At 34.5% G+C, this 144,179-nt stretch overlaps 9 protein-coding genes across 14 annotated transcripts; 6 read left to right on the forward strand and 3 right to left on the reverse strand.

Moving 5' to 3' along the window:
* The first annotated feature begins 27,777 nt into the window (after positions 1-27,777).
* On the forward strand, positions 27,778-31,187 carry LOC132299489 (NAC domain-containing protein 35). The gene is made up of 3 exons (XM_059796154.1): positions 27,778-28,262; positions 29,306-29,574; positions 30,207-31,187. Exons 1-3 carry the CDS (start codon positions 28,028-28,030, stop codon positions 30,879-30,881), a joined length of 1,179 nt encoding a protein of 392 aa, XP_059652137.1. The 5' UTR covers positions 27,778-28,027; the 3' UTR covers positions 30,882-31,187.
* Positions 31,188-39,679: 8,492 nt separating this feature from the next.
* Positions 39,680-47,258, reverse strand: LOC132299490 (uncharacterized). 2 transcript variants are annotated; one of them, XM_059796156.1, is made up of 9 exons: positions 46,826-47,258; positions 46,344-46,695; positions 45,982-46,206; positions 45,391-45,650; positions 44,822-44,955; positions 43,814-43,939; positions 42,484-42,669; positions 40,306-40,443; positions 39,680-40,211 (listed from the first exon to the last, which is right to left on the reverse strand). In XM_059796156.1, exons 1-9 carry the CDS (start codon positions 47,007-47,009, stop codon positions 39,876-39,878), a joined length of 1,941 nt encoding a protein of 646 aa, XP_059652139.1. In that variant the 5' UTR covers positions 47,010-47,258; the 3' UTR covers positions 39,680-39,875. The 2 variants fall into 2 exon arrangements, with proteins under 2 accessions (XP_059652139.1, XP_059652138.1); XM_059796155.1 differs by having other exon boundaries at positions 44,747-44,955.
* A 1,287-nt stretch (positions 47,259-48,545) lies between these two features.
* Positions 48,546-52,070, forward strand: LOC132299492 (large ribosomal subunit protein bL21m). The gene is made up of 5 exons (XM_059796159.1): positions 48,546-49,134; positions 49,215-49,295; positions 50,341-50,442; positions 51,483-51,557; positions 51,697-52,070. The coding sequence occupies exons 1-5, from the start codon at positions 48,643-48,645 to the stop codon at positions 51,817-51,819; spliced, it is 873 nt and encodes a 290-aa protein (XP_059652142.1). The 5' UTR covers positions 48,546-48,642; the 3' UTR covers positions 51,820-52,070.
* A 607-nt stretch (positions 52,071-52,677) lies between these two features.
* On the forward strand, positions 52,678-59,356 carry LOC132299491 (disease resistance protein RUN1-like). 2 transcript variants are annotated; one of them, XM_059796157.1, is made up of 8 exons: positions 52,678-53,040; positions 53,623-54,178; positions 54,526-55,627; positions 55,706-56,062; positions 56,149-57,078; positions 57,162-57,842; positions 58,499-58,572; positions 59,165-59,356. In XM_059796157.1, the coding sequence occupies exons 2-6, from the start codon at positions 53,667-53,669 to the stop codon at positions 57,654-57,656; spliced, it is 3,396 nt and encodes a 1,131-aa protein (XP_059652140.1). In that variant the 5' UTR covers positions 52,678-53,040; positions 53,623-53,666; the 3' UTR covers positions 57,657-57,842; positions 58,499-58,572; positions 59,165-59,356. The 2 variants fall into 2 exon arrangements, with proteins under 2 accessions (XP_059652140.1, XP_059652141.1); XM_059796158.1 differs by lacking the exon at positions 58,499-58,572.
* A 798-nt stretch (positions 59,357-60,154) lies between these two features.
* LOC132299493 (PHD finger protein Alfin1-like) lies at positions 60,155-65,509 on the forward strand. Of its 2 annotated transcripts, XM_059796160.1 has the most exons (5): positions 60,155-60,241; positions 61,775-61,864; positions 61,991-62,023; positions 63,714-63,942; positions 65,063-65,509. In XM_059796160.1, exons 1-5 carry the CDS (start codon positions 60,172-60,174, stop codon positions 65,289-65,291), a joined length of 651 nt encoding a protein of 216 aa, XP_059652143.1. In that variant the 5' UTR covers positions 60,155-60,171; the 3' UTR covers positions 65,292-65,509. The 2 variants fall into 2 exon arrangements, with proteins under 2 accessions (XP_059652143.1, XP_059652145.1); XM_059796162.1 differs by lacking the exon at positions 60,155-60,241 and having other exon boundaries at positions 61,576-61,864.
* Positions 65,510-70,776: 5,267 nt separating this feature from the next.
* Positions 70,777-76,809, forward strand: LOC132299494 (PHD finger protein Alfin1-like). Its single transcript, XM_059796163.1, has 5 exons — positions 70,777-71,175; positions 71,344-71,376; positions 73,812-74,040; positions 75,980-76,109; positions 76,255-76,809. Exons 1-5 carry the CDS (start codon positions 71,082-71,084, stop codon positions 76,528-76,530), a joined length of 762 nt encoding a protein of 253 aa, XP_059652146.1. The 5' UTR covers positions 70,777-71,081; the 3' UTR covers positions 76,531-76,809.
* Positions 76,810-78,008: 1,199 nt separating this feature from the next.
* Positions 78,009-88,929, reverse strand: LOC132299495 (leucine-rich repeat receptor protein kinase HPCA1-like). Its single transcript, XM_059796164.1, has 19 exons — positions 87,385-88,929; positions 86,748-86,868; positions 86,575-86,646; positions 85,638-85,709; positions 85,469-85,540; positions 84,780-84,941; positions 84,611-84,685; positions 84,056-84,127; positions 83,881-83,952; positions 83,691-83,759; positions 83,474-83,548; positions 81,813-81,884; positions 81,529-81,660; positions 80,905-81,386; positions 80,553-80,708; positions 80,315-80,451; positions 79,944-80,163; positions 78,881-79,116; positions 78,009-78,746 (listed from the first exon to the last, which is right to left on the reverse strand). The coding sequence occupies exons 1-19, from the start codon at positions 87,464-87,466 to the stop codon at positions 78,273-78,275; spliced, it is 2,853 nt and encodes a 950-aa protein (XP_059652147.1). The 5' UTR covers positions 87,467-88,929; the 3' UTR covers positions 78,009-78,272.
* Positions 88,930-89,615: 686 nt separating this feature from the next.
* On the reverse strand, positions 89,616-101,355 carry LOC132299496 (leucine-rich repeat receptor protein kinase HPCA1-like). Of its 3 annotated transcripts, XM_059796166.1 has the most exons (20): positions 101,157-101,355; positions 100,421-100,487; positions 99,277-99,397; positions 99,104-99,175; positions 98,133-98,207; positions 97,964-98,035; positions 96,942-97,103; positions 96,775-96,849; positions 96,242-96,313; positions 96,068-96,139; positions 95,870-95,938; positions 95,651-95,725; positions 94,313-94,384; positions 94,022-94,156; positions 93,376-93,854; positions 93,081-93,242; positions 92,844-92,980; positions 92,138-92,357; positions 91,412-91,647; positions 89,616-90,561 (listed from the first exon to the last, which is right to left on the reverse strand). In XM_059796166.1, exons 2-20 carry the CDS (start codon positions 100,479-100,481, stop codon positions 90,088-90,090), a joined length of 2,841 nt encoding a protein of 946 aa, XP_059652149.1. In that variant the 5' UTR covers positions 100,482-100,487; positions 101,157-101,355; the 3' UTR covers positions 89,616-90,087. The 3 variants fall into 3 exon arrangements, with proteins under 3 accessions (XP_059652149.1, XP_059652148.1, XP_059652150.1); XM_059796165.1 differs by lacking the exon at positions 101,157-101,355 and having other exon boundaries at positions 100,421-101,127; XM_059796167.1 differs by lacking the exon at positions 100,421-100,487 and having other exon boundaries at positions 89,617-90,561.
* Positions 101,356-113,993: 12,638 nt separating this feature from the next.
* On the forward strand, positions 113,994-117,040 carry LOC132299497 (uncharacterized). The gene is made up of 5 exons (XM_059796168.1): positions 113,994-114,507; positions 114,599-114,765; positions 115,685-116,459; positions 116,546-116,637; positions 116,723-117,040. Exons 1-5 carry the CDS (start codon positions 114,163-114,165, stop codon positions 116,889-116,891), a joined length of 1,548 nt encoding a protein of 515 aa, XP_059652151.1. The 5' UTR covers positions 113,994-114,162; the 3' UTR covers positions 116,892-117,040.
* Positions 117,041-144,179: the final 27,139 nt, after the last annotated feature.

The raw sequence follows: 144,179 nt of genomic DNA on the forward strand, positions 1-144,179 counted from the left end.
CCAATAATCTGGTTAGGCACTCCAAAGATATTTTTAGTTAACGAAAAGGACATAAATACCCTTCTCTATTTTTATGGGTTTCTTAAATTTACATTTTTAAATCACTGATTTTTTTCCAAAGGAAATTTTTCATGGGGTGATTTTCTCACAACAAAACATAGCTGTTTCATCTCTCAATGATGTTTCATAATAAATATGCACATGGTTGGAAACTGATCTAATGAACCCATATTTTTTTGTTTAGTTCTCTCCACCACCATCTCAAATGGCGTAACAAATCAATCCATTTGGGATTTTGTTCCAAAATAATGAGTGAACACTGACAAAATTTTATAACCCAAAGTCATGTATAGCGTTCACACTCCACACCATCACTATGCTGTAAAACTAATATTTATTCACTTGAATCTGTTGTTAAGATATAAACTATTAAGAATTCTTGTTGTTGAGATATAAACTACTAAGAACACCAAGAGAGGTTATTTAGAACAATAACTATCTCGACAAGAATTGGAGAAGAAAAGAATGAAAGATGAACTAGTTGATGATCGAAAGAGGAAAAGATCAATGGTTTACAGGGCGGAGCCAAGATTTCAATTCGATTTATGAAATTGAAGAAGAATATTAGGTAATAAAAGAAGAAGAATGACATAATTAACTTTGAAAAGAAAAAGAATTACAGCTTGAAGTAAGGAAAGTTTACTTTTTTAAGGAAATTAAAGAGAGAGAGAAAGGAAAGTAAGGAAAAACTAAAGAAAATTTTAGAAACTAAAATAGTTTTAGGGAGACATTTATGCAAATTTATATATGAGTAGTGATACTCACACCGAACACTTGAATTGTCTAACCTAATAATTTTTAATTTGCTTCACTCCTTAATTTATTATACAATTGACCACTTAAAAGAGTAAGTCTAACAATTCATTGTAACTATTCACTACAAGAATTACTTTCCTTTATTTATTTATATATATATATATATATATATACATAAATTTTAAAAAAAACCATACATAATATAGTGGCGCGGGCCAGGGGTATGTGCCCATCTGGGCATACAAGTGTAGGTGATTTAGATATGTTTGAATAAGATAAAACAGAAAAAGATGGGTATTTTTGTCTTTTTAATTAATTAAAAATGTAATTGAAGCCCGTGAGGAGATATTAGATAGCCAATATCAAGTCCCAAACTTGAATTTCTTTCTTCCTTGTGTTTTTATTTTAGGATGAGCCGTAAAAAACTCTCCTGAACTTTCAATGATTTATAAATACACCTTGGTGATGCAACTAAGTTCCCAACTATTTAAAAGTTGCAACTTATCCCAAATAAAAAGCAGACAATCACAACTCACTTTGACTAATTTTGATAATTCATTCACTGTCAAAACAATAAAAAATACTAAAAGTCATCTTCTTAAAACGATATACTCCAAAAAAGCGACACTTCTTTTTAGGAAGCGTGATACTATATATTCCGTCCATTCCTCAATGGTATGCCAACAACAGGGAGTGATTTGCAGTATTTTTTAATCCTCTAAGAGGTAATATAAAAAAAAAAAAAAAAAAAAAAAAAAACAAAAGTTGAGGAGGTAACTACAAAAACATGAAAGTTGAGGGTTTTTTCTTGCAATTTACCTTTTATTTCATTTTATTTTTGAGAGGTGGAAATGGAAAATTAATACTATAAATTAGAACTTTGAATAAGTACTCAATAAATGCATTGACCGAGTTGATGAACGCCTTGATTGATGGTTGATGTAGGAGGGGACTTGTGGAGGGAATTATTTACACCTACAGGACTATACATATTCCATAAATAATACCAGAACCTTTGTTTCATAAAAGATTTTGCTAGACAAACCAACAGCACCTTTGTTTCATAAAAGTTATAAGTGTTCCTACAATATACTAGCACATGTTATCACAAGGTGACAGTAGTAGTACCTTCAACTTTAATGAAACAAAGCATCTCTTTATGGGTAGAGAGAGAGAGAGAGACGTACGTACATAACAACTCCACCTCTATCACATTTAGTGTTTCTGCTCATGTGTCCATTCCAAACCAATAAATGAATTTTTTGGACCAGATTTCATGCTTTAGAGTTAGGATTTATATCAATTTCAAATCCAACAAATATGAAATCAAAAAATCCTTCTAAAGTAAATTATGTGGGATTTTTTGCGTCAGACCTTGGAGTTAAATTAGATTCATTTGATAGTTAAATTATATTCAAACCTAATTAATATTCAGAATTTTCTTTGTCTCATATTAAAATTTGAATTTAATATTAAACTCGTTTCAATTCATATTTTTATTTAGTTTCATAATTATAAAATGATTTTGAGTCTCACCATTTCAATAGAAATGTTAGTCGATGGCGTCTCATGAGAGATGCTGTCAAATGGGACTCACATCCGATGGCATCCCATTATTGGGATGTTGTCAGCCCAACATTTTGGCTGAAATATTGAATCTGTCTATTATAACTCTTTGGAATTTCATTTTCACTCTTTCCATCATCTCCGCTTCATGAAATAATTCAATGTAGGGAATGGTATCATATCTCATTTTCTTTTTTTCTTTTTCTTTTTTTCCTTCACATTTTTATGACAAACATGATGTTAACATATCTCATTTTCTTTCCTTTCCCTCACTCTGAATGTGAATGTTGTTTTGACTTTTTGAATCACTCGATAGAACATTCATTTTCTTCCCATCTCTTTTGTCATCTTTTTCAACCAAGATGATGAACAACAAATTACCACCATCCTTCTCTTTCTATGATCAACTAATATATCCTTTCTTTTTTTCATAAAAATAATATATATATATTTATATATATATATATATATGATGTATCCAAACAAAAGAAAATTGTGACAGGCAATAAGAGGTAATTGAACTAACTAGAACCACAAAAGAGATAGGAAAAAGTCCAATTTTGGCTCTATGCATTGAAAATGAGAAGTAAATATCGGTGAGAAAAGTAATATGATTAAGGTTGAAGGTCATCTGTGTGAAGACACGGAAGATTTTATTAATGAGACAAGTTGGGATTGAATTTGACACAAATAGACATTTTAGCTTCAACTTGAACAAAATGACAAAGTATGATATGATGGTCTTAGCACTAATTCATTGAATTTGAAACATTTGACAGATAAATTACCAACTAGGAAGATATTGATGTTTTTTCAGCAATGATGCGGAGACCGAAACTCTAAAATGGAATGCGGGAGTGGTTAGTGGGTCTCACACCCCACCAGCTTTCCCCGTTTAGTTTCAAGATTTCACCCTCCGCCAATTCTTCCAACGTGCAGTTTTGAAGCTTCGACTCTCAAATAATTTTTAATCTACTCTATGTAATTAAGTTGGTAACTAATTATATAATTAAACCTAACACATATTTTATATATATTGTGGTTTTGTAAAATTTGATTAGGTAATTATTTTTTAAAAAGATTTAATTATATGAAAACTTTAAGAGTATTGAATTTTAGAGAAATTTCAGTTTCTTGATTTGTCTTAACTTCCTTATTGGTTTAAGGAAAATTCAGTTTCTTGATCTGTTTTAACTTCTTTATTGGTTTTGGATTCTACAAAAGCATGTTCTTGTAGGATAAGTTTGGGACTCTATAAATATCAACTCTAATCAGATTTTAGAGGGTGTGAAAGTTAGAGATAAATTTGTGCCAATATAAGAGACAACAATTGAGAGAGATCGAGAGACAATTCTCCATTGTAATTCTTTATCTTTTTCATAATAAATTTGTTCGGTGTGCTCGATGGACGTAACCCTAAGATTTGGGTGAACTATGTATATCTTGTGTTCTTGTGTGTGATGTTATTTTTTGTGATTGCTTGTTTATTTCTCGAATAACGTTGTTATTTGCATTTCCGCCACAACAACTGGTATCAAATCTGGTTAATTGTGCAGAACAACTCTAACAACTGGTATGAGAGCCTTTGGTTGAGAACTTAGGGCACAGAAGGTATTTGACGAAATTCTGAAAGTCTTTCAATCAGATCTGTCCGTTCGAGTGGGAGTAATGGCATCAGAAGATAAGACATTCACATCTATGATCGAGAAGTTCGATGACACAAACTTCGATTTTTGGAAGATGCTAGAAGACCTGTTTTTTTCAGAAAAATTTGTATCAAACTTTGGAAGAGAAACTAGAGGATACAAAGGATGCAGAATGGAAATTACTTGATAGGAAGGCTCTTGGCACCATTAGATTGACGTTGTCAAAGTCAGTCGCCTTCAACATCAAGAACGAGAAGACGACGAAGTCTCTTATGGCAGCCCATTCTAGTATGTATGAACAGCCTTCTGCAGCGAACAAGGTGCACTTGATCAAGAAGTTATTCAACACGAAGATGGTCGAAGGTGGTAAGTTCAATGAACATTTAAATGTGTTCAACGAGATAGTTAGGCAATGTGATACCCCTCGATTCTAGAGCCACGGATGATTAAGTCCGAGTACAGATCCGAGGGATATCAAACAATTAATATTTAACCAAGCATGATTACAAGAAAATTTTAATGAATAAATAAATAAGCTAAAAGAATTCTAAAATAAAAATTCTTAAAAGTTATATAATCCAAAACTACCAAAACCTTCAATATTATTACAACTCGGGAATCCATCTAGTGGACCCCTAATAATATTCCAGCTGGAAACTAAATAACTGAACTAAAGGAAAGCCAAAACTAAAACATAAGTAAAAGTTCTACGTAGTCGAAAGAGTAAGTGACTGTCTCTGCTCAATACGAACAAGCTCTAAGCCTAAAACTGACAAACACCTGAAAAATAAGAGTGGGTCAGGCCCACGAGAAAGTTCTACTCTATTACAATCCAAACAGAGACTCGATACGCATGTTCATGCTAAACAACTCAACAATAACTATATAATCCATACATATATATATCCACACTAAGGGACTCTCACAGGACTACAGGCCAGTCTCAACTTGACTAGTAGGCAACATGCAAAACGCACCAGAAGTAGGCATGAGTACCTAGATCTAATAGGGTACACCTCCAACCATCATAGCCAGCTATGTATTCCAATGCATATACGCTCCATAACCGTCGATCCTGAGACTCAAGCTTATATCGAGGTACCATATTTATATATTTAAAATCCGTCTAAACCAAAATAATGTCATTCAACTATTTGTTGACTTGACATCAATATAAGTAGAACTTAACTTTTAAAGTTAATTCGTTCCCTTATTCCAGAGTAGGTAGGACTTAGCATTTTGAGCTAATCCATCCCTTGTATGCCACCGTCCAATTCCGGTCCATACAATCCACAAATCCAACAATAGATAATACAGTTAAAAAATGTAAACATCAATTAATCCATAATAAACATAATCAAAATATGTAAATCGACATGCTTATTTTATACCACTTCACAAAATTCAATAATTGATAATACTGATAATATATGTAGACATCAATTAATTCATAATAAGCATAATAGAATTTTGTAAATTAACATGCTTATTTTATATCTCAGATACACGATAAAACTATATCATACATAAACAAATTGCTAATATACAGGTAGCAAATTGAACCATCCACATCCAACACCAATATGCAATTTTAATCAAAATTTCATATTGTTCAGGACACTAATTCTATGTGGTTTATTATGCACTATAATGTCCTCTGGAGTTTTAGTATGACCTTAAACATAATTTAAATCCCCGTTACAGCTCTCAATTTAACCTGGAATGTCAAAAAACAAATCCAGTAGTCAAAACCTCACCAAAAACCAATAAAAGGGGGAAGAGCCGCCTCCCCCTTGAGTGGAGCCGGTTCCCCCCTTAGGGGAGCCGCCTCTTTGAATGGTAGAGCCGGCTCCCCCTTGTGGGGAGCCGCCTCTTTGAGAGGGGAGCCGCCTTCCTTCAAAAGGGAGCCGGCTCTCCTCCTGTTTTCATCAACTGTGTCTTCTCCGGCGACTTCCAGTTCTCCTGTCCTCCATTGCTAAGGTTCTTAGGTGTCTGAACTAGGTCCCAAAGTATTCCAAAAACATATTTAAATCCATTATGCATGGTTACCATCAATTAAAACAAATATTCGTGCAAGAAAATTCAAGATCAAGCAACATAATTTCATTAACAAACCTACTGTTTTAATCGAATTCAACACGCATAGTAGTTCAGTTTGATATTTATTTACTCCTAGAATTGTTTAAGCATGTAAAGAACACGAGTCAAAGGGAGAGAGTTAGATATAAAACTTGCCTTTGAGATTTCGAATTAAAATCTCGCCGCCGTCTTCCTAGATTTTCCCGGCAATCCTCGACTGTTTCCAACTCCTCTGTTGCCCTTGGTTCAACCCACGAATAACACCCCTTCTTCCTTTCCTTGGTTCAGCCTTGGTTCCTAGCCAAACCCTAACTCTCCATCTCTCAGTTTTCTCACAACTCTCTGTTTTTCCTCTCTACCTCCACTGTTTCGTGAATAGGGTTCTAAAACCTCGGTAGACAAAACAAGTATATTTATAGGGAAATAAGTTTTAACCTAATTTTAATCTTGTGAGGAGACGAAAAAGAAAAAGAACAGAAATAAAATATAAAATAAAGTCGGCAATTTCATACATATATATAATTAAATCAATTTCAAACCTATAATTCAATTAAACAAATAAAACAATTTACACAATTAATTCAATGCCATATAAGCATATAATTTCAATCAAAACAAACAAATCAATTAAACAATTAATCAATTAAACAAATAGCCAAATAAACAAAATAATGAATTTAAAAATGAAAAAAAAAAATTAAATACCGAGACTATTCTTTTAAAATTAGGGTATTACAGGCAATTAAAGTCTGTTGATATCGACTTCAAATACGAGATCTGAGCACTGCTAATTCTAGGGCAGTTACCCAAGAGTTGGAATGGCACAGTTACAACGATCAGTAGCTCTGCAGAGAAGACCAAGTTAAAGTTTGATGAAGTTGTGAACATGATTCTGACTGAAAAAATCAGAATGCAAACAGTAGGGATTTCCATCAATGGTTCGGCATTGAATGTTGAAAGCAGAGGCAAGGGTTTAAATAAGAAGAAGGGCAACAGTAATAGAAACAGAGGTATATCCAAGTCAAAGAATAGAAGGACACAGTCTCAAAATTTCAGGAATTCCATAAATCACAGTGGTTCGGCATTGAATGTTGAAAGCAGATGAAGTTGTGAGCAAAGAAATCAGAAGACAAACAGCAGGGATTTCCACCAGTGGTTCGGCATTGAATGTTGAAAGCAGAGGCAAGGGTTCAAATAAGAAGAAGGGAAACGGTAATAGAAACAGAGGCAGATCCAAGTCAAGGAATGGAAGGACATAGTCTTAAAATTTCAGGAATCCCACAAATCTCAGTGATGTTGAGTGTTGGAATTGTGGAAAGCATGGACATTATCGTGTTGATTGCAAACTTCCAAAGAAGGGAACCGAAAGAAAAACTGAAGCAAACGTTGTCACAGAAGAATCAGATGATGCATTGATATGCTTTTTGAAGAGCAAGGCGGAATCATGGGTTTTAGATTCTGGTGCATCGTTTTATGGCACCTTAAGCAAAGAGCTATTTAATAACTATGAACCAGGTAACCTTGGCAAGATGTATCTTGGTGATGATCAGCCTTGCAGCGTAGTTGGCAAGGGTAAAATGCAAATCAAGTTGAATGGATCAGCTTGGAAGTTAAAGGATGTGAGACACATCCCTGACTTGAGGAAAAATCTGATTTCGGTGGAACAATTGTTAGATGAAATTTTTGTTACAACCTTCAATGGAGACTCGTGGAAAGTTTTCAGATATGATATGACCATTGCACATGGTAAGAAATCTGACACTCTCTACACAACTACCAGTGTTTGTGGATCTATAGTAATTGCAGAAAACAGAGAATATCACAACCTTTGGCACCAAAGACTAGGTCACATGAGTGAAAGGGGGCTCAAGATTATGCACTCAAAGGGGAAACTACCAGCCATACGGGTAATTGATATTGACTTCTGTGAGAATTGCGTGTTGGGCAAGCAGAAGATGGTCAGTTTCAAGAAGAATGGCAGAGATCTCAGAAAAGAGAAACTTGAGCTAGTTCACACAGACGTTCGGGGGCAAGCCAGTGTCTTATCCATTGGCGAAAATTCCTACTTCGTGACTTTCATTGATGATCACACGAGGAAGGTATGGGTTTATTTTTTGAAGCACAAATTTGAGGTATTTGATGTATTCAAGAAGTGGAAGGCCATAGTGTAGAATGAGGCAAGTTTGAAGATTAAGAGGTTGAGGTCTGATAATGGTAGTGAGTATGAAGACACTGGGTTCAAGAAGTTCTGTTTTGATAATGGGATCAGATCAGAGAGGACTGTGCAAAGAATCTCATAACAAAATGGGGTGGTAGAAAGGATAAACCGAACATTGACAGAAAAAGCTAAAAGCATGCGCATACACTCAGGTCTACCCAAACAATTTTGGGCAGAAGCAGTCAATATAGCATCCTACCTAATTAATCGTGGACCATCGGTGCCTTTGGAGTATCGAATACCAAAAGAGGTATAGAATAGCAAAGATGTAAATCTTTCATGCTTGAAAATTTTTGGTTGTATTGCATATGCGCATATTAGTGACCATGATAGGGAAAAGCTTGACCCCAAGTCACTAAAATGCATCTTCGTTGGGTATGGTGGAGATAAGTTTGGTTATCGACTCTGGGATGATTAGAACAAAAAAATCATTAGAATTAGAGATGTGATTTTCAAAGAGAAGGTGATGTACAAAGATAGAAATGCAGTATAGTTAACTAATCATGTACAGAGTAAACCTGAGTTTATTGAGTTGGATGATGATCCAGAGAGTATTGACACGGAGCAGACAGATTAGGGTTCTTGGCCAGAACTCACAGAGCATAGTTCACCGCGGATTCTAACTCCTAAGCCTGTACCCAAAAGGTCCACACGACCTTATGTACCGAATCGAAAATATTTGGATTATATGTTGGTCACAGATAATGGAGCCTGAATGCTACGATGAAGCATGTCAGGTTGGAGATGCTAGCAAGTAGGAGCTTGCAATGAAAGAGAAGATGAAGTCCCTTATCTCCAACAAAACATGGGAACTAGCCAAGTTGCCCATGGGGAAGAAAGCTCTTCACAGCAAATGGGTGTACAGGGTGAAAGAGGAACATGATGATTCCAAAAGATACAAAGTGAGATTAGTGGTCAAAGGCTTTCAGCAAAAGCAAGGCATTGACTACATAGACATTTTTATCCCGATTGTAAAACTGAGTACCATTCATTTAGTTCTTAGCATAGTTGCAGCAGAGGGGTTGCACCTTGAACAGTTAGATGTCAAAACTGTTTTCCCTCCATAGTGACCTAGAGGAGGAGATTTACATGCAACAACTGGAGGGTTTCTCAGTCAAAGGGAAAGAGAAACTAGTATGCAAGTTGAAGAAAAACTTATATAGTTTGAAACAAGCCCCGAGACAGTGGTACAAGAAATTTGATGGTTTTATAAAGTGACATGGCTACAACAAGTGCAACGTTGACCATTACTACTACTTCAAGAGGTTTAAGTCAAGTTTCATTATCCTTCTGCTTTATGTTGATGACATGTTAGTGGCAAGTTCTGATGTGATGTTTCCATTTTTTGCCATTTTTTATTTTTTTCAGAATTTTTGTCGTTGTAAGGGCATTTCTGTCTTTTATTGTTTTGTGTACTGGACACCGTGGAGTGTGTCGGTTGTGTCTGAGAGCTAGTTGGGGCATTTCATTGAGTTCAGGATTCTTTGAAATGCAAGGTTGGTCATTTCTGCATTTTTCCCTTTTTCGGGCCAAGCGGTCCCGTGTGGGACCCGTTACCGGAATTGTTGCATACGGGAATTTTAGTTGGGTCCATTTGCATTTCATGCATTTTATTTGATGTATTTATATGGGTCTTATATAGTTTGTGTGTATATGTTTTTGTGTGATGTAAAAAAAAAAAAAAAAAAATGGTGGGACCCATATTTTTGTTAAAAATGGTCAAATAGGCATTTTTGGTCTCATTTCCTTCTTCTCTTTCTCTCTCCCCGCTGGTTTTTTTCTCTCCCTCTCAAAATTCTTTTTCTTTTCCCTTTTTACAACAAAACTACAAAGTTTGATTTTGTGATACCCCCAGATTTCCGGATGCGGGTTGGCCAGGCCCACGCCCGATTACCCGAGGATATCAAAACAATTAGCAATAATCGAACACAGAATAATTACATCAAAAGAGATAAATAAAATTTTCTGAAATGAAAACTAAAAGAGTAATCCAATATTTGAAAACCTCAGAAAAATAACTCCATTGATAAATAAGATATTTCAGATACAACTGATTCACTACGAACACATATCGTTCTCCAATACAACTCGGGAATCCATCTAGTGGACCCCTAAAATAACCCACTGAACTCAAAAGACGGGAAACAAAACCCAAGTCTAAACACAAAATATACTCCTATGTCATCGGTGGAGTGAACAACTGTATCTGCTCAGCACGATCAAGCTCTGCAGCCTAGAACTAACGAACACCTGTAAAGAATAATAGAAGAGTGGGTCAGGCCCACGAGCAAGTTCTAATCTAACTGCAATCCATACAGTGACCCGATACGCAGATACACCATAGATACCTCACCATATCTATCTAGTCCATACATATATATATCCACACTATGGGACATTCACTGAACTACAATAGGGGTCTCAACCTGAATAGAAGGTAACATGCGAAAACGCACCCAAAGGTGGGCATGAGTACCTAGACCTAACACGGTACACCTCAACCTACTATAGCTAGCTACGCATCCACTGCATATACGCGTCCTAACCAACGAGTCTGAGACTCAAGCTCATCTCGTGGTACCATAACCATATATTTAAAGTCCATTCAAATCCATCCATAGGAACTCAAATAAATCGTTCAGCTTATTCAGCTGCACAGACTTATATAAGAGATCCAGTAAGTCGTTCAGTTTATTCAACTGCACAGACTTAAATATAAGGAGAATTATGTTTTTATAATTCGTACCGTTCTTCCCAAAATAGGTAGGACTGAGTATTTTGAATCAGTCTGTTCCTAGTATGTCACCGTCCCATACCGGTACATACAATCCACAAAATCCATATAATTGATAGAACAGGCAAAGCTGTTCACCAATTTAAATCCATAAGGTAGGAATTAGCATTTTGAGCTAAACCATACCTAGTATGCCACCGTCCCATACCGGTGCATACAATCCTCCATATCCATGTAAATTACAACATTCAAATGATAAGCAAGTAATTTACAATCCAGAGCCAAACCTAGATAATTGACAGAATTTTAATGTGAGAATTCAGCAATTAAAATCCAATACATAATTCCAAATAATTGACCAAATTTAATATAAGAATTCAGCAATTAAAATCCAATACATAGTTCCAAATAATTGACCAAATTTAATATAAGAATTCAGCAATTAAAATCCAATACATAGTTCCAAATAATTGACCAAATTTAATATAAGAATTCAGAAATTATAATCCAATATATGATTCCAAGTAAATTACAAGGCATAAATAATAAGCACGTAATTTATAGTCCAAAACCAACCATCCACATCGTTGCAGAATAGTATTGAGTATTCCAATAACTTAAATCCAAAATCATGTAAATTAAGGCTATAAATAATAGTACAATAATTTAAAATCCAAAACCAATATCTAAATAATTACAGAAGATTTTTAAATGTTTCAGCAATTTAAATCCAAACAATTAACCATATAGTTGCAGGAGATGATTTAATAAATCAGCAACTAACATCCAGAGCCTGCATAGATCACATCTAACACATCAATGACCCTATAATATATTTAAAACCATTTTATAAATATATTACATCCCACTGGAATGCCTAAAAATAAGCTTAAGCATTTAAAACTTCATCCATCCACCGACCGTATACAATTGTACATAAGTGTTATACAGTTTGATCCGTTAATTTAGAATTAACCTTAAATCAATTTAGGGTCTTAATAACACCCAAAATTAACTATTTAATCCCCCCGTGAAGTCTCATTAAATTTCTAAAATTTAATCAAGCCATTTAGTTCCTTTCTCTATTAGTAGCATACACTGTTGTATATTTTTACACTGCTTCATCCTTTGTCTTAAAGACTTAAACCATGCAACAATAAGTTTAATAACACTTAAAATTAACTACTTAGATCCTCTGTTAAGTCCCTACAGTGCATTAGAATCACTCAAAAGCTCAAACAGTGCTCAAAACACCAAACAGAGCCCTAGAAAACACTTTCTGGACGTAAAACAAATTGGAGCCGGCTCTTGGAATGGAAGAGCCGGCTCTTCCCCTATTGGAGCCGGCTCCAATTCCCTAGGAGCCGGCTCTTGCTGAAGGGGAGCCGGCTCTTGACTTTCTAGAGCCGGCTCTCTCCCTCTTGAGAGCCTCCAGTTCAGTCTCTGTTCCGTTTTTACCTATCTGCTCGTTCTCTGGTCAGTCCCTACCCTTCTGTTTATTTCTTAAACTGATCTTAAGGGTTTATTATCACTCTATTAACATCTCCAAGGTTTGATTACAGTAATTTAAATCAATTACAAAGCTTAAGGTTGCTATTGAACTTACCAAGCTTTTAGTATCAAAACTGAAACTATATGCAGAAATAGAAACGGAATAGATTGCACATGTATTTAAAACAGAATAATAACATCCCTATGAGTTTTGTATAACCCCAGTAGAGTTCCTATATTTTGTCTACTAGAGTTGCAATCAAATACAGAGACTAAGGCTACGATAGAAACCACATGCTTAAAGTACAGAAAACTGAAACAACACTTACATACATTGTAACAGATATTGATTTCAACATATACAGACCAACAATATAACACATAATAAACATATCAATTCCAGTTCCTGCTTGATTAAACCCTAGAGATTATCTAGGTGCACAGAACACGGCCCAAAGGGAAAGAGGAAGATAGAACTTGCCTGAATAGGTTTGCAAACAAACCCTTGTTGCCGTTGGTCTCAGTTTTTCCGACATCCACTGAAACTTGTCTAACCTCCTAGAGCCTCTGCTCCTTCCTTTTCCTTGGTTAAACCTTGGAACCCCAGTCGAAATTCTCACAAATTGCTCTGTTCTCACCAAAACTCCCTCTGTAACTCTCTCTATTTGGCAGACTTTTTCGTGTAAAAGCTACGACAGTATGTAACCCTAGGTTTAACATATACTGAGGTATTTATAATTGCAAGATTAAAACCCTAATCCACAGAGCCCTAACTTCGTCGGCTCACAAAGTAACCCAGTTTAGTTACATATCAGATGCTTATGAGACGGCTCCAAAAAAACCCTAACTAAAACGTATCTAAAACCCCAGCTAATGGAAATTACATAATTACCCTGTTCAAAAATTTAAATACTTAATAAATAATTAATTTAATAAAACTCATTAATTAAATCAAATAAGCAAGCAACGAATCACTTAAAACACATAAAATAAATAAAACAATTAATTAAAATAAATAAACAAATAAAGAATTACACCCTTAATTAAAATAAATAAACAATTAAAAAAAATATCACAATGAATTAAAATAAACAAACAATTGGACACATAAGCATATAGATACAAAATCAATTTAAAATGCACAAAAATAAAATTTAAATTCCATTTTTATCCCTTTTGAAATTAGGGTTATTACAGATTTCTCTCTCAATTCTTGGTATTTTTGGGAGCCGTTTACGGCAAATTAAAGAACTCACCGAGATTTACGATTTGATTAGAGCAATTTTTTGTTTGAAGCACTTTAGGGAATTCGAAATCTAGGGCACAAATTTAGGGGTTTTTGCTTATTTTGAGATAGGGGTTTCTAATTCCCAATTTCTTGTTCTCTTGTGAATTTTCTTTCAAAGTTTGATGTCAAGCATACTTAATTTGTGTTGATTGCCTTTAAAATGATATAATTGTTGTATTTGAAGTCTATGTTTATGTGTGTTGATGGAATTACGTGAAAAGTATGCCTAAATGTTAATTTTCATGCCTATAGTGTTTATTAATTTCCTAGAGATTGCTATGAAGAAGTATGTTAAATTGTGTAATGTAAATCTCCTTTATTTACATATTATTAGAAAGGTGTGTGACATGCATTCATAGCATTGGGTATGAAAGAAAAGGACAAAGTGATTTGAGGTGAATGAAAACAAGGGGTTTTTGGAAAACATATTCGAGAAAAAGGATTTTGTGAAAACCTGGACGCCAAGGGGGTACCGAGGGTCCGTGGTGTTAATGTGACCTAAAGGGAACTAGGGAATACCTCTAGTGTGGTTTAGCTATCTGGACCTCAAATGACGCCGCAGGGTTACCAAAGGTCAGGGACAGTAGCCAATCCTTCTCTCGTGTCGCCAATGGGGTATCGAGGGACGGGTTACGTTAACGGTTTGAAAAGTGGAGAATGGAAGAGATTTTGAAAATAGGGAGTGACATATATGGCATCGCATTTTATGGCATGGCATTGTCATTTTGAAATTAGAATTAATGTTGTACTCCTTCCCGGTATAACATGACCCCCATCCTCTATTCCTATTTATTATTTGAATTCACGAGGTCACAAGAGGTGTGTCTTAGGCACCACTTACGAAGCTTTACGCTCACCCATCATTTATCATTTTTCAGGGCCGGGAAAGGAAGTAGTGGATGCCGACCCTTCACAAGCATGAAGAAGACTACTCTTTATTTTTTTGCCTTTTGTAAAGTCTCAAACTGTAGTAAAGTGTATTCATTTTGTAAACCATGGCCATGTATTGTAACTATAACTGTCAATGGTATTTTGATGCAACTTGAGACTATATACGATATTTCATGATGAATGGGAAGTGAAGTTATGTTTGATTGTATAATGTCATGATATATTGCCGTGAATTCGAAAATTGACTGTATAACAGGTCCGGTGTGGGTTTGGCTTGTAATGAGCATAGTCAGGAATTATTCCGGAGAGTTGGAGTATAAGAAGCCTTGTTTCAGCCGGCTGAACCTCACCATCAGCTAACCGAAGCCCCAAGTTCGGCCGACCGAACCCCTCCACCAGTCGACCGACAGGCTATTTTGGAAAGTCCCGAGAGCATGCAACTTTCATGATCGTTTCAGCCGGCCGACTATATAGGTCAGTTGACCATCCTGCCTTGCCAGCCGGCCAACCAAAAGCCATCAGCCGACCTTCCCTTTTGACCCATTCATTTGACCACTCTGTAAAACTGTGTTCTTGGAGTATTTTGGGACCCTAGACTGACCCACGTGTCACGTATTGACGTAGGAAGTGACAATGTTATCCTTAGTTGACCTCGGGTTCGGTTAAGGACCCGATTAACGATTCAAACCCACGAGTTTGGGTCTTTACATCTAAATTTGAAGAAATCAACAAATTGAAGAAGTAATTGTCTAGTGAATTCGAGATGAAGGATTCGGTGCAGCGAAGCAAATTATTGGGATGAGGATTAGCAGAGACAAGCAGAAAGGTACTTTGCAGTTGTCTCAGGTTAATTACGTTGAACGAGTTCTAAAGAGGTTCAACATGAATAATGCTAAGGCGGTGAGTACTCCCTTAACTAATCAATTTTGATTGTCTCAAGATCAATGTCCGAAGATAGAGGATGAGAAAAACTTCATGGCTAAAATTCCATATACCTCAGCCATTGGAAGTTTGATATATGCTATGGTGTACACAAAACCGGACATTGCATATGCAGTGGGAGCAATAAAGAAGGTTCATGAAGGATCCGGGCAAGCTACACTAGGAAGTAGTAAAGTGGATATTAAGATATCTACGGGTTACCACAGACAGATGTTTATGTTTCAGAAGGGGCGAGGTGAAACTACATGGTTATGTAGATTCAGACTTTGCAGGTGAGGTGGACCACATAAGAAGTATTGTTGGATATGTGTTCACAATAGGTACAACTGCAGTTAGTTGGGTTTCGCAAATACAGAGGATTGTAGCGTTATCTACTACAGAGACAGAGTATGTGGCGATGACAGAGGCCAGTAAGGAGATAATTTGGTTACAAGGTTTGTTGACAGAGTTGGGATTCGAATAGGTGAAGAATATTTTGCACAGTGATAGTCAGAGTGTGATACATCTGGCAAATAATTCAGCATTTCATTCAAGGACCAAATATATAGGAATTTGGTATCACTTTATCAGATCTTTGTTAGAAGATGGGGTGTTGACACTTGAGAAAATACTTTACACCAAGAATCCAGCTACAGTGACCATAGAAAACTGAAGTTGCAACTTCAGTCTGTCTTCCAGCTTGAAGACAGAGAGAAGCGCACCGACATGTATGGGACATGCATGAGAAGAAGATGGAAGGGGTTTACAATTACTCCAGCCTCCAAGTGGGAGATTGTTGTGGTTTTGTGGAGTCTGATTAAGTAATTATTTTTTAGGAAGATTTAATTATATGGAAACTTCAAAAGTACTGAATTTTAGAGAAAATTCAGTTTCTTGATCTGTTTTAACTTCCTTATATTGGTTTAGGGAAAATTCAATTTCCTTATCTGTTTTAACTTCTTTATTAGTTTTGGATTCTGCAAAAGGCAAATTCTTGTAGGACAAGTTTGGGACTCTATAAATATCAACTCTAATCAGATTTTAGATAGTGTGAAAGTTAGATATAAATTTGTGTTAATACACGAGAGAGCAATTGAGAGAGATCGAGAGACAATTCTCTATTATAATTCTTCATTTTTTCCATAGTGAATTTGTTCGATGTGCTCCATGAACGTAGCCCTAACATTTGGGTGAACTATGTATATCTTGTGTTCTTATGTGTGATTTTATTTTTTGTGATTGCTTGTTTATTCCTCGAACAATGGTATTATTTGTGTTTTCGCCACAACAACTGCTATCAAATCCGGTTGATTGTGCAGAGCAACTCTAACAGTATAAAGATAAGCTTTTTAGAAATTAATGATATTGCCAAATTTTAATGCTTAAATCCTCTAAGTGTTCTTGAAGTAGTTCATCCAATTTTTTTTTTTACCCCATTTTTTTTTTTTTTTAGAGAGATTGAAATCCTTGTTCTCTCAACATTATCATCCATAATAATAAAGCAAAATTCTAGGCAATGTTTACAACCATCATATAGATTTTTGCAGATGAAAATCTCTATGAATATAGGACAATTGCAAGGAATATTGAGGGAAAAAAAAATAATTACTACTTGAAAATTTTACAAACAAGCTGGATTAGTTTTTTAGTTCAATTTTTCTTCTTCCTTGTTTTTTTAGTTTTTTTCGAAAGTGGTTAATAGTATTAATTTTATTTATTTATTAAAGAATAAACTTGTGTATATATGAAAAATAATGTACATTGAGTCTCTAAGTGGGGAAGAGAAATGTTAGCCTTGATGTCATGCTTGGAAAGCAAATGGTGGTCATTTTGGATGCTGCTGCTAGGGTTTCACTCCTTTTGTTGCTAGGGTTTTACCTCTTTTGTTGATTATTTCTTGTTGAGACTATTAGCCTAAGGCATCCTACCAGAGTATTTCTAGAAGATGATATCCAAAAGTGGTAGCTTTAGAGATTATATATTCTACGTCTAAAACGTTTATACTAAACAGAACTGATCTAATCGGAACCATTAAAATTTATTTTACAACTAAATTGATCTGACTTCAAAACTAAACCAATTTATATGCGAATGAAATTACTATTTAAACCGAATCCCCGTGCACTCTTAATTGATCAAGACAACTTGCGAACGGTAATGATATTTATTGTATCTTCCGAAAAGAAGTGAAAAAGTTGACAAAAGGAGTATTTGATTTTTTCTTTTTCTTTTTTCTTTTTTTTTGGATGTAAATCGGACTAATAAACCGATCTGGCTTCAAAACCAGACTAATCTGCACAATTTAAATTACGATTTGAATCGGATTTGTGTGCACCCCAAATTGGTCAAGACAAGTTATGAATCTAATAATATTCTTGTATTTCCCAAATAGAAATGAAAAATATGTCAAAAATGAGTATTTGGTTTGCCAAAGAAAAGAAAAAAATAAATAAAATTGCAAAAAGTTAGATATATACACACACGCACACACACGAGAGAGAATGGGGGTGATGGTAGAACAGCGATGGATGGGTGTGTCCTTATGTTTAGAAGATCAGTCGGACGGTTGAAGGCTGGCCCTGACAAAGTCTACTGGTCCATATGGTCGGTGATAGGCTCCACCACAACTTGTCTGGGCCCATTCTCTTTTGGATATGCCCACCATTCATTTCAATTCTATTTTGGCTTTTTACAATCCATTTTTCTTAGCCATTTTCTAAACATAATAGTTACTACACACTTCTCTCTCTCTCTCTCTCTCTCTCTCTCTAAAAACTCTCTCTTTCTCTCTCATGATGTGCACAATTGATACAGGAGGGTTGACGACCGCCAAAATGGTCCAGGCCACGGGTTTCTTGTGCCCATGATACTACATCCCAACTAATTATTGGGCCCTTTTCTATGGGCCCCAACTCCCGCAGGCCTACAAGGACCCTCCACCCTTTTCTATTGGACAAAGCAGAATTTTTATTGCATATCAAAACTTTTTTATTTTTTTATTTTTAAACACTGCTGGATATTTTTAGCAGATGACGAGGTGTGATTCATATGTATGCAATATGTCAGCAATAATAGGTTATTAAAATTGATCCAGTTTTGTTATAGTGGCTTTGGGTCTTAAATTTCAAGTAGTCTGTAGAAAGAAAACAAATTGAATTAAAGAGAAAAAATAATGAATGATTTAGACATCTTTAGAGAAGAGATTGTGTTCTAGAATATAATAAGTTGACAATTCACTATGCTCGCTATGTTGGAAGGGAAGGGAGAGTTTCAAATTGTTTTTACTATTATACTTGTTATTGATATTATCTATAGTATTATAATTTATGAAGAATAATAGTATTGTAATTGAAAACTTTTATAATATATTGATAGGGAAAATTAAATCTAATCTACCTTGACATAACGATAGAGGCAATTAAGTGTTGACCAGCCACCAGACCTCTTCGACTTTCGAACGATGATATTTCCATTGGATAAAAATGATAGTATTTCATTATCAAGGATAATGAAAAACGATGTGGTTCAACAGGGTAAGGATAACCTTGGCACAATTTGAGGAAGTCAAAAAGGTTAAATCATATCCCTGACAAATCTAGCAACAAATGGATCTCATCTGATCCCGCACAAGCGGATCTCCTCTGATCCCGCAAATGAACTGAGGAAGAACGACTATAAGAATGAGATCCTACTAGTCAATAAAGGTATAACAAAAAACTATTATTAAATCCCTACTTTCTTTTAGACTTCCGGTGACTGACTTGATCATCGGAGAGCTCTTGGTAGGCACCACACCGGTGCTGTCGAGATTCATCGATCTTCTACTCTTTTTTTTGCAGGAAAACAGTGTCGTATTGGACCGCGTGGATTTCTCCTTCAACAGTTAATGCCGTCTGTGGGAAACGACGATTCCCTTAAATCAATTACTCGGTTGGGTATATGCACTTGTGGTCCGGTATGGTAATTGGAACATAAACATCGTTGCAGGGATCCAGTCAAAGAGAAGGGTTGGGTGAACACTCAGATGTCCCGAATGACCAGGAACGGCTTGCAGCGTTAGAACTACAGGTCTAAACTCTGAATCAAGGTATGGATCAGTTGATCCAATAAAATGCAGAGATCGTGCAACATCTTATCCCAGCGGGACCACCACCTCAACAAGAATTGTCCGACCCATATCCTCCCAATCTGAATGATGGGGGACAACACGAGGAGAATCGAGAAAACAATCCTTCTCACAAGTTCGAGGTAGAACAAAGCCAAGTCAGAAACCGACACAGAGAACCTCATTCCCTATCTCCGCGGAATCCCTAGTCTCAAACAGGCACAACCTTCTGTGTTAAGGAAAAGGACAAGAAGAGGTCAGCCCCTCTCACCAGGGATGAAAATGATACCAGTTATAAAAGATCATTCTTCAGTCAAAATGATAGGACATATCGTGAGGAGGACTCACATAAATATACCGACTAACAATTGTCTCACAGCTAGAATTAGCCTTATCAAGTCATTCAAAATAAAGGCTTAGGGCATCTCAGTTCATCATTTTAAATGGAGGGTAGCTCCTTTGCGTGTTATTTTGTTTTCCAATAAAGTCACCATCACTAATGAGATAGATGACCCTCAATTTTTACGCAATAAAATATTACGTTTTCAGTTACCTACCTATGTGGTAATATTAAGCTCATAGTAATCTACTTATCTTATAAAGGGACAAAAGGCCGACTACACCTTATTAAAGGTTTTCTCATTTAAGGGACCAAGGGCTAACAACACATTCTTCCCTCATTAAAGGGACAAAAAGCCGACTACTCCTTCTGCACAGAAGGGTGAGATAATTAAAGCTTCCTTCATTTACTAGAGAGACGAGACGACTACCTCTCGTATTAAAGGGGTCACCCTCCTTCAGACTACACCTCTTTCCCCCATAAAGGAACGAAGGGTCAACTTCATCTTTTTCCCTCGGTAAAGAGACGAAGGGTTAACTACTCCCTTATTAAATGGTGAGCTCATAACGCTTGAGTAAATCTACTTCCCTTATTAAAAGGGGGAAAAAAGTAATCATCAAGCATGCTTAACTCAGTAGGACTTGGCATTCCCGACGCTTGACAAAAATCTAATTCCTTTACTAAAGGGACGAGCTGAGTAAAACTCGTAAAACCTAATTCCTTTACTAAAGGGACGAACTGAGTGAAACTCGTAAAACCTAATTCCCTTACTAAAGGGATGAATTGAGTGAAGTTCGTAAAATTTAATTCTTTTATTAAATGGACGAGCTGAGTGAAGCTCATTCCCTTATGAAAAGAGTGATGAGCTGAGTGAAGCTCGTAAAATTTATTCCCTTGCCAAAGGGAAGGGTTGACTGAAACCCATGAAGTTTACAACTAGTATATTGGATTTTCAAAAGAAAAATCTAGTTTTACATCACTAAGAGTCATTGACCATGGGTTTGAATCCATGCCCTTCCAAAACAGAACCTTAATTTGGTATCTGTATTAATTCCACCATTGGGAAGAGTACCAAGGGAACATTACCCAAGGGAAAGGTACCCACGGGAACATTATCCAAAGGAAGAGTACCCAAGAGAAGGGTACCCACGAGAACATTACCCAAGGGAATAGTACGCAAGGGAAGATTACCTAATGGAAGAGTTCCCAAGGGTACCAAAAAAAAAAAAAAAAAAAGTTTACTGTTCAAGTGAACAGTACCCCACTGGGAACAGTGCCCAGTGCAAAAAAAAAAAAAAAAATTTACTGTTCAAGTGAACTATACCTCGCAGGCACTGTTCCTGAGGGAACAGTGCCCAGGGCAAAAAAAAGAGTTTACTGTTCAAGTGAACAGAACTCGCGGACAATATTCCCAAGGGAACAATGCCCAGGGCAAAAAAAAAATGCCCAGGGCAAAAAAAAGAGTTTACTATTCAAGTGAACAGAAACCGCGGGCACTATTCCCAAGGGAACAATGCCCAGGGCAAAAAAAAAAAAAAAAAAAATTCACATTCCCAAAGCTAGAAGAGCAAGCTTGGAATGGGGGGCAACTGATAGGAAAAATAAACCTAACTTACCTTGACCAAACGATAGAGGCAACTAAGTGTTGACTAACCGCAAGACTTCTTCGACTTTCGAATGATGATATTTCCATTGGATAAGAATGATAATATTTCATTATCAAGGATAATGAAAGATAACGTGGTTCAACAGGGTATGGATAACCTTGGCACAATTTGAGGAAGTCAAAAGGGTTAAATCATATCCCCGACAAATCCAGCAACAAACGGATCTCCTCTGATCTCGCACAAACGGATCTCCTCTGATCCCGCAAATGAACTGAGGGAGAGCGACTATAAGAATGAGATCCTACCAGTCAATAAAGGTACGACAAAAAACTATTATTAAATTCTTGTCTTTCTTTTAGACCCCCGGTGACTGACTTGATCGTCGGAGAGCTTTTGGCAGGCACCACATCGGTACCATTGAGATTCATCGATCTTCTACTCTCTTCTTTACAGGAAAACGGTATCGTATCGGACTGCGTGAATTTCTCCCTCAACATATATAGTCTCAGTTCACTCCTCTTTTCCCTTCTTATTTTGAAGAATAAAAATTTGTGAAGGAAGAATGATGACTCATCTATCATATTATCCGTCTCTCATTGTTGTCTTTCTACCGAACTAATGAAGTTTGTTCCTTTCATCCTATCTTCCGTCCACCCCTCTTCCTTCCTCCTATTGAAGGAATTATTTGGACAAAGTTATGAGAAGGGTAGAAAGAAATGAAAGGAAAGAAAAAGTTTTGTTAGCATTTTTACCCATGTGAGAGGGATTACAACATACATACATATATTAAAGGGCTAACACATTGCACGAGTTAACTAGGTGACAAATTGATTGTTACAAATACAATGGAATTCTATCATACTTGATTTAGTTAAAAAATAATATTATTGCTAAAAGATTTTCTCGCCAATTTTGGAAAGTTTCAAATGACATTAATTTATTAAGTACACTAATTAAATGATTTTGCAAGAGCCTCATTAATTTTCAGGTCTCAAGTTTAATTTTCTCTAGGTGCGAGCAATTCTTTGGGGCCACGACCGCAGATATAGTCCGAGTTTTACCCAATCTGTGTGGAGGGATCGCCTTGCACAAGTCTCGTAGTTTAGTGGGAGTAAAGCCTTAGACACCTCGGTATTAAACCCCAATCGTCTGTCCATTGCTTCTTGGATTCTAGAAGTCAGAGATGAGAAAGAGGGACTATTCAAGGTTCTGCCTTCAAGACCCCCAAGGTTCCATCCCAGCCCCACACCTTGAGTTCCTTAACAGGGGAGCTCGAGGAGGGAAGTCTTTCTTTGGTTTAGAGCCCCTTCTGTAAGAGGGAGTGCTCCGAAGATAGGAAAAGGTAGGACCCATCCAATTGGAGCGGGATACCTTCACAGGAGAGTGAAGGGTGGCGACTCCTTCCTCGTACAGTATTTCATAGTTCTAGGACTAGTTGCTCGAGTTCACTAGCCCTTTCAGAGAAACGCCAGACAGATCCTGACATGGTCCAATCAGCACTAACCAGCCTTTGGTAATAATGCCATGCAGAATGCTGATCTGGCATGATTATCTACAGCAAGCAACCCTATATTGCATGGAATAGGCAAGAGAATATTAGGCTTGTGATGATATTAAGCCTACATGGTCTTGCCATATGTGCCTCTCTCTCTAGATAATCATCACATAATTTGTGGCTTTCTCTCTAGATAATCAGCACATAATTTGTGGCGGAAAAAGAGTTCAGGTAATACAAGCCTATGTCGCCATTTTGGTGGTGGTGGTGACCATGGGTCTGTCCACCTAATTAATTAATTTGGTTGAAAACGTAAAAGCTTAATTGATATGTGATCAAAAGTAGCAACTTAAGTACACAAGGTTTTTTTTTTGTTGGAAGATTAATTAAGTAATTACATACACTCTCATGCCTCCATTGAAATGTGAACTTTTGGGGGAAGGGCTTGACACATGAGAAGAACATTTGTTTTGAATAAGTCATAAAACAAGACCTGGAAGTTAAATCAAATTTTCTCAATCAACAATTAATTAGGTACTATTGATTGAGAAAACAAGAACATGAACCTTTATATATATATATATATATATATATATATATATATATATATATATTACTGTCACTAAATTGAGATAGTTTTTGAGATTATAAAAAGTTAAACCAACCTTTTTATTTTAAATTAAATTTCTCGATTAACAGTTAATTAGGTAAGTTCACCACTCTTGTCATGGGAATGTTTTATTAAGTAATACAATTACCAACAGACCAGTGGTCTAGCGGTACCAAACTCTTACTTTTCAGATGGAGGCCAGGAATTCGAGTCTCGATGGAGGCATATGTGTGTGAGTACCAACTAAAAAATAAATAAAATAAGTAATACATGATTCTTCCTATAGTATTTTAGGGTATAGAAAATTTAACATCTTATGGTCCTTGAGATACTTTCCATATAGTTTTTTTAAAAAAAGATTATCTACATCCTTCTGGAATTTCTAAGTGAAGTCCTTTTCTATATGTAATTTATTTATCATGTCATCGTTGTGCAGTTGACCAATCTCAACCATTCTCAAAGCATAATAGTTTCATGGAAAGAAAAAGAGGGAAGAAGGAAGAAAAATGTAAGGTCAATATATGGTTGTGAAGAATACTAATTTCCAATGGAGAGAGAGAGAGAGAGAGAGAGAGAGAGGCTACAAGTTTCCACAGAAAGGAAATCATTTTCATATGGCAGAATGTAAATTGATCTGAATCTTACTGGGAAAAAAAAATATGATCTGAATCTTAGTAAGAGGCATGCACAATGGGCGGTCCATGATGGGGATTTATTGAAAATGATGTTTACAGTATACATATTTTATATCCATATATATATATAAATATATAATTAACAAAAAGTCAATAAGTAGTAGCTTGTGAATATATATTTTATAGGAAGTGGGTGAAAATTATGAGCCTAACTTGCATCATTTTTGTTAAAGCACATTACCAACCTAGTTGTAATATTAAACCAAATCTCACTCGCAGTGTTTTCTAGTTGGAGAGACAAGACTGTTTGTGACTCATGAATCATGACTGACTTTAATTATAATTTTCAGCTTCTACTTTTATCTCTCTTCTTCCAATTATTAGACACTATAATATAATGTAATATATATATATATATATAGGTATGATATAAATGCATGAATATATAGAAAATCTCTGTGATGATGAATTGATGATGGGGTAGGAGGCTGTACCTTTTGATTGAAAATTCTCTCTCATATATATGCAGCATGCAAGAGTCAAATGGTATTTCTAGAAACTCTCTTGAATCTTCTTTCCGCCCATTTGAATCCATTAGAAAAAGTCACAAACTAAAGACTTTTACTTCTAAGGATACATAGAGAATATATTTTATTACACTATTTATTTTTTATTTATATTTTACCACTCTAGTTTCTTTTTCTATATATATATATATATAGATATAGATATATAGATATTTTTCCGTGTACTCGCTATAGGCCACAGAAAGAGAAATCAAAGAGAGGTTAGAATACTTTTTCTAAAATTCTTTAGGACCCATATATGTCAATGTCTTTGTTTTCTAATGAGACACGGTTTGGCTTTTCCATTACAAAGGAAAAATAAACTTTATATAGAACAAAAGTGGATTGATAAATAGCCATCGAATGATGAATATTTAGAGAGAGAAAGAGAGTCTATTATATATATATATATATAAACACACACACAATATTCATGAATGTATTGATAGTATTGGATGATGACGAGAGACTCAACAAGCTAGCCATATATTGACGATTTCAATAAATGCAAAAAGTTGTCACTTGAGAAGATTCTGCGGTACGTGCTTAATTGGACGTACTAATTATACAAAAAGATTGGGAGGAAATTAAAATTATAATAGTAACTAAAAGAAACATATGAAAAAGAAAAGAGAGAGGAAATAAAAATTATATATATATATATATATATATATATATATGACTACAACTGGAGATTCTTCCTTTCATTATATATATATATATGTATCAGTATCATGGAGAGAGTGGTCACGGGCTTCTCTTGACTATCGCAGTAGTCCCACAGACACTACTAGCTCATACACACTACACTCCAATCTATGCTTTTTTATATAATATCTTGTGTAGACGTTTTATGTATGATGTTATGTGAACTGAGAAGTGCAATTCATGATAATGAAAGCTATACTATATTATATGTATATGATGCACTTACATGTGTGAATTAATGTTATGTTTTCATACCAATGCATAAATATTTTGTACAATATATTAAGCTTGGTTTCAATTTGTGCAACTTTAATTACTAATTAGTTTGTGATTCATTATTTGTTTGTATGGAGAGGGTAGGGATCAAACTAGCTAGCTACATCTAGTTTGAATGGAGTGAAATTGTATTCAAAGACAAATTTAACTTTTCCATATGTTATTGTGACATATTATATATATATATATATATATATATATATATATATATATATATATATATATATATATATAACACTATACTTTGGTTGCAGTGAGCTTCAAAATAATGTTAAGCGCGCATTCTCTCCCTTTCGAAGCTGAGCTCAAAGTCATGCATATTTTGTAGCTTTTCTTGCCATGAGGAAGGCCTAAAGAAGAAAGTTTAGTTGGCTTCTCCATTGTACTTGTGATTGTGTATATATAACTTCTACTATATATATTAAAGTTCTTTTGTTAAAAAATAGAGTTTAAATTGCATTCACATCCCACTATAGTTTAATTTTACAGTCCTCTATATTGTTGTAAATTTAACAACAGGTAATTATCTAAGAACTTTTGCCCTTACTGTATTATTTTAATTAGTTGATGTGTTTAAGTGAAAGGTAAGGGTAAACATGGTATTACAAATTTTAATTTTTGCTGATATAAAGCACATATTTCAGCCTTTGACATTTTTTTTTTTAGTCGATAATGTAGGGTAGGAGTGTAGGACAAGACTATGGATCTCTATGTGAAATAATAATAATATAATATGTTATTATATATATATTTTATATATATATATATATATATGATAATGTTTACTTATTTTATGTATGTTATCTAAATGAAATTGCTAATTTAGATATTAGAGTTAGATATTTGTAGTTTTTATTTTCTAACCAATCAAACATATATTTTAAAAATACATTTGAATCACATTTTGCTAAGAAAAATAAATACAAAATATTCTTTGTAGTATCCTGAAAGTGTTGATATTGTCTCCTAATCATGTCGATGGAGAAAAAAATATATATTCAAATTTTAGTTAAGACACTTCTAACTTGTTATCTCCCAACCGTATCCATCAAGAAAAAAAAATAATAATTCCAGGACATTCTATCTGTGTTGGCACGAACACGGCATCTCTAAAAGAAGTGTATGTTCTTACACACAAACATTTACACAATCTCTAAAAGAAGTGTATGCGCTTACACATAAACATTAGTCACACAACATTAAATCTTATAATTTGGACATGCCACAATCATAATAAATTTAGTTTAAATATCACAGTACTATATTACTAAAAAAAAATGAAAATCTTACCTCGTGCATATTTCGGAGAAAGATTCAAAATAGATTTTACACTAATTTGATATTTTATAGAGTACTTTTGATGAAATATAAATTGAGTAATAATACAAGTTTGAAAGTAGAATAATTTCGACATCAGTTGAATCACTGATCATGATGTCAGTTTTCACTCAGTGACTACGTATTCATTTTTCATATAAATAAATAGTGCTGATAAATTGGTGCTGAGATGGAATGACCCAGAAGTCATGTAAAAATTCACAAATATATATATATACAAAAAATAGTAGAAAATTTATGGTAGAGTTAAGAAAGCTCCAAATCCACCGCTCAAGGGCTGTGGCCACCCTGTCCTCTTTTTGACATGTCATTTTCCCCATCTTAAAACACCTCAATGCATACCTCTCTTCCCATGTAGGGCCTGAAAGCTATGTAGATCTTTCTATTATCTCTCTCTCTCTCTCTACTCTCTTCTTCTTCCTTCTCATGACTTTAGAGAGAGAAACAATCCAAGAAGACTACAAGACTTACAAAAGTTGTTGGCATGTACGACATTTTAACCATCCATCTATATGACCTTGTCCACCCCACAACTTGCACAACCCTAATTTCGTACAATAACTCACAAGTGTATAAAAGGGGGAGGGCAAAAACTAGTGAGCAATAAGTTTTATGTATATGACCTAGCTAGGTATATATATATATATATATGATCACAAGTGATACATATATATATATAAACCATTAGGGTTGGTTTATGGCAATTGCAGCAACCATGAGTACTAGCCAAGATGATCATGATCAGAGCAGCAACAACAAGGTGGATGATGACCAGCATGAACACGATGTCGTGATGCCGGGCTTTCGCTTCCACCCCACTGAAGAAGAGCTGGTAGAGTTCTACCTTCGCCGTAAGGTCGAGGGCAAGCGTTTCAATGTTGAACTCATCACTTTCCTTGATCTATATCGCTATGACCCTTGGGAGCTTCCTGGTATATATACATATACTTGCCCTCTCATGTGGAGTACTAATATACATGTATATATATATATATAGTACCCTTTTCCTTGTTTTACCTAGCTAGCTTCACTATCTTCTCCTTCTTCTCTCAGCATGAAGACCTAAATTTCCTTTGTTTGTGTTTATATATATATATATAGAGAGAGAGAGATATATATAGATAACTGTATATGAGAATTTTATCTTGCTTAGCTCAAGCAGAAACACCCAAATACTAGTTACAAAGCATTTGTAATAGGAAGTTTGAAAATTCTTAATCTCTGACTTAATCTTTTCTGAAGATACGACGGAATAAAAAAAAATCAGAAAGCTCTTCTTTGTGACGAAAATGCCAAAATAGCAAGTTGTCTCAGTCGTCTTTGTCTTGATCCTTATGTGCCTCTTGAATCTTCTCTTTTCATAAGCTATTGGGAGCTTCCTAGCTAGTATAATTACCATGTAAGATAGACTAAATATCCCTTTATTGATTTGGCTTTACTCTAACTCATCTCTTTCTCTTCTTTTAGTATAAAGACCTAAAATTTCTTGTGTATGTGTGTGTTTATATATACGTATGTTCATTTGTATTCATCATAAGCTTTTAGGAGCTTCATGCTGTACTCGCCCTATCAAATGGACTAATACCCATTATTCTTTCAGCATAAACACCTAAATTTCTCGTGTGTGTGTGTATTCATTTATATACATCATATATAAGGTATTAAACTTCCTGTGTGCTTACCCTCTCCAATGAAGTAGTACCATTTCATCTTTATTAAGTATTATTTTTCTTCAAAAAGTACTCTTTTCATTATTAATTTACCTTAATTCATTCTCTTCTCTCTCTCTCTCTCTCTCTCTCTCTCTCTCTCTCTCTCTTCTTTAATCATAAAGTCCTATATTTCTTTTATACATAGTTATATGATATCTAATTCATAACAACATAAGGTGTATATATTGATCTTTCCAATTGAAATCTATATATATTAGTTTGGTGCTCCAATTATATATATTTGCTTGTTTTGTTAATTTCAGCTTTGGCAGCAATTGGGGAGAAGGAATGGTTCTTTTATGTGCCTAGAGACAGGAAGTATCGAAACGGGGATCGACCAAACCGTGTGACAACTTCAGGGTACTGGAAGGCCACCGGAGCTGACCGGCTGATCCGGACTGAGGATTCCCGGTCAATTGGGCTGAAGAAGACACTGGTTTTTTACTCTGGGAAAGCTCCAAAAGGCATCCGAACTAGTTGGATCATGAACGAATACCGTTTGCCACAGCATGAAACCGAAAGGTTACAAAAGGTACATACATATATATACACAGACTCACACACACACATACATAGATATACATTGATCATCAATCTTTATATATATATATATAACAATATATAACATCCCAAAAAATAAGAAGAGCTAGAACTTAATAGGCTTTCTAAAATCTTTGATTTGAATCCTTTATAGTTGAATACACACAAACACACGCACATATTGATCTTGAACCTTAGTAAAAAAAGCTCTATTTTCTCCCACTATGGTTGCAAATGATCTGCTCATTTCTAGCTTAGACATAGCACACCATCATATAGATAAGAAAAGTTGAGAAATTGAAAGAGGAAAAGAAAATTTTCAACGGGACACTAGCTAGTGACAATTAAGTTTCCAATTTTGTTTCTTATTTTATAGGATTCTTTAACCTTTTATATCACAGAAATAGAGAGACACATGCATGAACTTGAAATTCAGTGACGTATAATTAAAGTTCCATTTCTAGCTTTAAATACTACTGGTTCTTCCCATAGATAACTGCAACCGATTTCATATGCTTCATGTCCAAATAATTTTTTTTATCAATCTAACCCCTTGTGTTATATGAAATTGCTTAAATTAGGTCAAGATTACATATATCTCATTCAATTCTACTTTGTTTTCAGGCAGAAATTTCGCTTTGTCGCGTCTACAAGAGAGCCGGAGTAGAAGACCACCCATCCCTCCCTCGCTCTCTTTCAACCAGGGCATCCTCATCGCGAGGAATGCAGCCGGATAAGAAGCAGCTTGACGCTATTACCCATCCTCCCCCGGAGCAATTGCAAACTTTTGGAGGACAAACACAGCAAGTTGAGACTGAGAAAATGAGTGAAACAAGTGGAAGTAGTAGCAATGAAATTGGGACAGCTCTTGGGCTTTCCAAACACACTACTTCTTACACTGCATTAACCCCAATGACCACCGCATTTGCACCACTTATGCCAATGGAAGAAGATAGGATGTTGTTGCACCACCCAAAACAGGTTCCTTCTTTGCTAATCCCCAATTGCACCACCATTCTTTCCGGCACTTCTTTCGTGTCACCTAACTCGGTTGATGATCTCCATAGACTAGTGAATTACCAACAGGTTTCAATAAATCATCAACAACAATATTACCAAAATCAACTACAACATCTCTCTTCTCAATTCTCCTCCACTTTGCAGCCTCAATCGCAGTCTATGCTGGCTCTCAATCCACTTCCGGGCTCATTTCAGGCTGTCGGCTTCTCGGATAGATTGTGGGATTGGAACTCAGTCACTGATGCAACAAACAAAGACTACACCAGTCCTTTCAAGTAATATCCATGAACTGATCGAACATACATATATATAGATAAAATATTTATATATATGATCTGCTAATTAATGTTTAATTATCAAGTGTTTAGGTATTAGCTAAGAAGATGACTCCTGTTGATCAAAGCTAGCTTCATTAGGGTTTTGTGTTTAAATTAAAGGATTATCAAGTTAATTCCTTGTAGTAACTTTTGTATTTCAGTTCTTGAAATTGTGTAAGCTGTAGTTGAATTGATGATCAACAAATAGTTAGTGTTGCTTAACTAGTATTTCAAATTAAATGAAGACTGTCTCTTTTTTTTTTTTTTATGTAGTAAATCAATCTCAAACTATTTCCTCATAATTGAATTTTTTTTTGTGCCTAACTAGTTTTCTTCAATTGGACTCTCTCCCTCCCCCCACCCTCTCTCTCTCTCATGAGAATGATAATGGCATGATTGGTGCTCACAGACTATGCAGAGACACAAAATTACCATGAAGGGTTTGGACCCCATTTCCACAAGGCAACATTCACAATGAAGACATTGTGGACTGTCCCATTATGCTTATTTTGTTGGAGGGACTAACTAATCCACTTAGGAGGCAATTCTAGAACCACCCAACTGAGCATCAAGAATTTCAATTTTTATGACATACCATAACTGTGACGTCTCACGTTGCCAGAGGGAGGAAAAGTTGTTTGCAGACGCAGCAAACAGTATCCACATAGAATGGCCGGTCCTGACCAGAGCTTTTCTTTGAAAATCGTGAACACTTTATAGTAACGTGACAATGCATTCGGATCCTCTGCAATAGAGTATGCCTCTGTATTGTAATAGCCACACACATGTGAGTGATTCGGACGGTATAATTGTTACAAGACGCGTTAGAGGACCCGTACTCTTTGACAATAATCCTCACTCTCTCCCTCTCCATATAGTCCATTTATACATTATATATATATATGTGTGTGTGTGTATGTGAGTTCATATATGTATGTATATACATATACATATACACACATATATTGTATGCGTCTGTCTGTTTCTTTGCGCGTGTGCGTGCGGTGGGGTGGGTGGGCGCAGCTACATTCTTCTTGGGATCTGGTCTAGAGGTGTAGTAGCTGAAGTCTATGATATATATAGATATAGATATATATATATATATAGCCGCGTATTGGCTGTATATAGCTAAGCTTTACCAATTATTACCCCATCTGAGAAGCACAAAGACTTGCAGACTTACACTCTAATTGTAGTCTTGTGGCTGTGGGTCATAATCATAGAGAGGACCAGCCACTGTCACTCCAATCACCCACTAACTCAATTTTAACCTTTCCTTTCTTCTTCTTCATCAGATTTTGGTTTTCAATGACATTCCAAAAAGACAAGAATATTACATATGTTAATTTAGAAGGGAAAAAAAAAAATAGCAATCGAAGAAAAAAGTGGCCTGGAGTATTACTATTGGAAATTAGGGCTTCTATCATTTTATGCATTAATGAGTGTACACATGAGTACCAGTCCTTAGGTGGAGAAAAGAAAAGGGATGTCATGGAAAGGAGGGGTGGAGTTGGAAGGAAATTAATGTTAGGTCCATTATAATTTTTAATGCAATAAAAGAATTATGTAAGTACACCAAGGACGTTTCTATTTAATGTAGAGGTGATGTTAGTAATAGAACATATAAAAATAATAATTTATGAAAATAAAAACATAATAATTCGTAAAAATACAATTAGTAAAAAAATAGAGAGTCGAAAAAGACTCTTCGGAATGGTGGAGGCATGTAATACGTTGTCTTAAGTCTTAAGACTTTTCTATGCGCATGTATAATTGTTGGCTGTAGTTTCAACCAATTAAATAATTTCTAAGTGAAGATAGGAGAAGAATGAAGAAACAATTATTTTTCTGTATTGGATTGAATTCTTTGTTGTGTTGATATATCTTAACAACAAATCCCTTACACTATATATACTATTCTCCTATAGACCTTGAACTTTCCAAGACAATTCTCAACCATACACATGATACATGCACTCACTTGATACATGTACACAGTTGATACATGTACCTGCTTGATACATGTACAATAACAATACATGAATAAACCAAAATGCACAATGAACATGACATTAATTTATTTTTAACACACCCCCCTTAATGCCATGTTGTGACACCCAACAATTCTCTAAAGTATTTAAACTTATTTTTGGGAAGTGCTTTGGTAAAAATGTCCTCAACTTGGTCTTCAGTCCTACAATACTTGAGTTGAATCTCTCCATTCTCCACGGCTTCTCTAATGAAGTGATGCTTGATTGCAATGTGTCTTGTGCGACTATGGAAAATAGGATTCTTTGTCATAGCAATTACGGATTTGTTGTCACATAAAATTGGAGTAGCTTCTTTTTACTTCTCACCAACATCTTCAAAAATTCCCCTTAGCCAGATTGCTTATGACGCTGCCAATGATGCTGAAATATACTCAGCCTCGACAGAAGATTGTGCCACCGTTTCTTGCTTTTTAGATGCCCATGAAAATACACCCGAACCAAGAAAGAATGCATAACCGGAAGTACTTCTCATATCATCAACACATCCAGCCCAATCATTATCACAAAAACCAAACAACTTTGCATTAATATTTTTCTCATACAAGATGCCAAAATCAAGTGTACCTTGTATATATCTCAACACCCTCTTTGCAGCCCCAACATGAATTTGGCTTGGATTGTGCATAAACCGAGATAATAAGCTTGTAGCATACATGATGTCGGGTCTTAAAGATGTCAAATATAATAGACTTCCAACCAAGCTTCTATAAAGAGATGCATCCGCTTTTTTTACTTTCATCTTCTTTCATCAATTTTTCATTCACAACCAAGGGAGTGCAAACGGATTTGCAATTCAACATTTTGAAATTTTCAAGAAGAGTTTTTGCATACTTCTTTTGACAAATAAAAACTCCTACTTCTTTTTGATAAATTTCAATGCCCAAGAAGTAATGCAACAAACCCAAATCACTCATTTCATATTTTTTCATCATCTCTCTTTTAAAATCATCAATCATTTTTCCATCACTACCGGTAAATACCAAATCATCAACATAAAGAGAAACAATAAAAATCACAGTTTTACCTTGTGTCTTGTAGTACAAGGTTAGCTCACTTTTGCTCCTTTGAAAGCCTTTTTTGATGAAGTAAGAATCAATTTCACTATACCATGCCCGGGATGCTTGTTTTAGGCCATACAAAGCCTTCTTTAATTTGTAAACTTTCTCTTCTTTTCCTTTTGCAACAAAGCCTTGAAGTTGTTCTACATAAACATCTTCTTTCAAAACACCATTCAAGAAGGCTGATTTTATATCAAGTTGATACAAAGACCAACCATTTTGAGCCGTCAAGGCAATGAGTACTCTAATTGTGCCAAGATGAGCCACGGGTAAAAAAGTTTCTTAAAAATCATTTCCGAGCTGTTGTGAATACCCTTTTGCTACAAGTCTTGCTTTGTTCTTTTGAATGGAGCCATCCAGATTAAATTTTGTTTTAAAAATCCATTTCACACCAATCACATCTTTGTCTTTCGGCTTCTCTACTAACTCCCAAGTCTTGTTCTTCTCAATCACATAAATTTCATCTTCCATAACTTTCTTCCATGCCTCTTATTTAATTGCTTCTTCAAAGTTCTTCAGTTCAACAACATAAAAATTGCAACTTGCATACACATCACTAAGACTTTTCATTCTTCTTGGAGTTGAACTTAGAGATGAGGAATTTAAGTTTGATGGAGAAGTTGGGATTGATTGTAAGCTAGATACGGGAGATATTTCTTGTGGAACTTCAAGAAAATCTTCATTTTCATTTTCTTGATTTCCTGATTCTTCATTGAAAATGGAGATTTGATCTTGAACTTTCTTCTCTTTCTAATCCCAAGCAGCCTTCTCATTAAAGAGAACATCTCTACCAATAATCAATTTATTCTTCTTCAAATTAAAGAGTCTATTGCCCTTTGATTTTGAGCTATAACCCACAAAGATGCATTTTTCACTAGCTTCATCAAGTTTGTGCCTCACTTCTCTTGGAACATAAGCAAAACAAATATACCCAAAAACTTTCAAGTGGTTCAATGATGGCTTCCTTCCACTCCATGCTTCAAATGGAGTTTTATTCTCCACCACTTTTGTTGGACTCCTATTCATCAAGTAAACAGCCATATACATGACTTCACCCCAAAATGATTTAGGTAGCCCCTTCTCATGAAGCATTGATTTTCCCATCTCAATAATTGTTCTATTTTTTCTTTCTACCACTCCATTTTGTTGTGGAGTGTACCCAACCATTAATTGCCTCTCCAAGCCAATATCTTCACAAAACTTTTCAAACTCATTTGAGTTGTACTCTCCACCTCTATCACTTCTTAACAATTTGATAAGATGGCCACTTTGCCTTTCAACAAGCTTTTGTAATTTTTTGAAAATAGAGAACAGGTCTGATTTTTGTCTCATGAAATAAATCCATGTCATTCTTGAAAAATCATCAACGAAAATAATAAAATACTTGTTACCCGCTTGAGTTGGTGCTGTCATCGGTCCATACACATCGGTATGAACAACCTCCAATGGTGCTTTAGCCCTCCATGCTTTCTCTTTCGGAAATAACTCTCGGTGATGCTTGCCAAGAGCACAACCTTTACAAACTTCTTGTATTATTAGCAGCCCATACACCATGCTATTTTGTTGTAAATTCTTTAAGCTTTGAAAATTCAAATGCCCAACCCTTCTACGCCAAAGCCATGACTTATGAACAACATCCCATCTTCAAGGTCATATTTTTTTAACATGAAAAAGTGAGAGGAAAGCTTCTATTTTTGCCCATCTTGATTTTTGCCACAATATGATTTTGTCCTCCCTTGTTATAAATTTTGCAAGAGTCCTCATCAAAATGAATGGAGTACCCATGCTCTACAAGCTATCCAACACTTAACAAATTTTGCTCCAAATCTGGAACAAGTAACACATCCCAATATGTTTTTTTTCCTTTTTTTGTCTCTATGGCAATAGTACCTTTTCCCTTTGCTTGGACCAAGGCACCGTTTCCCATCCTCACTTGAGAATTTGATGAAGAATCAATCTCCAAGAATATGTTTTTATCTTCGATCATGTGGTTACTACACCCACTATCAAGAAACCACACATCATCCTTTTATTCCAATGTCGTGTGATAAGCATAAAACATGCTCGCTTCGCCTTCTTGCTCTTCGGAAAAATTAGCTCGCTGATTTGTTTTCAACCGACAATCTTTTTGAACATGTCCAAATTTCTTGCAATTGAAACATTGAGGTTTTCCCCGAAACCAACAATCTTTGTCAACATGGCTACTTCTCTTGCAAATTCCACAATTTTGTTGAGTGGACTCTATATTTCCACTTCTCTCAAAGTTATTTCTCTCTCTTCCTCTTGAATTTCTTCCTCTTCTTCTTCCGTGTCTTCCACCTCTAGAAGATTCACCTTTGGATCGATCAAAACTTGATAGGTATTTTCTTGATTTTTGGAACTAACATTGAGCTTGGATTGAAAAGCACTTTCAATTGTCTTTTTGAAACGTCTACTCAACCTTTGCTCAAATGTTTTTATAGAACCCATCAATTCTTCAACACTCAAGTTTTCAAGCTCTTTAGTCTCTTCAATAACAATAACAATAGAGTCATATTTTTCTGGCAAACTAATTAGAATTTTTTCAACAATTCTTTGATTAGAAATATCTTCCCCATAGGTCTTCATTTTACCACCTCCATAAGTTTAGAAAAATAATCTTTCAACAACTTCATTTCTTTCATTTTCATATTTTCAAAATCTCTTCTTAAAGATTGGAGTTTTACAGTTCTTACCTTCGTGCTACCTCTATACTCCTTCTCGAGGATATCCTATGCCTCATTTGCTTTAAAAGCATCGATAATTCTGGGAAAGATTGTATCAGCAACTCCTTATTGAATCAAGCCTAAAGCTTTTGCATATTTCTTCTTATGCTTTTTCAATTGTTGTCTTTGGGCATTCGTTAAAGTTGTTGTATCCTCCGGTTCATCATACTCATTTTCAATATAATTCCATAAATCATATGAGAGAAAAATGGTCTTCATATTCACATACCAAAAGTAATAATTTTCCCCATCAAAAATGGGAAGTGCTGATTGATGGGCACCTTGGTTTTGATTGCCTGTAGTCGCCATCACGATCGATCTTCTTCTGGTTTTGTTTTCCCGTCAATAAGCTTCACGCCCAATTTGCTCTTGATCGAAATCAAGCTCTGATACCACTTATGTTGGCTGTAGTTTCAACCAACTAAATAATTTCTAAGTGAAGAGAGGAGAAGAATGAAGAAACAATTATTTTTCTGTATTGGATTGAATTCTTTGTTGTGTTGATATATCTTAATAACAAATCCCTTACACTATATATACTATTCTCCCATAGACCTTTGAATTTTCCAAGACAATTCTCAACCACACACATGATACATGCACTCACTTGATACATGTACACAGTTGATACATGTACAATAATAATACATGAATAAACCAAAATGCACAATGAACATGGCATTAATTTATTTCTAACATAATTGGTGCAACTCAAATTCAATCAGACTGTGAAAATAGTATGCATATAAAAGTATGGGAATATAATGCTCAACAACGAGGAGGAGGAGGAGAGAGATCGTGCACAAAGGGAAGTATGGACTTAAATAATGTATTTCATCAAAATGGTTATCCTCAAAGTACTTTCAATTCTAAATTTTGGTGTGGGCTTTGGTTTTAAAAATTTTATAAGATTTTTAATACAAAGAGCCGTTGCTTAGCATAAATGTGAGAGTTGCTTAGCATAAATGTGAGAGCTTGTAACTCTTGTTATGAGAAAAATTTCTTAATTAATAGTATTACTTTAAAAAAAAAAAAAAAACAGGGGTTAATTTTCTACTTAACTCTATAGGAATGACCACTTTTACTCCTTTGGAACCATCTATTTATAAGGTTCATGAAAGATACTTTCATATGTAAGGGCATGAGCAAACCATCAATATCATTAAATGATGCAATCTTTTTCTTTTCCTTGAACATAGAGAAGTAGTAGCATTATTTCAATAATTTTTTTTCTTTTTGATTAAATATGCCTTAAATAAATTATCAATTTCTGACAACTTATCTTTCTGTACTTCTAATGTTATTTGTGATTTCTTAAGTGAAGCACAAATCCAATTTCATATGGATCATAAATCGATCCAATGATTTTTAATCAATAATAAAGCATAAAAATAAATATATAACTGATTTGTCATGTAAAACACGCGTGATGTTACTTTTTTAGCGTTCAACAAACTGTAGGGGTGAAGATTGCAAAATTTTGAGCAAGTTTAGGGAGATTAAAAGTGCAAAGGATTAAGTAAGTTTGCAAGAATTTATAGTTTACATGAGGTTTTGCATTTTTGCCCTAATTATATAATACAAATTTATCTGTGGTTGTACTCTAGTAGTATTTTCTTTGCTTTTTGAAAAGGAATGTGAAGATTGGAGCTCCTAGTGTGAGTTTCTTACCAATAATATACATACATACACATATATATATATATATACACACACACACACTTCAATTTCCACCAACAAAGTTTTTTTTTTTTTAGTTGAATAACCACCCAAAAAGTTTGTTAAGGGGTTTCATATATAAAAAATGTATAGTGTTCTGAAATTGTAGGATTTGAATTACTAAAGTAAAAAATTGCATTTTACCCCCTCTACCTTATTTTAGTTACAGTTTATTCCAAAACAGAAATGAATTCTTCCAATTTATTTATTTTCTTGAATTAACAGTTATAACTACTGTGTTGTTTGATTAACTTTTGAATTAAATAAATAAAAAATAAAAGTATCATTATCAAGTGTAGTGTTTGACCTCATTATTTGCTCAGAAAATAAATTTCTAATCTTAGTAAAATACTACGCAGTGTGACAATTTGAAAAGCCATCATGTGACGAAGTGGGGGCCGGGACTAGCCATGTGGGGGCCGGGACAAGCCATGTGGGGTCCACTAATGTTTTACCACCCTGTTAGTTGTTAATAAGGTTGACAAATCCTGATAAATTCCATCAAGGACAAACAATTAGGTGGCTTAGGCTTTTTCATTGCGTTGACTGTAATTTTTCAAGCCGTTCCACACGTTTTCCACGGGTTAAGTTCAGGTTAACCTATTAAACCAAGTTGGCTGGCATGACTTGACCCATTTAATTATAACATTTGTATATATATTATATATGTATAAGAATTCCTTCATATAAACCACTAATTATATATTACGTGATCCACTGACTTGAATATACAAATCTCAATCATCGAATTCAAGAAGGGACACTCCTAATAATGTTTTTTTTTCCTTTTTAAACTCGTTCCGGGCATCTAACATCAAAGTTGTTGCGGGCGCCTTCCATCAAAGTTGGAATGTCCGAATATATATTTTTTAAAAAAAAACTTAAACAAATTATTTTAAAAAAAATTAGTATAGTTAGATATTTAACAATCATAATAACAAAAAACAAAAAAAAATTATTAAAATTTAAAATTATCATAAAAAATAGAGTAAAAAAAGAAAAATTATAACTAATAAAATAATATATATTAATTATTAATCGGGCGAGTTTTGGACTTTGTGAATTTTAAATTCTCTTTCCAAACCTTGTTAGGATAATCCTATGCCCATTCCAATGAAGAGGGGAGGTCCTGACAGAGTGGTTAAATTGACATCCCTAATCTCTAGCCAATATTTTGCTCCATATGCATTTAAAGGAAAAACATGTATATAACCATTATCACTTTTTATCTCTACGCATATACATTTCTCCAGAAGATGAGCTTCACAAAGCTCAAATACATTGTTAATGTAGGAAGCACTATACTTGTACCTAGTGCTCAATCTCAACATCTGTGTACAGAAAATACATCAAAAGATAAATAATCATAGGCATCCTTTTGAGTTCAAAATGTTAAGTCTTCTTTTGCAACAATAGACTCAACAATTCTCTTGTCAGACACTACTCTTTCAGCAATTTTCCCACCATATTGGCTGTTCTTGCTATTGCTGCTGCTACCCTCGGCCTTTTTTAAAGCAGAACGCTGCATAATCCGGACAGGAATCCCGCCCAAATTAAAGTCTTCCTTCAAGGACTTCGTTAAGAACCTCAGGTCCGTTTCAGAGAGCTTCGTCTTCCCACTCACGAAGGCAATGAAAGTAGGTGGCCGGGCCTTCACCTGGGTGAAGTACTTGACCTTAGGTTGGGCAGCCTGATCCTTCCAAGAATGTCTACTCATAACCTGACTCAAAGAAACAGAAGAGTATTCACTACCAATAGTAATAGATATTTGCATGGTTCTGGGAGACGAAATGAGAAGGCTCTGACATACTGACCTTGCGCAACCAACGGTTAAGACGAGCTGTAGGCAACCTTAAACACCATTTCTCGTATGTATCAATGGCCTGACGCATCACAGCTCCCCGGCCCCTTCCCTCCAGTGCTGAAACAAATACAACTGGTATTCCCGTCACCTGTCAACAAACCCATGTCAATTCCAGGTCAACTACTTCACCATTCTAGAAATCATGACTTGAGCAATGGAAGGAAACTAATCGCATCTCTATAAAATAATAATAAGTAATATATTTTCCAATCGCATCCAAAACTAACCATTTTTATAATTTAATTATCAGCAGCAAAACTACTTCCCTGTATATTATTCTCTCCAGGAGAAGCATGTTTGGATAAGAACATGTTATTTTTAAAAGGTGACCTAAAATCAAGTGTGAAGAGTAAGCCAGACCCTGTCCAACAAGCATGTTTTAGCGTTCCTTTAAGTATTGTGGCTACTGTCACCGGTTACCAATACTTGGAAAGGGCGAAACTGAAACTAAAAAGACACTTCTCATAATGTGGTGTTGAAGCTCCCAGCCAATCTAAGTCTACAGCCCCACTGATTATACTGCTGCAGTAAGAAGGAATTGTTATGATCTTGAATTCTTGATGCACGGAAAACAGGAAGAAAGAAAGAAACCAAGTGAACAAGAGAGATTGCATTACTTGCCCAACTTCGATCAAAGATATAGATCAGTCAACTTTCAACATTACCATTAATGACATAATCTTATAAGATCTCCACAACACAACATCTTAAACCACTCCCTCAAGATCCAAAGGTACATTAGGTACATTACAGTTACTGCGCAACTTCCAGATATTATAAAAAGTAGAACCCAAGTCCTTGCGGAGAGTGACATGGTCTCAAATTTTCACAGGAAATGGAAAATTCGATAACTAATTGAGATTATCAATGCACAAATTAATGAAAAGGGCATATTGATTTCTAATTCCTTTAAAAGATTTACTGGAAATTACAGTTATGAAGAATCAAATGTACACTTCTATACATATATACATATTTTAAATTTTCCACCCAAATTTATTGTTTTAAATTATACAGTGCTCTCTCTCAAATAAAAAAATAAACAAATAAAACTAAGACAAGTACATGCAGATGATAAACAAGAAATTCTATAAAATATTAGTACTTCCATATGAAACTCCTTTAAACAAGTATATATAATAATTAATATATTAAAAAACAAAATAATTTAGAATAATGAAGCCTACAACTGGTTGTATGAATGTATGCTGGATAAAGATTAAGCAAAACTTGTGGGTTTTGCATTTAAAAAGGTTGAAGATAAGTTATGGGCATTCCAGATGGCAAGGGGTTGGTTTCACTTGGTATATGGGATTCAGGAATGATAGGAGACTAGTTCAATGTCTAGCTTGTACGTTCCCAACTCTGAAGTCCATGCATGCATTTGCAAGTAGAACCACCTTTAGCCTTTAGTAATTCCCATACAGAAACAATATGAGCAAGACTTCAGCAAACTCATAAACACTCCCAATAAGCGAAGTGGCCTGAATTCCTGATTTCAACTGCACACCCTTTCGTAGGTACCAAGGCAATAAAAAACATTGTCAAAATTGGCAAGTCCATGAGATAGCCAGTTAGCAGCTAAAAAATGTTTAAAAGCTAAACTAATAAGTACTCCATAAGAGCACTGATTCCGCATTGCTATTTAGGTTTAATTTACACTTCCAGTTAAATCAGGTTGAAAACCCATCCTCTCAACCAGTTTAAATTGGTTTCAGCTTCAAAACATTAAGAAAACTGGAAGAAGTTGAAATTTTTTCCTACTACAGGAATAGCAGAACAAGTTTTTAGGTACTGTTATATTAATCAGAAGATAATAGCATTACAACAACTCAACAAGTAAAAAGGGTGCAGGAGAATATCAAGACAAAAAGAATTTCATTTTATCAATATCTGGTTTAGAATATAAGTCAATCTCAACACTACACATAATTACAAAATCAGAAAGTTCTTCCACCCTCAACCAATGCAGCAGAATATTTTATCATTGAATAACGTGTTTAACTTCCGCTAAAATGGTACAGGTAGAAAATAGATTAACATAACAGCTGATTTTGGGTAGACTCCAGCAAAGAAATTCTTTTGAATGAAGAATTTAGTGATTGATGTATTTGATAAGCTGACAAACCTGGGGTATAATTGTTTGAATTTCCTCAGGAACAGCTTTGATGACATTCTCATATAACCTAGAATTCCGTTTCCCTTTTAGAAGATCCATCTTGTTTACAACCACAACCAAACCACGCCCTTCTTCCACTGCTCGTCTTGCTATTACTACTTCAGCATGCTTCATACTCCTCTGCTCTTTTGCAATCTGATCGCCGTATTAAATGATAAACAAATGTAACAAGAAATAGAATGAGTTCCTAAAAAATGATTAGTCTTCCACGATGTAGTGTTTAAAATAACATACAATAACTGGATAATAGGACGAATCAATCAAGTAATGACTTCTATATACTTCACTGTTATTTCCACATGGTAGTAACTGGATAATAGGAGGAATCAAGTAATGACTTTTATATACTTCACTGTTATTTTCACATGGTAGTACCGTATAATGTTTGATATAGAAGAAGAAGAAGAAGAAAATGCTAACCTTCAATTTTAATTGAGTAATGTTAAACAACAAAAAGATGACTTTAGAAAATAAAAAATGCAGAAGTATCAAAACTACCAAGAAAAGAAAAAATATATATATATAACTTAAAAAACGAAAAGCAGTTGTATGCATAAATACTTATTAAGCAGTATTTGACAATAATTACAGTAATTTCTTCTTTAATTTGTCTTCTCCTTGTGCTTATGTTTTTATTGCTCAATAACAAAGGTAAAAGAAAAAAAAAAATTATCTAGATATTTCAGATTCAATGAAAAGAGGAAACAAATAAAGAGCTTCCTATTTGTTTCCCTTCTTTCTTAATCTTATCTTTATTTATTCTTCCTTATTATTTCTGCTAGGCATGTCCTCTGTGCTCTCCCCTATTAGTTGGGGTTAAGGCTTGTTATGTTATTAATGCTCAATAACCAAGCTAAAGTTTCTTACCTTAGATGTTTCAGTTTGAATGAAAGAGGAAGTAAATAATGGTTGTTCTCTTTCTTTCCTTTCTTTTTTCTTTTTCTTCTTCTTTTTTTTTCTCCCCCTTCTTGCTTACTATTTGTTCAGGTAGTTGGGATTAAAACTTGTTGAACTGAGCTCATATTCATCCTGCATGTTCTAACTTCTAAGTTGAATACATTAACATAAGATTTTATCTAATTAGCATCTCAATGTGAACTTATTGATATAATTACATCAAGCATTCAGATTGCCATTAAAAATACTCAATTCAACAAAGTCTTGTCCCGACTATTTGGGATCAGCTACATTAACCTCAATTCACCATTTTACTATCAAAAATTGGCATAAAAATTACAAAACATAAATGCATAATGGAAAAATGAAATATATGACACACCTCTTCAGCATCAAGGACTAAAACAACTACATGAGCCCTCATAAGGTTTTTTCTTGATTGCACAACACTCAAGGATGATGGTCCTTTCTCCTGTTTTGACCTCTCCAACCAACCAGCAGTGTCAACCTGAAAGAATAACCCAACAACATTACATAATGAACTCATCATTTATGATTAAGGAGTTTAAAGGTACAGCCAAGGCTCAAAAAATTTAAAAAGAACAAAAAAAATTGTAAAATGTCTTATAGCCAGCATTGCTTTGTCATGTTAAGACTCCAAAGGTTCTTTCCACTTCTTCTTTGTTGGATAATATCTGACCTTTCTGCACATCTTATCAGCTATTATAAGGTCTAGACAACAAAAAATAGGATGGGCCACCCAGCACCCAGCAAAGTGTCTCAAATTATATAGTGGAAATATAATTAATGTGATAAATATGAAGTGAAATGAATAAGCTACTGAGGATGGGACAAAGAATCAAGAGTGGAATGGCCTTCATAGATGAAGATTTAATGCAGATAGTACACTGTAAAAGCAGGGATAAAAATACATACAGAAACCAGTTGGAGATAGTTATCATAGGTTTCGATGAGGACTGACAAGGAACACCCATGAAGTAGGAAATAGCCCCCAAATTAGTGAGAAAGGGGAATGGAAGAGAACTTAAACAAGAGAATAGACATGAATCTCAGTTTTGAGACTTTTGATTCCTTGTAACTTTTTTTTGCTTTTGGCCGCCTCCCGCAAGACTGCGGGCAGTGTTGTAGGTATGATTCATTTCAAGAGTATAACTAAGATGAATCAATATTTTAAGCTATGCATCAAAAAAGCAATACTTTAAGGGCACTTGTGTCAAATCAGTAAAACAGTTCAAAACCATATTCAACCATTAATATGAAAAAGAAAGAAAATGTATGAGAAACTGATAGTAACCATAAATATTGTTCTCCCTTCATATTGAAACTTTGCTCTAATAGAATCTCTAGTCAAACCAGCTTCTGGCCCCACCAGAACACGATCTTCTTGCAGCAATGCATTTAGCAAGGTTGACTTCCCGACATTGGGCCGTCCTACAATCGCTAACTGCAATGGCAACTTAGATTCCTCATCCTCACAGGAGCTACTGTCTTGATTATGTTCATCTATTTTAAATGAAAGCACAAAGCTGATTTAAAAAATAATAATAAGAGAAGTTACATAAATACTCGGGTGAGTTAAAAATATGACGCGGCACTAAAAAAATGGATAAATCATAATTCAATCTCACAACAGTACAGTATTCTCAAGCTAAATTCCTCCCATGACCCATCTATATCAGAGAGGAAAAATGCATATTGTTAACTATTCATAGTTGATGCCCGGAAATTGCCATCTATCTGGCGATGCATCTGATCAAGTATCCAGGTCAGAAATTGGAAATGCTACTCATTCATGGTTTTTTCCTTTTTTCCCGATGGGATTCCATAAATTCAAGCCAAATAATAGATCCAATCCATAAAAAAGCCCAGGAAACTTGTCATGACAATGGATGTCTCCATTATTGATGAATAAAATCTTTGAGGAATAGGTTCACTTACCATTTAAGATTTGGAGCATGTGGTCCTCCAGCAATGGTTTAAGAGCTTCGTAAAGTTCTGTCATACCCAATCCAGTCTCAGCAGATAGAGGAACAGGATCTCCAAATCCTAACATATGAGCTTCACCAACAGCAGCAGCAAGAGAGCCAACGCCATCATCAAGTGATTCAGATTTATTCATCACCACAATAGTCTTGATTCCAGATGCATGCTTGCGCAACCACTTTCCAACAACCATATCCTTGGGCTGCAGACCATCTCTGGTCACAAAGATAGGACCAAGGGCACACAAAAAGATCAGAGCAATAAGAGACCTTATTAAAAGTAACCAACTTATTAATCTGTTTCTTCCAGATAAATTAAAATGGAATGAGAATCTATTATTCATTCTTGAAAATCCCAAATGTAGTGAATAATTCCAATTATTAACTAAAATTCACAGATCATTCAACATTCATCTATTACTAAATTAATTTCCTCTGCAAGTCAACATGCATTTTTCTACTTCACTTCAACTATGTGCATTGGACAAAACCAAGTACAATTGCACCAAATCTATAAGATATGTCATAACTAATCTAACAAACTAACCTTGCATCTATGAGGAAGAGGGCAAACTGAGACCTTGCTAGCACATTTCTTGTCATTTCTGCAGTTCTGTTTTGAACAGAACCAGAAGATGCCTCCGCTTCTAATCCAGCTGAATCCAATACATTAAATAGCAAATTACCCAATTTGGCAACCCCTTCTCGTATATCCCGCGTCACGTGGTCAGTAGGAGTGTTGTACACCAGAGCCTCCCTCCGGCCAATTAAGCTAAAACACCATAAAACCAACTATAATATAGTAGAAAAGCTACATATAAAACACCAACAAGAAAAAACTTGATTAAAGTGGGTATTACAGCCGGTAAGAATTTTATGAAAAACATGGATCACGAAAAGAAAACTAACCGATTGAACAATGCTGACTTGCCTACATTTGGGCGCCCCATAATAAGTAAAGTTGGAAGTAAGTCAATATCAACTTCTGAAAATTCAACTGGCTTTTTATCCATACCCTTTACTTTTGGTTCATCGTTACCAACAATATCATCAGAATCAACACTGAATTCTTCAACATCACCCCTTTCATCATTGCTAGAAATACCCGATACTGCATTTTCAGTATCTGGGGCTGACAAAGTACAAAATCCACCGGAATTTTGAAATGTAAAATGACGCGAGTATGAGCTTAATTTGCAGTAATTCGAACCAATATGTTTCATTCCAATGCCATTTATCATAGTATCATCGAATAACGATCCTACAAAAAATAAAAAATATATCCACATCCAGTAAAGACTAAAGCTAAAACCCATGAACCCAATTCAAGAGCAATACATGTTTCATATATAAAAACACGCAAAGTTCATAATTTGCCGAAAAGAATTTACCATGTCTGATTGTAGCATGACTGCAGAACGAATTGGCATACAAGAAGAGTCTGTCTTTACAAAATTTGGGGGTTGTGTTGTAGAAATTGGATTGGCATTCAACAAGAGCAGTGGTCCTCAAAGGCAGACTAAAGCGACGGTGGATCTTTCGGGCCGAAAGCGTTCGAACCCATAAATGGGACATTTCAAGATTGGTTACTTCAATCACTGATATCTACATGTGCACTTGTTCTTCATTTGGGTGCTGGTTTTTTCTCAAGTTTAAAAGGTACCAAGTAACAGAACAGGACGTGTGTGGTTGTGATGGGCGTCGATTGGTGGTTGCTGCTGGTGGTGGTGGTGGTGGTTGTAGGCGGAGATAAATAGTTGGGTGTTGATTACAGAAGCGGTTCAGCTTGGTTGCGAGGGTTTTGGGCTCTGAAGCTAATGGCCGAAGTGCGCCACTCTACTAATTAAAGAGGGAAGAATTGGTGATAATAAAAATAAATAAATAAATAAGTTAATAATAATTATAATTATAAATTTGCTTTATTAAAAAAAACACTTAGGATTTAGTTTATTTGGATATAAAATATTTTTTAAAAAGTAAAAATAATTTATTTATCCATTTTTAAAAAGTTATTAAAACTTGAACTCGACCTCAACCTCAACCTCGTAAACCTTTGCCAAACATTAACAAAGTAAAAAAGAATAATAATAAATATTTTACTTGAATAAAAAAAAATTTTACTTTGGAACAAACGGAGTCTTAAAAAAAAATTAAAAATTAATAAATTGTCAACTAATGATTATTTAAAATTTAGTAGTAATATTTTAAAGAGCCTTCTACCAAAATCCCACCATACTCCACCACCAGCTCATCTTTCTTAGCTATGGATGCTAATTAGCAATTATTTTTTAAAATTTGATTATTATTTCAGTTCGGACTCAGATTAAATTAAAGTCCAGTTTGAGTTTGAGATTTTTTTTTTTTTTTTGAATATTTAATAAACAAAATAGTTTAGCTCATTAGACTTGCATATGTCTCGGTTTAAGGCCCAAGATTGAACGAAATTGACCAAAAGGAGTTAAACAACCGAAGTATGAACACTAACATATAAGCTCAAATTCGCCAAAAGAAAATAAAGTTTAAATTAGGAAATTACTCTCTCGTAAAAAAAAAGAAAAAACTTATCTTGATTGGCCTCGTAAAACAGTGGCGTTGGTAAGAATTTGAGAAGTAAGTTTTCAGTCTCACTTTTGAATTGCATTCCTAACTTGAATGCCGTGTATGTTATGGGACAGATACACGTACTCTAAAGAAAAAATAAAAATAAAAAATCATTTATCTTGGTTTAGATTTTATTAGATGAAATGTACGGGAATAATAATGAATAATAATAAATAACCAATGGCCTTGTGGTAGTATCTCCCCTACCTCTTTAGGTAAATGGTGGGGTTTGACTCCCAGTGTGTGTTTGAGTTATGTGTATTTTTTTTATCAAAAATAAAAAATAAAATTAATATTATTACTGGGTCGTTGACCTACTGAAGAGATCTCGCTGTGAGGTTAAAGATTTAAGTCTCCGTATATGTGACCGTGTGGGAATACCAATTAAGAAAAAAATTAAAATAAAACCAAATATTAGCCATGAATGATCAACCCTTTCTGATATTAAAAAATAAAAATAAAAAATTCAACCCTTTTATTATTGTTCTCATAGCACCACCCGAAAAGCCAACCCGAAAGTTTTACACCACCCGGAATAAAAAAACCTCCACACAACTTCTAACCAAAGCTCACTAAACACCTCTCTCTGAACAGCCCCAAAACAACAATGGCGGCGAACAGACGCTGTATCCAAGCTCTCTCTCTAACCCGTCACTACACATCCTCTGTCTCTCCAAACCCATCTCTCCAATCCCTCAAAACCCTACCCCACCTCCAGAAAACCCTAACCCCCAATCCCCTTTCTCCCCTATTCCTCACCCACAAATTTCTCCCCATTTCCACCAATCTGAATCCCATTTGCTACTCCCAATTCTTCCACACTCGCCATTTCTCTTCTGATCAACATGACGACACTGATAACGACGAAAACGACGATGAAGACGACGATGAAGATGAAGATGAAGATGATGATGCAGAGGAAGATGAAGAGGATATTGATGATGAGAATGTTTCGGCATCGAAGGGTCGTGTAAATAAGTCGTATACGCCGGAGGAGAGAGAACAAGAGGCGGCAGAAATTGGGTACAAAGTGATTGGACCGATTGATCGTTCGACTCGGCCTTTCAAACCCTATGTTCCTGTTTTCGCTGTTGTTCAGGTTTGGGTTTTTGGTTGATTTTTGAATGTCGATTCTGTGAATTTTTTATTCTTATTTGTTGTTTTTGGGGATTTATACAGATCGGTTCCCATCAGTTTAAGGTTAGCAATTGGGATTGCATTTACACGGAAAGGTTGAAATTCTGTGAAGTGAATGAGAAGGTGAGTTGTTCTTCATATGTACTTGAATGCATGTATTATTGTTGGTTGAAAATTTGCATTTTTTTTAGATGTTAGTTTTAATATGTTACTCTTTACTGTAATTATTTCTGATAGTTTGATGTGTATAATCACTACTTCTGTGTATGAATAGAAATCACATTATATGGAATTACTACTGGAATTATTGTTGATACTTCTGTGTTTAATAGAATTCATAATTGGGATTTTCTGGATGCGGCTAATAATTTGAATGATGTGATTTTGTTTTCATGTAGAATTTGAAGGTAAAAATGTGATCATTTAGAATTTTGGTAATATATTAGCATGTGGATTGAATGAGGCTATATCCTTATATAGAGCAGAATGCAAACATAGGATTCATGTGGCCGACCCCAAGTAGTTGTGAAAATTGCTTTGATTGTTATTGTATAACATGCAGCATGACATGAAATGATGGTGTAAGATTTTTTCTTTTTGAAGTCTCCTGTTTTTTTAATTTTTCACCTTCATTTTCTAAAATGGTCACCTTCTTATTATGTGTCCCAATTCGAGATGATGGTACTTAAACTTACATTTTGTTATTAAAGCATTCATCTTTCAACAATAATGGTAACACCTTGAGCAATTAACATTCAATGTTTATAGAACTTGAGATCCTATTGGGCTTTCCATTTCCCTTTTATTATCCTTTCTTTTTTCCCTAGTTGGTACTCATACGCACTTATCTCTTTTGAGACTTGAACCTCTAACCTCCCTTTGGGAAGTAAGAGGCTGATACCGCTAGGCCACTGGCCGTTGGTTTATTATTCATTTTTGTTCAACTAGCTTGCTATTTAGCTCTTTTCTTATATGCCTTTGTCTGTGTCTTACTGATGTTGATAATGAACTAAATTTGGCAGCTAAGTTAACATAGATGGTGATGCAACTATACCTTAAGTTCTTATTAATTTGGCTATATGTAGCTTGGTGATTGCTTATCCGATTCAATTTCAATCAACTGTACCATGAATCTTAGCTGATGCTTGTATGACATCTTCTATTGCAGATAATTTTAAACAGGGTTCTCATGCTGGGTTCACAGACACAGACTATTATTGGTCGGCCCATATTGCCTGATGCAGAGGTCCATGCAGTTGTTGAGGAGCATGTAAGAGTGACGGCATGTTTATTTATTTACTTATTTATTTTTCATTCATTCTTTCTTTCTTTCTTTTTTCACCTGCCTACAGCTTTTATACAAGAGGGGTTTATATTTTTTAGTCAGATATAACAGTAGTGCTTGAACATTTATAGCAAAGTGTATTTTTCATCCCTTTCACCTTCTAAACATCTAAAAATCAAATACAAGTGATTCTGGTGAATCTAACATTCTAACTTAGTAAAAAAAATGACACTTTCTTCTAACTCTTTTCTTCCCCCTTCCTTTTGAATTTCGTCCTTGTCCATTTGAAGATTATCTAAGTAATGGTTATATTCAGAGAATAAAGGATGCAAAAAGCGGCATCTCTTGAATGGAGATATGGTGTTGGAAAAAACTTGATGGCTTCTCTTGTAATACGCTCAATAGCCCATTAAATTATATTTTATTGAGCACTCTTTGCTACTTTGAAACCTTTAGTTGTGGATCCTTTAGTTGCAGGACTATTATTTCTTGTCAAAAATATACTTTCAGTTACTAAATGTCCTTATTGTTCTGTCTTAATTAGCTAGATCGATCTGGATACCAAATATAGAGAAACTGGAAATTTTCACTTAGGTGTGGATCTTAGTTCTTATTATGGTGTTCAGCTTGACTTCCGATTGATCACAATATCACATTGATTTGAAAAATAACATCGTCATATGAACAGAAATTTCTGTTAGAACTATTATTTGCCTTAATTGATAAGCATGGCAAGGGTCATTGCTTGGTGCAATGATAAATGCTCTGTCCGACAAGTCTGACTGTCTTAAAATTGCCTCTTTTCTTTTTTGAAATTAATGGTAAAGATTATGTCCTCTAGTTTTCCCCTTCGAACACCACTAGGGCAATAGAGAAGTATGACCTTAAATAGGGTGGATTGACAGAATAGATTTCATATATTTGACATCAAATAGATGGAGAGCCTTCATTTAGTTGAGATTTATAATATGCGTGTACTTCATTTACCCATTTGAGATCTTATTCTTTATTCCTTTTCCTTCAAGGCATTAGATGCAAAAGTAATTATATTCAAGAAAAAGAGGAGAAAGAACTATCGCCGAACCAGAGGCCATCGACAGGTAAGTCCAATTGACTAGCAGAACAAATTGGTTCCAAATGACCCCAATCTCCCTGCACCCCACCACCAAATATATATATATGTATATGTATTTGGCGATCAGTAAGTTCTTTGTGCTTAACATCTGATTGTCATTTTAGGAACTGACTAAGCTGAGGATAGTTGATATTCAAGGAATTGAAAAGCCAGAAATGACAAAAGCTGTGAAGACAGAAAAGGCAGCTGCTGTTAAGAAGCCGGCAAAGGTTCCAGTTGCTGCTTAGGATGGGATTTTACCCATTGGGAATAGTGTCTGTATAAGGTCAAAAACTCTGTGTTTTGACCCATGCAAATGGCATGAGCATATTCACTTTTGATATATTAGGATCAAGTATTGTCCTGGTTAAAGATGAAGCTTTAGCTGTAGCATTCATTTATGTATTAGCAAATGAAAGAAAGGACCTTATCTTTGATAAAATGAGGATTTTTAAACAGAAAAATATGTAAGCTTAATCATGGGTTGCTTAATGCTGTAGTTTTTTGCTTGTGCGGTTGTCGGTCCACAGGTTGTTGGGCTTGCATATCTCTCTCTCTCTCTCATTGTGCTTGTTTGTCTTGCTGTTCTCCTCACTCTCCCTGATCTCTCTTTTTTCTTGTGTCTACTTCAGTCAGCTGCTTTAGTTTGAAATTGGATCATACCAGTTTTTTCCGCGAAATAAGAACCAAACTAACCTGCAAATGACTATGAGCCAACAAGAGTACGTAGTTTTCCAGTTTCTTGTGTGCCTGTGCATAGAATTTTAATGGAATTCAACCCCCATTGTATTTTACTGCTAGTAATTCTTGTGATGAGCTGTATGAAAATGTCAAACATCACGTTGTAAACTTGAGTTTGTTTTTGTAATAAAACTGAAAATAATACTGCGTGGATGGGATTTGTATGAGTCGCAACTGAAGAAGGAGCTGAATCGGGTTTGTTTGCTTTACTCTGAATCTCTGATCCTCATCCGTCTCTGGTTTCTTATCCATCATTCAAAGATTCCTTGCTAGATTTATTTGTGGCAAGAATGTATTTGGTGGCAAAGTATCGTTCATACTTGGGAGATGCAGTGATTTGGGGGATGTTAGGACAATGATTAATTTATTGTAATTTCAACAATAGAGAACAGGTGGGTGGTGGGGCCCGCCATTAATGTGCAGCCAGCAACAAAAACCAAAAACAAGTCTTATTAATGGGATTAGACAATTACGGAAATGAAAACTGGCATTGACCGAATTATTTTTTTCCCAGAAAATTGAAAGTAAAGAAGAATCTTTAGTCTTAAACAAAGCATTGTTTGAGACTTTAAAGTCTCTGTCTTAAATGGTGGTTGCGAGGAAGCTTCGTTCCGGTGGGTGGATACCAGTGCCGCCCATGCTTCTCTCTTCTCCGATCAACAATTTCAATCTGTCTGTGAACGGTTCCATCTTCTAATACTGGGAGGATCAATCTTCGGCAATTACAGGTAAACCCTTTTTTCACCTTTGAAAGACCAATTGCATAGTGTCACAAGTTAATTAATTACATGAATCTTTAATACCAAATACGTTAAAATACTGGTATGGTCTTTTACCTGGCTCTTTTATCTTGGTTTTGTATGTTTTGAAAGATCCAAGGTCAAGAAAAAGAAATAAGATTCTTTTGTATATAGAATGATTGATTTGTTGCAATTTCAAATAATTGAGAATTTTTGTTTAGGTATTGAGTTAAGCTAAAATCTTTGTGAAGCCAATTTAAAATAATCTGTTCGTTGTCTGCACTTTTTATTATGTGTGTTTTCCATTCAACCTTTGCCTTATTTATAATTAATTAAACTGCCTTTTTTTTTAAATATTATTTTATAGCATTTTCCATATGAAGGAAATATATAGAATTTAATTAATTAAACTGCCTTTTTTTTTTATGTTTTATAGCATTTTCCTTATATAAGAAATATATAAGATTTAATTAATTTTGCTTATTTCAAAATTTCAGTACATAATATTGTTTATTTATTTATTAACATCTTATATATACAAGTAATATTGGTTGTGTTGTGATTCTACAGATTAGTTATAGCACTTGTTCATCGATCTCCTTGATCTTTGTTTGATGGCTGCTATGGGATTCCAAGAAGCCTCCTCAACTCGGTATTCTTATCATGTTTTCTTAAGTTTCAGAGGAAAAGACACCCGAAAAACCTTTACTGGTCACCTTTATACAGCTCTGCTGCATGCCGGAATACGTACCTTTAGGGATGATGATGAACTTGGGACAGGAGATGATATCTCTTCAGAATTAATAAAGGCAATCGAAGAGTCCAGGATTTCAATAATTGTCTTCTCAAAAGACTATGCATCTTCAACATGGTGTCTTGATGAACTTCTAAAGATCCTTGAACGCAAGAAGAGCGTTGGTCATATAATTGTGCCTGTGTTCTACCATGTGGATCCATCTGATCTAAGGTGGCTAAAGGGGAGTTTTGCAGAAGCATTTGCAAAACACGAAAAAAGATTGGAGTTGGGGTCAGATGAAAGAAAAGAGAAGGGAATGGACAAGATAAAGCGGTGGAAGGAAGCTTTGAGAGAAGTTGCAGATTTGTCAGGAATGATATCAAAAGATGGGTAAGCTCTTTGAATTCCTTACTTTGGCTCCATTTGCTTCGAGTGATCATAAGTGCATTACTCATAATTCAATAGCTGTATGTCTTTAGATGCTTATATTACCATTCACTCCATTTTATTAAAAAACTTCAAACAATGTCTATAAATATTATTAACATTTTCTAAAATCAATCTGAACAACTATTTTCTTTTTGATAAGAATCATTTTGAACTTCTTTATCAACACTGTTTAGAACTTATTACTTCACTTTAAGATATTATAGAGTTATTTTAGTGGTTATATATATATTATTTATTATTAATTTTTTTTTGTCAAAATTGATTATACGAAACATTGCATTTTGTAGGTATGAGTCAAATTTTATCCAAGAAATCGTTAAAGAGATTAGCAACAAATTGAATCGCACAATGTTAAGTGTTTGTTCCTATCCAGTTGGATTAGATTCTCGTATAAATGACATTAATTTGTGGTTACAAGATGGATCATATGAAGTTGGGATTGTGGCAATCAGTGGTATGCGTGGAATAGGGAAGACAACCATCGCGAAAACTTTATATAACTTGAACTTTGACAGATTCGAAGGTAGCAGTTTTCTTGCAAAGGTTAGAGAAACATCAGAAGAACCCAGAGGTCTGGTTCGTTTACAAAAACAACTTCTTTCTGATATTTTAAAGGGAAAAAAGGTAAAAATTAGTAGTGTTGACGAAGGAATCATAAAGATAAGAGATTCTATTTGCTGCAAAAGAATTTTACTTATTCTTGATGATGTGAATGAACAAGACCAATTAAATGCAGTACTCATAATGAGAAGTTGGTTTCAACAAGGAAGCAAAATTATCATAACAACTTCAAATGAGCAATTGTTGAAGGCACATGAACTGCACAAGGTGCACAAAGTTAAGGGATTAACTGATGATGAATCATTTCAGCTCTTCAGTTGGCATGCCTTTGGACAAGATCACCCCATTGAAGGATATATGGAGCACACAGAAAATGTTGTAAAGTATTGCGGAGGGCTTCCTTTAGCTCTTCAAATTTTGGGTTCTTCTCTATCTGGAAGAAGCGTAGATGTGTGGGAAAGTGCAATAAAGAAATTGGAAGCAATTCCTGACAGTCAGATCATAACAAAACTCAAAATTAGCTTTGATTCTTTAGAAGGGGACCACGACAAAAATTTATTCCTTGACATTGCTTGTTTCTTTGTTGGAATGGACCAAGATTTTGTAATTACAGTACTTGATGGTTGTGAATACTACACAAAAGTTGGGATTGACAACCTCATTAAAAGATGTCTCGTAACTGTCAACATAGACAACGAGCTGACAATGCATCAGTTGCTTCGAGACATGGGAAGAGAAATAGTACATCGTGAATCGCCAAAGGAGCCATCAAAACGCAGCAGACTCTGCCATCACAAGGATGCCTTAAATGTATTGATAGAAAAAACTGTAAGAACTGTGTTTTTCAAGTCTATCTGCATGTTTTTTCTTGCATTTTGTGCTTACTTAGTGATTCCTCTTTATTAGGGAACAGAAATCATTGAAGGCCTCATCCTCAACCTGCATGGAAGCAATTCTTCAGAGCGGATTGGTCTGGGCTTCTTCTCTTGGCTCCCTGTAACTTCTACCTTGAGAGAGTCATTTTCCACATTAACTGAAGTGGACTTACAAACCAATGCATTTTCAAGGATGCACAATCTAAGACTGCTTCACCTTAATAATGTAAGGCTTGCTGGAAACTACAAACAATTTCCTAAGAAGTTGATATGGTTGTGTTGGTGTGGGTTCTCTTTGGAAATTATACCCATTGAGTTTTCTCTGGGGAGCGTTGTTGTTCTTGACATGCAAAATAGTAGCTTGAAACAAGTTTGGAAGGGAAAAAAGGTTTGACATAAAGTTCCTTTTAATTTATTTTTTCTTTTCTTTGGGATATATATATATAATAGCTAACTTTTTACTTTTTCTGACAGTTTCTCAGATCATTAAAAATCCTCAATCTCAGCCATTCCCATTGCCTTACTAATACGCCTGATTTCTCAAATGTCCCTAATCTTGAGAGATTGATTCTTAAAGATTGCATGAATTTGATCGAGGTTCATAAATCCATTGGGGAATTGGGGAGACTAGTTTTGTTGGATCTGAAAGACTGCAAAAATCTTAGGGAGCTTCCATTGGAAATTGGCCGGCTGAAATCTCTTGAATATTTCATTCTCTCTGGTTGCTCAAAGCTCTACCAGTTCCCTAGGGAACTGGGTGGAATGGAGTCTTTGAAAATGCTCCACGCAGATGGAACTGCCATAAATCAATCACTGTCAACAACCACTGAAGTAAGATCATGGCTTTCATACTTGTGGTATTGGGGATCAGGGCCAAGAGAAATTCCAGAGTACTCCATCAGTTTTGTACTGACTTCTTTACCACGCTCGTTAACAAGCTTATGTCTTAAAGATTGCAATCTATCGGATGATCTTATTCCAAGAGATCTTGGCAACCTATCCTTGTTGCGGCAATTGGATCTAAGCGGAAATCCTATCCATAGTCTACGAGAGAGCATCAAGGGTCTCACTATGCTCCAATCACTTGTATTACAAGATTGCATAACACTCCAGTCGCTTCCGGAGCTCCCAATGAGTTTACAGATGCTGAATTTAAGAAATTGCAGGTCATTGAAAATGTTAATAAATCTACCAAATTGGTCGAGTTCACTTCTCGTACATCTAAGTGGCTGTGAAAAATTACTTGAGTCTCAGAGATTGTATAAGTTGGAACCCATTGGAAAAATTGACACAAAAATTATGAGCAATTTGGGCTTGTTCAGTTTGGAATTCTTGAAAAATGTTAAGCTGGCATTCAGGAAAAACATGCCTGGGGGTCGGTATCAATTATTCCCTCATGTCCTGGTGCGCGTTCTCTCTCCCTCTCTTTCTCTTTTCCCCCGAACCCAATATCCATTAGAGCTAAAGTTATTATTTTCATGCTGCAGGGGCTGACTGAATTTGGTATTTTTAATACTTACGTCCCTGGGAGCGAGGTTCCAAGCTGGTACAGCTTTAAGAGCACGGGATTTCCAATATGTTTTAAAGTACAACCTCCATCTCCCAATCTCAAGATTGATGGCATGAATGTATGTGTTGTCTATACGTATAACCCCATGGCAGAATTTGATAGTCCTCCTGATCCTCCCATGACAAGATGTAGTATACATGTTAGAAATAGGACCAAGCGTATGGTGTGGACCTATTGGCCAACGGTCATAGGCATTACTGGAAACATTTATACGATGTGGTTAAGCCATTGGAAGATCAAGGAAGAGTTGCAAGTGGATGATGAAGTAGAAGTTTCAGTGGTACTCATTCCTTTTTATGTGATAAAGGAGTTGGGAATCCATGTTGTGTTCCGCGAAGACGCTAAGGGTATGGAATACTACACTGTCAGCACCTCTCCTTATTGTCAAAATGTCGATGATGCAGATGTCTAGAAATATCAGCTGGTGAAAAGAGGTGAATACTTTTCTTTGCTTTGGAGATTATGTGTTCCATCATAAACACATACATATCATGGAATGAAGAATCCACAAGTTTGATCCGACAGCAATGGTTTCAGAAGGTGACATATATGACTAGTGGCTGTAAGGATATAAATGTGCAGCAGCAATGGCAATAATGTAAGTCTACTCTCCCTCCTCTCTCTTTCTCTTCATTCAAATGAAGCAACAGGCAACATAATCCTCTGCAAAATTGTTTTATGGTTCACATTGAATTGAAATGATGTTTTATATTAGTGACCTGTCAATCTATACACAAATACATACTCAAAAACCACTTTATTTTGATACAAGGGAAAATCTTCTAGTTAATGTACAACATAAAATTACTACTTAATTTTTTTATTTTATATTTTCAATAAAAGAAAATTTAAGCAATAATAGCATGCGACTGAAAATTTAAGCAATAATAGCATGCAATTCACACTCCCCCTTGGCTCATTCATTCTCCTACTTTAAACATTTCACCATCCTCCAAATTACCAAGATGAGGATAAAGTAGGATGGGGATCGGAATTGAAAGAAAATTAGGATCCCACTAATTTATATTATATGATTTTAGAATGTATAACAAATTGATTAACTAGAACCATTGGAAAGCATATGCATTTGATTTTTTTTATATATAAATTTGTGTCATCTGTCTGATGTAATTCTATTTTGTCATTCATATATACTGTGAGGGAAATATTGCTTGTTATATACAAATATGAATACAGAGGATGTAAAGTAATCCAATCCTCATAACACAAAATTTCCCCTCTTGCCCCATGCAGGACTCACAGCTAAAAGAGAGAATTACAGATCTCTGCATTAGATATAGGCGAGTTCCGTGGACCATGTTGGTTTGGTACCCTCTCTCCCTAATGTCTCCTTTATTTTTTTGTTCTTTGAAGGTGAATTTGCAGAACATGTTTTGCTTGAATTGTTGGATTCATCCAATATAATTTGAATATATTACTCCCTCTCTCATTGACACGTTCACAAATGTTTTTTTTTTTTTTTTGACTAAGAATACATACTTTTATGGTGGCTACAGAAGGATAGGAGACGATGCCACAAAAATTATGTTGTCAAAACTTTTTGATGTTTCGATAACATGCTTTTCATAATTATATTTTGCTCCTTCTTGTTTTGGTTTAATTTACATGTACTAGTTCTGTTGTTGTACGTGGATGGTCATTTGCATGGTTCAAGAGGGTCAGTTCCATATCCACATTACATAGATGTTATGGGTCAATTCTTTTCAATTTTTTTTTTTTCTTTCTTATCCTTTATTTATTTATATTTTTTTATAATTTTGTTCAAATATTAGATATGGACATCTTCCATAAAGGAGGAAGCAATATTATTTTTCGCACAAAACGATATTTAATTTTGTTCAAATCTTAGATATGGATCTGCAAATTGATTGTTGAGTGAATGCCTTATTGCATGTGCAGGTGAATGATCAGTGTGCGGAAACAAAGCTTGATGATATGTTTCCCGGTTTTGCTGTTTCTATTTGTGTTCAGTGAAGAATTTAGTTGAGATATGGTATCATTGCTTTATTTAGTTGGAATGTGGAATTTGTAACACACTTTGTATCTGCCATTTCTCAATCTATTGCATCTACCTTCTCTCCTTTCCATGAACCACTGTTGTATCTGATCGTAGAACTATGCATGGATTCAATTTGTTAGCCTGCATCTCCAAGCAAAAGTGCCTCATCAAAACGATATGCGGCTGCTGCAAGTGTTATATTGTTCGAGTGGTTGGGTTGCTTTCCGTGTATAGTGTTACACCTTCCCCTTTTAACCACTAACCTTCAATAAAAAATGAAAGGGTAACAAATTAGATTTACCCATTTAAAAGAAGTTGTGATCCAGTGTCTTTTAACCACTAACCTTCAATAAAAAATGAAAGGGTAACAAATTAGATTTACTCATTTAAAAGGAATCGTGATCCAGTGTGAAAGCTGAGAGTAGAGCCTCTAAAGAGAGAGAACAGCATGCTTCCACCTCCTTTCACTCTCAATTTATAATAATAATTAAAATTGAATAAATAAGAATTAAAATTGAATAATATTATAAAGAGAGTTCACGACAACAGTTATGAGTTATTTACATGAATTATGAGTTATTTGCATTTAATGACCCTATAAAAACAGATTTTTAACATTTATAGAAAGTCAAATAAACTATTTAACATATCTTTTAATTTGATAATTAAATATGTAGAGTTCTTGTCATGTCATTTAAATTTATCTTATGCATTTAGGTGTTATTTTTCGCTGGAGTGTTGGCGTTTTCCGTGGGACCCACCAGAAATTGCAAGGAACATTCATTCTTTTGATCGATGCCACCTATGCGTGTGTGTGGGTGTGTGTGTGTGTGCTTATTTCATTTCCATCCCTTCTTTTTATGCCATTTCAGACTCTACCCTCTTCTCTCTCTCCTTTCTTCAATCAATGTACAAATTTCAATTTTTCTGGAGAACGATCAATCTAATACTCGAAGGTCTTTCTTCGGCAATTACAGGTAGTCTTCTCGGATTTGGTTCCTTTAAGTTATCATAAATTAAATTTTCTACTTAATAACACGAGTCATTGAAGATATATTTATGATTTATATTAAACCACATCAGCTACCCGTTTTTATTCATTGCATTCAAAACTTTTGATTCTCTTAAGAGGAAGGTGATTTTTTAAGTTGGATTACATTCTTACAAATGCCAAGTTCCAAGCAGTGACAAACTGAGTCATAGGAAGATTGATCCATAAGGTTATTAAGAAGAATAATGGCGATGCCATCAACTAAAGTTACGAGACACTCGGTTATATTATTTTTTTATACTGTACGAAAGGCGGCGTGGTCTAATGGTACTGGACATCTAGATGAGTTCATGCAAAAAAAAAAAAAAAAAAAAAAAAAAAAAAACTATATTATGTTATTTTTTAATTTTTTTTTTCAAAATTTATATCATGTTACTTTTCTTATTGAAACTTTTTATATAGTGACTTGTTTTTATTGTTTGTTTTATGTTGCTGAATTAATCTACCATATATTTTTTTTAGAATTAAATTTTATCTAATGACATAATATGCTGAGAATAATAGAAATTCAGTGTATAGGAACATTTTGACTCTACCTTTTTTTGATAGTGGCGTTTTTCTTTCAAATTGGCTACAATTGGTTGCTTGAGGTGCTCTCTTTGGATTGTTGTTTTGTTTTCTCTTTGGTATATGTTGCTGGCTTGTTAGAGTCTTTCTTCAAATTGGCTATAAATGACTTGACAAAATATTATCAAATGTATGTGATTAAGATAAAAAGATACCAGATTTAAGATAAAATGTATTTGAGTAAATAAATAAAACCTATATTATTATAAAATTAAAAAATTAAATTAAAAGCAAATCAGTCATAATTTTAATGTAGATATAGGATTATAACATTAAAAATGTAAGAACTAAAAAGGGCCCGTTTAAGGTTGCTTCTAAAATAAAATAAATTAAAAAAAAATATATTCACTTTTAACAGTAGAGCTGTCAAAAAATTACGATCAATAAACAAGTTAGGTGTCAAAAAAAAAAAAAAAAGAATGTTAATTGTTTGGTGACACATTATAATAAATTATTTTTACAATTAAATTATTTTTTTATTTATTTGGTAACAAATTTTTTTAAATATGCTAATTTTATAATAATATTATTTAATATAATGTTATTATATTTGGTAATAGCAATTTTATTATGCAAGAGTGTAATTATCTTTATAAAACTAAAAGAAAAAATTAAAATTTTTAATAAAAAAGAGTTACCAAATATATTTAACCTATTAAAAATAAAAAATAAAAAAAAATGTGGAGCGCTAACGCCATATACCTTCTTTTTCCTTTTCTTTAAACCCTAGCTTTGCAGGAACCCTATATTTTTGTTTTTGGGGAAGTAAAACCCTATCTTTCATTGTCGTTCAATTCTGTAGAATCAGCATTATATTTCCTGAGAGATTATATGTATATATATATATATATATATATATATATATATATATATATTTGAATTTTGTGACCAGTGAAGAGAATGAGTTGTTCGAGAACAGTAGAGGAGGTTTTTAGGGACTTCAAAGGCAGAAGAGCTGGTTTGATCAAGGCTTTCACCATGGGTTCGAATTTTTTTCTTCATCTCTGAATATATATATATATATGCACGTATATTTTTTTTTCTCTATTTTGCCTCTAAATTTTGGGGCTTTTCTGATTTTATGTATGTATATGTTATGTTATTGCAGAAGCTGAGAAGGTTTATCAGCAGTCCGGTCCGGGTGAGTTTTTCTTCTTGTTCCCCCTATTGTCACGGTTTTCATCTCTCTATATATATCTATCACGAGTGTAGAAATACATTTTTTTTTTTTTTTTTGTGAAACACACCCCCACTTTGTCCTTTGGGGACTCAAACCCTCACCAAGCCCTTGGTGAAATACCAATAAATTTAAGTATTGGTTTTGTTACTGTCGAACATGAACTAGAAAATTGTAGTATCATTTTTTTTGGAGGGTTAACTTACTGTTTATGTATTCATGATTGAAAATTATTTTTTGTTTCTAATAAATTATTATTATTAGTCAATGGTTTGGCACTCGTTGTTCTAAGCTACTCGGGTATGGGTATAGAACACGGGTATGTATCCATGACGTGTCTAATCTCCGAACAGGCGGATACGGTTAAATATTCATTTTATTAATTATTTTATTTTATTTTTTAGAGTAAAGTAATGTTTTTATCTAATATAATATTCAATATAGGCATTTAACTCTTTTTAAAGTAATAATATAATGTAATTGAATTATTGGATATGTTTTTTAAGTACATGTTTAACCAAAAGTGTCGGACACATATACCCATGTCCGAGAGATATGTGTCCGACACGAATATTTTACTACTTTTGAAGAGTCCATTTGTAACAGAAGTTCTAAGCTTGTACTTGGTTGCACGGGCTAACTTTTGACATGTCTAATGTGTCTAAAATCATTTAGGGAAATGGAAAAATAAGGAGAGTACCTATGGGTTGACCAACTATCTTAACTGAAAGTTGAATCAGTAAGTAGATAGGAACATGCCCTGTCTGTCTTCTTTCATATTCTTTAGAAAGATTAGTTTACCAAGGGTATACCTTACATACTAGCATTTTTAATACTAATATTAACCTCATTGCTATTGTGGCCGGGCGAGGTTGATTCATTGTGACTTGGAGGTTACAAGTTTGAAATGGAAAACAACCTCTCCACATGACACTCCCAAGACCTTGCTTGCAGTAGGCTGGCCCTTTTATTAACCCCATTGCTATTGGAATTATCGAATTTCGTTATTTTGATATATCTTTACCTTAATGCGTGGTTTAGATGTATGTCAATTGCTAGCACTCTCTTCTTACTGTTCTTAGCAACTGCAGTGAGTTACTGAAGTTAATGGGCTCTATTTGTTTTCTTATTCCTCATATATCACCATATTGTTACTGTACCCATTCTCTTATTATTTCCTTTTCAAGTTGTAGAGTAAACCTTAGAATTAACACCATAGTATAATTTCCTTCGTGATTATGCACTATGTCATTTCTTTTCCTTTATTTTTTTAAGAATGAAATTTGTTTTGAATTAGAATCTGCTTGTACTTTAAGTTTATTTAAAGTAAGGGTGGGTGTTGCTTGTTGCTAGAGAAGTTCCATTGGCGTTGATCCTAGGGAAATTTATAGCACCTGATTGTTAATGTTCCTTAATTTTTTTGGAAGCAACAAAAGTTTTTTTTTTTTTTTTTTTCTCTGATAATAACATTTAATAGAGATAAAAATGTAGATGAACATTCATAGTTACCGGTGATGCATTTTAAGTAGTTATTGGATAGTCGTTGTAGTACCTAGAAAAAAAAATTTATGCTAGTGCAGAAGAGTATGATCCTGATCATTTAGAGATGGAGTTCTTTGTTGTTTCTGAACATATATCAATATTGTGCTTTCAGAGAATATGAACTTGTGTCTGTATGGTTTTCCAAATGAGACCTGGGAACTCAAACTGCCTGTTGAGATGTTGCCTCCTGAACTTCCTGAGCCCGCACTAGGCATAAACTTTGCTAGGGATGGGATGCGAAAGGAGGACTGGTTAACACTAGTTGCGCTTCACAGTGATTCGTGGTTGCTTTCTGTTGCATACTATTTTGGGGGACGCTTCGGGTTTGGTAGAAGTGAAAGGTAATATCTTTTCTGGAACTTAATGACACATTCTTTAGTTCTTATATTGTCTGGATGCTAAATTTTTCAGTACCTTTCTTTTAAGCCATTGTGGTTAGATGCTTAAGCAATAACACTTTTAGATATAATTTGAAGTATTTGCATTATTCTATACACCTAGTTAATTTATGCAGTACAAATCCTGTAATTGCTTCCCTAGTTCCCTATTATCAACCTAGTAAAGGCAATACTTATTGTGGTTAGATGTTCTGGCACTAAGTTACTAACTCTTTTAGATATAACTAGAAGTATTTACGATATTTTATACTCTAGTTGATATGCACAATTCCTGTAAATGATAACCCTTTTATGAACCTACTAAAAAGCAATTGTTCTTAGTTCTCACTAGTAGTGATTGGGAAAAGGAAAGGATGTTGGTGGTGATGATGATTACCATTGGCATCAGTCCATGGTGCTAGTAATGATTTATGGCCTTGGTGCTTTCTGTTGCTGCCATTGGTATTTCAAATTTTTGAGTTTCATGGCTTCGTTTGGATAAACAAGAGAGAAAAGAAAAGAAAGGATAATATTAGTTATGAGAGAAGAAAATAATAGAAAAGATAGCAATAACCTATATTCATGTTTGGATAAATTATGAAGGAAAAGAAAGCAAATGATAGCATTCTTGTTTGGAAAAGATGAAGGAGAGAAGAGAAAAGAAACCATTTTAACCAATTTACTATTATAGCCTAACGTTAAAGTGGAACCCAAATGTCTTTTAAATTTCTTTGGTATTATGGAAGTGTCACTAAAATTGCTATACTTTCTTTCCACTTTTGAAAGGATAGCAAAATCCCTTCAAATCTCTCCAAATCCTTTTTTTCCCTCTCCTAATTAACAAACCAAACATGAAAAACACCATCCCTCCCTGTATTTTCTTTTCCTTCCAATTCCATGAACGAAGCCTTATTGTCACTATAGTACCCAGGATAAGGCTCTGTAATGCTCAAACTTACCCTTCACTTGTCTTGCCGAGGGATAAGGCTCTACAAAGCTTGAACTTTTCTTTCAAATCATCTCAGGAAATGACCATTCATGCTTTATGCTTTCTGTCTAACTTCGTTGGAAATGGAATTTACAGGAAGAGGCTTTTCCAGATGATAAATGACCTACCAACTTTATTTGAAGTTGTGAGAGGAATTGATAAGCAGTCAAAAGACGATGAGATGGAGGAAGATAAAGAAGAAGATGAACAGGGCGAAACACCAGGTGGAGCTTCCGGCGATAACTCTGCCAGTGATGAAAAGGCTGAGCATATCGAGTGTGCGGGATGCGGGCTAGGTGGAACTGTTAAAAATCTCTCTCTCTGATTTGCTTTGTCTTAATCATATATTTCTGGTATTTGAATGTAATTTGAGTAGATAACCTGCGTATATAACCTGTGTAATTACAAATATTTGGTAGTTTAGGATTGATGCTAATACTAGAAGTAAAATTTCCATGTTGCATCTGCAGTGTGTTGTTTTTGGTTTTTTGAACTTCTGTATGATCCTAATCCTAATCTTGCTCTTTTGTCATTTCATTCTCACTCGTTTTTTACTTGCTACAATGATAACCCGTCTGGCTCTTAAATTCTTTCGACTATTTCATGTGAGTGGGTGATGATGTCATCGTGATGATTATTTTAATACTATTAAAAAGAGTCTTTAAAGAGACCACGGTTTGTTATTGTACTCCTTATCCACTCCATTGTGCAATAAGTTTTGTGAGGTTGGTGGAGAGCGTTGGAAAGAGAGATAAGGTTGGTATGGAAATTCATTTTTTGATTGGTAGACTGCAAATTAAAAAGGGTAAAAAGAGAGTGGATAGAGATGAGGAAGGACAGAAAAATGATGAATGGAAGGGGTTATTCTCTATATTAGATTGTAATTTCGGAATTTATAAATTATTTTTTAATAAATACGGTCGTTAATTAGCAATTACGGTTTAAGTTTGGTTAGTATTAAGGTTATTGTAAATCAAATTATTTTATATATATATGTCACCAAATCTATTTTTCACTTTAATACATATAAGATTTTATAGTGTTTTATCCTAAGTCACACTATCTTTCTATACGTGTCGTTCCCACTTTTTTGTTCATGTTCTTATTATTTATAATTTTATTCTTTTCTATTTCCGTTTTAAAATTCGCTCTCTCCCCTTCCATTTTGGGCTAGTTAGATTTTATTGTCCAAAATTTCGACAATAGATGCAATAATGAGGAGATATGACTCCACCACCACGTGTTAGTGAGACACTAACACCCACCGTTGTGTTAGTAAGACCCATGAGAGAGTACCCAGGTTGTTTTAAATATATAATGATAAGACAAGCGAATTGATATATATATATATATATATATAAGGGTAAGAGCAGCTGCGGCGGACTGGCGAACGGGCTAGCTGAAGCATGCAGGCCTATTTTGTCTCGCGGTATTCAGCGAACTGGCCAGCGATCTTTGTTTTTTTTTTTCTTTTTTTGCGTGAGCCCATTTTTGTTTTTTTCGCAAACGCTATTGAATAGTGGCTTTTGGCAGATTTTTTTTTAAAAAAACCTAAAAATAGGTTATTTTGTGCTCTTTTTTTTATAAAAAAAAAAAAAAAAAAAATCATTAAATAAATAATATATTGTTTAGGAACTGTTTGTCCAAAAATAAATTTTATTTGGGCCAAAAATAAATTTAAATATATATATATATATATATATATATATATTCCCTTAAAATTTGTTTTTATTTTATTTTTTTTGTTTTAAATTTTAAATATGTACCACAAACAATGCATTTTGCTGTTAAGACACTATTTAGCTGACACAAATAGTGCCTTAATGGCTACAGTTTTTTTTTTAAAAAAAAGTATAATTTTTTTTTTAAAACTCTTTTTTTTTAAAAAAAATAATTAAAATTACAAATTCATGGACTTTTCCCATATGATTTTGTAATTCTTATTTTCTTATTCCAATTCATTATTAATTTTAATTGTTTATCCATTAGAAATATAGCTGTTTAGAAAAAGTTGAAAAAAAAAATTTAATTTTAATTTTTTTTTTTTGAGAACAAAAATCCGGAAAGTGAAAACTACTGGCGTGACTCTTGAAATTGCTGACGTTACTCTTGGAAAAGTTGAAATGACATTTTTAGAGAGCCAAAATTCAAAAAGGCTAGTACAAATGCCCTAAAGTATAACAAATCCTCCTCGTCTATCAATAAACTTCCTTTATCTAACTTTTTATCAAATAATTCCCCTCCAACTATTTGAGGGGGATAAAAGAGTAAATGTTCGGACCAAACGGTCCTTATTACTATTTTATTTGAAAAACAAATTCTCAATTCATACGAACTTCAAAAATTCACATCTTACAAACTATACATAAAAAAATTATAAATAATATATGCACAGAAAACTTATGAAAATGAGAATTTCAGAAATATAAGATTTGTGCAATATGCCACCATAACCAAGAAAAAATATATAATCTAAGAATTTGTTCCAGCAATCTTATTTTAAAAAATAAAATACTCGGGACATTTGCAAGAAAATTTTTAAAATTATTCATTTACATATGGAGCATAACACATTAAAAAGAGACCGATTATTCATTTTGATTTTTTTTTTTTTAAATAAATTGTGAGTCTTTAAGAAAATGAAAATACATTGATGCACACTATGATATTTCGTGAAATCGATCTCTATTAGGGCTAAATTTTTTATATGTTATGCTCCGTATGCATAAGAATAATTCTGATTTTTTTTTTTTTTGTAAATATCTCTAATATTTTATTTTTAAAAAATAATATAATATTGCTGGAGCAGATTCTTAGATCGCCTATTTCTCTCTAATTATGGTGGCTTGTTGCACAAATCTTATATTTCTGAAATCCTTATTTCATAAGTTTTTCGCGCATATATTATTTGCAATTTTTGGACGTACTGTTTGTGAGATATAAATTTTTGAAATTCGGATGAATTAGAATTTTAAAAAAAATAGCAATAAGAGTATTTTTGTCCAAATATCCACTCTTACCCGTCAAATAGTTAGTTGGAGGAGTTCTTTAGTAAAAAATTAGACGAGTTTACTGGAAGAAGCTTATAGCCGAGACTCGATAGAGGTTTATTGTATTTTGTCCATATATATTCTAAATATGTAAAATATTAAATAAATTATTTAATAAATATTTTAATTTAGTGATTAAATAGCATTACTCATGAGTTACAAAACCCCTGCCTTGCAACAATAAATAAAGGGTAAATTACTCTCAGACTCTTGAGGTTAGGTTATTTATCACCTAGATTAACATTTTGGTTTTAAATTTTACGTATATTTGAATGAGTGGTTTAACATCTTACTTACATCCCAAATGTTAATTTTTGGTGAGGTCATAGTACTTTTAAGGTGTTAAATGATTATGTTACCTTCTTGACTTTGTATGGACTTTATTTTATGTGTAAAATGACTTAATTGTCCAAGAGACTTATTTTAAATTACTAAATTATCGTAAAATCTAACCTCCTCCTCCTTCTCACTAAACAGCAATAGACTTTGTATGCAGGTGCCTGTCTTCAATAGCAAATGTATGGCCAGGGCCCTTTACATGATAATGATTCTAGAATAAATAAATTGTTTGTTTTGTGTATATTAATATTCTAGAATGTACCATGAATGTTGAATCCAATCTTGAGTATTATCTAGAAAATGGTCTTTGAATTGCATTTACAGTTTTTTGAAATATGGAATTTTTTTCTTAGAATCAGAATTGGAGTTGGTTCAAATTTTATACTTATGTTACTAATATCTCAATTCCCCAAAAAAAATAAAAAATTTACTTGGTTGATAAAACTGTAGGTTGATACATGAACCTGATAAACAAAATTGGTAAGACAATCAAAGTAGTAACAGTGGGACAAACTGGGAGTCAAACTAGTCACAAAAATTGAATTAAAAAGGGTGAAAACTCATGTAATTAAAGTGGTGCAATGCAGATGACTCTCAAATAATCTTCTGCTGCGCCGACTGGGGCACCATCGACCTCTGTTGACACCCACACCACCACCACCACCACCACCACACCACATAGACCCACATTATCATCAATAATAATAAAAACCCAGACTCCACCCACTAGATCCATCACATTCCAATCCCGACCTTCAAGCGATGGGGGTATTTTACCGAAGAATAAGAAGAAGACTGTGTCAGACACACAACGCCTGAACCGGAATCCTTGCTGGTGATTGTACGGCGTCGATCTACGGTGAGAGATGGGGAACTGTCAAGCGGCGGAAGCAGCGGCGGTGACGAAGCTCGGAACGGCTGCTGCGGCGGCGACACCAACTCAGCCGATCTCATCCTTGAGGTTGCAGCCATTGGGGCCAATGAGGCAGATGTGAGGGAGGGCTTTGACGCGGTGTGTCTGTACGAATACGAGAGCGGCGATGAGATCAAGCGGCTGATGAATTGCCGGCACATATTCTACCGGAATCATGTTAAAAAATGCCAGAGAGCGCCACAGTTTAATGAACTTCGGAAGTACCAATGAGACAGCGACGGTGTTGAATATATATATATATATATATATATATATATAGGGCATTTTTGTCTTTTAAGACTATATATATTTGTCAACCACCCTTGTGGTTTCACTCTTGAGATGCATCAAATTAATGTAGGGTAATTATATTTTTAGACATAAATAACATGGTATTGTGAGAAAACTAAATTGTCCATTAATTGAAATGAAATTATATCATTCGGAAAAGACAAAAGTATCCTTCTTTTTATCTTTACCTCCAACCATGCAAAACTTTTCCGTTCACTATTTGAATTAAGTTTTGCATGGAATATCAATGGTCCATTTAACCAATGTCTTACGCTAACCCATGTTTTGCATGTAACCGCACAACTTAGACCATGTTAAGAATAGCCAAGACAATGGTCTTTAGAACCATCTTTATTTTTTGTATTTCAGTTATGATCATGTTATATGCTTGTGTATCTTAATGACAGGGACATTGGTCATGTAGTGTGGTATTTTTTGAGGGTGTGGTACAATGTATTATATTATCCTTACTAATTCACCAACATATATAAATCAACAAGTCATAAATATTACATCATATAAGTTCTCAAGTACCAATACCAACAAACATATTCATGTTCCATATATACTGATTTACAAAATAAGGTGCCCACATAACTTATACACATGTTTATTGCCCATACACATAAATTAGTGAGGCAAAAAAAAAACATGTTTAAGTTAGCAAGTATTGCCCACATAATAAAAAATAACGGTGAGCCCATTAAGAAAAGGTAAAAACGTAAGTTACCCTCATCAACTTTCTTCCAGATTTTTCTTTTAAATAATAGTTAAGTGCCTTAAAATTATATATGTAAATTAATTTTCATATCTAAAAGTCAAATAATCAATTTGGACCTTACTCTTATATTTTTTAATATGTAAACTACGTGAGTGTTAAATATAGTTTGCCCTAAATAAAAATACACATGTGAAAATCGTGAATCATAAACAACTTATCATTATTAGAGAGTGTTGTTACAGGATTGGACACCATCAAAAAAAAAAAAAAAAAAAAAAAAAAAAAAAAAGAAAAAATTACTCTTTGAAGATTGGTGAATAAAAAGGTAATTTGCCACACATAAAAAGGTAATTTGCCACACATGTGGTGACAAAAACTCTACCTTTTAGCGATCCTGTGTAAAACGTTGTCACTGTTCCAATAATTTTTGGCCGCGTGTAGAGAATACAACTTTAGCATACATAAATACACACACATGTACCATGTATGTGTGTGTATATATATAAGGTTTGTAGGAATTATAAATGAAGAAAAAAGGCGACCCCAAAAGAGCAAATTCAACGAAATTACTAAAATCCTACCTTACCGTTGATCTCACTCCCATTATTTTCTTTCAATACAATTTAGGTCTTCACTATAAATCTCTGTCAAAAAGAAGCTTCAGATTGTTTATACCTACATGTATTTATATATATACACTATCAGCATGAAGAAGAAACCCTAGCTTTGCAAAAACCCTATTTTCCCCTCTTGATTCTCGTTGCAGGGGTATATATTTGAATTTTGTGAGCAGTGGAGAGAATGGATGGAGTTTCGCATGCTCCGAGAACAGTAGAGGAGGTTTTTAGCGACTTCAAAGGCCGAAGAGCTGGCTTGATCAAGGCTCTCACTATGGGTTTGTATTTTTTTTTCTAAATCTCTGAATATATATGTATATATATATAAAATATATATAGGCATACATGTATATGTATCTCGCTTTGTGTTTTTATATTCTCTCTATTTCGCCTCTAAATTTTGTAGCTTTTCTAATTATATATATGTATATGTCGTGCTATTGCAGAAGTTGATAAGTTCTATCAGCTATGTGATCCGGGTGAGTTTCTTATGGCTCCCCTATTGTCAGGGTTTTCTTCTCTCTCTATATGTATATGTATTTATACACGAGTGTATAAATATAGATAAATCTAAGTATTGGTTTTATCACTGGAGAGCATGAATTATACTTTTAGATATTTGTTATATAATTTAATATCAAATTTTTTTTTTTTTTTTTTCCTTTTTCTCAATTACCGTATAAGTGCACTTAATTGTCTTTACTTGATTTTCAATGTTGTATTAATGGAATTGCCTGTTTAAGAATTTGATTTCGCTTTGAATTGACACTTGTTATAATTGACCTGTCATCAATTGTATCAGTTATGTTTTCAGTATGTTTCCATAAAAGTGTACTATTGTAGTTACTACTGGATTTGTATTGTAGAAAAGGGGGACTCCCAATTGGGTGTAATCCAAATTTTCTGCAAACCATAAGTAGTTAACCTTATACCAACATATCAACCAAAAAGGGATACAAGGGAATTGCAAAAATTACGTTTTTGCAGATATCATATGGAATGCGTGGCTGCTTATATCAGCTTCATGTAGCTGTTTGCCTCTAATTTTGAATGAAGAGAAGACTGGATCCCAAAACTGAAAGGATTATGAGCTATGACTCTTATTATCACATATTTATTGTTTTTTGGATTCAAAGATGTTATGTATTTATCAAAAAAAAAAAGATGTTATAAATTAATTCCTTTCGAATCAACTATGACACCACTTGTTAGGAATTAATCCGACCAAGATCACCCACACGAATAAGCAAGTACAGCAAACGACAAATAAGATATAAATCACAAACACAACAATGTCCACAGGAGAAGAACGACTAACTTCTATTTCAAGAAAAAAAGAATATTACAACACTTAACAAATTACCAAGAGGTATTCCACACTCACTAGAAGAAGACGCGCTCTCTTCGAAAGGAATACACTCACTCTTGGCCCTCGCTACTTTCTCTCTTTTTTCCTCACCTCTTTTTTAATTTACTCCCTGCTCTTCTCTTTCTTCACCACTCATATGGTCACCTTAGATTCCATATATATAACCATCCTTGGCCAACTCAATATTGCCGACTTAGCTGGCCATATTTTCATTGGCTTTATCTTCAGTGCCACAATCTTTGACTCTCGGTACTTTAATACAAACACTATCTGTTTTCTCATTTCTTCATTGTTACTTTTCTAAATTCATTGGTGAGGCCATTAGCCGTTACATGACTGTCACCCGCTCTTTGAACATAGTCTTCCAGTTCTTCAATGCATCTGACATCATCTTTTATATTGCAGCAATTACATTTGATTATGTATATATAGCACACATGTATATAATCACAAGCGACATTACACAACCACTAAAATTGAGCCACCTCAACAGAAGATATGAAGCTTATTACCCTTCTTTTGCTAGGCCATATGAAGCATGTAGTTCCAAAATATTCTAGGTTTTGTTCTTCGAGTAGAAGTTGTAAGTTTTGTTCCTATCTGTGGTTTAAGGCAGGGGATTGTTGTGAGATGGTGCTCGTCAAGGGTATAAGCAGAGTAGAGAGACACTCTTGTAGGCTTGTGACTGAGAGGCACAAAGTTGAGAGAGGTAAATTTTGAATTTTCACAATGTCTAAACTGTAGAAGGCCGCCTACATAATTGGATGTTAGTGTCTTATTAAAAGAAAAGAGTACACTAGTTTATTTATTGCTAAAGAGACTTCTCTTACAAATTATTATTATTTTCATTAGTTAATGGTTTGGCACACTTTGTTCTAAGCCCGTACTTGGTTGCACGAGCCTAAGTTTTGACATGTCTCATTGTGTCTAGAATCATTAAGGAAAAAGGAAAAATAAGACTAGTACCTATGGGTTGATCAACTATCTCACCTAAAAGTTGAATCATTAAGCAGATAAGAAAATACCCTGACTGTTTTCTATCATTTTCTTTAGAAAGATTAGTTTACTCAGGGTATACTTTACATACTGACATTTTTCATAATATTGACCTCATTGCTGTTGGAATATATCAAATTTCATTATTTTGATATATTATTTTCCTTAATATTTGGTTTTAAATGTATGACCTGCTAACACTCTCTTCTTACTGTTCTTTGCAACTGCAGTTAGTTACTGAAGTTAACGAGTTCAATTTGTTTTCTTATTCCTCATATATCGCTATATAGTTACTGTAGCCACTAGTGTATTATATTTCTTTTACTCTTTAACTTTTTCATCCTTCTCAAGTTGTAGAGTAAAACTTAGATTTAGCATGGTAATATAATTTCCTTTGTGCTGAATCTGCTGATGCACTGTGTCCTCGTTTCCTTGATATTTTAGAATGAATTTTGTTTTGAATTAGAATCTGCACTTCTGGTCTTTATTTCTGATGCTGTCAAATCAGCTGCTTTGTTGTTTCTGAACGTTTCAATGTTGTGCTCACAGAGAAGGAGAACTTGTGTCTGTATGGTCTTCCAAATGAGGCATGGGAAGTCAACCTGCCTGTTGAGGAGGTGCCTCCTGAACTTCCTGAGCCAGCATTAGGTATCAACTTTGCTAGGGATGGGATGCAAGAGAAGGACTGGTTATCACTAGTTGCAGTTCACAGTGATTCGTGGTTGCTTTCTGTTGCATTCTATTTTGGGGCACGCTTCGGGTTTGGTAAAAGTGAAAGGTAATATCTTTTCTAGAACTTAATGACATTTTCTTTAGTTTATCTTGTCTGAATGTCAAATTTCCCTGTACCTTTCTTTTAAGCCATTGTGGTTAGATGCTTAAGCAACAACACTTTTAGATCTAATTAGAAGTATTTGCGTTATTCTATACATCTAATGAATTTCTGCAGCACAAATTCTGTAAATGCTTCCCAGTTATCAACCTACTACATGCAATACTTATTGTGGTTAGATGTTGATGCTCTAACTCTTTTTAGATGTAACTAGAAGTATTTACAGTCTTTTATACATCTAGTCAATATCTGCAGCACAAGTCCTGTAACTGCTATCCCTGTTGTCAACCTACTAAAAGCAATTCTTCTTAGTTCTTACTAGTAGTGAGTGGGAAAGAAAAGGATGATGGTGATGATGATGATTAACATAGGCTGTCGTTCATGGTGCTAATAATGATTTTGCTGAATGTTTTCACTTGTGGTGTTATGGAGTCGACAGAAAGGTACCTTAGTTATATGGGTTTATTTTATTTTGTGATGGAAAATCTTATTAAAGATCAAAAGTTTGATATATCTTTTATTGTAGTTTCATTGTGCCTACAAAGTAAAAGTGCTTCCAATCCTTTGCTTCTCTTGTTTTATTATAAGGAGGTTGCTTATGGTTTTGGCTTGTCAGAGACCTTTCCCTCTCTTGGAGCAGTATTATGAAAGTTCTTTTGGCTATGCTGCGAGGCACTTCTCCTTTTCTTTTAGCTTTTTTCCCCATTGACATGTGTAATTGCACATTGACATGCTTTTCATGCACAACAGCAACTCATGTGTCATGAACTCATGGTTCTTTTTTTGAAGTGTCCATGTGGCATTGGCACTGTGTTAGTATTGTTGTTAGTTTTTGAACTTTTGTATGATCCTAATGTGTGCTCTTTGTCATTGTCTTTCTCTCTCGTCTCTCACTTACTACAGTCATAAAGTGGACTTTAAAAGTTTGGTATTAGACCTTAGGTTTATGATCCCACCGAAACTAGAAGTTTTTCTTCTCTCTCTGGTGGTTGTTTGAGTAGACCTTTAAAAGAAAGTTTTGGTTTTTGAAGCACAGAATCAGTTATTTAACTTGGAACAACTGTCATTAAATTAGGGATTTCGTATGTAATCGAAGGATGATGTTATCAATAAGTATTCCTGTCATCACTGCATACTGAGGCATACCGGCATGATACTAGCACACCAGCATGAATAAATGGAATAAGTCATGGGGAAAGATAACATACAACCAAAAAAAAATTCATTTCCATGCTTTCCAAATCTTGAAAAATGCATTTCTATATATAATGAGTTATATAGTTCTGTTCTCCTGCGCCATATATATATATATGTTTGATGACTTTAAAAGGAAAAAGGATACAAACAATAGGGTATTGTGTCTATGAATCTAAAGCATACACTTCTTTTTGCCAAGATTTCTCAAAGTCATGAATATGAGTCACAGTGAACTCCTTTTAACACCGAATTTAAGACTGTTAAAAGAAGACTCAAACTCTACTTATATTGGTGGCTGGAATTTCTGCCATTTATGTTGTACGTATTTCCTTTCTTTGAATGAATAAGTTGCAATATTGAGTGTATATACTGGTCATCTTTGGCCTTCCGAAAGCCCAACAGTATAGTCAGACTCTCTGTCAGTACACGTTGATTGATTCCCTTGTGGATGACGGTTCTGAAATCAAATTGACAATGAATTCCATAAGGTCCAGAACAGTAACTCATTTGAGGAACTACCTTCAAGGTGTAGATTTTGTAGAATGCTCAGAGGGAATTGAATGCTGCCCCACTTGTTTTGCCAAGGAATAAGGCTCTACAATGCTCAAACTTTTCTTTCAAACCATCTCAGAAAATGACCATTCATACTTGTGATCTTTCTAACTTTGGTTGGAAATGGAATTTACAGGAAGAGGCTTTTCCAGATGATAAATGATCTACCAACTGTATTTGAAGTTGTGACAGGAACTGTTAAGCAGTCAAAAGACCAGCCTGCTGCTCACAACAATAGTAGCAAAAGTAAATCTAGTGGAAATATGGTAAGCATTACCACCTCCTATAAATCTATTGTGTGTGTATGTGCGCCCTTTGTTTTTCCTTTTACTTATTTTTCTGGTATTCTTTTTTTTTTTTCAATTTTGTGTCAATATTTTATCTGTTGCTTATTTTTTTGCTGCCTTATAGCAACCTCGGCAATCCGTTCCCCAACCTAAAGGAGTAAAGATTTCTCCTCCACATAAAGAAGAGGGTGAGAGTGGGGAGGAAGAAGAAGAAGATGAACAGGGAGCAACATTATGTGGAGCTTGCGGCGATAACTATGCCCATGATGAATTCTGGATTTGCTGTGATGTGTGCGAGAGATGGTTCCATGGAAAATGTGTAAAGATCACACCTGCAAAGGCTGAGCATATCAAGCAGTACAAGTGCCCTAGTTGCAGTACCAAGAGGGCTAGAGTTTAAATCTGTGGAAAGGCTACATTTCAATCAAACGAGGCACAAAAAGGGTTTAGAGCTTTCTTGTTACTCTTTCAAAGGAAAAGTAGGCAAGACAAGTGGCCCATTTCAAGTTCATAATTAGGTAACTACTGATGGGATTTCCATTTTCACTAGTCTTGTATGTTTCTGTGTTGTCCAAATTATATGGGATTTATGTTCTATATATGGTGGAAATATTTACGGAGGTTGGTGCATTTCGGTCTGGGTTTTATTTGAATGCATATTCTTATGCTTGCTCTTGCAGTTGTTTCTAAAGTAACTTCATGATTTAAGGACTTGTTACAGCAGTTTGCAATACATTGCAAGTTTTGGGTTAGCATTGCACATTGTTCGATTAAAAGAATATTCACATGTAAGAGACCTGATATTTTAATCTGTACTGTCAAGTGTCGATCTAAGATTATACAAAATCAATCTCAGAATGAGATTGTCAGGCATTTATTTTCTCCACTGACTGGAGCATGACAAATGACCCTTTTCGTTGCGTGCAAGTGACTGGGTTTGAGTTTGTATGTGTTTTGTTTTCATTTAAAAACTAGTCTTTATTTTCTTGCAAACAACTGGTGCTAGAGCTTCTGTGGACACTTCTCAGCATGACCAACCTCTACAACCATCCAAACCACCGAAACAATGAGGTCAGTATCGTTATGTCAATGGGCAAGGCTTGCCATCAGCTCTCACAAGTTCCATCCAAGAATGGGATAGGATGAAATCTATTTATTGCTATAGGTTTCGTAGTTAGGGTTTTAAGACGAATTATCTTAGTACATTACATATAAACATTGGAGGAAAGTGTGTAGAGTCATTTTGAATTGGAAGCAAGAGGGTACACATGCTTGAGAAGTCAGTGTGATCTGTTGATTGTACTGCATTCCAAAAATGGTTTTTTAAATTCCCATGGTTAGTGTACTGTGAACCCTAACTCAATTATATGAGTGTTTGTCCCATGAGCTTATTTTGAATGTCAATATCATTGTGTGGCAAATTATTGAGAAAATGTACTGGGCACATCATTGGCATCACACTTGAGAACCATGAAACTTGGGGCATGAAGATTGATCATGGAATCGATAAGAACAAGTGGTACTTCTCAGCCCTTCTGGTGAAATCAATGGAGAGAGAGAGAGAGAGAGAGAGAGAGAGAGAGAGAGAGAGAGAGGGAGAGCCAGCAGAATAACCCAAAAAAGTTGCTGAAAAAATAATAATAATATTCCAATAAATCTACATTGCCCAATCATCTCGGTTGAAAACATCATGATGGTTTTCATCCAGTGTAAAACCATCTGGTTAATACAGACTGTAGTCCCAATGTTTATTTATTTCTCTATTTAAAATGTCCTCCAAAACAAAAGAAAACATTAAAAATAAAATAATAATAATAAAAAAAGGAAAGGAAGGACAACCATACTGAAGAAACCTGCAACCAAGGATACAAGGGAGGATTACAAATTGCCACCCGAATCTTGGCAGTGTACCAGAAGCAATAGCGCATTCCATGAAAAATTTACAACAAATCAATTGAAATATAGTTACTTATTCTTGCTCATTTCTATAAAGTATCCAAGATTTGCAACACACTCAATTAAAGTTTGGATCTTAGATGTCGTAAAAGTATCACAGGCTCTAGGCAATTACACATACTCAAATAAAGTCAGAGAACCAGCTAACTGCAGCCAATTTTGAGCATTCAAAATGCATGGAGATACTCACTGGGGCTCCAACTTTGGAGGAACAAAACCCCCACTGTAGGCAAAGAGGTTCTCATTACTGTAAGGGTGCTCGAATCCCTTACTCGTGCTTTCATAACTCACCGAAGTGGATGCTGATTCAGCATTGGGATTCAAACCAGCCAACTGCATGATGTTCTCGATCTCTTTCACCACTTCACTCATTGTAGGCCTGTCAGTTCCTGATTCTGCAACGCAACTCATTGCCAGATCCACGAACTTCTCTAAACCTTTCAGTGAGGTGGCCAAACCAATGGCCGGATCAAGAATTTCGTGAAGGTTGTATAGATCTTTCGTCTTATCCATTGCTCGCTTCACCTCTCTCACGATGTATTTTCCTTTCTCGATGGGACCTCTTCCGGTTATCAACTCCAGCAGTAGCACTCCAAAACTATACACGTCAGTCTTCTCCGTCAACTGTTGGGTCATGTAATATTCAGGATCCAAGTAGCCCTATATAAAAAAACACAAAAATAAATAAAAAAATAATCTACTCTTATTATTGGAATGAAATTTAAAGCCATCACTCTTATTTTCCCTCATATGTAGCAAAACATTTTCTTTTAATTGGAGGATAGCTTACTGACCATTGTCCCTTTGACTTGAGTGCTGACATGACTCTTTTCTGGGTCACCCATAAGCTTGGAGAGACCAAAATCAGCAACTTTTGCATTTAAGCGCTCATCCAGTAAGATATTATTTGATTTGATGTCTCTGTGAATAATCGGAGGGTCGGCATGAACATGCAGATATTGCAAACCTCTTGCAGCTCCAAGGGCTGCTCGGAGTCTCCGCACCCAATCCAATCTAATTCCCGACTTCCCTGCATGAATAATATGTAGCAATCAAGGAGAACTGAGTTAGGAACTTGTCATCTCCAAAGAGCATGATAAAAACTGCTTTATCTGTTGGTGATGTGATAGGTATCTTATGCAATGCTTACTACTGTTTCTCATGGTACATTTTGTTGCAAAAATTAACAGAAAAAACAGAACAAGAACACAATCAAGAAAATAAGATTTATGTGGTTCACCCAAAACCTGGGCTACGTCCACGGAGTTGCAGGGATTTCACTACAATGAGAAACGGCACACAATTACAGAGTTCAGTAGTTCAGGATTATTTATATACCACTGCCCGCCACCATACTCCTATAGACTTAGGCTACATAACAAGTGTGAAAAACTATAATAGGACCCCAGAACCCCACCTTTCACCTAAGGTAGTCAGTGACGAGTTATTTTGTCCAGTTAAGCATTCTGTGCTCCACAGCTCCACACTTCCCATCACATTTCCTCCCCAGCAATGTGTGGTATTACAGAAAATGGAGTTCGGGACAAAGGCCTCTGCTGCTTATGTAAAATGGTAGGGAAATCTTTTGTGGCTCTACATTGGATATCATCTATATCCTATGGATGGCAATGAAAATAAGGGTACTAGAAACATTAGATTTCAAGTTCTGATAGAAGTGAGGTTATGTAAGCATTGTACTCCTGTTCTCAAAGATGCTGATTGTTTTCTCAGCTAGGTTCAAGGTATTTGGTCACATAATTAGTAATGCTCTTACTCTAAAGGACGATAAGTAACCAAAGCACTAGAAGTATCAGAATTCATATTGGGTGAACAAGGTTACTAAATGAGTAAGAGTACCTGAAAGACTATCCGTCAGTGAACCATTTGGAATAAACTCATAGACCAGCATTTGTTCACATTGCTCGAAACAGAAACCCACAAGGCTGACAACATTCTTGTGATGAACCCTCGATAGAAGCTCAATCTCAGTTTTGAACTCAAGCCCACCCTGCATTGATCCCTGTTGAGCTCTTTTGATGGCAACCAGCTGCCCAGTGGCAAGAGTTCCTCTATATACCTATAAACATCATACCAAATTCAGAATCTGGAGGAATATACTCCCCATAGGAGAGAGGTTTGATTCACTTGGGTGCGACCAGGTGCATATTACCAGAAAAGAGAGACCAACAAACAATTTATTTACAAATAACAAGAAGATTGAATCTGACCTTCCCATAACCACCAGATCCGACGCTGTTGGCGTCTGAAAAATTGTTAGTGCATTTCTTAAGTTCTTCAAATGAAAAACATCTTGCTCCTTTCAACTGTGGAATGCTACCACTGTTTTTATTTGGATCCCAGGATGCTGCATATATGTGACAAGAAGCAATAAGTAAGACTCATGAATCCATTAAAGGAGGAGTTATTTCATGCTTTGCTTTGCTTAGACTAGTTTTTTTATCGTACCAAAAGGATTGTTTTGTTTGTTAGCTCTTTCAGCTCTTTTCTTTTGATGGAAAGCATAAAACCCTGCAAGGAGTAATAATAGCACAAGGACAGATGCCCCGGCTGCTGCTCCAATGATAATGCCAGTATGAGAGTTTGTTGCAGAAGATGCTTCTCCTGGATTAGAGAGAGAGAGAGAGAGAGAGAGAGAGAGAGAGAGAGAGAGATTCATAGCAATGAGACATGAAAGAGAGAGAGAGAGAGAGAGAGAGATTCATAGCAATGAGACATGACAAACATTATTACAAATTTCCATTACATCTATTTGAAAGACTTCTGAAAAACAGATTAGCTTGCATGAAATACTTAATACCTGCAAAATCGTATGATGGGTCAGCAATGAAATAGAAGGGTTCAAACTCGGGTGGGGGTTTGAATGTTTGGTTGCTTAGTACGAACGCAATTTCAAGAATTGCTGTCCGATTGAAACGGTCTTGACCAGATGGAAAAACCTCCAGTCTCAATTCAAGGTAATCATTCAAATTTGTAGTTGGATTTCTCAGAGAAACCGAATCCACTGGGAGAAGACTTGACTGAAAAGATTCCAGTAGAGCGTTGTGGAGAATTTCATAGATACTAGTGTTTCTCAGGTTGGAGAAGGAAGGAGATCTGAAGAATAGAGTGCCCATGTATGGATATGCACATTTACAGTTGGGACTGGAAATTTGATCTGAACTGCACTTTACAGGCAAACAGTTATTTTCAGGTGTTGAATATGTGGAGTTGGATTGTGTAATGGTGCAGTATGGTTCTGTAGTTGCTGTTGTTTCCTTACAAATTGGGTTGTTTACAAGTCTGCAGAGAATAATAAACACCAACGAGGTTATAAAATTATAATAACCAAACAACAGTAAATAGATTATATCCTCTCAATTTAACTTTCAAAGAGTCAAATAACCATTAAAATGGACAGATGAATCAAAGAGTATAGTTTTACATTAACTCAATGTTGTATCCCGTTCTTTGTCTGAAGGCATCAATGAGATTGTCTTGCAAATCTACTTGAAGTTGGTTGCTGTAGGGGGAACCAATGTCCAAGGTGCCATTTATCTTATTTTTCCTCAGTATGCTGTCACCATATGCCAAAACAACGCATTGGTTATCACAATCATAAGATAAGACTAGAACCAGTTGTGTTCAAATCTAAGAAAATTACAAGTTTATTTGATTGGAAATAATGAAAATCCATTGTATCAAATGCAGTATTAAGCTGATACTCACACAGTCTGCAGTTGAGGAAGGCTAAAAAGGGCAATTGGAAGTTCTCCTTGAAGTTGTGTTTGTTCCATCATTCTGCCAGTACAAGTTCAGCTGATTATATTTACAGTTAAACTCATTTATGCAGACAACGCAGAGGGGCAGAGAGAGAGAGCGAGAGAGAGCTCTACTTGTATTAGACTAACTTTTATTCCCATGCTATGAGAAAGGGGGAAAATTAGGTGAAATTTTTGTGAGACCCTTCATCCTATGGCAATTTTAACTGTATGCTTCCTTCTCATTCAATGATTACCTTCTTCTCAAGGATTTTGCAAACAAATATAATAAAAAAGTAATGCATATATCAATTTTCCGTAATATTCTTAGGTAGCTTGTGCTGATGTTATCAGAGAAAACACATGAATTCCTTTTTCAATCTTCTCCATACAACCCTGGGAAAATTTTGGAGACATTGTTACAGTATCAAGCCATACAGCCAGTCATGTTAGGATAAAAAATCATATAACTTGGAGGCCTAGATGTATTGTAAACAAAGTTAAAGGGATTTTTTTTTATAACTCGGAGGCCTTGATGAAATCAAAACTCACTATAAAGGGGAGAATATTACTCCCAAGTTAAAAATCAAAAACCTTTTGTCAAAATCTATGAACACATTCATGCACAGGACAGAATCCAATACTGTATGTTGTTTATTGATGACCCTGTTTCATTTTCCGTAGCTACCATATTCTATATCAACAGGTCAGTGGCCTAGCGGTATCAGGCCCCTACTTTCCAAAGGAGGTAAGGGGTTCGAACCTCGGTGGAGGCATGTGTGTGTGAGTACTCACCAACTAGGGAAAAAAAAACTATGAATAGTTGCTTTAGAATAAGGGGATAAAACAAGTACATTAAGGAATTAATGAAAAATGATTGAATCAAAATTTCAATTAATATATGAGAGAGATGAAAACTAAGAGGATCCTACCCATTGATATTTTATTTTATTTTATCTTGGCAAGAAACATATTCACACACCCACTTGCCCCTATGGGGACTTGAACCCTCGACTTCTACTTTGGAAGGTGAGTAAGTACCACTAGGCTACAACCTTTGGTGGTTTCTACCCAAATATTTGACTCGGATAGAAATCGAAATGCCTATTTTTCTAATTAGTGCATATATTACTAACCGACCATAAAGCCAGCCATGCATTATGGAACAGAGTGCTAGGAAAAAACCATAACATAACATCTGTAATTTGTGTAGCCAAAATGACTATAGATTGTATCGTTTTTAGAAGGACGTGTGGTAGATAAGAAAGAACACATTTGTAAACAGATCTATTCACCCATAAACTGAGGACAGAATGAGAGGAAGTTGGCAGACATGGTTCAGTTTTACGTAGCAAAGTCCAATAAATGCACCAGCAAGGAGCAAGGCATTTTGAATAGTAGGTACTTCAAGGGAAAGAAGGCTACAAGCACAAGATTGAGATTGTTAGAGAGGCATGCTTACTGAGAATAGTATATAAGACCGTGGATAAAGTGAAAAGTTCAAAAACAATCTGTGTAGCGTGTGATTTGAATTAATTGCTATTGATTTAAGTCATATGCATGTGTCAGTGTGTGTGTGTGTGTGTGTGTGTGTGTGTGTGAGAAAGAGAGAGAGAAAGAGGGACATACAGTGTTGTCAAAGACTGTATGGTTGAAAACCACGGAGGAACATCTGATATGTCAAAAGTATTATTGCTCATGTCCCTGCAATTAATCTGTTGGTCAAAGAATGAAATGGAAAGCAATACTTTCTGAATAAAAAATATTCGTTTGAGAAAGAAAGCATTTTTGGTGGGTGAATCAAGTGGCTTTATTTTCTGGAGTTTGTAATATGGTTTATACTTACACATAGTTGAGGGAATTCATGCCAGTAAGATTGGGAACAGGACCAGTCAGTTTATTATTGGACAAGTACCTGAAAGTGGATAATTAAAAGCCTCTATTGGTAAACAAAAAAAGCAAATGCAGGATAATGAGGAATTTCTAAAAAACAAGTATAGAGGCTTAAGTTGATGAGTTTTTTCTTGTCTACTTACAGCTCACTGACATGCGAGAGGTTGTTGAGGTTTGATGGGACGGATCCATTTAATGAGTTTCTATCAAGGCGTCTGTTGCCAAAACAAAATATTCATCACAAAAACATTCGCATTATTTCACAGAAGCAATAATTTTTAGCATGATTTTGCTTGGGAGTGTGACAGAGATACTCACACTACCTCCAGCGACTGCACAAGTCCCAAAGTAGCAGGGATTTCGCCAGTGAGATTGTTGTTCTCGAGAAGCCTGCTTAAATTAAATTATATTAGAATATTGAAATTAGTGTACCAAAGTAGATTAAGAAACTAAAGTCAGTTTGGAAGAGTTTCTATGCGATGTAGGGTCTCCAGAAAACTAAATCAAGAGTAAATTCTTTTTATTCTTTCCTTTTTGAGGGAGACTACAACAATAATAAAATCCAAGCTAAATGTACTGAACACAAATCAAAGAGCAGTCAGAAGAGGCCTTATACATAGAAAAGAAAGTGTGTTCCAACGGAACAAACTCTCAATGATTCAATGGCAAGATTCAGAAGAAGACTTCAATTTAAATATGTAAATATACACACACATTTCTACCAACATTTTTTATTTATTTTTTCAATATGAAAATTTGACAACTCTCTTCTCTTCTAGTCTTGCAAAGCAAGTATACAAAAATGTAGGTGCAGCAGCATCTTAAAGACTCAAATGTATAAATCTTGTAATTGGAGAATTCAATGAAACTTACAAATGTATTAGCGTCATGTTTGAGCTAAAAAGCTGGGATGGGATTTCACCAGAGAGCTGATTTATTCCAAAATGACTGTAAATAACAGATAGAAGCTTAGGTAAGCAAAACAAATTAAAGTAAGAGAAGAACTAATTAGCTCAAATATATAAAAAAAGATTGGACATACAAGTGCTTCGTATGAACAAGCATATCTAGACCAGGTGTGGCCCCATTAGAGACTGGGATGGTTCCTGTAAGCTTGTTATCAGCTAGATCCAACCAATAAAGTTTTGATAAGTTTCCAATGGAAGGTGGTATTGATCCGGTGAAGCTGTTGGAATTTAGAGACCTGCAGAATACAGAAGGACGATTAATTGGAATATAGAAAAGGGACTGCACTGGAAAAAGTAATCAAAATCTCGTGTACCAGCACACTTCGACTGGAACATGTGGAGCGTTCACATGTAAAAGCATAAATCTTATCAACCAAGATGATGAATATTTTGATGCAAGATTAATTACAGAATAGATCCTTCAAGCAATTCTGAATTCTTAGAAGCATGAAAAGGAGCGGGGCGGAAGTAGCTTTGGGACCAGAAGAGTGAAAGTGCTTAATCTTTAGTGAGTTTAAAGTTTTGGGATGCATAGGATAGGGAGAGCTGAGATAAAAGAATTAATGTTTTACAATAAAATTGAATTGTATGAATTAAAAAGAGGTATAACTTCAAATCAGAGTATGAGGAGGGGCGATAGTCAATTATTGTATACAAATTGATTAAAGATAGTTCTTTCCATTAAATATTGATCCAATAAATATTGCAGGTTCATTAACCTTCAAGTAAAATGGAAGAAAAATACCAAAGTTGAAATCCTTACAGAAAAACCAGCTGTGTTAGAGATCCTATAGTGTCTGGAATCGGACCACTGAAACTGCAACCAATTAAGATTCTGCCATGCAAGTAGAAGCGGTTGTTTTATAAGAGGATTCCAATCAGCCATGTTAGTTGTTAGCTAATACTCTACATATCAATCAATATTTCCTTACAAGTTGGACAAGTTCTTCAAATTTCCAATTGGAGGAATAGATCCTGTCAAACCCTTGTTGTATGAAAGGTCCCTATATGCAGAAGCTGATAATGAGATATTACCTCAAAATACTTACAAGAAACAAAGATAATTTCAGGTAGTCACAATCAATAAAGAAAAGCACAACCAAAGTCTATTGATGGTAGTTTATCATGTCAGATTAGGCATTGAAGTCAAATATACACAAATATCCATGGATCTCTGTTTGCAGGGAGGGAAGGAGAAAGAGAGAGATCGAGTACACATCAGTCATCGTAACAAAGTGAGAGTTTCCACTATTATTCTGGCCCACATCTGTAATTATAACTATAACAATGTTTTTATTGATATAAAGAACAACTCCTACGTAGAATAGTAGCACTCTAAATTTAATATTAGGTCATTTCTTCTTGAAGATTTTACAAAGTCATCAGTTGTTACCTGGAAATGATATTTATCAGTTGTGACTTCGTCATAGAGGTGTTATTTGCTGAGCCTAACCCAGTAGTTGAAATGAATATATTTTGTTTTTGATAGCTTCTATGACCTCATTTCTCTTATTACTTTGGTCACTACCCTTTCTTCCCCCATGACAGTCAACCAACTTTTGAACTCACATTACCCCAAATACAGACATTCCTTAAATTCTTTGAAAATTTAAGTGTTTAGTTAGAAGAAATATAAGCTAATGACACCAAATAAAGAGCATATTCATAGTTCTATTATGAAATTCGGAAATAGTTAGCTACAAGGAGCATCTGCTAAGGATAAAAAGATCTGGCAAAATTATGGCATCCCAAAAAGTCAAAGAAGAATAGCAGTCCACGAAGAACAATCGAAACTGAACGATGGGGTTAGTCAGTTATATATTGGATCAATTTGTGAGAGAAGATAAATAGTGCAAATAGAAGACCTACAGAGTCTGTAATTCAGATAAGTTTTGGAGGTCTCCAGACAGCTGTCCAGTCAAATTCATGCTTGCTAATGTTCTGAAATTGAAATTTGTTAGATTAAGCTCGAAAGTACGAAAATGGCAGAATTATCTAACTTCTGTAAGCATCAAAAGATGAAAACAAGTTGAGCGAGATACATCGAAGTCACACGTGAATCGGTACATGTAATGCCTTCCCAATTATCACCACATGGATCGAAGCTTACCCAACTGGGTGGTGTGTTCTTCATGCCGGACATGAGTGCCTTTAATGCAGCATCTGCATCAAAGTTAAAAGGAAAGCCAAAATAATAACAATAAGGTTTTGTTGCCGGAAACCACATCCTCAAGCAGAAACTATTGAATCCACTCCAGATTAATGGCAGAACATATGTTGAGTTCATACAACCAAATTTCTTAAAATTTCAAAATTCAATCATATGGGAACTGCAAGAACTCAAATTTCTAGGAAACTATACTAAGCCTTACAAATTTTGCTTAGTGAAGCTGACTTGTCTGGATTTGCAACCCACAAAAAGGGTAAAAAAAATGCATACATAAATTATAAATCCATTTCTTTGATTTCCTTCATTTTCTCTGCGACCAAACAGCAAGCAAATGAAAGACTTCAAAGAAAATGAAGAAATTTGTAATAATGAGGACTTGGAAAGGAAGTTAAAGTAGAGTAGGTTGCAAACAGATATTTCAGCTCTCACATAAACATCTGCAAACACTTTAAACATCAAACACTGACTAAACAAATGAAAAATTAGAAATAAGAATTAAACGAACTTACAATCTTGATTAGGCTGCTGCGCTGCTATAACCAATATTTGGATGGAAATAACCACCATAAACACCTGAATTCTTGAACCCATTACCAAAATATTATGAAGTTCAAATCTAAAAAGCTATTTATTTCACTTTCCAATATTCATTAGCTGAACAGTTCGAAAAAAATAATATTCATTAGCTGAAACCTTCAGCACAAGAAATTTTCTTAATGACACTTGTTTTGTCATTTAATTCTATTGTGTTCACACATACAAATGCAATTAGTCAATAATAGCATTCTACACCAAGTCACCAACTCTTCCCACTTTTGCAAATGCCTGTAGTATATCTATCATTTTATGAATGTATATTGATAAATAACTTATTTATTCTCATCAATACAAAAAATCACCATCAAATAAATATCTCTTTGAAAAAATAATATAAATGGCTCATCAAAAATTCAAAGTCAATAACTACAGTGTTTTTTTATTATTTTTTATTTTTTATTTTTTTTTAACCCTATTTCAACAGCTTGCTTTTGGTAGTGGGTATTTGAATACTTCCTCAGGAAGATGAAAGGCTTAAGCCCGTATCTGCAAATTGACTGTAACTTGTTTTGATTTCCTTTTTCTTTTTGAGTTAATCAGTTTCTTCTTGGGTAATTTTCTCCTAAGAAACATTCAAAACAAGTTGCCCGTTTCTTGCAAGTCTTACCCAATTAGGGTTACGACTTGCAAGAAAGAGATGTGAACGTAATGAAGTTATGTGAATAAGGGGATGAAGGTGAAGTGTGAACTGATATAGACTTCATTATTTTAGTCAATTTTAGACAATGGGTCTCTTTTTTGTGTAATCGTTAACACAAACACCACCACTACCGGCGGCGCCATTACCACCATCCCCTACAACCACCACCACCATGTATTCCGGCGAATGAACGACCACCTACACCGCCATAGTCGGTGGTGCCACCACCACCACCGGCGCACCTGGCAGCTCGTCCTCTGCCTCGACTCCTCCGTCCGCTCTTTCAAATCTGCCATCGCCGCCGACCTCAGCCTCCACTCCCTCCCCTTCCTCCCCGCGCCGCCTCTCGCCAAGGTCTCGCTCGAGAGTCGTTGACAGAGAGAGGGAGAAAACCGTGGAGTGAAAGAGATTATGAGAGATGGAGAGAGAAAAAATGATGAGGGAGGGAGAAAAGAGTGGCGCGAGAGAATAAAAAGAAAAGGCAAATGATGAGAGAGAAACAATTCATGATAACAGAGAAAGGCTCATTTGTTTTGTTTTGTTTTTTTTTTTTTTGAAATTATATGAAAGTCCATTTTTTTTTTTTTTTTTCTTGAAATCGTTTATATTTATTTGTTTAAATTATGGATAATGAGACAGTCTCAAATTCGTCCCAACTTCAAAATGACCAAAAAAAAAAAAATCATATTTATTGTCCATTTCATATTTGTGTTTTACTTTTTTAAATTTGTTGTGTTTATTTCATTCCGTGTTAGATGGTTCGAACAAAATCTGAGAGAGGTAGACCGCAAAAATTACACTTTTCTTCTTGATACCGCTAGGTCACTGGCCCATTGGTAAATATGATTTTTTGTTTATAGTAAGAGTTGTAATGATTTTTAAATCATATATATAGTTATTTTGCTATTTTGTTATAATAGTGTTTTTATTTTAAATGAACAAATATCATTTAATATTTTTGCTTGTTCATTTTATTTTTAAGATTACCAAATAGCTTGTGTTTGAAAGTATCCACCAAGTGTTCAAGAAGTGTGAAAGTGAGAGTGTCCAAAATAATAAATTTTTATTTACAAACAAGGGTCGAACATGTGTCGGGGGAGTGTCCGATGAGTGTCGGTGTCCGACACAGGTACGACTCATTCGGAAAGATATCTGTGCTTCATAGCAGTCAGACCATTGCCAATCCTACCTAACTCAGTTATACTTGGAGCTTTTGCTTTTGAAATGCATTAACATTGTGTACCAAATAGTTGAGGAAAGGGTGCTGCAAAATAAGCAGAACAAGTGTACTTCTCAGCCCTGCTGGTGCTGGATAAAGCAAAGAGTTGGAATTATAGCTGTATGGAGTTTTATACAATGAATACATGACATGATTTTATAATATATATATGATGTTGTAAGAGTTCATATACATGAATTCAGTAAGAAAGATGCTTATTTGACTATTTTGGGTAATCTTTTGCCTGCATTTGATGCAACTAAAAGTACAAAATAATTTTTTTCAATAGACACTGCAACAATCCACATGACCACACTTCAGATGAGTCTTCCTTCCTCCCTCCATTAGCATCAATGCAAATGCAAAGGTACCACACATACAGGCACCAACACCAACAAAACCACCACCAAGCATAACAACCCAAAAAAAATTTCCTTACAAAAATATTAATAATAACCCCAATAATGCATTCCATGAAAAATTTACAGCAAATCAATTGAATTATAATTACTACAACAAATATATATATATTTTTGATAAGTACAACAAATATATTTTTCATTGTACCTTTTCTGGTTCTTTTATATAAATTATATAAGACTTACAGCACACTCATTTTTGTTATTCACAAGCTATTGCTGTCCTGGAAGTGGTGAATGGAGATGGAGGACCGAGGTATGCTTCAGTCACTGTTTTGGATCTTCAATGTTGCATAAAACACCAACCAGTTTCAGCATTCAAAATGTACAGAGATACTTACTGGGGTTCTAACCTTGAAGGAACAAAACCCCCACTGTAGGCAAATAGGCTCTCATTACTGTAAGGATGCTCGTATCCCCTACTCGCGCCCTCATAACTCGCTGAAGTGGATGCTGATTCAGCATTGGGATTCAAACCAGCCAATTGCATGATGTTCTCAATCTCTTTCACCACCTCGCTCATTGTAGGCCTGTCAGTTCCTGATTCTTCAACACAACTCATTGCCAAATCCGCGAAATTCTCTAAACCTTTAAGTGAGGTGCCCAAAACAATGGCCGGATCAAGAATCCCGTGAAGGTTATACAGATCTTTTGTCTTATCCATTGCTCGCTTCACCTCTCTTACAATATATTTTCCTTTCTCGATGGGACTTCTTGCAGTTATCAGCTCAAGCAGTAGCACCCCAAAACTATAAACATCACTCTTCTCAGTCAACTGCTGGGTCATGTAATATTCAGGATCCAAGTAGCCCTGTATAAATAAATAAATAAATCTACTTATATTCCAAAACACCAAAGCAGAATTGTAGAATCACAATGAACTAAGTCCTATTGCCATTGTATTAATATGCTAAACACTTGGGATTCATTTTAGCAAAAGAAAATGATATGTTTCTTTATCAATGATAAACCAGACATTTTGCACACCACTACGATGTGCTCTCTCTGGTATCAGCTTTTGAGTTCTGTTATCAGAAACTGCAGGGTCATAACCGATGACTCGCTCATAAATGTGACAAGTGTTACCTTCCAACAGTTAAGTACTGTATGTGCATGTGTGTGTTTGGGCTCGGCCTAGAAGCAGAAATTACTGCTTGAAAGTGGGAAAATGTACTTGATCCTGGATGTATTAAAAAACTCTCTTTCTTTTTTTTGATTTCCCAACTCTCTCTCTTTTTTTTCAAAAAAACACATGTATTAAAGCTTAAATTCATACTTCACAAAAGTAGGGAGATGACTCCAGAAAATCTACTCCCATGTTTTGATATCTATTATTCATGTGTTGGTGCAGAAAAATAGATGCCTTCTTCTAATTTATTCTCTCCAGGGGAGGGGAAGTTGTATTGGACAGAAACCTACTGAATAATTTGGTTGTCTTGTGCTCCAATATGAGTAATGGGTTTCCGGCTATAACCATTTCGTGACACCTTCAGTTTTATAAGAGCCACTCATGATTATGAAGTCACAGAATAATGAATTTTAAACTTGACTCTAATGAGCTTTACAAATGAAAATTAAAATCCATCACTCTCTTTTTTTCCCCTCATCTGTGGCAAAACATTGTTCTTTCTAGAGCAGGGTTTGGAGGATAGCTTACTGACCATTGTCCCTTTGACTTGAGTGGTGACATGACCCTTTTCAGCGTCACCCATAAGCTTGGAGAGACCAAAATCGGCAACTTTTGCATTTAAGCGCTCATCTAGTAAGATATTGTTTGATTTGATGTCTCTGTGTATAATCGGAGGGTTAGCAAGAACATGCAGATATTGCAAACCTTTTGCAGCTCCAAGGGCTACTCGGAGTCTCCGCGCCCAATCCAATCTAATTCCCGACTTCCCTGCATGAATAATATGTAGCAATCGAGGAGAACTGAGTTAGGAACTTGTCTTTTCCAAAGAACTCAATAACAATTGCTTTATCTGTTGGTGTTGTGATGGGTATCTTATGTAATGGTTACTATTGTTTCCCATGGTACACTTCCTTCCCAACAAATTACAATGAGTCTGTTAGTGCAGTTCACATCTGTGGGATTACAGAAAATGGAGTTTGGGAAAAAGGCCCCTGCTGCTTGTAATTAGGTAATATGGCAGGGAAATCCCTTGTTGTTCTACATTGGACATCATCTATACTCTGTCGATAACAAAGAAAATAAGGGCACTAGAAACATTAGATTTCAAGTTCTGATAGAAGTGAGGCTATGGAAGCATTGTACTCCTGTTCTCAAAGATAGTGATTTCTGATTCTGCCATTTCGTTATTGTTCAATAAGTAACCAAAGTGTCAGAATTCATATTGGATGAAGAAGGTTACTAAATGAGTAAGGAGTACCTGAAACACTTTCTCTGAGTGTGCCATTTGGAATAAACTCATAGACCAGCATTTGTTCACCTTGCTCGAAACAGAAACCCACAAGGCTGACAACATTCTTGTGATGAACCCTAGATAGAAGCTCAATCTCAGTTTTGAACTCAAGACCACCCTGCTTTGATCCTTGCTGAGCTCTTTTGATGGCAACCAGCTGCCCAGTGGGAAGAGTTCCTCTGTATACCTATAAACATCATACCAAATTCAGAATATGGAAATTGTACAGTCCAGGATTAGTTTGGTAATACTTTCTGAGGTTGACAAGTGTTAATAAAATGAGTGATGATACACTCTACTGAATGGGGAGCTGAACAGGCTCGTGTTTGATGCATTTAAGTGGGTAGGGAATAAACATATTTTTTAAAATAGAGGTAATTACTCCACAAATCTAGGAAAACTAAATTTACCATGACATGGTTGAAATTTTCACAAGTTATTAAAAGATGGGTCATGTATTCTTCATAAAGAAAAGTTGTAATATACTTCTAATTTAAAAAATTCATACAATTTTTGCATTTGTGCAAGCTACATCTTAAAGGATAACTATTGGACTTGTGGGGTGGGTAGGGTCGATGGTCTGTAACTTTGGGGTGGCTGCTATACCAGGTGCATATTACCAGAAAGAGATACAAACAATTTATTTACAAATAACAGGACGACTGAATTTGACCTTCCCATAACCACCAGATCCGATGCCGTTGGCATCAGAAAAATTGTTTGTGCATTTCTTAAGTTCTTCAAATGAAAAACATCTTGCTCCTTTTAACTGAGGAATGCTACCACTGCTTTTGTTTGGATCCCAGGATCCTGCATATATGTGACAAGAAGTGATGAATAATACTTATGAATCCATTACAGAATTAATTATAATATGCTTTGCTTTGTTTAGACTATAATTTTATCGTACCAAAAGGATTGTTTTGTTTGGTAGCTCTTTCGGCTCTTTTCTTTTGATGGAGAGCATAAAACCCTGCAAGGAGTAATAATAGCACAAGGACAGAAGCCCCGGCTGCTGCTCCGATGATAATGCCAGTATGAGATGACTTTTTCGTTCCGGAAGATGTTACTCCTGGATAAGAGACAGAGAGAGAGAGAGAGAGATGCATAATAATGAGACATAACAAACACTATAACAAATTTTCCATTAAATCTATGCAAAATAATTTCTAAAAACATGTTAGCTTGCATGAAATACTTAATACCTGCAAAATAGCCATATGGGTCACCAATGAAGAAGAAGGGTCCAAACATGGGTGGGGGTTTGAAAGTTTGGTTGCTCAGCACAAACCCGATTCCACTAATTTCTGTCCGACTGAAACGGTCTTGACCAGATGGAAAAACCTCCAGGCTCAATACAAGGTAATCAACCAAATTTTTACTTGGATTGCTCAGAGAAACCGAATCCACTGGGAGTAGACTTGACTGAAAAGAATGCATTAGAGAGTTTTGGAGAATGGTATAGATACTAGTGTTTCTCAGGTCAGAGAATGAAGGAGATCTGAAGAATAGAGTGCCTGTGTATGGATATGCACATTTACAGTTGGGACTGGAAATTTGATCTGAACTGCATTGTCCAGGCAAACAGTTATTTGCCAGTGTTGAATATGAGGAATTGGACTGTTTAATGGTGCAGTATCCTTCTGTAGTTCCTGTTTCCTGACAAATTGGGTTGTTTACAAGTCTGCACAGAATAATAGACACCAACAAGGTTATAAAATGATAATAACCATGTTACAGTAAATAGATTACATCCTGTCCATTTAACTTCCAAAGAGTTAAATAATCATTAGTTATTCACTACCATCATGGATATAAAATGGTCAGATGAATCAAAGAGTATAGTTTTACATTAACTCAATGTTGTATCCCGCTCTTTGTGTGAAGCCAGAAATGAAATTGTTTTGCAAATCTACGAGTTGAAGTTGGTTGCTGTAGGTGGAGCCAATATCCAAAGTGCCATTTATCTCATTGTTCCTCAGTATGCTGTCACCATATGCCAAATCAACACATTTGTGGTTATCACGATCATAAGACAAGACTAGAACCAGTTGTGTTCAAATCTAAGAAAATTTACAAGTTTATTTGATTTGAAGTACCAAAAATCCAATTATCAAATGCAGTATAAAAGCTGATACTCACACTGTCTGCAGTTGAGGAAGGCTAAAAAGGGCAACTGGAAGTTCTCCTTGAAGTCTTGTTTGTTCCATCTTTCTGCCAGTACAAGTTTAGCTGATTATACTTGCAGTTAACTCATTTAGACAGACAACAGAGAGAGAGAGAGAGAGCTCTACTTGTTGATCTATCTGGATCCTGGTCTAATGATTACCATATTCTCATGGATTTCGCAACAAATATAATAAAAGAGTTATGCATATATTACTTTTCCGTAATGATCTTAGGTGCCTCATGCTGATGTTATCAGAGAAAATACATGGATTCCTCTTCCAATCTTCTTCATAAAACCATTGGAAAATTTTGGAGACACTGTTACTATATCAAGCCACCCAGCCAGTCATGTTAAAATAAATAACATAACTTGGAGGCCTAGATGTATTGGAAACGATGTTAATGGTTTTTTATTTTTATTTTTTGTAATAGACTATTATTCTGTCCCACCTTGATGAAATCAAAACTCACTAAAAAGGGGAACTCTTTAAGTTTGAAAATCAAAAACCTTTTGTCAAAATCTATGAACATATTCACAAAACAGAATCCAATACTGTATGTTGTTTACTGATGACCCAGTTCCAATTTCCATAGGCACCCTAGATTAAACTATGAATAGATGCTTTAAAATTAGGGGTTTAATCATTAACGACAATAACTAATGAAGGACTGAGATATGCACACAGTATAATTTAATAAAACATGTACATTGAGGAATTAATGAAGAATGGTTGAATCAAAATTTCAATATATGAGTGAGATGAAAACTAAGAGGATGCAGTAGATTTGACAGACAAAAATCGAAACACCTATTTTTCTAACCAGTGCATAAATAGGAAGCTAAAGAAAATTTGTACACACCGATGATAAAGCCAGCCATGCCTTATGGCATGGAATGCTAAGGAAACCAGAACATAATGTTTGTAATTTGTGTAGCTGAAATGACTGTAGATTGTATGGTTGTAGAAGGATGAGTGGTAGATAAAAAAGGACACGTTCGTAAAGATATCTATTCACCCATAAATTGAGGACAAAATCATATGAAGTTAGCAGACATGGTTCAGTTTTATGTAGCAAAGTCCAATAACTGCACCAGCAAGGAGCGAAAACCATGGAGGGACTTCAAGGGAAAGAAGGCTAAAAGCATATGATTGACGTTGTTAGAGAGGCGTGATTACTAAGACTTAATAGTATATAAGACCATGGATAAAGTGAAAAGTTCAAAAACAATTTGTGTAGTGTGATTTGAATAAATTGTTATTGATTTAAGTTATATGCATATGAGGGAGTGAGGGAGAGAGAGAGACATACAGTGTTGTCAAAGACAGTATGGTTGAAAACCATCGAGGAACATCCGATATGTCAAAAGTATTATTGCTCATGTCCCTGCAATTAAACTGTTGATCAAAGAATGAAATGGAAAGCAATACTTTCTGAATAATATATACATATATGTATTAGATTGAGAAAGAAAGAATTTTTTTGAGGGTAAATTAAGTTGCTTTGTTTGATGGAGTTTGCTGGACTTACACATAGTTGAGGAAATTCATGCCAGTAAGATTGGGAATAGGACCAGTCAATTTATTATTGGACAAGAACCTGAAAGTGGATAATTAAAAGCCTCTCTTGGTAAACCAGAAATGTCAAAGCTGGATTGTGAGGAATTCCTAAAAAACAAGTAAAGAGGCTTAAGTTGATGAGTTTATTTTTTTTTTTCCGTCTACTTACAGCTCATTGACATGCGAGAGGTTGTTGAGGTTTGATGGAACGGATCCACTTAATGAGTTTCTATCAAGGCGTCTGTTGCCAAAACAGATGTTCATCACAAAAATATTTACAAAATTTCAAAGCAGCAGGATTTTTTAGCATGACTTTGATTGGGAATGTGACAGAGATACTCACACCACCTCCAGAGTCTGCACAAGTCCCAAATTAGCAGGGATTTTGCCGATGAGCTGGTTGTTCTCAAGAAGCCTGCTCAAATTATTAGCATGTTGAAATTAGTGTACCAAAGTAGAGTAAGAAACTAAAGTCAGTTTGGAAGACTTTCTATATGAAATAGGGTCTCCAGAAAATTAAACCAAGCATTCCTCGTAAGCTAGGATAAATGCCACAAAATGGGTAAATTCTTTATCCAGGCTAAATGTACTGAACACACATCAGAGAGCAATCAGAAGAGGCCTTGTACATAGAAAGTTTATGCGTTCCAACAGAACAAACTCCCAATGATTCAAAGGCAAGATTCAGAAGAGACATCGATCTATATGTATATAGACACACATTTCTATCTACATTTTTCTTTTCAAAAGGAAATCTTGACAACTCTCTACTTTTCTAGTCTTGAAAAGCAAGTATGCAAAAATGTAGGTGCAGCAGCATCTCAAAGACTCAAATGTATAAATCTTGTAATAATTGGCCAATTCAATGAAACTTACAAATGAATTAGAACCATGCTTGAGCTAAAAAGCTTGGATGGGATTTCACCGTTAAGCTGATTGCTCCCAAAATGACTGTAAATAACAGAAAGAATCTTAGGTAATTATAGCAAATTAAAGAAAGGGAAGAACTAGTTAGCTCAAATATATAAAAAGATTGGACATACAAGTGCTTCGTATGAACAAGCATATCTAGACCAGGTGTGGTCCCATTAGAGACTGGGATGGTTCCGGTAAGCTTGTTATCAGCTAGATCCAACCAATAAAGATTTGATAAGTTTCCAAGGGAAGGTGGTATTGGTCCAGTGAAGCTGTTGGAATTTAGAGACCTGCAGAATACAGAAGGACAAGTAATAGGACCTATGGCCAAGACATGGAACTGCAGTGGATAAAGTTAATCAAAATCTTGTGTACCAGCACATTTCAACTGGAAAATGTGGAAGGTACTCATGTAAAAGCATAAATCATATGAATCAAGATAACGAATATCTTGATGCAAGATTCATTACTGAATAGATCCCTCACTCAATTCTCAATTCTTAGAAGCATGAAGAGGGTGCGGAAGTAGCTTTGGGGCCAGAAGAAAAGTGCTTAATCTTTAGTAAGTTTAAAGGTTGGGATGCATAGGGAGAGAGAAATTAAAAGAATTAATGTTTTACAATAAAATTAAATTATATGAATTAAAAAAAAAAAAAAAAAAAAAAAAAAAAAAAAAAAGAAGGTATTAACTCCAAATCAGAGTGTGAGGAAGGGCAATAGTCAATTCTTGTATAAAACATCTTTCCATTACATTTATAAATTGATGGAGAAAGTAGTTATTGACCATTTTCTTAGCACTTCGTGCAAAGTTTGTAATCAATGTGCTTTTTGGTTTTTTATAACATCAATTATTTCGGAGGATGAAACAGTTTGAGGCTTTGAGTAATATGATGACTTGAACTTGTATCAAGCTGATTTCAAATCCCATGATGAAGTCATGTTCATAATCTTACAAGGTTTGAGTAATGTGGGACTTTGCTTCTGGAGTTTGATCGCCTGAAAAATTTATGCAATTATAGACTTTTACTTCTATTAAATGCAAGTTGCTTTCCTAAAACCATTTTGGTTTGATGTTTTAATTCAATAAAGGTAGCAGGTTCATTAGCCTTGCAGTAAAATGGAAGAATAATACCAAAGTTGAAATCCTTACAGATAAACCAGCTGCTGCAGAGATCCTATTGTGTCTGGAATCAAACCGCTGAAACTGCAACCAACTAAGATTCTACCATGCAAGTAGAAGCGATCGGTTTATAAGAGGATTGTAATCATCATGTTAAATGATAGCTAATACTCTACAATATCAATCAATATTTCCTTACAAGCTGGATAACTTCTTCATATTTCCAATTGGTGGAGGAAGAGGTCCTGTCAGACCCTTGTTGTATGAAAGGTCCCTATATGCAGAAGCTGATAATCAGATGAAAAATACTTAAAAGAAACAAAGATAATTTCAGATAGTCACACCCACTAAAGAAAAGCACAAGCATAGTCTACTGGTGGCAGTTTATCATGTCAGATTAGGCATTGAAGTCTAATATACACACTAATACATATGGAGCCTCTGTATATAGAGAGTGAGGGAGGGAGAAAGAGAGATATTGAGTATACATCCGTCCTCGTAACAAAGCAAGAATTTTCACTATTATTATGGCCCACATCTGTGAATAACTATTACAATATTTGTATTGTAATCTAACATAGTTCAGGTCTCACCAACAATTGCAAAGAAATAAAGAGAAACTCCTACGTGGAATAGCAGCGCTCTAAATTAACTGAACTAATATTAGGTAACGGATTATTTTGTTTTATAGATTTTGTTTTTAATAGCATTCTATATCCTCATTTCTCTTATATTTTGGTCATTATCCTTATTCCCCACATTACAGTCAACCAACTTTTGAACTCAAATTACTTTGTAAAGGAAAATGGACTAATCACATTAATCCAACTACAAAATTCTTTGAAAAGTGAAGTGTTTGTTTAGACCCACAAACATAAATAAATGATACAAAATTAAAGATTATATTCATAATTCTACAATAAAATTCAGGAATAGTTAGCCACATGGAACATCTATTAAATAAACAGATCCTCCAAGCATGTGGGATGTGTCTCATGATTGCTCCACAAATTGAGGGGAAACTATGTTAGAGAGGTGCAGTCTGGTAAGAAATATGGTATCCACAGCAGTCCAGAAAGAATAATTAAAACTAAATGATGGCTTGTTAAGTCAGTTGTATATTGGACCCAATAAGTGGGAGAAGATAAATAGTGCAAATAGAAGACCTACAGAATCTGTAATTCATATAAGTATTGGAGGTCTCCAGACAGCTGTCCAGTCAAATTCATGCTTGCTAATTTTCTGAAATTGAAAATTGTTAGATTAAGCTCAACAGTATCAAAAGAGCAGAATAATCTAACTTCTGTAAGCATCAACAGATGAAAACAAGTTGAGTGAGTTACATCGAAGTCACGCGTGAATTGGTGCACATAATGCCTTCCCAACTTTCACCACATGGATCTAAGCCTGCCCAACTGGGTGGTAAGTTGTTCAAGTTGTCCATGAGAGCCTTTAATGCAACATCTGCATCAAAATTAAAAGAAAAACCAAAAAAATAATAATAATAATAAATAAGGTTTTGTTACCGGAAACCACACATCCTCAAGCAGAAACTACTGAATCAACTCCAGATTAATGGCAGAGCATAGGTTGAATTCATACATTATGAATGCTTTCCTATTCAACACATACATGGAGAATGGTAGGACCCAATGGCATGTTCAGTATTCCAAACAGCAAAAGAAAGGAACCTTCCATATTACCAATCTTATTGTTGGATTTTTCAAAGTATTTTCTTGTTCAATGTCCTGTCATGTAACTCATATTTAAAGAGCTCTACAATCAATACCATTTTTTTCGGTAAATAATAATCAATACCATTTTACCATCAGTAAAAGTACATTTTTATGCCCAAAATGTTCATACAACATATAATACCATATCTCCTGAGAACAGCCAGAAACATGCCGCTTGAGAGTCTACTTTCTAAACATGATGACATTGGAAGCAGACAATATGTATTCATTTCAAACAACACGCTAAAAGGGAAGAAGGAGGACCTTTTATATGAAGTTAGTGTCGTTACATGAATGCGGTGACATGTTCCTATGACAGTGATCTGCAAACTTTTCTATGGAAGCTATTCCTGAATATTTTAGATAAATTATCTAGAAAGGTAGAAATAAACTCTTAATTGTCTATATACAAGGTACCACTTGAGAAAAACAAGAGAAGCACAAATTGTCAAATTTAAAAAATTCCATCATTTGGGAACTGCAAGAACTCTTAATTTCTAGGAAACTAAACCGAGCCTTAAAAATTTAGCTTAGTGAAGCTGACTTGTCTAGCATAAATTATAAATCCATTTCTTTTCATTTCCTTCATTTTCTTTGCAACCAAACAGAAAGAAAATGAACCGAAAAGGAGTTAAACTAGAGTAGGTTGTAAACAGATATTTCAGCTCTCACGCATAAACATCTGCAAACACTTCAAACATCAAACAGTGACTAAACAAGAAAATTGGAAGTAAGAATTAAACTAACTTACAATCTTGATTTTTCCTCTGCTGCGCTGCTATAACCAACATTTGGATGGAAATAACCATCATAAACACCTGAATTCTTGAACCCATTACCAAAGAACTATGAAATTCAAACTTCAAATCTAAAAAAACCCTTTATTTCACTTTCCAATATTCATTAGCTGAAATTTTCAACAGAAGAAAGTTTCTTACTGACAATTACTTTGTCATTGACTTCTATCAAACACATACAGTGCTCCAATACAAAAATAGGACTCTACACCAACTCTTCCCCAATTGGCAACAGCCTTGAGTATAAAAATTTATACACAGAAAAATAATTTATTTGTTCTCACCAGTACAATAAAATCACTACTCACCATGATAAAAATTTTCTCACTATAAAAAGAAAATAAATATAACCCAGAGGCTCTTTGGTTAGCAGTTTTCCTCAATGATTTAAAGTCAAATGACAATAGTTTTTATTCTATTCTCTATTTTTAAATGTCGAAGTAGGGAAGTCTCCTATTTCTGACTTCTTCAAGAAGATGACTTCTTTTGATTTCTTTTTCTTTTTAAATCATGAGTTTCTTCTTGGGTTATTTTCTCCTAGGAAACATTCAAACCCAGTTGTCAATTTCTTGTGATGCTGGGTTTAGCAGAGAAAGGGATGTGAATGTGATGCAGTTAGGAGAACTGATATATAGATATACACGTACATGTGTGTGTGTGTGCATATGTAGGTAGGAAATATATATGTACCTAGACCACGAGGAGCTTTTGAATCTTTCAACGGCTTCTCTTTCACTACTTGGTCGTTTCCTTGATGTACGGAAAACTAGTTTATTGAATCTATAGCCATTTATAGAGAAGAGATGTTGACCTTGATCAACCCACCTTTTGGCCCACGCGTCCTCGGAGCTTCAAAGTTCAAACTACAGTGCTTGCTTTCATCATGATGACCTTGTTGAACTTAAAAAAAATAGGGAAAAGTACAAAGACACCCCCTGAGGTTTGGGGAAAGGACAAGCAGAGGAAAGTTGGCCTATTTTTGGACAATGACATCCCTTCAAGTTTTAAAAATGGACAAAGAGACCCTAAAGATGGTGAATTGACCTTATTACCCTTTCAAATAAAATTAACACTTTAATTGACTTAAATACCCTTTTATTAAACCCAAACCCGAAACCCAACCCGAACCCGCCTGTGTGTGTATTATTCAGTTCACCAGAGGAGAGAGAAGGGAGATCAAATGAATGGTGGTTTGTGACTGCGATGGTGGGTGTAGAGAGGGGGAAGAGAGGGGCGGCCATAGTTGAAGAGATGAGGTGAAGAGGAGAGAGGAAAAAGATAGGAGAGAGATTGTGGTGAGGGCTGCTGTAACACCCCCACATTTTCCCCGCATAAGTTGATCAGGCTTATACACGAAAAACGAGGGATATCAAAAATAATTGGCAATATACAAGCATGGAATACAAAATGATGGAAATAAAAGAATTTAGACAGGAAAGGAACATTAAATAATACAACATCCATCCATCCTTTATTTCATACAGTACTTCATTACAACTTGGAAATCCTACGTCAGGGATCCCTAAATATAACCCTGAGAGTTCAACGTCAAAAGTAATTAAAAACTGAAACTGAAGTATTACATAAAACTTCTACCCTGCACTGGATCGTAAGAGTAGATGAGTTCGGATGATGGTCCCACACTGCTAACCTCAGCCTTGAAACGGATACTGACCGTATCCTGAAATAACAACAATGGTGGGTCAACCCCACGAGCAAGTCCTCTCTACTATGACCCAAATCAGAGAATCAAATAAATTAATCATTATGAATCGGATGAGTACTATATCTGTATACATCCTACGGGAACTATCCGATGTATAACATGACCTCAACCAGAATAGACGGTGATCACTTAGACTCATACTAGGTGGTCAAGTGTCGCCTTTCCCTACCCGGGAAATCAGCTATTATACATGGTGCACGGTACTGACAACACAGACTATAACGAACTACACAGTGATAACACCTCGCAAAGTACTGATGAATATACTGAGCATATAAATTAGGCAACACATGCCAACAATATTAATAAATATACCGAGAATATCAATTTAGGCAACACATGCCAATAATATTAATAAATATACCGAGTATGTCAATTAGGCAACACATGCCAATAATATTAAACCACATACCCCGACAGCCACACATCTGTCTATCGCAACGAATGCATAAGGTATAAATGAGTCTAAACTTATTAGTCAGCTCACATGGTTCTATATGGCAACACATCCATATAATATAAATGCGACATAATAAACAGTCCATTTATTCCCTGAAATGCACACAGCATAATAATCATGGTTTATATACGATTAACAGTATAAATATTCCATAATATATAATGGGTTATTTATATGAATAAAACCAAGCACTAATTAATTTAACATTAATGGTTATTACAGTTTACTAAAATAATACCATTAATAGTCGTTAAATCAATTACATATGTTTACTAGCGATTCGCACTTTAACTGATACAATTAATATTTAGAAATATTAATCGGACAATTATAATAATTAACGAGAAATAAAATAATAATATAATGTCCCGTTAATTCCAAAAATGCCAACCCGAGGCCCCAAAATGTATAGTGAAGGTCCTGGTAATGACAAAACAGTCCCTAGGGGTATTCTGGACCTTTCCAGCAGCCGCAGAGGCCCTTCACGCGCCCCCACGCGCCTCCCAGAGCTCCCCACACGCGCCGCCAAGTTTTCCCACTCTCCCACGCGCGTCTGGCATCAGCCACGCGCGTCTGGAGCGTTCCACGCGCGCGCACGCGCTGCCACGCACGCACTAATGGTACCTTGCTGACGCGGCGGCTCCTGATTCGGTGGTTGCATGGACTTGTTGTGGGTGCGCTACACTGGATAATTCTATCTTAGTTCTCCTAATCCAAGGGTCCTGGTTCGCGCGTGCACCATCTTATGGTGTATTGGACTACACCGAATCAATCTGCTGATTAGTTACTCATCTAACGGCCGGATATCCATGCGCACAGTAACTATAGTGCGCCGTATCACACCGGATTACTCCGGTCATCTCCCCCACTGCCGGCGACCGGAAAACTCGCCGGAAGGTCGCCGGAAATTGCAGAAAAGCCCCGGAAAAATCTAGAAAATTCTAGAAAAATCCCTAAAGTCTTATTTAATTATTTTTAGCCATTATTAATTTCATAGGACATTAAATAAATATATACCATCCTATATAATTAAAATTCCATTAATTTAATAAAATAAAATTAATAATTTATTAACCTCCAAACCTTGGCTCTATGCATAAAAATAAGCTAAACAATTAATTTATTAATTCAAAGGGGAAAAGTAGATAATAACTTGCCTTTTTGGATTTAAAATAAATCCGCCGGTCTGCGCGTAGTCGGGTAAAATTGCCTACACCGGTCCAAGCTTCTTTCTCTTTCTCTTTTCCTTTCACTCTTATAAAATAGCTCTCTAGAATTTATACCTTGCTTCTAACTCCCTTTATTTTCTTCTAAGGCAAGCTAGTTAATTTATATACAAAATATATAATATAAATATTACAAATATCTTATTTTTTCATCAACTATCCATCCTCCCAACCATAAGGCTTCAATTCCACCCATAAACATTGATGCCATCCTATCCTAATCTCTAATTTCATCATGACATTGGTTTAATACTATTATTATTATTAGTATAACTATTATTATTATTATTACTAATATTATTATTAATAAACTTTTATTATTATTATTATTATATTATTATTATTATTATTATTAAACTAATATAATTATTATTATTGTTATTACAAAATAATATATTATATCATCATAATACTTTATAACACAAATATAATATTCTAATTAACTAATATTGCTTAATTAAACATAATCAACAAATAAAATTAATTATAATAATACATGCACAATTAAATGAATAAATTTACTATTTTAACATACACAATTAATTTACATGCACCATTAAATGAACTTAATATAACAATGAAGCATGCACAATAATAGGTACAGGAATCCGCCCATAATTGAATTTAAATACACTAAACTCTTTAATTAATTACGGGGTATTACATTCTCCCCCCCTAATAACGGAATTTCGTCCCCGAAATTCACTACATACCTGTATTAAAGAGCTCTGGATACTTGGCACGGATAATATCTTCCCGTTCCCAAGTAGACTCTGTAGCACTATGATGACTCCACTGTACACGTACTAATGGAATAGTCTTCGTGCGCAGTATCTGATTTCTACGATCGAGAATACAGTAAGGTTGTTCCAAATAGGTTGCATCAGGTTGCAACTCAATCTCACCCACATCAATGTGTTGATATCGATCTTCTTCCCGTAGAAATTTTCGCAGCATAGATACATGAAAAACATTATGTACCCTATGAAGATTATCTGGTAGAGCCAGACGATAAGCTACTGCCCCAATCCGATCTGTAATCATAAAAGGACCCACAAAACGAGGCGATAACTTACCCTTTGACCCAAACCGCATTACTCCCTTCATAGGAGAAACCTTAAGCAAAACCTGATCACCAACCTTAAACTCCAAAGCACGAGTTCGACGGTCAGCATAACTTTTCTGTCTGCTTTGAGCTGTACGCATCCGATCCCTAATGATAGCGATCTTTTCTGACGTGTCCTTAATAAATTCAGGACCCAGAAAGTTGTTCTCACCAACTCCAAGCCAACAGACAGGAGACCTACACGGTCTACCATACAAAGCCTCAAATGGTGCCATACCAATAGTTTTCTGATAACTATTGTTATAAGCAAACTCTGAAAGCGGCAAATATTCCTCCCAATTGCCCTTAAAATCAAGAACATATGCCCGCAACATGTCTTCTAAAATCTGATTAACTCGCTCAGTCTGTCCATCTGTTTGAGGATGATAAGCAGTGCTAAGATAAAGTTCTGTACCCAAAGCCTGCTGAAAGCTTCTCCAAAATCCTGAGACAAACTTCGGATCTCTATCTGATACGATGGACAAGGGTACACCATGAAGTTTCACCATTTCTGCAATATACAGCTTAGCATACTGTTCTGACGTAAAGTTTGACCGAACAGGCAGAAAGTGAGCGGACTTGGTCAATCTATCAACAATGACCCAAATAGAGTTGTGATTATGCTGTGAAGTAGGTAATCCCTCTATAAAGTCCATGGAAATACTCTCCCATTTCCACTCTGGTATGGGAAGTGGCTGTAACGATCCTGGCGGTCTCTGATGATCAATCTTAATCATCTGACAGGTGCTACATTTAGAGACAAAGATAGCTATATCTCTTTTCATGCCGGCCCACCAAAACTGGCGTTTCATGTCCTGATACATCTTGTCTCCCCCTGGATGTACAGAGAACTGAGAAGTGTGTGTCTCTCTCATCACAACATTTCTCAAATTGTCAGCTGAAGGCACAATTAAACGTCCCTTGTACCTCAATCCTCCATCAGTCCCCATAGAATAAAAAGGAACATCTCCGGAGGCTAACTCCGAAACCCGATCAATACACTGTTGATCTGAGAGTTGCGCTTGAATAACCTGATGAATGATAGAAGGAGTTACTACCACACATGCCATAAAAGCGTCTGCTAACTCATCAACCGTCTTCAAAGCATCCCACTCTGTTGTGACATAGGGTCGGCGGCTGAGTGCGTCTGCTACAACATTCGCTTTCCCTGGATGATACTGAATAGAGAAGTGATAGTCTTTCACGAACTCCAACCATCTGCGCTGTTTCATATTCAGTTCCCTCTGTGTGAACAAATACTGTAGACTTTTATGATCGCTAAACAATCGAAAAGTCTCCCCCAAAAGATAATGTCTCCAAATACGCAAGGCAAAAACCACTGCTGCGAGCTCTAGGTCGTGAGTCGGGTAATTAAGCTCATGAGGCTTAAGCTTCCTAGACCCATAAGAAACTGGTCGCTCTTCTTGCATCAACACACAACCCAAACCCTTCAGAGAAGCGTCGGTAAATACTAAATACTCGATTCCACTCTGAGGTGTGGCTAAGACAGGTGCAGAAGTTAACTTACTCTTTAATTCAGCAAAAGCAGTCTGACAAGAATCATCCCATACAAATGGTACATTCTTTTTAGTCAGATGAGTAAGTGGACCCGCAATTTTGGAAAATCCCTGGATGAACCTGCGATAATACCCCGCCAATCCCAGAAAACTGCGAATCTCTGTCGGTGAGGTAGGCTGTCCCCACTCCATAACGGCTGCAACCTTGGCTGGATCTACTGCTAACCCTTCTTCTGACACTACATGTCCCAGAAATTTGACCTCTTTCTGCCAAAATTCACATTTCTCAAACTTCGCAAACAACTGATGTTCTCGAAGTGTCTGCAATACTGTGCGTAAATGTCTGGCATGGTCCTTCTCCGACTTAGAGTAAACCAGAATATCATCAATGAAAACAATGACAAACTGATCTAAGTATTCTCTGAATACTCTATTCATCAAGTCCATAAAGACAGCTAGAGCGTTCGTTAAACCGAAAGGCATAACACGAAACTCATAAGACCCGTACCTCGTGAGAAATGCTGTCTTTGGAACATCTTGTTCTCTGACTCGTAGCTGATGATAACCAGACCTCAAATCGATCTTTGAGAAGTAAGTAGCTCCCTTCAACTGATCAAACAGGTCATCAATTCTGGGCAACGGGTACTTGTTGCGAATAGTGACCTTGTTCAGTTCTCTGTAATCAATACAAAGACGAAGAGATCCATCCTTCTTCTTTACAAACAGTACTGGTGCTCCCCATGGTGAAGTATTCCTACGAATAAATCCCTGGCTAAGCAGCTGCTGAATTTGATCCTTCAACTCTTGCATCTCTACTGGTGCCATTCTGTACGGCGCCTTAGCAATAGGCGTAGTGCCTGGAGCTAAATCAATAACGAAGTCTATCTCTCGACTCGGTGGCAAGCCTGAAATTTCCTGGAATACATCCTGGAATTCCTGTACTACCGGAATGCTGTCGAGAGATACCGCAGTCGCTTCCTGTGAGTCCTCCTCAAGAACGAATAAATAAGTGCTAGGCCCTCTATCAGGTTGTGGTACAACAAGAAGATACATCTCCTGTCCTGGTATAGAAAATATAATAGACTTTTCGTAACAGTTAACCTGAGCATGGTACTGAGATAACCAGTCCATCCCAAGTATAACATCATACGAATGCATATCTAATACTAACAAATTTGCAAGAAATCGAAGCCGGCCCATATCTATAAGGATATCACCGCTATACTCTCGTAAAATTGCACCAACTCCCAATGGTGTATAAATATTAAGAGGTTGGTCACATAACTGAGTCGTCATACCAGATAAGATAACAAAAGATCTAGACATAAAAGAATGTGATGCACCAGTGTCAAACAGTAGACGAGCAGTTCTACCATGTATAGAAAACATACCCTCAATAGCCTGAGGAGCCTGCGCATTATGTGGCATGAAGTTATAAACTCTGCCATGATGCAATTGCTGTGGAGGTTGTCCCGGAGGAAATGGTGGTGCTGGAAGTGCCGGAACATTTTGAACTTGCCCACGTGGCATCGGTGGGGCCGGTAGAGGAAACGGCTGATTAGGTCTCGGCTGCCCATACTGTCCCTGCTTAGCTTTGGGACACATCTTGGCCGGATGCCCAATCTCTCTACAGTGATAACAACATCCTGTAAAAGGACCTGCCTGCCTTCTCTGTTGATTTCCCGACCACTGTTCCTGTCCGGTCTGAGGTATCCCACCTTGTCTACCCTGATTAGGGACTCCATCCCTCTGCACATCTGGGTTTCCTTTGTTTTTCTTCCAAGGTTGATGTCCTTGAAATCTGCCCCGATCATTGGACTTGGCACCACTGCTGCTTCCTTTCTCCACTGTCTGGTAGTCTCGGTTAGTCCGCTTATCTCCCTTGGACTTCCGGTAATCACTCCTCATCTGGCAGTGCTGTAAGGCGGCATTAACCACCTGGATATAAGTAGTATATGCCGGACTACCTAAGATTACCACTTTAATCGGCCATATCAACCCCTTCACAAAGCGGTCTCGCTTCTTTTCTTCCGTATTGACCTCTTCTGGTGCAAATAATGACAAATTAATGAACTTCTGTTCATACTCAGCCACAGTCATATCTTCCTGTTGCAGATCCAGAAATTCAGTCTTCATCGCTGATCTTACTGACATAGGAAAGTACTTGTCGTCAAAGCGAGTCTGAAATTCAGCATACGTCAATCTGGTCCTCTCATCGACAGTAGTAATAGACTCCCACCACTGCAATGCATTGCCTATCAGCATAAACGTAGCCAGCATCTGTTTCTGCACTTCGGTACAGATTACCATCCGAAGATGACGCTCGCTCTCCTGTTTCCACTGATATGCTAACAGGACATCTGTGGACCCTGCAAATGTCGGTGGATTTCCCCGGATGAACGAGTGACGAACTTTGTCCCATGACATTGGCTGTGCCACTGGTTCAGGAACAGGTACTATCGGAGGAGGTTGCTGGTTTCGTAGAGCAGATGCTACTCCTGCTGCCACAGCTCGTGCAATGATATCAGCAACTTGAGGAGAAAATTCCTGATTCTCATTTTGAGTTGGGGAAATATTGCGATGACGGTTCGCATTCCTTGTCCCACGCCGAGACATCCTTCCTTTAAATTCAGAAAAATCTAACGTCAGTACATTATAATGGACCGACTGAAAGAATACAAAGAACCCTAATACTTAGGCTCTAATTATCAGAATACACAACGCGGAAGTATAGTAATCACAGATCCCTAAGACACTCGAACCTGGAATGCTCTGATACCAACTGTAACACCCCCACATTTTCCCCGCATAAGTTGATCAGGCTTATACACGAAAAACGAGGGATATCAAAAACAATTGGCAATATACAAGCATGGAATACAAAATGATGGAAATAAAAGAATTTAGACAGGAAAGGAACATTAAATAATACAACATCCATCCATCCTTTATTTCATACAGTACTTCATTACAACTTGGAAATCCTACGTCAGGGATCCCTAAATATAACCCTGAGAGTTCAACGTCAAAAGTAATTAAAAACTGAAACTGAAGTATTACATAAAACTTCTACCCTGCACTGGATCGTAAGAGTAGATGAGTTCGGATGATGGTCCCACACTGCTAACCTCAGCCTTGAAACGGATACTGACCGTATCCTGAAATAACAACAATGGTGGGTCAACCCCACGAGCAAGTCCTCTCTACTATGACCCAAATCAGAGAATCAAATAAATTAATCATTATGAATCGGATGAGTACTATATCTGTATACATCCTACGGGAACTATCCGATGTATAACATGACCTCAACCAGAATAGACGGTGATCACTTAGACTCACACTAGGTGGTCAAGTGTCGCCTTTCCCTACCCGGGAAATCAGCTATTATACATGGTGCACGGTACTGACAACACAGACTATAACGAACTACACAGTGATAACACCTCGCAAAGTACTGATGAATATACTGAGCGTATAAATTAGGCAACACATGCCAACAATATTAATAAATATACCGAGAATGTCAATTTAGGCAACACATGCCAATAATATTAATAAATATACCGAGTATGTCAATTAGGCAACACATGCCAATAATATTAAACCACATACCCCGACAGCCACACATCTGTCTATCGCAACGAATGCATAAGGTATAAATGAGTCTAAACTTATTAGTCAGCTCACATGGTTCTATATGGCAACACATCCATATAATATAAATGCGACATAATAAACAGTCCATTTATTCCCTGAAATGCACACAGCATAATAATCATGGTTTATATACGATTAACAGTATAAATATTCCATAATATATAATGGGTTATTTATATGAATAAAACCAAGCACTAATTAATTTAACATTAATGGTTATTACAGTTTACTAAAATAATACCATTAATAGTCGTTAAATCAATTACATATGTTTACTAGCGATTCGCACTTTAACTGATACAATTAATATTTAGAAATATTAATCGGACAATTATAATAATTAACGAGAAATAAAATAATAATATAATGTCCCGTTAATTCCAAAAATGCCAACCCGAGGCCCCAAAATGTATAGTGAAGGTCCTGGTAATGACAAAACAGTCCCTAGGGGTATTCTGGACCTTTCCAGCAGCCGCAGAGGCCCTTCACGCGCCCCCACGCGCCTCCCAGAGCTCCCCACACGCGCCGCCAAGTTTTCCCACTCTCCCACGCGCGTCTGGCATCAGCCACGCGCGTCTGGAGCGTTCCACGCGCGCGCACGCGCTGCCACGCACGCACTAATGGTACCTTGCTGACGCGGCGGCTCCTGATTCGGTGGTTGCATGGACTTGTTGTGGGTGCACTACACTGGATAATTCTATCTTAGTTCTCCTAATCCAAGGGTCCTGGTTCGCGCGTGCACCATCTTATGGTGTATTGGACTACACCGAATCAATCTGCTGATTAGTTACTCATCTAACGGCCGGATATCCATGCGCACAGTAACTATAGTGCGCCGTATCACACCGGATTACTCCGGTCATCTCCCCCACTGCCGGCGACCGGAAAACTCGCCGGAAGGTCGCCGGAAATTGCAGAAAAGCCCCGAAAAAATCTAGAAAATTCTAGAAAAATCCCTAAAGTCTTATTTAATTATTTTTAGCCATTATTAATTTCATAGGACATTAAATAAATATATACCATCCTATATAATTAAAATTTCATTAATTTAATAAAATAAAATTAATAATTTATTAACCTCCAAACCTTGGCTCTATGCATAAAAATAAGCTAAACAATTAATTTATTAATTCAAAGGGGAAAAGTAGATAATAACTTGCCTTTTTGGATTTAAAATAAATCCGCCGGTCTGCGCGTAGTCGGGTAAAATTGCCTACACCGGTCCAAGCTTCTTTCTCTTTCTCTTTTCCTTTCACTCTTATAAAATAGCTCTCTAGAATTTATACCTTGCTTCTAACTCCCTTTATTTTCTTCTAAGGCAAGCTAGTTAATTTATATACAAAATATATAATATAAATATTACAAATATCTTATTTTTTCATCAACTATCCATCCTCCCAACCATAAGGCTTCAATTCCACCCATAAACATTGATGCCATCCTATCCTAATCTCTAATTTCATCATGACATTGGTTTAATACTATTATTATTATTAGTATAACTATTATTATTATTATTACTAATATTATTATTAATAAACTTTTATTATTATTATTATTATATTATTATTATTATTATTAAACTAATATAATTATTATTATTGTTATTACAAAATAATATATTATATCATCATAATACTTTATAACACAAATATAATATTCTAATTAACTAATATTGCTTAATTAAACATAATCAACAAATAAAATTAATTATAATAATACATGCACAATTAAATGAATAAATTTACTATTTTAACATACACAATTAATTTACATGCACCATTAAATGAACTTAATATAACAATGAAGCATGCACAATAATAGGTACAGGAATCCGCCCATAATTGAATTTAAATACACTAAACTCTTTAATTAATTACGGGGTATTACAGCTGCGACAGTGGGGGTGGCGGCGATGACTGCGATGGTGGTGGCGAAACCCAAAAGCATCGACGAAACCCTGAAATTATCGGCGAGGACCAAGCTCCGATGACAATGCGGCCATGGACTGAACAATGTGGCGAGGTTTAAAAACCGAGTAACAAGAGACCGACGAGCAGAAACAATTCGGCGAGGACCAAGCTCCGATGACGACAAGGTTAAACATAGTCCGGCGATCGTCACCTGCAAGACCGAGGAGGCTGAAGTGGCCATCGCCTCTGCTGTCTGATTAGAGCCCTTTCCGTGCGCAGATGAGAACTGGGGATGGTGATGTGTGCAGATGGGTGATATATATGTGCGCGCGTGCGCGCGTGTGTATAGAGAGAGAGGGGAAGAGGGTGGTGGTGGCGGCGGCAGCACCGATCTAATCCTCAAATCTTCGCTGTATGGCAGGCTCAAAATCAACTCTCTGCCGTTGTCAAGAATGAAAAACGCTAGCGTGGGGAACGTCTCTGTCAATCCCGGTCAAACCCGATTTGTCCGAGGCTGAGTTGGTCACCCGAACCGAGGCTGAGCTCCGGCGAGTTCGAGGAGGTGGTGGTGGCAGAGCTCCTATTCGGCGTCTTCTTTAGGGGGTGGTGATTATGGAGGTTGGGGGTTGGTGATTATGGAGATTGGGGGCGGTGGTGAAGGATTGTTGGTGTGTGTGTGTGTATATATATATATATATATATATATATATATATATATATATATACTTATATATAGAGAGAGATGAAAAAGGGTAATTTGGTCATTTATGTTTTTAATATTTTATAATTAAAATTAATAAAATAGTTAAGGGTAAAGTGGACTTTTCACATGATTTAAGGCTATGTTTGGAGGGCAAATTTCACAAGGGGGTGTGTTTGTCCAAAAACAGGCCAACTTTCTTCTGCTTGTCCTTTGTCCAAACTTCAGGGAGTGTCTATGTACTTTACCCAAAAAAATAAATGTAAAATATCTCTCTACTATTTATTTATTTCTACACTAAAAGTCTAAATACCTATTTTTTTTTTTTTTTTTTTTTTCTCTTTTCTTTACAATTCATACATTCAATTTATCAAAAGTTACAAATTAAATTCCACAAACGAACTGATTATTTTAATATTTTATTAAAATATCCTTATACACGCGCAAGAGACCCCATTAGAGATAAAAGAGATAGTGGCCCTAGTCGGTATAACTTCGACCTATAAACATTAAACACAAAATTAATATATTTATTTATGTAACAAATAATGATCCACCGAGACCAATCAGTAATGAGCTTGAGAGTATTCAGTAATGAGCTTGAGAGTATGCATGTTAAAACATACATATTTCCCTTCTCTGGTTCATTTAGTTTAAAAAATATCTATAAATTGATATTTAATTTTTTTTTTTTTAGTCATAAAGTTAAACAAAATTTATGATAATTGTTGCGAAATTTTTAGTAAAATGATATAATTGTTGATCCCTGTAAAAATTTGGAATTCTATTAAGAACAAGAATTAATTGATTTTTGTATTATTACTTAATATTTTATTATAATATTAAAATTGTTTTGAAACTTACTGTTTTTATTTGAATTCAATTGCTTACAAAATTATACCAAAAATTTATAATGGCTAGTGTAATAGGTGGATAGTTATTCATTTATTAAAAAACTCAAACAGTTATTATTGTTGCATACTTATTTGAATTTGATACGAAACAAATTTTTATTACATTCTTTTCCACTCAAACTCGTAACCTTTTATTATATTTTCTTTTATCAAAATTCGTAAAGCCTTCGTTATAGTTTGGGTCACCCTATTTATCACGATTGCAAACCAAGACGTCTTCCGAAACAAGGGCTTATGTGGCACTGAATAAAAAATTGAGTCTACTTTTAATATTAATCTTAATAGGTGAACGCTTCTCCAAACAACAAAAACTCAAAACAATTACGTAATACTGTATATCCACCCATCGATACAAAACCACCCACAAATAACCCTAGCCAATTCATCATGGATTCATATTTCTTTGCAAAAAAATATATTAACTTAAACCGGCTATTGCAGATTGGTGTTTCAATTATTTGCTTTGTAGAAGGGAATGGACTCGTTGAAAGAGGAGGATAAACGAAGAGCCGCCGGAGACGGAGGCGGAGACCATCGCAGCGTCGTGGTGGAGCTGCCACTTGGGGAGGCCGCGGCCAATTTCGATCTGGAAAGCGCCGTATGCAGCCACGGATTGTTCATGATGGCCCCCAATTTCTGGGACCCACTCACCAAAACCCTCCAACGCCCACTACGCTTCGATTGCGATGACAATGGTGAAGAAGTCTCCGTATCTTCGCTCCTCGTTCGCATCTCTCATCCCTCTGACACTCCTCTCTCTCTCCACATTCGAGTTTTCGGCACGGAGTTTCTCTCTCCTCAGCGCCAACAATCGTTGCTGGTACTGAATGAATGCTTCAAACCCCCCTTTCTCTTTCTCTCTCTAAACCCCATCTCTCTCTTGTTGTTGATTTGATGGGTTCGGATTGCAGAGTCAGGTTAGGCGAATGCTGCGACTGTCGGAATACGAGGAGAGGAATGCGAGGGAGTTTCAGAAGATGTACGGCGGAGAAGCGAAGGAGAGGGTTGTTGGGAGAGTTTTTAGGTCTCCTACTCTGTTCGAGGACATGGTTAAGTGCATCCTTTTCTGCAACTGCCAGTGAGATCTCTCTCTCCCTCTCTCTCTCTCTATATATATGTATAACTGCACATTCTTTCATTTGTGAAATTTTCATAGACACTGCTTTGCTTATCAAGTGTTTGTGTTAATGTGCAAATGTTGAAAACCCAAAGTCTTGATGTAAAGTAAACAAAAGGAAAGCTGGGTTATGGAATAATTGTATAAAAGAGAAAATTTGGTGTTTTTTAATAATCAACTGTTGATTGGTGGGGTGGAATCATTCACTGAATATGTTGTTTGTATGCGAGTGTATCACCATAACTGAGCTTGTCTCAACTTGCCTTTATCATTATAACAGTTCTTCAACTACTTTGCACTGTCACTAGCTATGCCTGTGAAATATATGTAAACAAAATACCTCATTTGGCATTGTCCTCACTTTTTGTGTGTAGTACTAGACATGATAGGACTGACACCGGAAACAGTCTCTCCATGCGGAGGTATGGCTGCGAGCATCATGCATTGGGCTAGCCCTTCATTAGACATACTAATTTGAGGCAGAAAATGTTATAGAATTCTCCTTTTGTATATGCTGAATCTTGCAAATGTGATTTCTGTGTCCTGGTTATTGTGACCACATTGCAATTTTGGTGGTTGATGGGGGTATGCAGAAACTAAATTGTGTGCTTTTGAGTTTTGGATATTGTTGGTAACTTGGTGTTATCTTCAGTAGATGAATGGGGAGAAACTAGTGTTTGGTCTTGTACAACTTTTTTTCCGCATAAGGCTGTGATCATCCTAGCTCTGGTTAATGATGGAATTTTTAACATGAAACTGCTGACTATTCGACCATGATGGTCCAAAGAACAACCCGTGGAAAAGATTATAACTTAATGTGCCCAAAAAACGTTATAACCTAATGTTTCCACATGTGAGTTAACCTGCTTCAGTTTTGTAGGTGGTCAAGGACTTTGAGCATGGCCAGAGCGCTTTGTGAGCTTCAGTTGGAACTGCAGCATCCTTCATTTAATGTATTGGTTTGTGAAGCTGGTGACGGTGCAAATTCTAGAAGTCAAACAGCAGCTAAGACTGAGCGTTTCATTCCAAAGACACCTGCAGGAAAAGAATCAAAGAGAAAGCTTAAAGGGCACAAGAGTAAGACCAATTTAGCAACCCGGTTTCTGGAGGCCAATATAGAAACAGAAGCAGAAGATGATGCAACGATAGATTGTGTTGAAATGTCAGAGTCCTTGCAAGGGACGGAGAAACTAAGCACGAACTTCACCTCGTCAATCAAAGAGGAAGACAACTTAAATGAGCAGTGCAACTCATGTCATACATCAGCTAAGAATCGGAAGGCTGATTCATTTTCATCTTCTGATCTCCAGTCTTCAAAAGAGACGGAACATTACTCCTACAATATGATTGGAAATTTTCCTAGCCCAAGAGAATTAGCTAGCCTCGATGAAAAGTTTTTACAAAAGCGCTGCAATCTTGGCTACAGAGCAAGCTGGATATTGAATCTTGCTCAGAGTGTTGTTGAAGGTAGAATTCAACTTAGACAACTTGAAGAAGCTTGTGACAAACCAAGCTTATCCATTTACAATGAGCTGACTGAGCAGCTGAAAGAAATTAATGGATTTGGTCCTTTTACGCGTGCCAATGTGCTTATGTGCATGGGATTTTACCATGTGATTCCAGCTGATACTGAAACTATTAGGCATTTGAAACAGGTTTTATTTCTTTTAATTTCTTTTCTGTGCTGACTCATGGATTATCTACTTTAGGAAATATGCTGATATTTTGAGTGTTGTTACAGGTCCATGCAAGAAATTGCACCAATCAAACAGTTCAGAGAGATGTCGAAGCAATTTATGGGAAGTACGCGCCGTTTCAGTTCTTGGTATACTGGTATTATGCAACAACTCTGATGATCAATTTTTTCCCCGGTATTATGAGGAAACAAGTTTTCATGCTGGATTTTCTCTTTGATCAGGTCAGAAATATGGAACTTCTATGAGGAAAAGTTTGGAAAGCTCAGCGAAATGGCCCACTCTGATTATCGACTAATTACTGCTGCTAATATGAGACCAAATAAGAGCAGTAAACCTAATACGAGACCGAATAAGAGGAGCAAGCCTGATAGAGAAGCGCACCTTGAATGATCTGAAAGACAATTGAGTGAGCAAGTTCTATTAGTGAGTATGCTGATTTCTATACTACCACAAATGCTCACAGCTCTTTTGTATATCATGGTATTTGTTACAACATTCCAAACTAATTTAATGCAGCGGTCACCATGTTCATTTTTCAAGTCCTTGAGCCTTTTATATGGCATCATTTATGAGAATCAAAACTATTTTTGCCTCCCCTTTGATAAGAAAACGTGAGGCTTGCTCAGCCAGTGTCTGTTTGGTTCTTTTTCAAGTCGGCGGATCTTGTGACACAAGCTAAAGCTGTTAAACCTGATTAGCCAGAATAAATTGTCTGAATTGTGAACAACTGAGTGAGCACTACCATGTCGATGTTGAACCTGTTGATTGATCCATGAATCTGAGGTGCTAGAAACAAATCTGCCTGAAAATTATAGCCAATAATATATTTTAGGAAACAATATATGCATCACAAAAGTAATTAGCAAACACTTGTTCAGCATTTAATTGGGGTTGATATTCCAGCGTGCTTTGCCACATGTAACTCTGATCAAAGCTGTATAGCTGAGATGGCCATAATTACTAATGCAAACATAATATGATACCTAGGCTTACATGTTTTCTGAGAGTACCACACACAACCTAAGGGACTTGGTCTAGAATGAACACTCTGAATTCTTCACGAGTGCAGTCTCTTTTGGCTCACTATTGGGGTGAACCCACTTAAAAGTTGCAGTCATTCTACATTCCAAAAACAAGCAGGAGCACAGAATAGAACCCTATTGTGTCACAAATCTTCTTTGCCCCACATGCTTAGGACACCTTCCGTAAGAGCTCCAAAAGCATATGGAACCACAGAATTAAACCCTTCAAACACCCAACACCAATGTGTCTTCACAACCAGTCCGTTCCAGATTTTGAAACTTGCCAAGACCATGCTGTCACATGCTTTGGCGCAAGTATGATAGGCAATGGACTCCAAAAGCTTACATGGTCAGCACGGTACCAATTTTTGTTCAATAATTTAAAGCTCTATAATTATGCAGGCTGAGGTCCTTAAGTCTGTACTGTTTACACTGCCGGTTCAGCGTCATATTTCAACACTTGATTATTAGTATCTATGCCACAACCCACCTCATTCCTCCCACCACCCTAAGGAAGATTCTACAAGCTCCACTTCCAGTTGAAGCCTTAAAAAAGGAAATATGCATACGCCTTCTCAAGTGTATAGATAGCACAAGTATATGTGTGTGTGTGTATGTATAGGATTAGAAAAAGATGCCAGAGAAGAAACAAACCAGGAAAACTTCGTCTCCAGAGGCATATTTTCCAGAATAGTCTTTTAATAGTTTCATCATAACTATAAGCCGAAAAAAAAAAAAAAAAAAAAAATGGTTTTGCTGATTGGTGGTTTTAACACAGGTCAAGTTTAGACAAGTTCCACCTTTTCACTTTAGAATACTATTAAACTAGATATGGTAACTAATATGAAAAAGGGTTTCTGCTGATTATGCAGGAAGGTTATACTTAAATATACATACATGTATATATATATATATATATATATAGAGAGAGAGAGAGAGAGAGAGAGATGATTCTGTGGGTGTTTCTGTAACTACAGGCGGACCAGACACAACTTAATGATAGAAATGCAGTGAAAGGTTACCTGCAAACCCTTTTCCAATATGATTTTTAGCCCAAGCAAGCTTCTCATCGGCATTAACTTTTTCCTCTATATACTTCTGTAAATGTTAGAGCATGAAAAATGTACAGAGACAACATCGCTCAGATTATGTCATGATATTATTATCTGAATTTCAGTAATGAAAAGGTAGCCCTAAAGGAGGAACTGCCGCTGTTAACTAACTCACCGGTACGGCTGGATTCAGAAGAGGCTGTATGTTTGAGGAAACAATATTAGCAGCCTACAAATCAAATTATACACACAATTAAGGATACATACCCAAGGAATCAGAATAAGAACAAAATGAAAAGATTAATAAGATAGAGAAAATTATTTGTAACCAATAAATTCTAGAAATTTCAAATAATCACTTGTTTATCCAACATCTCATACCCTTAAAAGTAGGATGACAGAGCATCAACTAGAGCAGGGGTGTACAACATATTGTGTACCACGTAAGAGGACAATTCTGAAAACATTTTCACCATGTTAGACACACTGAGACACATGTTTTTAGTGGCATAATTGCGACATCGTTGGGAGAAGTCCATATTCTTCCCCTTATTAAGATTTTCAATACTACAATTATTATTACCTGTAGCAGGGGACTATAGTAATATGAAGCTCCGACTTTAAACCACATATTTGAATGAATACTCAAGTTGGGATCAATTTCGTTTAATCCTTAGACCTTGTTCTCCTTTTATAAGTAATTTCTTATTTTTGAGCTAGGTAAAAGTTGATCTTGGCAGGCTGTTTTATTGGTAATCTTAGTGTAAAGATGAAAGACATCTTCTTGCAAGGAATATCCTTGTGGAAAGTGACCTCAATGGTGAATCGTTGGGTAAATTCTATCTCCCGGTACTTTTGGAGAAATCCACACCTTTGCATCAGGTGTTAGATTACAGTGATGGTTTCAAACCCCAGTGTGATTTTAGATTGAGAGGCTGTTAGAACTTGAAGAAACCAGCAAGCATTCATGCTAGCCAAAATTAGCAGCCTACGAAAAAAAAAAAAAACACCGTCTAGCCTCCAATGCAAAACAAATCGTTACATTAGAGTGACCTTGTGCAAGAGAAAATTTCATCTTATGTAAATCCTGAGTAATACCAGTTTTATGTAATTAAGATCTTAATGACAGCATAGAGTAACCTAACATAGTTGAAAGATGCTTTAAAATACTGGTTAAAACATTTTCACCGACAGAAGGGTACCACTCCATATGTCATGTGTAGAAGTCAGGTTAAGTTCATTATTGTAGCATAATGAATTTTAAGCAACAATATTAACCATTTCTTTAAAAAAATCCAATAAGATTATTCCATCAGATAAGTATTAACAAAATCAATTAGCATTAAACACATGTAAAACACTATCAATTTCTTGATTTCCTCTGCACAAAAGCATCAAAACATCCGTATAACAATCAATCAAAATCTGACCAAAGAAATTAATGCAAAGCCAACACAAATAGAAAAAAGGAACAGAGAGTACAATTTAGTTTCTTTTTTTGGTTCAAAAAATGAACAAAGTAGAGATAAAAATATTGGGAAAAAAATTAAATTCCTTTAAGTTTTCGTTTTAGAATGGACAAAAATAGGTGGGAAAAATAGGGTTCTTTTTGCTTCTTGATATGGTTAAGAAAGAAGAAAAGAAAAATTAAGAAAAAAAAGGCAATATAGAGGATTTTTTTTGAAGTTTTGAGGCATATCCTTGAAATTCAAAGTTGGGTCATCTCAACATTTGACGTTGAATCTTTGATATTTATTTTTTTATTTTTATTATTTAATGTAATTATGCTAAAGAGTTGGAATTTATACACAAAATTATTAAATTTGTTTGCCAAGAAAGGATTATAGGCCCAAATAAATCCAAAAGAGCAAAACACCACACTTTTGTTTGTAGGAACGTGCGATCCTATGTGATTCTACAATTTAACTGATGCTACTACAATTCTACTTCCCAACAATTTTTATGTGATCAAGATCACTACAGCAACTTCAGAACATAGGATCGAAAGATTACATGATCCGGATTGGGATTTTAACAACCATGGTTATGACCTAAAAGAGACACCAAAGTCAGAATTTGCACGCATGAGATAAAAATAAATCCTTCAATTCACACCAAATTCAAGTTCGTAATATGTCCAATAAAAGATATCACCAACCTTTGTGTGTTTTTAGTTTTAATTTTGTCTAGGGTTGGTCTGGTGCTTTATAACTGAAAAGTGAAAAGAATAAAAACTTGCGTTATATTTGAGCTACTAGAATTGGAATGGAGGAAGGATCTTTTGCAGCGATGCAAGATTAACCGTGTTTTTTATGTTAGAGTATTTCTCAATTTCATCATGATGTTTTGTTCAAGGTGGCGAAATCTTCAGTTAAGGTGGAGCTATGAAAAGATTTTTGTTCGAGGTGGAACTATGGTGAAGCACGCGAAGACATAGCCTGATCACGTAATGCTCAAAGTGGCTGATTTTGGTGTGTTGAACCAATTCGGTGGCTTTAAACCGGTTCAAGTGTCGACTTTTGGCTACTGCCAAAGTTAAACCAGTTCAACTTGGACAATGACTTATTGGAAGCTCCAAGAAATAGTTTCCTAATCAGTTTTGGAAATTAGAAGACTTAGGAAAAAGTATGAAGATTTGGGGAATAAGTTGTACGTGTTATTTTAGAGTTGAAGACGGATATGGTAACTCTTTGTAGGCATGTTGAAAAATACTTGTCCAACAAGGAATTCGGTTTTGGAGGTTAGCAGTCGTGCCAGATGTTTTTATGTGATAGGGTTGAATTTTGGATGTGGTGATTGATTGATAAGGCTAAATTAGAGATTAAGGAGTCGCCAATACCAAGTACGGTTACCGGTTCCTTGTGCTAACATTCCATTTTCCATTCATATGATTGTGCTATGATTGATGAGGTGCATGCTTGAAAGTGTAATATGGTGGGAATGAAGGGGGACCAGACTGAACTTAGGGTATCCTTTTGAAAGAAATCAAGTCGAACATAGTTTAGTTATGGTGAGTTTAAAGTCCTCCAACCGTATGATATGAGTCGTGAATGACTCGGATTTGAGTTGTGAGTTGTGGATGACTGATTTTAGCTTAAGGACCTCCGTTCGTTGGTTGAATAATCTGAGTTTAAGGACCTTCATCCACGTGGTTGAATGTGGTGAGCCATAGTTGGGAAACGTACTAGTTTTTAAAACTTTTTGAGGGATTTAACTTCATAGATCTTGATTCATTACATAGAGACAAGTTTTGTGCAAAAATAAAACATGATGTATCATTCAATTAAAAGATTGAATACTTACATCAAGGTTTGAGTAAACCTTAGATCTTTCCTCTAAAGTGAATGTTCTCACTTATTGTATATCCCTTAGCAAGATGCCTTCTTTATGAATCTCCATCTTCTTGGTAATTGTTTTGCCTTTAGGAATCACTCATAAGCCTCCATGAATGACCTTGGAAAACTAGGCTTGTGGGAGCCTCCATTAGATGAGAACATAAACCCTAATTTTCTAGAGAGAGAAAATAAATTCCTTTTTTTTTGCTCATTCAAAATCACCCCCTCAAATATACATAGACCATGTATATTTATAGGCAACATAAAAATAAAGAAAAGGAAACAACAAATCCTTCTCCATCTCTAATTCATATGTCTCAAATCTAATATGATTCCAATATCAAGTTGGGCTATGAGTGAGAATCCATTGGGCCTATTATTTTATTGGCTACAATGAATTAATAATTGGCCCGGTCCATGGACCCAATTCAATTAATTCATAAATTAATTTCTACTCCACTAAAAGAAATTAATTGAACTCCAATTAAATAATAAACAACTTCTAAGTCAATATTGCACTTTGACCCCTCTATGCATAATTAGTTATCGGATAAATAAAGCCATCAATCCGACTACTTAATTAATATATCTATTTTGGTACCTCTGATTATTTCTGGCTCGATCACAATAAAACATTTGTTTGACAAAAATAATAATTTAAATAAATAAATATATAATAAATCATTTTGTCTAAAAACATACGAAGGCCTTCGAATTTACTTTGTGATCAACCATAATCAATACAAAATAAATACAAGTAGCAATGATGCAAATATTGAAAATATAACCCTCTAACTATTAATTACATAACTACCCAAAGTGTCGGTCTAAGGATCCCGAAGAATCCGCCGAACAAATCAAAGTAATTATTAATTAATAAAAGAGTCTATAATTTTCTCATACTTAAGAGTCAAATGCCATGACGGTGATAGGGAGTAATTGCATACGACGGCTCTCGCAATATATCTCAACCTAACGCGGATCCAGTTCAAATCTTAATTAATTATGAGTCCATCCATAATTACCGACTATGAACAATTTATAATTACTATTTATATATCATGCATTGATTGCCATCACATACATATATATAAATATTTCTTGTAATTACATGGACACTATCAATTTCATAGTGAATCGAAACATAATACATTGAATTCACCAATTATATAAATCATAAATATTTCAGATATGTCAGGAACATATGTCACTATAATCCAGATAGGAATTTGCTATGCCAGGGCATATAAATCCCAACAGCTCCCACTTGCCCTCATAGCCAATTCAAATTGCACCTAACTCCAATGTTATCCAGATGATGATCAAAATTATTGATCAATGACACATTTGATAATGGATCAACAAAGTTGTGTTCCAATGCAATGTTCTAACTACAAGTGCATTTTCTTGCCGGACAATATCATGTAGAACATGATACTTCCTCTCAGTGTATCTTGTTCCTCTATGGAACCTTGGGTCATTGGTTTGGACTACTTCTGCACTATTGTCACAATATAGCTCAATAGGCAGGCTAGTATACTCCACAACTTCTAAATCAGTGAGATCAAACTAATAGGCTTCCTTTGCTGCCTTTAAGGCTGCAATATATTCCACCTACAGGTTTGAGTCAGTAGTTGAAATCTGCTTAACAATCTACCAATTGATCTCCCTTCCATTAAGTGAACATACACTAAGTCATGAACCTCATAGTATCTACTTCTGATTGAAAATCAGAACTAGCATACCTGACTAGGACCATATCATCACATCCATAAATGAATATGATATCATTGGTTCTCCTTAGGTACTTAATGATATTTTTCACAATAAACCAGTTGTCCAGTCCAGTATTGGACTGATCTCTATTGACTATCCCTACTATGTAGCGGATGTCCTGTTTGGTATAGACCATGGCATATATGAGACTCTCATATGCCGAAACATATTGTTCCAGTCTCATTTGCTCAATCTCCTTTGATAGTCTTGAAAAACTACTTACTAGAGAGAGCCATCCATATCAATAAAGCAAAAACTCATTCTTTGAATTATGCATACCAAACTTGGTCAAAACTTTATCAATGTAGGATTATTAAGATAAGCCTATTTTCCTTTTAACCTGATCTTACAAAAGCTTGATCCTAGGAATCTAGCTTACATCCTGAAAATCATTCATTTAAAAGTAATTGAACAACTACCTTTTTATTGATGACAAAACTTCCACGTCATTATAAATGAGTATGATGTCATCAATATATAGAATTAAGAAAAATAATGACATTCCCTTGTACACTCATGATTTATTCACTAAGAAATCTTCTGGTATCTTTTTATAGATTAACTTACCTTCCATAGGTATCACCCTACTAGAAAGTTCTACAAGATCCCAGAATTTATTAGAATATATAGATTCCAACTCTGATTTCATAGTAACTCACCAAAACGATCTGTATCCACATCGGTTCACGCTTCCGTGTAGCTTACTGGGTCCAACTCATGTTTAACAGGGATGTCCATAATGGTCTCACCTAAAAACATAATTCTGTCGAATTGGATGATAATCCTCCCACTACATCAATGTACCGATGTAAGAATCTTTGTAGTAGATGATGCTAACCCATCAATAGGGAATTCATATATTATTCTCAATCTCTATAATAAGTGTGTTCACATGTGGTACATCTGGTACTCATACCAAATTCTCTAACATTATGCTACTAGGTATGTGATTCATAATATGATTCTCCTATAGATAAACAGTGAGTGAAAACAATCAACTTTTATCTTTGAGATCATAAAATAATCCATCCTAGTAATATTTAGAATAGCTATCAAATCTAGCATGCCTATGATCTGCTTCCAACTTACTTGTCCATATCAAGCGCACATGTGCAAGACTACCCCATATGTGCATATGATTCAAACTAATATTTAGTAAAAAACACAGCTCAACGATATCCTTGAGATAGACTAAGATGGAATGCAGTTCATAATGCGCATCGATGTCATTAACGCTAAACTCTTAAATGAAAGAAATAATGTAGTATAGCTGATCATAGATCTAACCATGTTAAGTGGAATTCTGTTATTCCTATTTGACACCTAAATACATTTAGCGTCAATTGCGGAAAACTGGTACATAATACCCTCATTGACCATATAGTCTTTGCACTATCCCAAGAAATACTCATATCCTCGATCAGATCGAAGTGTCTTGATAAGTTTACCTAATATGTGTTCCACATCAGTCTTAACCTTCTCAGAAAATACTAAGAGTTTAAGACTTGTGTTGCATCAGATAAACTTATCCAAAACGTGAGTAATCTTGCTTGGATGTTCATAAGACCACACGTGTCAGTGTGTACCGACTCCAATTGTCCTTTATGTCTATTTCATCTGGCTGATTAAGCCCTAAGAGTTATCTATCCTTCAAAACAGGGTTCACAAGTTTGGTTTAGGCTCCCCTGCCTTACTAGGTAATTAACCTTCTTTGACCAATCTTTGAATCTTATTTTGATTGATAACAACCCAAAAAATAGACATTAAAAATACAATGAGTCAGGAATAACAATTTTTCTCTTAACATTCAATCTAGAAGATGCAACATTAGTTTCTACATCCTGCAAATCTTAAGAGTTTGTGATTATAGTATATTAACCATCTTTCAACGCACCATAAGCAATCGCATATCTATTCAATTTTATAAAACCAGTTTTACAAAATAACAACACAGTTTTTATAAACCAAAAATGAAATAAGAATGAGATTGCGTTCCACTTCTGTGCATAAAGATAGTTCTCTAATACTAATATCCTCATACTCTCTAATTTCAAATGTAATACTCCCACTGACTTAACTACAACCTTGGCATCAGGTTAAAAGATAAATATATATTCATATCATCAAGGCTTCTGGATTCCTGAAATCCTTACAATAAATTGCAAACATGTTTAGTGGCTCCAGAATCTATCCATCAGGAATTAATAGACGCAACCACATAACATGGCTCAATGATTAAATATATATTTTCATATGCCACGTCATTGCTTAAACAGTTCGTCCTTTAGTGTTTTAGTTAGCGACAAAAGAAACAATTTTATTCGCCCTCAACATACACTACCTTATTCCCTTTAACCTTTTTGAATACTTATGTTTTGTGCTAGTCTAGTCCTATTATCATCCTTCTTCTTTATTTTGCCCTTCCACTTGGGCCTAGAAGAAGATGGTATAGACTAGGTTAGATTGATAGGAATACTTATACTATTTGATTATCCTTCCATTTGTTACCAATTCTATAAGAATATTAGCGAGTATGAACTCAAACTGATTCCTTATTTAGTTCACTCTAAAAGAGTCGAACGAGTTTGGTAATAAGGCAATAATCATGTCAACTTGAAACTTACCACCCAAGTCGACCCTATTGATCTCTAGTTAATTTTTTAAATAATAAACAATCATTTTCAAAATACAATTTCATACTGGAGTTCCTTAGGCTATCTTGATGCTATTCAAGTCTGACATAGTACTTTGGCATACTCTCTATCTAATCTCACCAAAACATCTTATTGACATTTAACATGATGCTTGAATAAAATAATGTAAATGTTAGCTTTAGAGCGTATTCGAGGTAAACTCTAGAATATTGCACCAAGTCATCTCATTTGCCTTATTTCACTTATTCAAGGCATTAATGTTCTCTTGGGTATCTTAAAGTAAAAGGATTGGGTTTAGGAGTAGTAAATACATTTGTACCCTTACGTTGTGAATAAAATATCTAAGTTCATTTCTCAGTCAATATTAATGAGGTCCAGTTACATTGAATATGTAAGCAAGTAGACAAATTGGATTAGACATAATTAATCTGAATATAAATACATTCATATAATATGCAAGGTGAATTATTAATACTGTCATGCATATTTAAAATTAAAATGAGCTTGTTAACCACATAATACAATAAATCTCAATCGAACAAGAGATCATTATCATTATTGGTGAATAATCCCTTTTAATTAATGCGGGTCCCTCAACTCTGTAGCATAATAAATCAACCAATCAATATGTCAATAACTTATCCTGTTGGAGGAGTTCATTATTACTATTGTTGAGATTCATTTACTATTAGGTGAGCACTTCCATTAAAATAGTATGTGGGTCCCTTAACCACTGCATGAAAAATCGGATAACCAATACACCAATAACTTATTCGGTTGGCGAAGTTCATTATTGCTATTGGCAGGCAAATCCCATCATCTCCATATCTCTTAAGACAATGCCTTGTCTATCTATATGAAATGATTCCCGATTATGTTTAGTCTTTCTAAAATCACCTAGTGTAGACCACTCCGTTGGGGAGCTAACACTATTGATTTTAGATTGAGTGTATAACATTATTAATGCTCTAATGAAAAATAAAACATTAAATATGTTGTCATTATAATCTAGACTCTTTAAATCATGCGTAGGGCCTTATTTTTAAAGATCTAATTACAATGAACATTTAATATTTTTATTTTCATGAGACAACCATTCTTGTAATATTAAGACTCTTCAAATCATGCGTGGGGCCTTATTTTTGAAGATCTAATTACAATGGTTTTAATAACGAAGGCCATGGGGTAATGTATAAAAATCCCCGCTCCCACTCAATTTTTAGTCACAAATAATTAGGGTTTTCAATTTACATGATATAATGCATGCAAAACGTCTTGATTTTAATCCCATTAAATTTAGAAAATATTTGGACTTTAAATGATTCACTAATATTTAATTTGAAGCACACTTTAAAAATAATTTACAAAAATAATTTTTCGTTTCCCAATAAGTGCCCTCAAATTAATTAGTAATCTTATCCAATTAATTTTCATAATTTAATTAATGTAAATCAAGTCATTTAAATAAATATCATGGATCCAATGCATGAACAATAATAATCAGCAATTAATTATTTCATGCATCACATTAATAATTAAATAACAGACAAAACAAATAAAAACGGCCAATGGAATCAGCTTTTAACATTTAAATGCTCTAACTATTGAGTCTGGAGGTCCTTCATTAGCTCGCGTACACTTGCGGAGGCTTGTACGCGTCAGGATCAGTCAAAACAACACCTGGAAAAGCAAAACAGCACCTGCAGCTATTAAAAACTTGTTCCCAGCAGCCCCACGCTCCCTCCACGCTCGCCCACGCGCCCCAAAGCTTCTCCACGCGCCTGCACGCGCGAGAAGACACTGGCAGCGCGTGGCACGCGCTGCCACGCGCCATGTGGCGCTGGAACTAGCAGGCGCGTGGTCCACACGCGCCTGATTTTTAAACATATGGTCTGGCGCCTGCACGCGCCAGATGGCTGAACTTAAGCCTTTGGCTGGCGCGTGGTCCTCACGCGCCAGCTTGTTGGCCAATGTTGGAGCGCCCTGTAGGCGCGTCCACACTGAATCCTCTCACGCCACTGATGCTGATCTGTTGGTTCTATATCCTTTTGCATGGAATCTTGGTGCACCTCATTGCACCGGATCAGCAGCCTTACTCCGGTGACTGCACTTGCCGCTGACGGTACTCCGGTCGCCAGAAAATCGCTGTAATAATTCCAGAAATTAAATACAAAATTCCAGAAATTAAATTAAGCCTTAAAAAATTCCAGAAAAATTCCGAAAAATTTCTAAAAAATCCCAGAAAATTCCTGAAGCCTAATTTAATCCTCTTGGACCTTCTTGAAGACTCATAGCACCCTTTGATGAATATTACATGGCTTTAAATAAATTTACAATTTGAAATACAATGGAAAAAATTAAATTACATCATTGAACTTTCAAACGGCTAAATCAAAGCCTTAATTACATTCAATTAACCTATAAGCTTCATCCATGGCCCAAACACACATCATCATCCATTCACAATTATACATACATCATCATGTATCAATATATATATCAATATATTAATTCATACATCAACATACATTAATAAATAAATATATATATGCATATCAAAATTGGATCCATGAATGATGAATTTCATAAAATCATGATCTCTAGTAATGAATCAAACCATGCTCTGATACCACTGTTGGGAAACGTGCTAATTTTTAAAACTTTTTGAGGGATTTAACTTCATAGATCTTGATTCACTACATAGAGACAAGTTTTGTGCAAAAATAAAACATGATGTATCATTCAATAAAAAGATTGAATACTTACATCAAGGTTGAGTAAACCTTAGATCTCTCCTCTAAAGTGAATGTTCTCACTTATTGTAGATCCCTTAGCAAGATGCCTTCTTCTTGGATCTCCATCTTCTTGGTAATTGTTTTGCCTTTAGGAATCACTCATAAGCCTCCATGAATGACCTTGGAAAACTAGGCTTGTGGGAGCCTCCATTAGATGAGAACATAAACCCTAATTTTCTAGAGAGAGAAAATAAATTCCTTTTTTTTTGCTCATTCAAAATCACCCCCTCAAATATACATAAACCATGTATATTTATAGGCAACATAAAAATAAAGAAAAGGAAATAACAAATCCTTCTCCATCTCTAATTCATATGTCTCAAATCTAATATGATTCCAATATCAAGTTGGGCTATGAGTGAAAATCCATTGGGTCTATTATTTTATTGGCTACAATGAATTAATAATTGGCCCGGTCCATGGACCCAATTCAATTAATTCATAAATTAATTTCTACTCCATTAAAAGAAATTAATTGAACTCCAATTAAATAATAAATAACCTCTAAGTCAATATTACACTTTGACCCCTCTATGCATAATTAGTTATCGGATAAATAAAGCCATCAATCCGACTACTTAATTAATATATTTATTTTGGTACCTCTGATTATTTCTGGCTCGATCACAATAAAACATTTGTTTGACAAAAATAATAATTTAAATAAATAAATATATAATAAATCATTTTGTCTAAAAACATACGAAGGCCTTCGAATTTACTTTGTGATCAACCATAATCAATACAAAATAAATACAAGTAGCAATGATGCAAATATTGAAAATATAACCCTCTAACTATTAATTACATAACTACCCAAAGTGTCGGTCTAAGGATCCCGAAGAATCTGCCGAACAAATCAAAGTAATTATTAATTAATAAAAGAGTCTATAATTTTCTCATACTTAAGAGTCAAATGCCATGACGGTGATAGGGAGTAATTGCATACGACGGCTCTCGCAATATATCTCAATCTAACACGGATCCAGTTCAAGTCTTAATTAATTATGAGTCCATCCATAATTACCGACTATGAACAATTTATAATTACTATTTATATATCATGCATTGATTGCCATCACATACATATATATAAATATTTCTTGTAATTACATGAACACTATCAATTTCATAGTGAATCGAAATATAATACATTGAATTCAACAATTATATAAATCATAAATATTTCAGATATGTCAGGAACATATATCACTATAATCCAGATAGGAATTTGCTATGCCAGGGCATATAAATCCCAACAATTTGTGCCTTGGAAAGATAAACGTGAGCGTTATGGTGCTCATGACTGAGTATTGTAAGATCTTAACCCAAAGAAGAGTGTTGAAAGCAACATAAGCATTGGCGCTCATGGCCGAGTATCCGTTGGGGAATGTAATCGGGGCTCATGATCAAGTATTCTGGGGTCTCTACCCAACGAAGGGATTGATGTAAGAAAATGTGGCAAGAAGCATGGGCATTGGTGCTCATAGTCGAGTATTCTAGGGTCTCCACCCAACAGAAGTTAGTTTTGATTATAAACAGGGACTTGTTAATATCCCTAAATGAGTATTATGGTATATTCATCCAAAGGAGAGAATGTGAAATGGAAAGGAATGTGAAAGGAGGCATGAGCATTATGGTACTCATGGTTGAGTATTATAAGGCCTCCACCCAACCTACTTCCTAAAAATGCTCTAAAATTTGGATAGCATCCAAAACTTTTCGTTAACTTTCCAACGCCTCTAAAAAATATTGATTAAAAATTACCTTCATCAAGGTACCTTTTGAAAGAATGACAGTGTATTAATGTAAAAAGATAAACTTAATGAAAATGAATAATTAAAGTTAAAAATTATCTTATAGAAGGAACGAGAGTGCTTTTAGGTAATAAGTTAGAAACTTTGGGTTAAAGTGAGAGCCTTGAGTTAAAAATGACCTTATTCAATGTACCTTTTGAAGGAAATATAGTATATTGAGGAATTCGGAGTGGAAATGAAAATTTTAAGTTAAAATTGACCCTATTCAAGGTACCTTTGAAGTAGGGATTGCAACGAAACGGTTTTGGGCGGGTGGACCCTCCCTCGCCCCCGCAACTGTTTAGAAACCCCTATCCCATCCCCGCCCAAAACTACCTAAACGGGGGCCTTTCCACCCCATCCCCACCCCGTTTAAAATTTTCACCCCCGCTGGTACCCGCCCCACCCCGTTTAGTTCCAAAATTTCTCCTCCTTGTTTAATATTTTTTTCTCAAATACAATTATATAACTACTGAAAAAATTCATAAAAAATGAACAATCAATAATTTAAAATAGATTTTAAAGGTATGAACGTTCTTAGTTGGTATGGCTCTACCACTCTCTAAAATGGTTAAGAAAGTAAGCGAATATAATATACGATTTCTAGAGCTAACTATGTATACAAATAAAATAAGGATAATTTAGTAATTTACCTACCTAAACGGGGTGGAACGACCTCCCCTCGCCCCCGCCACAAAACCACATGAATTTTCATTGATAAAAACCATCATCACCCAAATAAGCTAAACGGTTCCCTAAAACAGCTATAAACGGGGCGGCAGCGGGGGCGGGGGAGGGGGCGGGGTCGGGTACCCGTCCCTGCAGGGAAAATTGCCATCCCTACTTTGAAGGAACAAAGTGAAGACTTCTTGAAATACATAAAGAATTAATTTGTGACTCAAATTCATCCCACCATTAGAAGCTCGCATAAGCAGTTCACCATTGGAACTTGTCCTAGCAAACTATTAGTGAAAGTCTACATGTTTTGAATTAGCATCGACTTAAGTCGAGGAATCTTTGAGGAAACAAGACTTTTTTAACATAAAAAATTTGAAACTGTAAGATAATATTAGATTTAGAAACAACTTTATTTGACAAACATTTGAAGGAAGAAGCGAGTTTTATTCAACAAAAAAAAAATACAAAGGTTAGAATAGCTTAAATCCAATGTTTGGAGACTAGCTTTCATAATCCTTAGAAACTTTGATATATATATATATATATATATATATATATATATATAAAATAAAAAAAAATGAGTGGTTTAAGTTAAAAACCAGTGGAAGAAACGAGAGTGTTCTGACATAAAATATTGGAAACTTTGTGTGAAAATAAGAGGTTTGTGTTAAAAAGACGGGCTTGAAGGAATGAGAGTGTTTAATGTAAAAGTTAAAAACTTTGAATGAAAATGAGAACTTTTGAGTTAAAAATGACAATATTTAAGCCACCTTTTGAAGGAAAGAGTGTTTTGATGTAAAATTTGGTAACATGGAGTGAAAGGACGAAAGAATTTTAATGTAAAAAGTTCGTACTTTGAATGAAAAAGTGAGTCATGAATAAAAAATTACATTATTCAAGGTACCTTTCAAAGGAAAGATAGTGTTTTGATTAGAAAAGAGATAAACTTTGAGTGAAAATGAGAGCGTAGAATTAAAAATCACCTTATTGAAGGTATCTTTGAGGAAGCAATAGTGTTTTGATGAAAAAAGTTACAAATTTTGAGCGAAAATGAGACATTTTAGTTAAAAATGACCATATGCAAGGTAACTTTTCAAAGAACAAGTGCTTTGGATGTAAAAGTTAAAAAATGGCCTTATTCAAGGTAGCTTTGAAGGAACGAGAAGCTTTTAATGTAGAAAGTTTGAAATGTTGAATGAGAAACAAGACCTTTGAACAAAAAAAAAATAACCTTATTGAAGGAACCTTTTCAATGCAAGACACTTTTTTAATTTAACAAGTTAAAAACGTTGAATGAAAATGACAGTAGAGAATAAAAAATGAACTTATCGTAAAACATTGGAATTAACGAGTGTTTTAATGAAAAAAGTTATAAATTTGGAGTAAAGTTATAAATTTGGAGTAAAATTAAGAATTTTGACTTTAAAATGACCGTGTCTAACGTAGCTTTGAATGAACAAGAGCATTTTGAAGTAAAAAGTTAGAAACTTGAAAAGAAAATGTGTTTTGAGTTAAAAATGACCTTGTTAAATACGCATTTCAAGGTATAAGAGTATTTAATGTATTTAGCTCAAAACTTTGAATGAAAATAAACGTTAAGAATTAAAAAATCACATAAAAGTCAATATTTTGAAGGAAAGAGTGTTTTGACATAAATAGAAATAAACTTTTGAGTGAAAATAAATGTTAAGAATAAAAAATCACATGATTAAGAGGCATCTTAGATTAGGCACGAGTGTTTTGATATAAAAAGTTATAAATTTTGAATGAGAATTAGATGATAGAGATAAAAATAACCTTTTCAAATATAGATTTGAAGGCAAAAGTTTTAAAATAAGTGAAAGATAGTTTTAGGTTGAAAACGACCTTACCGAAGGCACCTGTTAAAGGAAAGAGAGTGTTTTGATATAAATAGTTAGAAACTTGGAATGAAAATGGGAGTTTTGAGTTAAAAATAACCTTATTCAAGGTACTTTTGAAGGAAAGAGAGAATTTTAACGTAAAAAGTTTCAAACTTTGAGTGAAAATGAGAGTTGTGGAGAAAACTATATTATTCAAGGTACCTTTAAAAGAACGAGTGCTTTAAAACATATAAAAGTTAAAAGACTTTGGGCCAAAGAAGGAGTTTTGAGAAAAAAAATTGACTTTATTAAGGTACCTTTTGAAGTAAGGAGAGTTTTTATGTCAAAAGTTAGAAACGAGTGAAAAATGATAGTATGGAGTTAAAATTGCCATTATTTACATACATTTGAAGGAACAAGCCAGTTTTATTATAAAATGTTGAAAATATTGACTGAAAGAGAGAGTTTTGAATTAAAAATGATTTTATTCAGAAGTACCTTTCGAAGAAATGAATTTGATTTTGACACAAAAAGTTCGAAGCTTTAAAAGATAATGAGAATTTTGAGTTTACAATGTGCCAAGGTATATTTGAAGAAATGGGAATGTTATGATGTAAAAAGAGAAAAATTAAATAAAAATGAGACTTTAGAGTTAAACACTAACTTTTGAAAGAATGAGATTGTTTTCATTTAAAAAGAGAGAAACCGTGAAAGAAAATGAAAAAATTGAGTTAAAGATAACCAAATTCAAAGATAAAGGAAACAAGTGCATTTTTATAAAAGAGTTACACAATTTTAGTGAATTGAGATTTTTAAATTAAAAATAACCTTATGAAAGATATATTTGAAGGAATTATAGGGTTTAATGTAAAAAGTTCAAAACTTTCTTAGTAAAAATGAGAGTTTTGAGTTAAAAAAGTATTTTATACGAAAATGAAAGTTCAGAATTAAAAATGATCTTATTCAAGGTATCATTGAGGAAGAAAAAATCTTTCACGCAAATAGTTGTAAATTTTGAGAGAAAAAGAAAGTTTGGAGTTAAAAATGATCGGGTTAAAGACATTTGAAGGAATGTGAGTATTTAATATAAAAAGTTCAATACTTTTTTGAGTTGAAAATGACCTTAACAATGGCACCATTGATTTAAATGTAAAAAGATTCAAACATTGAGAACAAATGAGAGTTAAGAGTTAAGAATTACATTATTGAAGGTACTTTTGAAGTAACAAGAGTTTGTGACAACAAAAGTTACAAAGTTATGAAAATGAGGGTTTTGAGTTAAAAATGACATTATTCAAGGTACCTTAGAATTATCGGGATTCTATTGATGTAAAAAGCTAAAAACTTGAAATAAAAACGAGAGGTTTCAAATTAAAATGACTTTATTCAATGTACATTTAAATTAACGGTGTTCTGTTGTAAAAGAGAAAAACTTTGAATGAAAATTAACGTTTTGAATTAAAAATGACCAAATTAATGGTACCCTTGAGAAAAACAAAAAAAAAAATGTAAAAAGTTCAAAACTTGGAGTAAAAAATGACTTTATTTAAGATACCTTTCAAAAGAACGAGTGTGTTTTCATATGAAAAGTTTGAAAGTTTGAATAAAAGAAATGAGAATTTGGAGTTTAAAATGACCTTATACAAGGTATATTTGATGGAATGATAATCTTTTCGTGTAAATTTTAGGTGAAAATGAGAATTTTGAGCTAAAAATGACCATATACAAGGTACCTTTGAATGAGAGATTTGAACTTAAAAATAACCTATTTAAGGAACCTTTCTTTTTAAATGTAATAAGATAAAAACATGGAAATAAGGTGAGTGTATTGTGTAAAAAGTTAAGAAGACCTATTAAGGTAGCTATAAAGGAAGGGGATCGTTTCCAAGTTAAAAGTAAGAAACTTGGAGACAAAACGAGAGTTTTGAGTTAAAAATGACCTAGTTAAAAACACATTTAAAAGAATGCGAGTGTTTAACGTAAGAATTTCAAAATTTTGAGTGACAATGACAGTATTGAGTAAAAAATGACCTAATGCAGGTGACCTTTTCAAGGAAAGAGAGTGATTTTATGAAAAAAGAGAAACCATGAGTGAAAAGAATTTAAAATGACCTTATTCAAGGTATCTTTGGGAACCAAAGAGTGACTTGATCTAGAAAGATAGATATTTGGAATGAAAAGGAGAATACAGATTTTAAAAAATCTTTGAAAGTATACATTTGAAGGAATGGTAATGTTTAATGTAAAAAGTTCAAAAAATTGAGTTTAAAATGACCTTATGCAAGGTACCTTTTGAAGGAAATAGAGTGCTTTGACGAAAAAAGTTTGAAACTAGGAGTGAAAAAGAGTGTTTCGAGTTAAAAACGAGTGTGTTTGAAACTTGCGTACATTTGAAGGAACGAGTGTGTTTTATTTCAAAAAGTTAAAAACTTAGACTGAAAACGAGAGTAGGGTCAAAAAATAACCTTAGGGTTAAAAAATAACCTTATACAAGGTTTGAAGCAAAAAATTTGTTTTGATATGAAAAGGTCAAAACTTTGAGGGAAAATGATAATTTTAAATTTAAAATGACATTTTCCAAAGTATAAAATCTCATTCTTTCAATTGGTATCTTTAAAAAGGTAGTAATTTACCACCAAAATTTGCATCAAAACATTCTCATTCCTTTCAATAAAATCTCATTCTTTCAAGTGTCTTTTTATGTATATAGTTATAAAAATTGAGTAAAAAGGAGATTTTAGAATTTAAAAAGGCATTATAAAAAATATATTTGAAGGAATTACAATGTTCAAAGTAAAAAGTTCAAAACTTTTGAGAGAGAATGAAAATTTTGAGTTAAAAAAATGCTTTGATATATAAGAGATAAAATTTGTGTGAAAATGAAAGTTTGAATTAAAAATGACCTTATTCAAGCTATCCTTAAGGAATAAATAGTGTTTTGATGTAAAACATTAAAAATTTTGAGTGAAAATGAAAGTTTAGAGTTAAAAATAATCGAGTTAAAGATACATTTGAAGGAATGAGAGTAAATGATCTTGTTTTAATGTTCAAAGAGAAACCGTGAGAGAAAATGAAGTTTAAAAATAAAAATGGCCTAAACCAAGGTATCTTTGAGGAAGCAAGAGTGGTTTGATGCAAAAAGTTATAAACTTTAGTGAAAACAAGAGTTTTTAACAAAATGACTTAATCAAGGTGCTTTTAAAGGAACGAGAGAATTTATATATACAAATATACGTGCATTGGACATTTGTTCTATATATACAACTTTATATATGTTGACAAATACATATATATATATATATACACACACTTGTAAAATGGTAAGCGTGTTACACATTAATAAAATCTAGTTTAAAATTAATATTCAAGACACAAATGGTAATTAAAATAAATTTTTTAAAATAACCACACTACTATATTAATGAAGATAAGCAAATTACAAGATTAAATAATGATGAAAATTTACAAAATCTTTAAAATAATAAATTTAAAAATTATTCTATAAAATATAATTAGCAAAATTCTAAAATATTCAATAACATAAAATTAAAACAATGTAGAAGAGATAAAAATAATATTTATTAATTAATCTTTTCAATAGAAATTCAATTAGTATTAAGTGTATTTTTAAACTCCTAAAATAATATTAAAATCATGATGCTATTGAAAATAATAAAAATAAATAACTGAAGAAAAAATCAAAACTTTTACATATCAAAAACTTTCAGAAACAAGTCCAATTCAGAATCAAGTCCAACCCAAACACCAAAAATATTGAAACCCAATGTATGACTCAAAACAATAAATTAAGAATGAACCAAAAATTGAAAAAAAATAACATACTTTTACATATCAAAAACTTTCAGAAACAAGTTCAATTTAAAATCAAGTTCAACCCATACACCAAAAATATTAAAACCTGATGTATGACTCAAAACAATAAATTAAGATTGAAGCAAAAATTATAAATGGGAAAAAAACTAACATATCAAAAACTTTCAGCAACAAATTTAATTCAAAATCAAGTCTAACCCAAACACAAAAAACATTAAAACCCAGACTCAAACTAATAAATTAAGAATGAACCAAATATAAAATAATAAAAATAAAAACTTGAAAAAAAACTTACAACAAAATAATTATGCTTCTAAAAAGAAAAAGTAGAGAAATAAAACTTAACAATCCAAGTTAAACTTATTGCTGTATTCACAATACCAATTATAAAGACACCAATTACAAAAAAAAAAAATATGCTCACCACAAATAAGACCTAATGCAAGTGACCTTTTCAAGGAAAGAGAGTGATTTAATGAAAAAAGAGAAGCCATGAGTGAAAAGAATTTAAAATGACCATATTCAAGGTATCTTTGGGAACCAAAGAGTGACTTGATCTAAAAAGTTAGATATTTGGAGTGAAAAGGAGATTAGAGATTTTAAAAAATCATTGAAAATATGCATTTGAAATAATTGTAATGTTTAATATTGTAAAAAGTTCAAAAAAGTGAGTTTAAAATGACCTTATGCAAGGTACCTTTTGAAGGAAATAGTGATTTGATGTAAAAAGTTTCGAAATGGGAGTGAAAATGAGTGTTTCGAGTTTTGGAGTGAAAATGAGTGTTTCGAGTTAAAAACGAGTGTGTTTGAAACTTACATACATTTGAAGGAACGACTGTGTTTTATTTCAAAAAGTTAAAAACTTAGACTGAAAACAAGAGTTGGGTTAAAAAATAACCTTATACAATGTTTGAAGCAACAAATTTGTTTTGATATGAAAAGTTCGAAGCTTTGAGGGAAAATGATAATTTTGAATTTAAAATGACCTTTTCCAATGTATAAAATCTCATTCTTTCAATTGGTATCTTGAAAAAGGTAGTGTTTACCTCTAAAATCTGCATCAAAACATTCTCATTCCTTCCAATAAAATCTTATTCTTTCAAGTGTCTTATTATGTATATAGTTATAAAAATTGAGTGAAAATGATATTGTAGAATTAAAAAAGGCATTACTAAAAATATATATGAAGGAACTACAATGTTCAAAGTAAAATGTTCAAAAATTTTGAGAGAGAAGGAAAATTTTGACTTTAAAAAATGTTGACATATCAGAGATAAAGTTTGTGTGAAAATGAAAGTTAGAATTAAAAATGACCTTATTCAAGCTATCTTTGAGAAATAAATAGTGTTTTGACGTAAAACGTCAAAAATTTTGAGTGAAAATGAAAGTTTAGAGTTAAAAATGATCTAGTTAAAGATACGTTTGAAGGACTGAGAGCAAATGGTATTGTTTTAATGTTCAAAGAGAAACCGTGAGAAAATGAAGTTTAAAAAAAAAAATGGCCTTAATCAAGGTATCTTTGAGGAAGCAAGAGTGTTTTGATGTAAAAAATTATAAACTTGAGTGAAAACAAGAGTTTTTAGCAAAATGACCTTAATCAAGGTGCTTTTAAAGAAATGAGAGAATTTATATATACAAACTTACGTGCATTGGACATTTGTTTTATATATACAACCTTGTATATGTTGACATATATATATATATATATATATATATATATATATATACACACTTTGAAAAATGGTAAGCGTGTTACACGTGAATAAAATTTAATTTAAAATTAATATTCAACAAAGTAATTAAATAATTATTTTCACAAAAGGTAATTAAAATAATTTTTTTAAAATAATCACACTGATATATTAATTAAGATAAAAAAATTACAAGATTAAAAAATGATGAAAATTTACAAAATCGTTACAATAATAAATTTAAAAATTATTCTATAAAATATAAATAGAAAATTCTAAAATATTCAATAACATAAAATTAAAACAATGCAAAAGAGATAAAAATAATATTTATTAATTAATCTTTTCAACAGAAATTCAATTTGTGATAGGTGTATTTTAATATTAAAATCATGATGCTTTTGAAAATAATAAAAATAAATAAACCAAAGAAAAAATCAAAACTTTTATACATCAAAAACTTTTAGCAACAAGTTCAATTCAGAATCAATTCCAACCCAAACACCAAAAATATTGAAACCCGATGTATGACTCAAAACAATAAATTCAGATTGAACCAAAAATTAAAAAAATAACATACTTTTACATATCAAAAACTTTTAGAAACAAGTTCAATTCAAAATCAAGTTCAAACCCATACACCAAAAATATTAAAACCCGATGTATGACTCAAAACAATAAATTAAGATTGAAGCAAAAATTAAAAATTGGAAAAAACTAACATATCAAAAACTTTCAGCAAAAAATTCTATTCAAAATCAAGTCCAACCCAAACACAAAAAACATTGTAACCTTGACTCAAACTAATAAATTAAGAATGAACCAAAAATAAAAAAAAATTAAAAACTTGAAAAAAATTACAATCCAACGTAAACTTAAAAGAGTAAAATAGTAAAATAAAAAAACAAAAGAAAAAAAAAATAATAATAATAATGCTTCTAAAAAGAAAAAGTAAAGAAAAAAAAAATTAACAATCCAAGTTAAACTTATTGCTGTCTTCACAATACCAATTATAAAGACAGCAATTATAAAAACAAAAAATATGCTCACCACAAGTCTAATCCAATTTATTTTATCATGGAAATAATTCAAGTTATATCTATACATACATATATCTATATATGTGTGTGTGTGTGTGTGTGTGTGTGTGGTGTGATGTAGTTTTATAGAAAATAAAATAAGTAATTTCAAGTAGAGTTTTATAGAAATAAAAATAAGTAATTTATGGTAGAGTTAATAAAATAAGTAATTTGTGGTAGTGTATTCTTTTTATTTTCTTCAAAAATATTTTCTTGTCTAATTATATTTCCTTTTATTAAAAACCTCATAATAAACTTTTCTAAACACAATATATTAATTAGAAAAAATAAAAACTTATAATAACTCTTTTAAAAACTCTTTTTATATCAATTAATAAATATTTTTTTATATTAATAATAAATACTGAAATGTTGAAACACTGAAACTGCACATTTAATAATAGTATAAATACTATATAGATATATAAAACCATATAAACTAAAACAATACATAAATATATATATATTGTCATGATCATGCAAGACTCGTAAGGGAACTTGGACCACTCTTACCTTGATGAATTTAGGGTTAGCAATTGGGCCACCTTTCCTCCTGCTTTAATAGGTTTGTAAACCACCATGGTATGCTTGCTTCAGCGCTTGTCCACGAATAAATCCTAACCATTACATGGCTTTGGGAGAGATACAAGTAGTATAATGTAAATGTATTTAAAAGCAATAATTATGGCCATAGGACGTCAATTACGCGTCCTTTACAATTGCCATCACCAAAACAAAAACATAAATTAAAAAACCATAGATGCGTCATCCATGATCAAACACACAACCAGATACAATCATTCATCCATAATAGTTCATAAACATAATAAAAACACAAGCAATCATATGAAAGCATTTAAAAATCGTCCCCGTTAGTTGTGATAGATATATGATTGTATAGAATAGGAGTATAGGATTAAGAATTCGTATCTTGTGCAGTGCTGGAAAACTGCCTACGAGATTCAAAGAGTCGCAACCAAAAATAATCTTTATTAAAGATGCATTTGAATGAGAGTGTTTAATGTAAAACGTTCAAAACTTGAGTGAAAAATGATATTTTCAAGTAAAAAAAAATAACCTTTTGAAGGAAATAGGGGGTTTTGACGTAAAAAGAGAGAAACTTTGAGTCGAAATGAAGGTTTAGAACAAAAAAAATGACACATTTCAAGGTATCATTGACGAAGAAAGAGTGTTTAGATGTAAATAAGATTTTGATAGTTTAAAATAACCTTTTTAAAGATTCATTTGAAGGAACGAGTGTTTAATGTAAAATTTTCAAAAAATTGAATGAAAATGACAATTTTGAGTTAAAAATGACCTTCGGCAAGATACTTTCTGCAGGATAGAGAGTATTTTGATGGAAAAAAATTCGAAACTTCAAGTGAAAATGAGAGTTTGTAATTGAAAATAACCTTATTCAAGGTACCTTGAAGGAACGAGAGAATTTTAATGTAAAAAGTTTCAAATTTTGGTTGATAATTAGAGTTTTGAGTTAAAAATTGCATTATTCAAAATACCTTTGAAAGAATGTGTGTTCAAGTGAAAAGAATGAGTTTTGAGTTAAAAATTACCTAATTTAAGGTACCTATAAAGGAATGAGAGTGTTTTGACGAGAGTAGAGAATTAAAATGAACTTATTCTAAAAAACTTGAAATAAGTACCGAGAGTGTTTTGATGTAAAAAGATGGAAACTTGGAGTAGAATTAAGAGTTTTAAGTTAAAAACGACCTTATTAAAGGTTGGTTTGAGGAACGAGAGTGTTTTTGAAGTAAAAAGTTTGAAACTTACAAAGAAAATGAGAGTTTTGACATAAAAATGACCTTTTTAAAGACGCCTTTGAAGGAATGGGAGTGTTTAATATAAAAAGTTCAAAACTTTGAATGAAAATAAGAGTTTGGAGTTAAAAATGACCTTATGCAAGGTACCTTTTAAAGGAAAGAGAGTGCTTTGATGTAAAAAGAGAGAAACATTTAGTGAAAATGTGTCTTTAATTAAAAATGACCTTATTCAATGTATCTTTGACGAAGCAAGAGTGTTTTAAAGGAACGAGAGAATTTATGTATACAAGCTTACATGCATTGGACATTTGTTTTATGGTACGTGTGTTAAACGTGAATAAAATCTAATTTAAAATTAATATTCAATAAAGTAATTAAATAATTATTTTTTCAAAATGGTAATTAATATAATTTTTTAAAAATAATCACATTGACATATTAATTAAGATAAACAAATTACAAGATTAAATAATGAAAAAAAATTACAAAATCTTTACAATAATAAATTTAAAATTATTCTATAAAATATAATTAGCAAAATTCGAAAATAATCAATAACATAAAATTAAAACAATGTAAAAGAGATAAAAATAATATTTATTAATTAGTCTTTTCAATAGGAATTCAATTAGTGATAGCTGTATTTTTAAACTCATAAAATAATATCAAAATCATGATGTTTTTGAACATAATAAAAAGAGAAACTGAAGAAAAAATCAAAACTTTTACATATCAAAAACTGTCGGCAACAAATTCAATTCATAATCAAGCCAACCCAAACACCAAAAATATTGAAACACGGTGTATGACTCAAAACAATAAATTAAGATTGAACAAAAAATTACAAAAATAAAAATAATAATAATAATAATAATAATAATAAAAATTAATGTACTTTTACATATCAAAAACTTTCAGTAATAAATTCAATTCAAAATCAAATTCAACCCATACACAAAAGATATTAAAACCCGATGTATGACTCAAAACAATAAATTAAGATTGAACCAAAAATTAAAAATTAAAAATTGAAAAAAAATTAACATATCAAAAACTTTCAGCAACAAATTCAATTCAAAATCAAGTCCAACACAAACACAAAAAACATTGAAACCCTGACTCAAACTAATAAATTAAGAATGAACCAAAAATAAAACGAGAAAAAAATTACAATCCAAAGTAAACTTACAACGAGTAAAATAAAAACAAAAGAAAAATAATAATAATAATAATAATGCTTCTAAAAAGAAAAAGTAAAGAGTGTTTAATGTAAGAGGTTAAAAATTGAGTGAAAATTAGAGTTTTGAATTAAAAATGGCCATATATAACGTACCTTATGAACGAGAGTGTTTGGATGTAAAAAGTTAAAAATTGGGAGTGAAGATGAGAGTTTTGAGATTTTGATGTACAAAGTTTGAAACTTTGAATGAAAATGAGAGTTTTGAACTAAAAATAACCTTATTGAAGGTAACTTATCAAAGAACGAGAGTTTTTTTTATGTAAAAAGTTAAAAACATGGAATGAAATTGAGAGTTTAGAATTAAAAATGAACTTATTAAAAAACTTGGAAGTAACGAGAGTGTTTTGAAGTAAAAAGTTAAAAACTTGGAGTAAAATTGATAGTTTTGAGTTAAAAATGGCCATATTCAAGTTAGCTTTGAAGGAACAAGAGTGTTTTCAAGTAAAAAGTTAGAAGCTTGGAATGAAAATGAGTGTTTTGAATTAAAAATGGCCTTATCCAAGGTACCTTTTGAAGGAATGAGAGTGTTTTGATATAAAAAAGGGAGAAACATAGAGTGAAAATGTATGTATTGAAATAAAAATTAACTTATTCAAGGTATCTTTGAGGAAGCAAGAGTGTATTGATATAAAAAGTAATAAATTTTGAGTGAAAATTAGAGTTTTGAGTTAAAAATGACCATATGCAAGGAACAAGAGTGCTTGGATATTAAAAGAAAAAAAATTGGATTAAAAATGAGAGTTTTGAGTTAAAAATGACCTTATTTAAGGTAACTTTGAAGCAACAAGAGATTTTTGATGTAAAAAGTTTGAAACTTCGAATGAATATGAGAGCTTCGAACTAAAAATAACCTTATTGATTTCAAGGCGCCAAAATTTTTTAATGTAAAAAGTTAAAAACATGGAATGAAAATGAGAGTTTAGAATTAAAAATGAAATTATTCTAAAAACTTATGAAGTAACGAGAGAGTTTTGATGTATAAAGTTAGAAACTTGGAGTAAAATTAAGAGTTTTGAATTAAAAATGTCATTGTTCAGTTTACCTTTGGAAGGAGCTGGAATGTTTTGACATAAAAAGTTGAAAATTTGAGTGAAAATGTGAATTTGA

Source organism: Cornus florida, unplaced genomic scaffold, assembly GCF_030987335.1.
Source record: "Cornus florida cultivar Cherokee Brave unplaced genomic scaffold, ASM3098733v1 CherokeeBrave_3.0.0_Hap2_Chr03, whole genome shotgun sequence".
NCBI classification, from domain to species: Eukaryota; Viridiplantae; Streptophyta; class Magnoliopsida; order Cornales; family Cornaceae; genus Cornus; species Cornus florida.

Bases quoted from the DNA above. Each gene is read 5' to 3' on its own strand.
- LOC132299490 (XM_059796155.1), bottom strand. From the start codon at position 47,009: ATGTCCCATTTATGGGTTCGAACGCTTTCGGCCCGAAAGATCCACCGT. The intron at 46,696-46,825 runs GTAAATTCTTTT...TATTTTTTGTAG, and splicing joins TCATGCTACAATCAGACATG to GATCGTTATTCGATGATACT. The intron at 44,956-45,390 runs GTAAGTGAACCT...CATTTAAAATAG, and splicing joins CATGCTCCAAATCTTAAATG to ATGAACATAATCAAGACAGT.
- LOC132299496 (XM_059796165.1), bottom strand. From the start codon at position 100,505: ATGGGTTCAAGAATTCAGGTGTTTATGATGGTTATTTCCATCCAAATG. The intron at 95,726-95,869 runs GTAAGTCCAGCA...GTTTAATTGCAG, and splicing joins ATGAATTTCCTCAACTATGT to GGACATGAGCAATAATACTT. The intron at 93,243-93,375 runs GTATTAAGTATT...TCTCTTATCCAG, and splicing joins CCCATATGGCTATTTTGCAG to GAGTAACATCTTCCGGAACG.
- LOC132299493 (XM_059796160.1), top strand. From the start codon at position 60,172: ATGTACAAATTTCAATTTTTCTGGAGAACGATCAATCTAATACTCGAA. The intron at 60,242-61,774 runs GTAGTCTTCTCG...TTTTGTGACCAG, and splicing joins TCTTTCTTCGGCAATTACAG to TGAAGAGAATGAGTTGTTCG. The intron at 61,865-61,990 runs GTTCGAATTTTT...ATGTTATTGCAG, and splicing joins GATCAAGGCTTTCACCATGG to AAGCTGAGAAGGTTTATCAG.
- LOC132299492 (XM_059796159.1), top strand. From the start codon at position 48,643: ATGGCGGCGAACAGACGCTGTATCCAAGCTCTCTCTCTAACCCGTCAC. The intron at 49,296-50,340 runs GTGAGTTGTTCT...CTTCTATTGCAG, and splicing joins TCTGTGAAGTGAATGAGAAG to ATAATTTTAAACAGGGTTCT. The intron at 50,443-51,482 runs GTAAGAGTGACG...TTTTCCTTCAAG, and splicing joins ATGCAGTTGTTGAGGAGCAT to GCATTAGATGCAAAAGTAAT.
- LOC132299497 (XM_059796168.1), top strand. From the start codon at position 114,163: ATGGACTCGTTGAAAGAGGAGGATAAACGAAGAGCCGCCGGAGACGGA. The intron at 116,460-116,545 runs GTTTTATTTCTT...GTGTTGTTACAG, and splicing joins CTATTAGGCATTTGAAACAG to GTCCATGCAAGAAATTGCAC. The intron at 116,638-116,722 runs GTATTATGCAAC...CTCTTTGATCAG, and splicing joins TTTCAGTTCTTGGTATACTG to GTCAGAAATATGGAACTTCT.
- LOC132299489 (XM_059796154.1), top strand. From the start codon at position 28,028: ATGGCAATTGCAGCAACCATGAGTACTAGCCAAGATGATCATGATCAG. The intron at 28,263-29,305 runs GTATATATACAT...TGTTAATTTCAG, and splicing joins TGACCCTTGGGAGCTTCCTG to CTTTGGCAGCAATTGGGGAG. The intron at 29,575-30,206 runs GTACATACATAT...CTTTGTTTTCAG, and splicing joins AAACCGAAAGGTTACAAAAG to GCAGAAATTTCGCTTTGTCG.
- LOC132299491 (XM_059796157.1), top strand. From the start codon at position 53,667: ATGGCTGCTATGGGATTCCAAGAAGCCTCCTCAACTCGGTATTCTTAT. The intron at 55,628-55,705 runs GTAAGAACTGTG...CCTCTTTATTAG, and splicing joins ATGTATTGATAGAAAAAACT to GGAACAGAAATCATTGAAGG. The intron at 57,079-57,161 runs GTGCGCGTTCTC...TTCATGCTGCAG, and splicing joins AATTATTCCCTCATGTCCTG to GGGCTGACTGAATTTGGTAT.
- LOC132299495 (XM_059796164.1), bottom strand. From the start codon at position 87,466: ATGGGTTCAAGAATTCAGGTGTTTATGGTGGTTATTTCCATCCAAATA. The intron at 83,549-83,690 runs GTAAGTATAAAC...GATTAATTGCAG, and splicing joins ATGAATTCCCTCAACTATGT to GGACATGAGCAATAATACTT. The intron at 80,164-80,314 runs GTCAGATTCAAT...TGATGTTTATAG, and splicing joins GATCTGGTGGTTATGGGAAG to GTATATAGAGGAACTCTTGC.
- LOC132299494 (XM_059796163.1), top strand. From the start codon at position 71,082: ATGGATGGAGTTTCGCATGCTCCGAGAACAGTAGAGGAGGTTTTTAGC. The intron at 71,176-71,343 runs GTTTGTATTTTT...GTGCTATTGCAG, and splicing joins GATCAAGGCTCTCACTATGG to AAGTTGATAAGTTCTATCAG. The intron at 71,377-73,811 runs GTGAGTTTCTTA...TTGTGCTCACAG, and splicing joins CTATCAGCTATGTGATCCGG to AGAAGGAGAACTTGTGTCTG.